Source organism: Gobius niger (assembly GCF_951799975.1).
Source record: "Gobius niger genome assembly, chromosome: 20".
NCBI classification, from domain to species: domain Eukaryota; kingdom Metazoa; phylum Chordata; class Actinopteri; order Gobiiformes; family Gobiidae; genus Gobius; species Gobius niger.
Window position 1 is genome coordinate 10,202,695 of NC_136871.1, and position 144,179 is coordinate 10,346,873.

Below are 144,179 nucleotides of genomic sequence, written 5' to 3' on the forward strand. Positions count from 1 at the left end.
TCTAGGTGCCCAACTCAATCTTAACTCACTTAAATTAAAGGTCCTATATCATGCAAAATCAACTTTTTGGAGCTTTTAACCGTGTTGTCATGGTATTTCCTTATCAAAAACACCCCCAGAGTGTTTTTTGGCTTCATTTATGCAGTTCTCAGCAATCCTCCTGATTCCTGCTCTCTGGGCAGCTGCTCCGCCCTCTCCTGGAAAAACACTGAGTTGCTCAGTTGTGTCGTCAGAGCGGAATGGAAGTGCTCGACGTCTGTAATGTAATGTCTTAATTCTATGCTTTCGGCCTGATTTTAATTTGTAAAACTTGTAAAAAGCTTTTTCATTATTTCTGTTGTAAGAATGAAATAAAGGAGAAATTAAAATTAAAAAGGAAGTGCCCCCTGCGGACAAATCAAACACACCCCCTGAGCGTCTGAACAGATGTTTGCACTGGAAGTTGTGAAGAAGGAGCTCTTTCTAACCTACTCTAGACACGCCTGTTCTTTTTTATTACCTATTGATAATGTGGCGAAAATGCGTGTTTGGCTACGAGAGGACAGACTTTACTTTACTCAACCTTCCCAAAGATGAGGACACTTACCAGAAGTTGGAATTTCTTCCTGGGATTCAGCGACTCTCAGCCAAAATGGTGTTTTTCTGTGATTGTCTCTTGATGGATGTTTGGTGAATCTTCGCCAGAATCAAAGTGGATTAACTTTTATAACCAACGCGTCCCATCACGTAAACAGCGTTGGACCAGAGCGCTGAGTCAATCCAAACGCGTGTTAGCTTGTGTGTGTGTTAGCCATTGATGAAGCTCACAGAGACACGTGATCTCTGCACTCTTTACCAAACAAAAATACATTGTCAATCCAAACAGAATTTGTAGTTCTGTTAGTTTGAACAACTACTAAAACTCAGAGGTGGGAAATATTCAATTACATTCACTCAAGTACATGTACTTAAGTAACTTCAAGTAGTTTTTTCATACAGTCCTTTGTACTTCTTCTTGAGCAATATTAAAATGAAGCATCTGTACTCTTACTTAAGCAAAAAAAAGTAATTCTTACGATATTTTATTTGAAAATATCACTTTCACATGATTTCATGTTTTGTTTCTCATTATTTCTGTCACAACTGAAACAAGAATATTTTTTTATGCTCAAACAGTTACTCACAGAACTCAAGTAGCATTTTTTGTAGTAAAAGTAGTTTTTTACTTTTACTAATAATTCCATTAATCTATTATACTCTACCCACCTCTGCTCAAACTCTACTCAGTTAAATTAGAGTAATTTTGCTTCATCTTTGATCATTTATCTTATAGCTTATTTATTTGTATCACACTTTTCACATGACTCAAGTCACACAAAGCGCTTCTCATAGTGGCGGAGATTTGTTCTTCATGCACATCATTCATCCTGGCTTATTGTACATGTTTTAGTGGTAGAGGTAATCAGAGCACCAAAGCATGGGGAGAACATGCAAACTCCACGCAGAGAGGATTCCCAGGTGGGAATCGAACCCGAGACTTTCTGGCTGTGAAGCACGAGCGCTAATGAGACATGTTGAATCACTGCATTTTCCACAAAGCTTATTGGAACAAATGCATGACTGAGTAATCTCCTCATAAATGTGCTTCTTGCTTCCTCGTCTCTCTGGAAGTAAAGTCAAACCTAATCTGTTCTGTTCTGGATCAAATTATAGAATTATAAAAGCTACATTTCTAATTGCAGACAGTGCAGACAGTGCTCCCTCTGGACACTTTCGTTTCCTGCCGCAGCCCAATGCAGAAGTCAGACTGTGTGGGAATACAAGCCTGTTTCTCATGGCTCACCCACCTTCCTATAGCCTACTTCTGTTTTAGTCATTTTGCATATTGTCATTCAGAAAGTGTGTCGAATTGCATTGTTCTCCTAAAACTTCCTCTTAAAGAGACAAACAGTCGGAGGCCGTGAGTGTGTGTAAAGTTGACGGTGCAATATCCAGGACCCTGCATTTCCAATGTCATTGTGGCCTTTGCGGAGTACAGCGCATTACTGCAGAAACACACAGTCCTAGGAGGAAAAGAAACAGGGGCTTTTCTTACTCCGCTTTTTTTCATCTTTGAGCCTGTTCCTGACTATGATTATGACATGAACAACACGGGGACTCCCGGGAGGACCCACAAAGGCTTAAAAGCGTGTACAGTTTAGGCTCTGACATGAAGTACAGCAAGATGTGCCCATTTAATGTTTTCAAATAATGTCTTTTCACCAAAGTTGTGAAGTTGTATACAATCTTCTTCATCTAAAATGTAATTCAGCATAAGAGTCAAATAATGTATCATTGACCATTTATACAGATTCATGAAAATGAAGTAACGTTATTTTTGACGTTTATGTAAAATAAAATTTCAATTATGACAGAAAGTGTTTCTTTTGCACATTTTTGCAGAAGTGGTGGAAACACTGAGGGGTCCGTGCACTTTTGCTTTCATTATATTGTCGATTTTAAAGTAATGCAAAATCAAAAGTTTTGTTTGTTTAATAATTAAGTTTTTATTAATTACGTTGAACCCTTTTCTGCGTCAGCTCAAATACCCGGAAGTGAAACTTGCTCGTTGAGGAAAACAGCACAAATAAAAGAGTATTAAATCTAAGTCTTTAAGTTGTGAGATAAATTCCTGACAGGCTAAGGCTCAGGGACCAAACAAACTGGCGACGTATCACACAAAGCCTAACGCACGCGTGGAAAAATAGGATTGGTTCTATTTTGAGGAATGCTCTTGTGCGTTGCCCCTGGCGCGCGTTACGCACAGCTCGGTGTGGCCGCTCCAATTCACCTTCAATGCAATATACAGTATGTCAAAATGCACCATGAACACCAATATGCCCTGGGTCATGAGGCGGATGTGGCATCAGCAGGCTGGACAGCGTAGGTAGGCTTAAATGAACAACAGGTAACGAACACTCCACCCCGCCCCTTCTGGCTTTGGATAGTATTAGATCTGCGCTGCACGTGTACCTTGGCCATCTTTACGCATGTGTTTATGCCAGTCTGGTATTGTCCTCGCACCGCGGACACTGAGTGCGCATGGACGGTAACAAGTGAGTTTCTCCATTGAGATCAATAAAGGATTATCTTATCTTATTTTACACGAGCCGCGCTATGTCCACAGAACCACGTGCACATTTGAGCCACACATACAGATGATCTAACTGCGTAAACGGCCTGAGCGCACAAAGTGTTTGTGAACGTGATTAGAGCGAAATCCAGATGCTGATCGCGGGTCAATAGCATTTGGAATTTATCTTTATCCAAGAGACTCAGATCTACTAAAGTTTTATAAGCGCTGTTCTCCTAAGCAAGACAGTTTCACTTTCGGGTATTCGAGCTGACGCAGAAGAGGATTTCCCGTAACCAATAAAGGTTAATTGTTGTAATTTCTGCGTTGGCAGTGTCTATTATGAAGTGAATGTCTTAGACAAATGAAAAAACAAAGTAGTCAGTATATTTTCTATTGCAACAGTACACAACATGTAAAAACTCAATTTTTGATTTTGCAGATTGCTTTTAAAATCGAAAATACAATGAAAACTTAGTTGTGAGTTTAAATCTCTGAGTCTCAAATAGAAATAGTCTCTTTCCCATCAACAAATCAGTCAATTATAACAATTCTCAAATAACATTTAATTTTCCCATATTCGATTTATGATCCAGACGGTGCATCCTTTTGTGTGAAGCACTTGGAATTGCCTTGTGTATGAATTGTGCTCTACAAATAAACTTGCCTTTTTGTCTGTGTCATCTGTGATAGTCGTGTCGTCTGTGATCAAAATACATTTCTTGTGAAGATATTCTTGTTCTAACGTACTCATGATCAATATGATTTTTAAATTAACAAGGTCTTTCAATGTCAACAATTTCAGCTTCACATAAAGATCATGAGTATGTTCTCAGGGGCCCTGACAACTTAATGATACAATATGTAAAATGAAGAATGTAAAAGGAAACATGAAGCCTCATTAAGAACATATTAGTCTTTGTCTTTTCAAGCCGAGCTCGTGTGGACCCTGCACTGGCTGATATGACTTCAACAAAATGTGTGTCAAGACATTTTGTGGGGCTTTTCCAAATGGCTGCAAAATGTCATGGATCAGCATATTGTCAGAAGAGCACATTGAACTAAGATAGAAATACTTGAGGACATTTTTGCTCCTGATCAGCAGCACAAAGTGCTGTGATGGGTTTTGGGAGGTGAGTCTCGAATAGAGGAGAGGGGACAGTTTAGAAAAGTGGTTTGAGACAACAAAGAATTTCCTTTGGAAAAGATTTTTAACACTTTTACAACATAATTAACATAACATTAAACAACATGAGCTTCCAAGAACAAGGCGATATGATGAGTACATAACACTGTGCGTTTAGAAACAGAAATGGTTTCATCGATGTGGTTTGTCTCGCTGATCATCCAGCGAACTGTACGTCAGTTCCAATCAGCATGTAATCCTACAGCAGAGCAGAGAAGGACATCAGACCTGATGTGCAATATTGGCATCTGTAATTTACTGGAACTACACTGACCTTCATAACCTGCAGCTGGGTGTTCACCAGCTTCATCTTTCCAATTGTAGGCAGAGGGTATCCCTTTGCAAGTTCAGCTGGAACGGTCAAAAGCGTGTTTTAGTTAAGACTTCACAAGGCCAAAAGCTTAATACAAACTTAATCTACATAAAACATAAACGCTGCAGCGAACAGGGGCATCACTGTCATATGGTTGGGCCATAAAATAAACCACTGCAGTGAATTAAGAATTATGGGGAAACCTTATTTCATTTACACACTTTTCATTGGCGTTTCAGACTTATACTTGTGACTACTAATAATTCAACACTTTCTTTTAAAGTTGCTTCGCTCATACAAACCATTTAACTTTGGGATGATCACAACTTTCAGCACCATTTGGAAGATCCGATCGATGGATGTCACCTTTTGGATGAGCAAAACAGAATAAATTAGCCCGTTTTCTTGTCAAGGATAAAAACAATTGCAAAAATGGGTAAAAGCACTATATTCAATATTATTCAACATTTAGTGAAGAAAATATTAAAAGCTTAATACCAAGGGGCATCAAATTGAATAGACACGAAAGACTTTCCTGTTGACTTTCCGGTCAATACTAATGCATGTTAAAATCATGATTAACAAGCCGTACCTGAAAATCACCAACGTAACTTGTCCCCAGGGTCAAATCCATTCTGTGCAAATGAAAGTGCATCAGAATCTCAGTTTCAATGACCAGAGACCCATTGGCCTCATTTCTGGTATTTGTTTCATTTATTTTATCTATTTTTTTTTAACTCACTTGTTGAGAGTGACGGAGCCGGCCACCCTGGTGCCGCTGACGAACACTTGTGCGCTAACACTGCCGTCCTGTGGTGAAGCAAAGACTGTACGATTAAAGATCAGGGCAACATTTACGCCACATTTGGTGCTTCTATCACAGATAACATTTTAGATTACGGTCCACGAGTTCCATGTGTAGGTCCAGGGAACAAGAAAGTAATTATTATGATCGTACAGGTGATTACACATTTAAGTGCAAGGTTTAATAAAGGTGCAGTGTAACAAAGTGTAACAAAGGTGTAGAAAGTGTAACAAAGGTGTAGAAAGTGTAACAAAGGTGTAGAAAGTGTAACAAAGGTGTAGAAAGTGTGACAAAGGTGTAGAAAGTTTAACAAAGGTGTAGAAAGTGTAACAAAGGTGTAGAAAGTGTAACACAAGTGTAGAAAGTGTGACAAAGGTGTAGAAAGTGTGACAAAGGTGTAGAAAGTTTAACAAAGGTGTAGAAAGTGTGACAAAGGTGTAGAAAGTTTAACAAAGGTGTAGAAAGTGTAACAAAGGTGTAGAAAGTGTAACAAAGGTGAAGAAAGTGTAACAACGGTGTAGAAAGTGTAACAAAGGTGTAGAAAGTGTAACAACGGTGTAGAAAGTGTAACAACGGTGTAGAAAATGTAACAAAGGTGTAGAAAGTGTAACAAAGGTGTAGAAAGTGTAACAAAGGTGTACAATGTGTAATAATGGTTAACAAAGGTGAAGAAAGTGTAACAACGGTGTAGAAAGTGTAACAAAGGTGTAGAAAGTGTAATAATGGTTAACAAAGGTGTAGAAAGTGTAACAAAGGTGTAGAAAGTGTAACAAAGGTGTAGAAAGTGTAACAAAGGTGTACAATGTGTAATAATGGTTAACAAAGGTGAAGAAAGTGTAACAACGGTGTAGAAAGTGTAACAAAGGTGTAGAAAGTGTAACAAAGGTGTAGAAAGTGTAACAACGGTGTAGAAAGTGTAACAAAGGTGTAGAAAGTGGAACAAAGGTGTGCAAAGTGTAACAAAGGTGTACAATGTGTAATAATGATGTCCAAAGTGAAACGAAGGTGTAGAAAGTGTGACAAAGGTGTGCAAAGTGTAACAAAGGTGTAGAAAGTGTAACACATTTGTACAAAGTGTCCAAAGTGAAACAAAGGTGTACAATGTGTAACAAAGGTGTGCAATGGGTAGTTGCAGGTGTTTTGTCCAGCTTTATAAAGTTCCATGAATTGGGGGCGTGGGCTGTAATCTAAAGTGAGAAGTTACGTACACCTTTGTTACACCTTGTACGCCTTTGTTACACGCACAGCTATATGTCGTACAGTACCCCTTTGTTACACTTTGTACACCTTTATAAAAAATCTGCACTTAAATGTGTAATTACCTGTACTCGCATGTGTAATTACTTCTTTGTTACCTGTACCTACTCATGGAACTTTGGTTGGCGTGAAGTCTGTGAACGATCGGCCGTACCATGTTCAGAACAAACAAGGGAGAAAGGGTGCCATTGGTTTGGATGGCGTAGGCTGTGATGGTGCCAGTCGCTTGGATCGTTGCATTGTCAGATTCGAACGTGATTACAGGGGTTTTTACTGCCTTCACCAGCAACTTCATCATCAGTCCAGGGAAACGTTGGGCAATCTGTAATTACAAAAAGCAGAGCGCGTCTGAGGAAATCCCTGAAACTGTATGGTGGACCCAGGAGAGTGGCAGGGTATTGCAGGTATAGGGTTGGCAAACGCTTAAGCAGAAGGATATTCAGGATCACTCCATAGCGCTGGTGATAGGCTGCATAATGTATTTTAGATGTTACCTGTGGGATGAAAGCTCCAAACGTTTGAGTGTTGAGTCTTATAGGAGAGCTCGCTGGGATCTGTGGAGTCACGGTTTAAAGATTACTTTGATCAATGGAAATCAATCCAACAGCAATGGGTCTGAACATAACTTCTCCTTCTTCTTCTTCTTATTTTGTTATCAAATCAAATAAAAGGCTTCATTGTTTAGAAAATGTTCTTATTCGCTTCAATGTGTCACTGCAAAAACCATGACAGACTGAACTGATAATTAGCAACAAAGAGAGATTCTATGCAGGCGACATGAAGCTCGAGAACTTGTGTCTGGTCGCCCAGAATTTGGACTTGGTCATTTGGATTCTCCTACTTCACACAGGAGCAGCTCACCATGTCGTCAGTAATGTAGAGGCTGAGGGCTCCAGCTGTGGTGTACACAAAGCCTGCAGAATTGGCCGTGTAAGATGACAGGCCGATGTTCAGCATGTTGTTGCTTTGGGATGGCACTGAGAAGACTGCAGGGGTGAACGGGGGTTCCTGGTGCTTCCCAATGTTGTAAAATTCACCCTAAGTGCAAACAATGTTTACAATTACAGGTAAAGAACACATGAGGATTTCACAGAGCAAGTAAGTAAAGTTACCTTTAAACTGAAGTCGACAGAAGATGCAGAGATAACAGGCGACGACACCATTGAATACTCAATCTCAGCATACTCGTCTACTTTGGCTAAAACTGAAGGATGTTTGTAAATGTTTTTTTAATGTCACACAAGAGGCAGATGTTAGACACATTGAAGGTGTTTTACCATTGAGAGTTTTTAAATACGGATTCACATCAGATATGGCATCAGCGACCAGAGGGCAGATCTGCAAATATGGCATGGTTGGAAGTTGATATAAAAGCTCATCTGATCATGGTTAGCTTGACAAAACGTAACATACAAGAGATGCCTTAAAGTTGCAGTAGCCAATATTTTTCATAATATCTCAATACAAAATAAATAAATCACTTTAATTTATTTTTAATATTCACTAAATTTATCCAGATACTTGCAGATTGTGTTCTTGTGTTCTGGACTAAATCAAAATGCAAATATATTGAAAATGCAGAAACCTTTAGGAGCTACTTGGAGAGGGCTGGTGAGCTGCAGGCACCTCCTAAGCCTAAGAGATCTCTATACAAGACAAATGCTTTCAGTGTTACTGAGGCAGAATGGAGAGCTTGTCCTACCTGTTGCTGCAAAGCGCTGCGTAAAGCTTTTTCAATGAAGTTTGTAAACAGGTTGTACAGCCAGCTGAACAAAAACAAAACTAGTTACAACAAGGGGAAATTATGTCAGACGTAAAATGTTTTTCTTTTTTTTGTACTACCTGGCTCCACCGTGAAACTTAATGCTCACACTGCCCACAGAGGCGGCACAGTTGGTGCCACTGACTGTAGGGCGGCCTGTTTCATCGCTGCTGATGGCAATAGTTGTCGTTATGCTCAGTCCACTCACATTCAAATCAAAGGTGCCACTGTCTTTGCTATAAGCAAAGAAAACAATTATGCAGAAACACTTTGAAAGAAGAGCTGATGTAAATACTGTATGTGTTTTTACATACATGAATCTCAAGTATTTGACCCTCCAATTTCCCTTCAGACTCATGTAGGCATTTCCAATGGACAGTTTGACACCTGCACCCGGCACGGGGCTCACTGCTGACTCTGGCAGTCCAACATTGATTAAGTGCATGCTGAGAAGAGATTTTTTTTTTTACTGATATGACTTTTCAAACTTGCCTCTAACGTGCTCGTACAGTACCAGTCTTACTCTGTGAAACTATATGAGACTTTTCCGATCGGATTCACTTTCTGTGAGCCTGAAATATCGGGCAGCTTGATAGTGTTGAGTTTGCGCTGGATTGCAGCGATGCCAATTTCTCTGCCTTTCATCGGACAAACAGAGCATTAGGACGTTTCAGTGAATGTGGTTTGAAATAAAGAGCTTTTTATTGTTTATTACCATATTCAAGGCCCTTCTGTGTCAGCGTAACCTTCACCCCTGGGTTGATGCCAAATGTGAAAGTGGTCAATGCCACAAGAAGAAGCCAAATCTGAAGAACCATTTTCACTGAAAACAGAAAAGCATCAGCGTCACATGAAGCGGTTTGCATTTGATCAAGAGCCGTTAAATCAAAACTACTGGTTCCTCATTTTACTGTCTAACCAAATAACTTCCTGTTGGACCAAGGAGTGATAACGTTGACCTATTTTCGATTTCAAAATCATATTCACAATCATATGCTGATTTGATTCCTGAACTACAGAAGTCTGTTCCTAAATTCTGCAATTCGGGACATTCCTGGTCTAGTTTAAACATGTGATAAGAGTGTTAGACGACACCACATGACTTGTGATAAGTTAGCAACAGGCAGCTAGATTTAATTTAATTAGGAACTTGAAGGTCTCTTTTGGCCTCTTCACTTGCATTAAAAATCCAGATACAAATTCTCATAGAATTATTCGGATCAGTACAGATAATTTAGCACTGCAGAAACATAACAATATTCCAGAAATAGTTTTACATGTACATCAATCTTTTGGTGATTTTCCATCAGGGATCAGTTCTACTAAACTCTTCACCAACAAAAGCCTGTGAACATTTAATTTTACACATGACACATGTAAATTCTTTAAATACAGTCCTGCAATGGACTCTTACCTGAAGCTGGCTGCTGAGGACAGACTTCATCTGCGTCTGACTGCTAAAAGGGCAGGCGACAACAGAAAGAGAAGCACGTGGGTTTTAATTCACTTAGGCAATCAGAAACTCAACTTCAACACGAGGAAGTTCCAGAATAATGCAACACTGTGCAAACACAAGGCTTTACCCTCCAGTGCACTTCATGCTGTTACAATGTCTTATTGTCAGAGTAGCAAAGTGTCCAACACGGCATCCGGTCACTTTAAAACTAGATAAACAGTAATTGTTTTCACACAAGTTTATTCATGGCTGGCTTACTTACTTATGTTACTTACTCACTGGTTCACAATCCTACACCAGTCACTGTACTTCCCACTCAGACACGCCTGAAAATATGTCTCAGTGTAAATGCAGCACATAACAAATCATTTCACTCACATTTTTAACTTTGGGTTTGTAGATTAATAATATAACTTATCAAATGCAGACCATATTTTAAGAAATATTTGCCACAGTTTGGGATCCACTGCCATAGACATACTTCTGGATGAGCTGAGACATTTGTAGCAGCACTGTTGTTGCTGAATGGTGGGCGTTCCTTCCTTTGCTGAGCTCCTCCTCCTGCCATTTATGACACAAAACATAAAACATTGGATTACTGATTTATGTGAGGCTAGAAGGCAGCAATAATGTGGCTACTCAAAATTGGCAACACATTTTCTCTTATTCTGTGCCTTGAAAAGGTTTTACTGACATGACTGACTCCAGGACCTGTTACAGTCAAGTTTCAGAGTGAATGTGAAGTTCAAACAAAACAATCTAGTATCTGTCAAATAGGCCTACCTGTTTGTATTGACACTTAATCAGGGAGTAGGAAATCCGTCTATCCATTTTCTACTGCCTATCTGAGGCTGGGTCACGCGATAATAATAATGTAGCCCACAGAAGCCTACAGCTACAGGCAAGGGTCAGGCCTACACGCACTTGTCCTTGTTTGAAAGATGTCGTCGCCCCCTGTTGGTGGATTGTGACAACTACAATTTGCAGTTTAAACAAAGCAGTAGCCTGATTTAAGCTTATCAGACTGGATGAAATATACAAATTTGTCAGCCTATATTATTAGATCAGATGTTGCACGTTTACCTTCTTTATTACACGTCAATCCTTCATTTTTTCTACTAGGCTAATTATTTGCAAAATAACGCAACTACAAAAAGCTAAAAATACTGGCGATCTCTACAGTAGACAAAAAGACCCAATGACAGAAGTGTTGCTCGTGTAATTTAATTCTACTGCAGTCATAGAAAACGAATGCGACGTTATATTATTATTATTTATCGGATTCTTGGGCTTTGTATAAGACTTCAGAAAGTGTCATTAATTTCATTCATGATTTATTTATTTGTTTAGAGAAGAGAAGAGAAGAGAAGAGAAGAGAAGAGAAGAGAAGAGAAGAGAAGAGAAGAGAAGAGAAGAGAAGAGAAGAGAAGAGAAGAGAAGAGAAGAGAAGAGAAGAGAAGAGAAGAGAAGAGAAGAGAAGAGAAGAGAAGAGAAGAGAAGAGAAGCCCCGATGTATCTGAACAAATATCCGGCCTTGAGAAGATGACCGTCGTGCTTTAAGCCCTTTAATAAGTCTTGATTTATTTGAGGACTTGGGACTCCGTGCATGGAGGTCGGTGTTTCCGGTAAGATGATTTGATTGGAATAAAATGTAAATATAGTAAATATATAGACCCTATAATTGTTTGTAAACATTCCGGGCTTAGCTGGAGGCAGGAAGTTGGATTCCTATCTATTTCCATTGGAGCTGTTGTCATGGTAACGATAAACAAACGTTCACCTGTTTTGGGAAATATCAAATAAACCGTATTTTATCGTCTCAAATGTCATTCCTCTTGGTCTGGCACCTTAAGCCACAACAGGACCACATTTTTGTTGTAGTTTTACACTTATAATCGCTAATAATAATAATAATCAGTTAAAGGTTCCATCGAAGGATCGCGATGTCATCATTCGCGCGCGTTGCCATGGTGTTACGTCAACGTTCCATGAGACTGGAACGCGTCCCTTTTGAACAGTCCAAGGCGTCCTGGGTGGAGGCGTTTCCCTGCAAGCAAGGGAAAAACTTCGACAAATAGTTAGTGTGGTACATTTAACAGACTTGTTTTGGGGCGCTGATTGTTGTAAGTATGAAACCTTGGGCCCTGGGCACACACCATGGTGGTGCTAGGGGCCTCGGGTAAACAGTATTCTTTACACCCCAGTTCAGCGTGAGGAGCAGATAGTTTGTGCTTGTGGGTTAAGTGCGTGTGTCTCAAATTTGCGCTTGCACTTTGCCCAAACATCCTGACAACATGGCAGAAGGATTTAGGTCGTTTGAGGCCTCCCTCCACCATCTCGATGAGAGCCAAAAGACGATCATCGCGCTCAAATCACAGCTACATGGTCTCACACAGGAGAACGAGCTTTTGAAAGCAGACAATTCGCTTCTTAAATTTGACAATGAGGCAAAAAGCTTAGAAATGGACACTTTGAAAGATCATTTCAATTGGAAAACTGTTGATATGAAAAAACAGTCAGAAATGATACAGAAAGGCTTTGTGAACACTGTCGCAGCTATTAAAGCGTGCTATGTGGATCAAATTACTGAGCTACAATCCAAAATTAAGACATTAGTTGGCGAAGTACTGGCTAATGTACCTGAACAAGACATTAATGAAATCGTTCGGGAAGAAGAGAGTGTCTTTGTAGAGATGGTTCAGAACACTCTCATTTTTGACCGCCAGCCGTCACATAACCCTCAAGAAATTCACTCTGAGGCTGAAAACAGGACTTTAAGAGAGGAAAACGCAAATCTGACTGCCTCACTGTCTAATTTGCAGTACGAATATTTACTATTAGAGCAAAAAGTCAAAACTGAGAGGAGTCATTGGACTCAGCAAGAGATTCGCAAAAACGCTTTGATCACAGAGCTTGAGGACCTAAACCAGAAAGTTACGTACTCTGATTTGACCATGAGAAGATGCCAGGCTGAGCTTAAACATTTTAAGGAAGAGGCAAATGACTTGAAGGCAAAGTTAGCTGCGAAAGATACTGCTTTTCAGGAGGTTAGTGCTCAGTTGTCTGCAGCAAAAAATGCTGCAGATTTGAGAACAGGGACTCAAGGAAACAATGAAGGTCTCGATGATACTATCAGTATCAATGAGCCTACTTGTAGCCAGACTGAAGACGCCAATGACTCACCGAAGGTTTCTCTATTGATGCAGACATTAAATGAGTGTGTAGATATTTATTCTAAGAAGAAAAAAGCAGAGGAACAACTGGAAACTTGCCTCAAGGAAGATGTGAGGCTTAAGTGTGAGAATCTCTCGCTTATGGCAAGTCTGAAAATGAAGACATCTGAGGTGGAGGCACTGTGCAAGGAACAACAGGCTGAAAATGCACAGTTGAAGAAGCAACTCTCCGATCAAGAGTCTACATCTGGACAAGCAGTGGACTTAGAAAATGAAAGGAAATCGAATGAAGCTGAGATGACAGAAAAAGCTTTTGAGTCTGTTGGTACCCAGACTGACGACACCAGCCACCAACAAGTCTCAGAGTTGACCACCCTTTTGTCTGAGAGTGAAAGGACCATTGCAAATCTGCAGGAACACCTTGAAACTCACAATAGGGAAATTGAGAGGCTTAAGAGTGAAAATTGCTCGCTTACAATGGATGTGTCTTATCTTCGTCGTAAACAGTCAAATCTTGAGATGGCTGTTGATACTATTGAAGCAGAAGTAAGGGAATCACGAAGCGATGTTGTGACACTTAGAGGTAAAATCTCATCTAAAGAAACGCAGCATCAAACTGATGTCAAGCAGCTTAGAGATTCTCTGACTGTTGGTGAGGAAACAATTGAGAGGCTGCAGAAAGAAATTGAGGACTTAAAACAAGCTGAACTGTGCCAAGCTAATGGACGTTCCGCCAAAGGAGATGAACTTCAAACTGTGAAGTCTGACCTTGAGGGCAAGGAAAAGTCTTTGAGAGAGCAGACATATAAGGACTTAAGCAAACTTAGATCAGAGGTGGTGAAGCTGGAACTTGAAAAAGAGGAGAAAGAACTTTTTATCTTGGAAAGAGACGAGACTATTGACAAACAAAATGCTGAAATAGTTAGTTTAAAGGAGCTAGCCGAGGAGTTGCATGGTCATCTAAATGAATACAAGCAAACCGCAAATAATCTCCAACAACAGCTGCAAGAACGTGAGGAGCAATACGTTCTATCCCTTGCAGAGGAGCTTTCATGTTCAGCTTCAGTGACAGAGGATCAGCGTGGTCAAGAACCTCAAAGCACATTCTGGGGCACAGTCAAGTCTATTGCAAAGCCAGTAGTGTACTTTGGGTGTGTAGCTCTGACTTCCTTTGTGAGTTACCAGGCAGGTATGAATTCGAGTGGTCCAACGTTTGAGTGTTCCACTCCTCCGGTTGGGGTCCCCAAACCCTGGGAACTCATGACTTTCTAAATCAGGGTCTGGACTGAAGCTTTCTGAATCTGAGCCTGGATCAGAAGCTGGATTAAATGCAACAGGCTCACCTCTACCTTCTGCAAGGGAAGGGGGACTGCTGAATCTGAGGTGATGGGTCATCTGTGCGGGGTTGTGTTGAACCTTGGAAAATCTAATACACATTTCTTTGCATTTTTCACTTCATTGGGAAAAACAATGTGGTGATTATTGTTTTGAATTGTGTATAGAAATACCAAGCACAAAACATGGCCTAGCACATGGCCTAGCGCAGAGCCTCTGTACTTCAGGGGGTCTTAGGACTCTCTTTCCGAAGTATATCCCTGTCTGGACTACACCTGGAGTAACAGTGGCCTACGCTAGAATTAACCAATATTTTAGCTAAGGCAACTCTATCCTGGGGTATATAATGGTCATGGCCCAGACCATTATAAACCCCTTCAGGTGACTGAGGGCACGCGTAAAGACCAGACAGCAAGAGATATGTTTAGCCTTTATTTGTTACAATTTTGATTATTATGGCTCACAGCTTGTTAAAACCCCAAATTAAAAATCTCATAAAATTTGAGTATTTTAAAGATGGACTATGCCATAATCAACAAAATTATAACAAACAACTTTGCATGTAATGAGTCTATATCATATATTAGTTTCACATTTTAAGTTGAATTACAGAAACAAATGCACTTTTTCATGCTATTCTAATTATATGATGAGCACTTGTATATCCCCAGTCTGGGCTACACTGAGGGTTAAAGGAGCCTCGGCTAGAATTAACCAATACTTTAGCTAAGGCCTCTCTATCCTGGGGTATAAAGGTGAAACTCGGAAAAAGTAGAATGTCATTAAAGGAATAGGCCACCGTTTTTACATACTGAGATATGTTCTTACCTAACCTTAGACGAGTTAATATATACCCGTCTGGTCTTTGTGCGTGTGCTCTGTCACGCAAACGGAGCACATACGCAGCCTCTCCCACATGTCATATAGCTCCAAAAAAGTGCATTCATTTCTGTTATTCAACTTAAACTGTGAAACTAATATATGAATATATGGATGGATGGATGGAATGGATGGAATGGATGGATGGAAGGATGGATGGATGATGGAAGGATGGATGGATGGATGGATGGATGGATGGATGGATGGATGGATGGATGGATGGATGGTTGGATGGATGGTGGATGGATGGAAGGATGGATGGATGGATGGATGGAAGGATGGTTGGATGGATGGATGGAAGGATGGATGGATGGATGGAAGGATGGATGGATGGATGGTTGGATGGATGGATGGATGGAATGGTTGGAAGGATGGATGGATGGATGGAAGGATGGTTGGATGGATGGATGGAAGGATGGATGGATGGATGGAAGGATGGATGGAAGGATGGTTGGATGGATGGATGGATGGAATGGTTGGAAGGATGATGGATGGATGGATGGATGGATGGATGGATGGAAGGATGATGGATGGATGGATGGATGGATGAATGGATGGAAGGATGGATGGAATGGATGGAAGGATGATGGATGGATGGATGGAAGGATGGATGGAATGGATGGAAGGATGATGGATGGATGGATGGATGGAAGGATGGATGAATGGATGGAAGGATGATGGATGGATGATGGATGGATGGAATTGGGCGGCACGGTGGTGCAGCGGTTAGCGCTCACGCCTCACAGCAAGAAGGTCCCGGGTTCAATTCCCACCTGGACTGGGCCTTTCTGTGTGGAGTTTGCATGTTCTCCCCGTGCCTGCGTAGGTTTCCTCCGGGTACTCCGGTTTCCCCTACCACTAAAAACATGTACAATAGATTCCCCTCTGGGGCCAGGACTCCCCTGAAAAAGAGATGGGACTATCCTGGTTAAATAAAGGTAAATAATTACAGAAATACATGCACGATATTCCAATTTTTTCCTGTACCGTATTATGGCCATGGCCCAGGCCATTGTAAACCCCATCAGGCCAGATTACAAAAGTAGTGTTGAGTGCGCTCTTAAAGCATGCTACTTTACTTTTTGGTGCAAAAATACCCACAAAAACATATGACATAGGAACCAATGGAAGTGGCTAAACTGGCAAATACATCGATATGTGATCGGTTTAGGTGCCAAATATTAGTCGCATTCCATACAAATTAAAATTTCACCCAATTTACTAAAATTATTATTAATGAGAAGAGTGAGATTGGCTACCTCGTAAATTAGGTACATATTCTGGCCGAGAGGGGTCTGGCCGATAGGATTTGGCCTCAGGACTCTTACACACAGGGCCGCTTCTTGCGTGTCTGCATACATTAGTGTATGAATGAAAGTGTGAATGGATGACTGGTTTCTTGCTGTAAAGCGCTTTGGGCTTAATGATCACCTGACTTGGACCAGCAGTATATCATTTTCAGTATTAAATGATCTTTTATCATGATCTTTTACTTATCCCTGATGATTGGCAATTCAGGTCCGGGATTTGACGTTTGGTCGTGGTACCCCCTCACACACACTAAGTACTTGATGCATGTGTATTGGTTGGATCCATAGAACTAAATCCAGTATTTGCCCAGGATTGGGTGATAAGTGAAGCTAATAAGGCACATTACCACATGCATGATGTACTTTTGGGTCACTGGTAGGCAGGTCATTTAAAACGAATATAGTGTGTGAATGACAGTGAGTCCGATAACCCCAGAACTCTACCTTTAATGCTATAGTGTGCATTCACATGTCACATTCGCTAATTTATTCTCCCTCTGTTCTGCCCTAGACAAACCACTGCTCTCCCTCATGGCCCACGATACCACCACCCCAAGCCCATAACCCCCACTTACTGCCTCAATAAAATCACCTTTTACACCTGAATCTGCTGGCTGTCTCATCCATTGCGTTGGCACCTTCACCAGGAATCAATTTATATCACAAGATTACAGTTATATTTTTCACTGTGTACATCGGTTCTGTCAATTATGTCGAATGTTTGTCTAGAATATTAATTGTGGCTTGAGTGTAAGTATTTAAAGGAATAGGCTGCCGTTTTTACATACTGAGATACGTTCTTTCCTGAGTTTAGATGAGTTGATGCGTAACTGTCTCGTTTTTGTGCGCGCTCAGTCACACAGATGAAAGACGTTGTTAGCATTTAGCCTCTCCCAGAATATTCCTATTATATGAACCCAAACTGGGGTGAATTAATTAAAGTTCTGCATAAGACATCCAGACTCCGGCCTATTTTTCATCTATTTTCTAGGACACCGTCATTTCTTAGTTTTCTTATTGTATACATTCTCTGTTGGATTTCATGTGCAAAAGCTGGAGACAAAATTTACATTGATGCTTGTTCCACTAACCTTTCTAGAACACACAAAACATTCACAGCTCTTTTCTGTCCTCTGGCCTCAAGAGGGCGATGACGAGCCGTGGCAGAAATAGTAGGCGAAAGGCTATAAGACAAAGACATAATCAGCTCTAATATTTAATTTCACTTTTTCACTTCAAGTCCAGTAGTTTTTATGTAAAGATTGTAAGAAGAGAAAGAAGGAAAGATGGGATAGGAAACAGAAAAAAAATAATGCAATTTTCATGTTATATATTTGAGGGAGTGGTCCCAGGGATGGTTTGGTTGCCTACAGTATTCCACGGCGAATGCAATGGACCTCTCTGAAGCTGGATCTATAAGGAATATCATGACACGTCTGTCTGCGCACGAAACATGTAATTCCAATATTTCCAGAGCAATTGTCCATAATAGATTACAGCGACAGCAACTAATTTACTAAACTAATTTGAATTGGAACATTTGCCCTATTTCACTTTCTTTCAAACTACAGCCATTAAGTGTGTATTGACTCATTCTTTGAGTTTTCATTTCCAGTGCCATGTTTTAATATAAGCTGCCGCTCTCAGTTTAACTTGTGGTTTATGGCAGCTGCAGCTCGGTGTTAAATTGACCACAAGGGTTAACCGAGAGAACGTGAAGGCGTCATGATGCTGCGCGCGTAATGGATTTCCCCATCAGCGCCGTTTCTCGGGGAGCAGGAGCTGCGGCCATCCAGCCCGAGCCCCTCTGAATTAGCCTCAATATATTTCAGCGCCAGAGTGACCTTGCCGCCCTTCCTCGCCGTGTGTTTGTCACACCGATGGCCTCCTCGGACGGACCGGAGGAGGACTGCGTGTTGCAGAGGGGGAGATCTCAGAGTGACCCGAGCAGCATCACCGAGGTCCGTTTGGCTGAGACGCACCGAGAAGGTAAAGGGGAAAACGCTCGGACGCAGAGGCTCTGACACCTGTCATGTGCGCACGCTTCTTCTGCTGGAGGCGCGTGCATAGAGGTGACACATGGGGTATGATGGTGATGTCAAGAACACAGCTGCTGCCTGTTAAACCGGGATCTTTTTTTTTTCTTGCTGCAGGTTCATTTATATGCGCAAAGCGTAGGCTCTGTTGTAAACGTGCGTCATTAAACCATCTTCCCCATACATGGACCTAGCTGTTAACGCAGTGTGCTGATAATCGAAAGAATGCCATACAGACGACACAAGAAGCGCATCCAAAGGCGTAATATCACTTGTTTAGATCAGAGTGAGGGGCATTGATGCATCGGTGCCATATCCCCCCTTTTTCATGCGTAATAACCTGTCAAAAAATGATCACCCTTCAATGTCAAGCCACCACGTTCTGCAGACCCACGAACCCAGGTGCGATTACAGCATTACAGGCCACATTTTTTTTGTCATAAATGAGCAGAGTAGGCCCTGTCCAGTTAGATGAGGAGAGGCTTATTGTGTGTTAGGTTGTTGCTATGGTGATCCCATGGGAGGAGGCAGTTTCCTTCCAGCTGTGTGAGGAGTGAGGGCTGCTATACCTCTGTCAGCACATACAGGCATATAATCCATAGAGAGAAATATGTGTGTGTAGGCCGTAGACCCTTTACAGTTATATTATGAAAAGGAAAACTGAGGAAAAACATGAATAAATCCAGCCAAAACTAAGGACTTTATCAGATGTAGGATGCAAAGTCACGCCAGTTTGAGATCACAGGCCTATATTAGTTGCTCGTAGTCTCGATTGTTTCACAGGTTTGCACTCTGCAGCAGGAATCTCTTGATCACTGCCAACTGGAGGCATTTTGCGTTCTTGTCACGTTGTTCGCGGTTGCCATGGTTACGTAACAGTGCCCAAAAAAGAAAAAAGAAAAAGAAAAACTCATGAGACATCACTTAAAGAAGGGTTGCCTCGTTTGCTCCGCGTTCATTAATGTAAATTTGTCACCATCGTGATCCGTGCAATTCTCTGCAACATCACCCGAGTTGAAGAAAAGTGTCTGCGTTCCCACTGTTTGGCACTCGCTCTTCGCTTTGCAAGAGACATGGCAGCCCCTTTTTACCCCCTTATTTACTACTGTACTTTTGTTTTGTCCTCAATAGTAATAATTCTGAGTGAATCACAAAAGTATAGTATATTCAGCCTACATTGCTCTTTCTTGGTATCTTGGTAACTAATCTTTAAGGGGAGACACTACAGTTTTCAGGTTTTGGGCCAAATTGGTCTCTGAACATACAAGCTTTCACCTGGAAACAAAAAATATACCTAATCTTCCCAACAACATGTTTAAATATTGCACTGATTTAATGTTTCCCCATAGATTTATATGGGAAAGCCTTTCTCTCAAAATGCATCTTCCTCTCATTGTGGCGACACTATCTCGACGTCAGTTGCTCCTAAAGACTTCAAATTTTCCTGCCTTGGACTGAACAATATTTTGAAGAGTTTTTCTGAGGGATTTTTTAATATCTAATTCTTATCCTGATTTATTGAGTTTTAAATGTCAAAAAATAAGGCGAAAATTGAATTTTTTACAGGTTTTCCACTAAAAAAAAGTCTGAAAAAGTCTTGGTAGCTCATTTATCAATAAAATAAAACCATAAATTTCAATGTAGCTCAATCCGTTATTTAGATTTCATCGCCGAAAAGATGATACATTTGGGGTATTTTTAGGCACCTTGTTTTTATATGAAAACATAAACTGACAGAAGACTTGCAATATTTTTTTTCTCACATTTATGCCAGTAATCTACAGCAAAAGTTTCAAACTGATATCTGTACATTTAAACATTTTCCCAATTCACCTGCAGTGTCTCAGTGGTTCTCGAGCTGTGGCGGCTTCTTCAGGTGGTCATTTGCAATTTGAGTTTGTTGTTTTCCTGGTTTAGATATGCTTTACACCAAAGGGATCATTTATCACGTACAAAACGAGCAGCACATGCAAAAGCGGATAAGAGCAGGTTCATTTGTTGCCTTTTTTTTACTCACGCCGCATTTACATATCAGGTTTGGAGCCTGAATACTGTAGCACGGGCAATATCAAATGGTATATTGTGGGTGAAAAATGCCAACAAAATAGCTTATTATATTAGTCCGTTTGCACCAGACTGTTGCATTTATCCTGGATGATTGACGATTGAACATTAGAGTTTGGTTTGTTTGCTATGGTGCAACTCTTTACACCTGTTGCACTGCAGTAATCTCCGCCCACTCTACTTTCTGATGGGACTTCACATCTTTGGCCCTGATGAAGAGAATTGGTGGAATTTGGCCGTCCAAGTAAACAAAAAAAAAAGCTCTACTATAGTTGCATTGATTTAGTGGACTTTTGTGTCTTTTTGAAGCCTACTTAAGTCCTGACTCCTGAGTTGATCTGGATCTAGGCCTGGCGTGACTTGGAAGGTCAAAATATTTGATGAGGTAGTAATGTGGACTATTTGAAAACCACTTATTGTTGAAATGGCCTGTTGAAATCTTTGAGGCTCACAAAAGGAAAAGGAAGAACTTGCTAAGCTAGTAGACTCGTAGTCAAAGATTTCAGCCACTAAGTAATAATTTGATCAACCACAAAACTTTTTTCATATCTCCTTAATGACAAATGTGCTAGTTCACTTTAAGTGGATTGCAGCATGAATCATTTGCACTTAGGTTTTATGGCTCTCGTACCTCAGCTGCCCCCAGGACACAGGTGCTCAATAAATACTAGTATTTTATTTATACATGCCTTTCAGTCATGTGATCTGTGTTGTTGTGGCAGCCATTTTGAATACCGAAGTAGCATTATGTTGTACTACCACATGTAACAATATTTCTACTCAGGATGAAAATGAACTGATTGATTGCTCAAGAAGGTAACAGTAAAAACACGACCCCAGAGACGCACCTTTATGTGACGAAACCAGTGAGTCCGTGTTTAAGATGTTAGCATGCTACCAGTTAGCATTTTGCTTCAACAACTCAGCTCTGACCTGTCCAAGAGAAAGTCCTGAACCACAAACATCTGGCCTTGGATACAACGTGCTGTTACTGTAGTAGTAGTTCCCCAGTGGTCATAGATGTGAGCCACACATGTGTTTATCGTGTTGAAGCCATTGACAGTTGCTAACCGGTAGCATGCTAACATCTTGAGCAGCTTAAACACTGACTCAGACTGAGACTCTGTCGACATGACAAACTGTAAAAATCACAGAGAAAGGTCTTCGGTTCTCTCTTTGATGTGTTCATTTAGTCTTCAGAGTTAAGCAGATCTTTTGTAAATCCCGCTGAAGCTCGACAGACAGCACTGCTACGTCTGTGCCACATTTGCTGTTTATATCACATAAACGTGCGTCTCTGGGGCCGTGTTTTTACTGTTCTGTACTGTTTCTTCTTGGGGAATGATTACGAGTACATAAAAATGCCACTGTCAATCAGTTGTCTTTCATTTTCATCCTGAGAAGAGATATTGTTACAGGTTGTAGTACTGCATAATTCTACTTCTGTATTCAAAATGGCCACCGGAACTATACGTGATGTCATTGGAAACGCATGTATAGGACGAAATGTTAAAAAGTATGGCTTTGAGAAAGTCTAACTGTGTGTTGCTTTGTGCCGTGCATTGGTCTCTTTTGGCCTCTGCTGAAGGTAGGTGCTAATGTGCTGCTAAATGGGGTCAAGTGCAGGGAACAGGTAAAACATTAGCACCATAGCAGCGTCCTATTGGAGAATACTTTTGCTGTATCCCTGTTTGATCAGAAATGTCACACTGGAACAACTTGACCTTTCCTCAGGTTGAAAGAATCCCCATTTCCATAAACTTGACTGTATCTGTCAAGTGAAAAACTGTGCCCCTGAAGGCAGTAGATAAAGGATTTAGCTTCGCTGGCTGCCGGGGTGATTAATGTAGACTCCTGCTGTAACCGTTTGACTCTAATGTGAGGCCATACATGGAAACGTGACTTTGCTGCGGCAGTAATACAGCAGTCTGCGCAGCGAGTTTCCCCTTGAGTGGTACATCGATTATGCCAACACACCTCGCTATGTGTCAAAGTCACTATTACAAATGCACCATTTCTATTTTATGCCAACTCATCTCCCAGGCCAGAGAGAGCGAGGCTAAGCGGCAGTGACATCTCTAGGTTGCACTGACTGCAGGGCTCTGTGGTGCATCTCTGAGCGTCACAACACGAGCCTCCACCATGTGCCAGGGAGGGCAACACAGTAGGTTGTTGTTGTCACTATTTACTGACTTAAGAATAGTTGCTGGGTCATATGGGAGAATGTGATCAGCCTTCACAATTTACATACAGTTTATGGAAGGCATTTTGTCATAGAGACCAAGCATGAAGTGGGTTTTCTTACTGTTATACCATCAAATTCAAGCAACAGTCAGCTTTGTCTCGACGTCTGCCCCCGTTTTTATTTTAAACGCATTTTAAAGGGACTATACGGTGTTTAAAAATGTTAAATAATGTATTTTCCTCCCCCTACATGTTCCAACAATGTCTTAATGTGTATAATGTGTTCACCACAACTGCCTCTAAAATCTTGCACTGTCACTCAAAAAGGTGTTACTTCGGGTCCGCATTGCCGTCATGCACGAGCTTAATATAGAAGGTGCAGTTACACGTATGACCTGAGGTGGCAGTAGTGAGCATAAAATGGCTAACTTGCATATAGTCTCTTTAAATAAATAAAAAATCTAATAGCCCTATATTTAACCTCTTACCTCCCGCCTTAACCGAGCGCATTTCCTCCAGTTCGGCTTTACCCAAATTATAGTGTAATGACTCATTTGAAGGCTAAGACTGTCAGAACTGATCGCAACTTTTTTGTCATGTTGTTTATGCGTTTTTGTCACGTTTCTTCTCTTTTTTGTTGTTGCTTTTTTGTCATGTTTTTGTTTCTTTTTCACTGCTTTCTTTGGTTCTTTTTTGTTGTGTTTTCACCACATTTTTGTCTCTTTTTTATTGATTTTATTGTGGCTTATTTATCAACATTTCTTTAATTTAAATAGACATTCTAATCATGTCCCTGGGTTTTGACCCAGTCCTGTTACCCTAGCACATTACCCCATCTAAAACAAATGTAACAGAAGTCACAGGGTCAACAAAAGGCTACATTAGTTGGATGTTCTCGAGGCAATGACCAAAAGTAAGTTCTCTCATTCACTTTTTAATATATTTGTCAATATGTCTACCGAAACTAGGTTTGTGATTTTTGATATTCTATCCTTTACTTTAATTATTTCTAACATGTTGATTCATTTTTTGACAAATCATTAAAATGTGCTCAATGTCCACATGTTATTAGCATCAATGCTAGATATATATATTTCATGTTTTGGCTAAATCTATGCTAAAATCTCAGTCCTGTTACTCATATCAACTGTAACATGGGTGAGAAAGTATAGTAAAAAAAAATATATGTACATTTCTGACATTGACAAAAATATATTTTGAATTGTATAATAGGTGTATTTATTACTAAATTGAATGTTGAAAAATGTAGAAATTTAAATTTTAAATTTGAGGAAGTACAACAAGTAAATGACACCCATTTGGTGGAATGACAAACATGTTTCAAATGGTGGGGAAAACCTGGAGGAGACCGGACCAGACATAGGAGAACATGCAAGCTCCACACTGAAAGGCCCCGATTGTGCTGCCAGCAGAAAGAAGAACTTCAGCGACATGCACTTATCATAAACATACTGTATACAACATAAAAATAGCTTCAATATCAATAAACGGGTATTTATTACAGTTAAAACATAAAAGTCAATAAAGGACTTAAAAAAATACTGACTTTATAAAGATACCATGCTGCTCGGCTGCACGGACGCTTGAGTGAACAGAAGAATTGGTGAAACTGTACATCCCCCTTCCCCCCATTAACCACTCAGGCTCCCCTCCCCCCAACAACCAAACAATCTGTCCTCTAAACAACATGTCACTACCCCACAGTTGCATCTACTGCACATACTTGATTTTGGCTCATAACCAGACGGGAGACACACATGCTCAAGCATTGTATGTATTCATACACCGTTTACGCCCCATTTCCTCTTCTTGGTGTCTGTCCCGCTGGCTTTGCTCTTCAGTTTACTATAGGGCTGCATTATATGGACAACTGCAGATAGCTTGAATATTGCATTGTAATATTACTGGAATATTTTACTTGACCATTTCAACACAGTACGTTGTATTGAATTAAAACTAATCAAATTGTGTCAAACCTGTGGACAAAATAATGTGTAAATCTTGATTGATGTGATATTGCATAACATGTTGAGATAGATAGATAGATAGATAGATAGATAGATAGATAATTTGGAGATATTCAATGTAGCTCCAGAAAAAACTGCCTGAGGGTGCATTAGAGTTTCAGAAGGTACAAATATATAAAGAGAATCTCGGCATTGAAATACCTTGTGATTCAACTAAACAGAGCAGTGCAAACATTTCAAAATGAGGTTTCAACGCTCCCCTTTGCACCCCTGGAATCCCAGGCCTGTGTAGCCCTTCTTCTTAGCATATTGTCACGCCTACTTTGGCTGTAGTATGCTTCATAGCACCTCATATGACTTGTAGACAAACTGAAGGCAAGGGTTAAAATTTGCTTAATGTTATTGGTTAAATTTACCCAGCACCACACACAGACACACACACGCACACACACACACACACACACACACACACACACACACACACACACACACACACACACACACACACACACACACACACACACACACACACACACACACACACACACACACACACACACACACACACACACAGGGTGAATCTCCTTGACTTAAGCCACGTAGCCATTTTCACATAATGTTTCTTTTATGAATGTTGCATGCGCTGACCTAATTCTTTTCTGCGCGCAGAATAAGCAGCACGTTGCACTTGTGAACAGCACAGCGCATCCCGCAGCTGATCCCTCTGACATCCTCATCCCACAACAAGGGAGTATTTGGAGCACATGGAAACGGAGCAGAGATATGATCACTTGGATGCCCTTGAGAGGCTCTAGACCTCCCCACTATACAGTTATTTTAGCTCGTTTGTTTTTGTAAAATCCACACCGCCTCCCACACAGCAGCAGCAGCGGAGCAGAATATGCAACTCTACCGCGAGATACTACACTGACAGATGTAATTAAAGTAAAGGATAGAAGTGAAAAGAAGCTCTGTTGTGTTTTCAGAACACAAATACGTGCTTTTCTGACTGTGTACTTGAAACAAAAAACATTTCAAAGGATGAAAAATCTTCCATATTCACTAACATACTCAATATAAGATCCTGCCTCAGATCAGGACAAGTGCTGTATTAGCTGTGGTGAAACTGTGGCACTTGCAGAGGAGAGTTTTCCCCTCATACAGGGACAATATTGTTTCAGTTCAGGGACAAGTTCAAGGGAGCAAAATGCTCTTCTCATTGTGGTGTATGAAGAAAAGGCTTGGTGAGTCAAAAAACTGTGTTGAACACAAAGTCAGAGGCCTACTCTACTGCAGGGGTTTCCTGGCCACTTGGCCAAGACACCGCTGCAAATTCCTGGTTAAATAAAGCTATAAACTAAATCTAAATAACTAAACTCTAGTCTAATGTGATCCATTACAAAGCATTTGTTCATGTGCTAAACTAGGGAGGCAAAACCTGACTCGCCTGGGGTCGGCCCTGCCTCACTTCCATAGAACTAACATGCTCAGGTTTATTAGTACAAAGTCATGGAGTAAGACAGGAAGTTTTAAAGTGGCTGCAAAGACACTGCTGGCACTGGTTTGCCTCAGTTTGACGAGTCTGCTGTCAGCATTTTATGACACACAGATTTTGTGCTGAACTTTTGGCTTGTGTGTTAAGTGAGTGATTAATATTGAATGGGGTTTGTCTCTGAGTGCCCTGAGCTGTGGTTATACAGAAGCCTGTCCCTGTGGACAGATTTAAACATTGACTTTTATCATCTCAGATGAAGTCAGGCCTTGTGCAGAGTATATGAGCTCTCTCCTGATCGATCTGAACTACAAAGGCTTTGTTTACACTCCAGCTCATGGTGTCTGAATTATTAATAATATGTGTATAGTGATGGATTGTATGGAGCAAAGTCAATCAAGGAGCAGTCCTCCAAGCACGTTTGTTTGTGTTGAAAAACACATTACAAGCCAGACTTGTGAATTATTAACAGAGGAGGAAATGGATTTGAGACTCATGTGTTGTTGCCTAAAGAGCATTTTCAGAGATGGCACACACTCTACATAATTATCTACTACAAGCCTTATAAAAGTAGTCCTACAATACAAACTTAATGGGTTAGTGGCGACTGGCCAGCTGACCCAAACACAAGGCAATTGGGACTGACTCCTAGTCACTGTCTCACGATTTCAGAGCATTTTGATAATGGTCATGGAAAGTCAGGTGCATTATGGAACTTTTTATACGGAACAAAAACATGATATTTGTGGGTAATTTACCTTTTTGTGAACCAATAGAGCTCAACCGTCCAACCCACTTCCAATCACATGCAGGGATCTGGAATTAAAAATCCCATTCATATTTTGCACTTTGACTTTTTTGAAAAAATCATATTTACGTTTCTAAACGCAGACTGTAGACTAGACTTTTGCAAAGATTGGGTGGCGCTATGTGAAATCTTCAGCTTCATGCCTGGCTGGCGCAGTAGGTGGCTGGACAGGGGCTGTTGACTCCCATGGCACAGCAGTGGCCCCTCTTCAAGTTTTACCTCCTACAGACCATCCCAGACCAGAATATTTTGGGGGCGCACATGCTGCTGTTTAGATCATGTTCATGTGGTGTGAAGTTTGCCCCGCGCTCTTTCATACAGATGCCAGAGCCAGACCGTCGACATATTCCGGAGAGGGAAAGTGTTTAACTCACACAGTGGAAGAAGCTGCGAGCACTTGATAAGACGTGCGATGCTGCACGCGATGTTAATGTAAAGAAGTGAAGAGGAAGCAGCGGCCAGTCGTTGTAGTCAGTGTTGTTTGTAGCACACCACGCCTACGCCAATCCCTTTTTTTTTCTGAGCGACGCCCTCAGCCTACTGGTGAAAGCAGCGTTGTTTGTACACGAGAATCCAGCTTCGCCTTGAGCAACGCTGTTTTTGTGCCAGGCGGAAGATTGAGCCCTCATATTTTGCGCTGACATTTCTACATTTGACATAATAAGAGTTAAAAAAGAGTTAGCACATACCTGATTGATTAGCCGGCGTCATACTTTTAAACTGTTAATATTTTGTATGTATTTCAAATATAGAAATGTCAATAGAGCTCCACAGTCCCACCCACTCCCGGTCACGTGTCGAGGTCCGACACAAAAAATCTGTGTATTTTTAGCGTTGACTTTTCAATTCTGCTTATCAGCTATGTGCAAACTACCACACTTGCGCGGGTAATTTACAAGAAAGAAACAAACAATACTTGAAAATACAAAGAAATTACTTTTAGAATTTTGCATTTTATAACGTTTTAGACAAATCTTCAATTTTACCTTGTGTTTCATGTCTGTGAGTTAGCACATAGCAGATTAGCTGGCGCTGTGATGTCAAACTCTTAATAGTGCTAATAATACATGTGATTTTTTATGTTGGACCCCGACACGTGACCGGGAGTGGGCAGGACTGTTGAGCTCTATTCACCTTATTCCGCCTTGCCCACCTCGCCGCTCAAATCTGATGTTTAGTAGATTGATTTGGGTAAAACATCCAATGTTCATTTGCACCAACAAGTCAACACTGCACCGTTTCTCTGCGCGGCCTAAAAACGGCTTTGTTTTCTTGTAGTGACTGATTTTATCTGGACTTCCCCAGTCCCATGTTAACTAATAGGAGAAAAGGGGGGGGCACAATTCATGGTGGCGCCCACGCGAACTTCCGGAATGAGGTTAATGCAGAATGTGAATGGGATTTTAACTTCCGGACCCTGGCACGTGACCGGATGTGGGCGGGACTGTTGAGCTTTATGGCTGTATCATCTAATTGGCTTGTTGCACAATGTGGCTACGCTAGTTCCTCCTGAGGTAGTCCTGAGCTAAAGTTCTGGGCGCTAGCACTTCCTGTTCATATTAATTTCCATTAAGATTAGCTTAGACTCGTCCGAATCATTGTATTTCCTAGAGATTCTGTGGTGTCAGTGAGTTCCTGGTAGATGCTCACTTACCGCAGGTGAACGAGTTGTTGTACGATATAAATATTTCCGTAGAGGAGACGTCTATGTTTATAAGGATCAGTGAGTTTGTCTTGAAGCTAAAGGCTAACGTTCATTTCATGCATTATACAATTTGAAATAGTGCCTCAAACATGAACTGATCTGCATATAAACCATCTTGTCCTACTTGATTTTTTTCATCGCTATTTATTTTTATTCCATTTTTTATAGCATGTTAGCCTTTAGCTTCAAGACAAACTATCAATCCTTTATGATCACAGGTGTCTCCTCTGAACTCGTTACATCCTCCATCAAGATTTGAACACACAGTAAATGATTATCTACCAGGAACTCACTGCCCACCACGTGATCTTTAGAAAATATGATTATTATTCCAGCAGGTCTGAGCTAAATCTCTAAAGGATATGAATACAGACAGGAAGTACTCGCGCTCACAACTTCAGGTCAGAGGAACTAGCATAGCCATACCGTGCAACAAGCCAATACATCTAGGTTAGTGCTAGATCGTATGCTCCGGAGGGACGGTCTGCTGTGAGTTTGTATTGATCTATGAGTTGGTTTGTCTAAAAATACAAATAATCCTAACCCTAATCCTTAAGGTTAACCCCTTAACTCCCACCTGAACCGAGCACATTTTCTTTAGTTTGGCTTTACCCCAGTCCAAAAGCTTCTGTAAAAAAGCTGTGAAAATAGCAATAAAACAATGATGGAAATGTGACAAAAAAGTGAGAAAACATTGACAAAAAAGGGACGAAAAATTTATGAAAAAGTGGCAAAAATGTCACAAGAAATTGACAAAGAAATTGACAAAAAAATTGACGAAAAAATGACAAAAATGTGACAAAAATTTTATTACAAAAATTACGAAAAAATGACAAAAATGTGACAAAAAAATGACAAAAAATTGATAAAAAAATGGACAAAAAATGACGAAAATTTGATAAAAAAATGGACGAAAAAATGACAAAAATGTGACAAAAAATTTATAATTTTTTAATAAAAAATGTCAAAAATGTGACAAAATGTGACAAACAATGACAAAAATGTGATAAATAAGTGACAAAAAAATGGATTAAAAATTGATGAAAAAATTGACGAAAATGTGATAAAAAATTACAAAAAAGTTACAAAGATGAGTTGAATTCCCAACAAAAAAATGTTGGGAAAAAAATCTGATGACGTGAGGAAAAAGATCCTCTCGGTTCAGGCGGGAGTTAAGAGGTTAACCATTTCCCTGGCCCTAACCTTAATTTGTGTCATCATACGTTTTCACAGCAGACTGTCCCTCCGGAGCAGACGATCTAGCACTAACCATACATCTATGGGCTGTATGTTAGCATGCATCTTTACTTTCCATCACGGTGGCCTTTACAACACTCCAGGGTGAGTTGCTTTGTAGGTTGAACACCTTCCAGAAACACGAGATACGAGATCCTGGAGCATCATAGAAGTCACAGTGATGTAAATAAGGCGCCATGCCAGCCACAGGTCAAATACACACTATTTTTCCCCCACATAAAAAGTTCCATAGTGCACCTTTAAAACAGATTTTCGACATAACTCTGTGATGTTAGCCTGGGGTTCAGCCAGGGATTGTTGTTATGCATTAATATCTGTGGTCGGTACAGTACTGTCCCGCGTTGCTCCTCCCGCACGGAGAGGCGGGGTCCACATGGCTCAGGGCGACGGGCTGCAGATGCGAACGCTCTGCTCTCACATCTGCTCAGTCCCGCTCTTCAATCTCCGCCGGAGCGCGAATAATCCGGAGAAAACAGCACCGACGCTAACGTCACTTTTACCCTCGGAGTTCCCAGTCTGTTTGCAGTCGGTGTTCGGGAACGGCGCGTCGCCTACACGCCGCGTGTGCCGGACTTGAATCTGCGCTTCGGTGAGTGTTACCGAACAGATGTTTTGGCTACGACTGTTCCCATCTTCCCATAGGCTCGATGTTTTCAGAGGGTGAGCGTTTATCTGTTGCATTTCCTGTTCTGCAGCGTCTGTGGATGCTTCACTTGGATGATATTTGTTGACTATTTGAAGTTGCAATGTCCGACTGCACAATGTGGGTGTTTTATATGAAGAAGAAGTTGAATTGTGAGAAAGTTTGTCGGGATGGCTTTGTGTTTTATCTTGAGTAGGCTATAGTTTCAACAGCTTTTCATGTATTCTCTTGCAGAGTTGTGTAGCGCAGTGTATCAGTCTTGGTCAGATTAATATTTCAGCAGAACTCGCCGCTGAAAGTACAGCCGCTGATAGACTTACATTATGCATCGTTACACGGGCGTTTGTAATTGGCTGCAGCTCCGCGTCTCCATGTGTGGCAACAAGCCTCCTCTTCCACCCAGCAACTCCCCATTCCTTCTGCTGTGGTGGTTTTTCTGCCTCCGAGGGCCCTTCTCTGCAGCATCCACCGCGGTAACCATGGCAACAGCAGCCTGACCCTGGGCGCGCGTGCTGCTACGCTCGCTGCACGCTTGACCTGAATTCATCGCCGCATCAAAGCCACGCAGCCACGGCTCTGGACGAATGACCTGCCCCTCATTGTGGGCAGATGCCACAGAGCCTCTGGGTGACGAATCCAAACAAAAGTCTTTCCTGTTTTTTTGGTTTGTTTTTCTTTTTCACTGTTGTGTGTTTCATGTGGAATTAAATGGAGTTGGTAATAGGGCTGGGTACCGTTACATTTTTTTTTGATACCGGTACTTTAACGATACTTAGTTTTCGGTACCGATACTTAATTATTTTTCATTTAGAACCATAAAACTGAATAATGTTAATTTATTAATTTCCTTCTATTTAATTTATTTTACATTTGTATTAGTTGTTTAAGATGAAACTTCCTTTAACAACTGTACACTGTATATATTTCTTCAAATTTTTCCCCATTTTTTTTTTTTTCTAATTTTCCCCAAAATTACCCCCCAATTTTTTTTCTTTCTGTTTTTTTTTCCACGTGATTTCCCTTTTTGATATTTTTGATTCCCCAGATTTTTCCCAAATTTAACCCAATTTATCCCACCTTTTTTCATTTTTGTTTTTTTACTTGTCTTTCACTTTTTTTTTCTTTTTAAATTTGTACAACCAACAGCGTAAAAACGAATACAAAGATTTTATATTTCTTTTCGGTACCTGCTTTCGATACTTTTATTTTTCCGATACCGGTAGTACCTACACCTTCATTTTCGATACCGTACTGGTATCGTTTAACGGTACCCAGCCCTAGTTGGTAATGTATGGTGGCATAGTAGAAACTTATGGCTAGGGCTGGGCGATATGGACTAAAACTCATCATAAACACAATTTATCACTCTTTTTAGCCATTTTCTGGCCAAATATGAACGTATCTATCACATACAAATAAAGTCAAGTCTAAGTCGGGTCCACGTGGATGTTTATTGACAGCAGATTGTTCAGTCGAAGTGAAAAAACGGCAGTCGTGGCTAGCGTTAGCATTAGCATGATGCTAACATGAGGCACCATGTTAGCATTCTCCGTTATTTATGTATTGATGGGCTGTTGAACCACTTCGCTTCTCTGCATGTCTTTGTATCTTTATTTTGTAGAAAACTATATTCATAATTCACATTTGTTGAAGTAGTTTTTGAATAATTAGAGAACGTTTAGATTGTTCTCCAAATTGTTTCCCCCCTTAACTGTTTTAAAGGGGGGGTATTAAGCAAAATCGACTTTTTCAAGCTTTACATCATGTCATTAAGTCATTCCCTCATTAAAAACATGCCTGAAGTGTTGCCTTGGCACATTCACGTATTTTTGAGTACTCTGTAAAAACTCTGATGGCGGCCATTTTAGGGATAGCTTTGCCTGAGTCCTCCTAGGAACGCCCCCACCTCCTGGAGACGCCTCCGAGCTTTCGTCACCAGCCGAGTAACCAACCACTGCTCCTCAGCAGAACCCCCTCCCCACTGATGCCACAGACAGCGCGTGGAGGGGGCGTGTCGGAAAGGGTCAGAGGTTCTTAAAGACAGAGGCCTAGTTCAAGACATTCGCTACAGCCATTTTGAGAGAGCAATTTTATACAGGGCAGTTATTCTAATTTACTGCATTTACAGACCAACAGAAGCATAATACCCCCTCTTTAAAAAATGACCATATATTCATACATACCGATTCCAGAGATGCCGTCTGTATATATACATCCTGATATTTTTCCCCCAAAGTGAGAGCTGTGAAAGGAAATGTTAAGTCAAAGTCAAAGCCAGTGAGTAGTTTTATTGAAGAGTCACTATAAAATGTAAACATAAACACTGTACAACAAAGCTCCGTAATGTGCACATTTAAATAAAATAATATCTTAAATAAAAATGGCCTAGAAAATAAAATAGGTCAATCTTTTTATGAGGGCAGCGTTTATTAATAAAAAGATAACAAAATAAAGTGCTCAGTTTAAAATAAACCTTTTAAAAATCAGCTTAACTTAATAGCTTACATGAATTTGAAATATTCTGATATACGCGATATGGTCTAATTCCATATCTCATTTAAATCGATATATCTTAAATATCGATATATCGCCCCGCCCTACTTATGGCCTACAGTTCATTTGTGACTGCTGTGCAGACTCTGGGCTGCTGGGAAAGCCCTGTCATCTTTGTCAGGATGTGAAGTCTATGAGTGGAGGAGCAGCTGACGTTGTGAGCTCAGTCATGTGTGGAGCGACAGGATACAAGAGAACTACCATCAGATAAAATGTCAGTGACATTAAAAATAAGCCTTGGCTGAAGTGTAGCTGATGTTCTTGGACTCATCTTTATGAGCGGCTTGTGAAATGCTGTCAGTTGAGGAGTTATTGGAACATTAGGAAAAGCAGCTGCTGTGTCTCTGGCTGATAGTGAGGCCTCTCACGGCGCTGCATCGCTGTAGCTCCCTGCGGGCTCAGCTTGTTGTTGGGTTGGAGTCAGACCATGTAGGAGGGCCTATTTCTGTCCCTTCTCCAAGGAGCCTCTCGCTCTGCCTGTGCTGCTCGCCCATCTCTGTGGTGCCTCTGCACTGCTAAGCTGTACACACATTAGTGCTTTAAGTCAGGAACATGCTAAAGCCAGTGGCCATTGATTATCAGTCTATTCTGGGAGGACACTCTTGACTGGCTGCCCCGCTGTACGCTCCTCTTGAAGAGTACTTTTATATCACTTTAATATCCCCACAATATTTTACAGAAATCTATCTATTAAAACAGGACTGTATTTGTGCAAAACTACAGTAGATTTTTGCTGCTGTGAAATTAGAGTTACACAATTCTGGGAATTTTTAACCTTGGAAATTTTCCAAGGGAATTAATGAGTATTTATGGGAATCATTTTTTCTTTTTCTATTTATTGGTTTATGTGGTTGGGACAGTGCATGTTAAGGAGGAACACACCACACTGGATTGTAGCCATGGGCTAATTTGCATCCGTTGTCCCACACTCGCACTCTCAAGGACTCTCTCATTCATCGTTGCCTATTGTACATGTTTTTGTGGTAGGGGAAACCGGAGTACCTGGAGGAAACCAACGCAGACACGGGAAGAACATGCAAACTCCACATAGAACGGCTCAAACTTGGGAACTTTTTGCTGTGAAGCACGAGCGCTAAGTGCTGCACCACTGTGTATAAGTTAACAAACAAGCTAACAGGAACATATGGAAATTAACACAACTGAAGGTTGCTTCTACACAGATATAAACTGAAGCATAAACATTTGATTTCATCGTTATTTACTGAAATATCTATCACAGTGAAAAAGATGAAAAGAAATCATCCTCGCCGAATCTGACACCAGGGTTTGAAGAGGGCAGTGTGTTAGGGTGTGGCCGATACAAAGAAGCGGTTTTGGAAAAGGAATAGACTCATTCCATGTTTGTATTCATCTTGCATTTATTCATCAAGTGTGTGCTGTATTGCAATATTATACTGATTTAGGAGTCTATGATTTAGGTCTGTTTAATGCAGCTCTGTGTCAGACACAGGCTCCGTCCACTCCCCGTGCAGTAAAGGTCAGCGTCTGTCATGATCTGTCTTAGTGACAGGTGAATTTAACCAACCTCAGTGTGATAAAACAAAGTCACTTCATAAAACTTTGACATTTGTCCCACCACTCATTAGAAAGAGTATTCAGCAGAATGTAGGTTCAGGAAAGTTGTGTTTTGTTTTGACGATATGATCCTCCTCATGGGGTACGGGTTGTATCCATTAGCTTATGCAAAAATATCAGATTTTAGCATTTTGACAGTTTTTAATTTTGGAACATTCCTTAAATTTCAGTGCCAAAGTTCCCATTTCCTGCCCCTTTGCAATATGCAATTAGGTGTGGCGTGGTGCTTTATCCGAATCAAATGGAAATACTGTTGCAACTTGAAATAATCACAGTGACAATGAGATACAGTGTGAGGCATTATTTCCCACCCGTCAGCCCAGTGTGCAGTCGTTTCTGTCGGAACAGCTTTGACAATCATTTGCTTGATCCGCAGACACTTGCTCTGACAGACGGCCTGAGCAGTGGGGGGTTGACCCTGGTCGGCTCAACTGCTCAGAACAGCGGGTTTCACCCCATCTGTAATGGCTATTGTTGTACATTCCAATGGATCACATTGTTTACTTTCAGTACAGAGCGACAAATGCTGTGTTCAAGTCAAAACATTAGCAGCAGCATCAATACGTCTCTGCACAGGTAGTTTACATGTTGTACCTTTTTATCCACAACAGCGTAAACTAAGGATGATATGGAGGAAATTGTGTTGAAAATTGCGATATTTATGCTATTTATTAAACCAGCCATTCCCAAAGTCCGGGACATCGCGGCCCCTTTATAGATCTGAAAATCTCCCAGGGCCCCCAATAATAATTGTTTACTCTATTCATAGGATTGATAAACTATTTTACGGCTAAGGTTGCATGGAAAAACAACCCAAATACTGATTAAAAGTGGTGCATCTTAGCAAATAAATGTACATTTCCTTCCAAATTTCATGTTTTTTCAGTGAACTTGTTTTGCAGTCGCGCTTTGAAGGCCCCCCTGTAGTGCGGACCCCACTTTGAGAACCACTGTATTAAACCATTTCGACAGTACTTTCCGGTAACCTTCAATTAAAAAGGTAAATGTGACAAATCAAGACAAGAAAACACAACAATCAGCTAAAATGTAACTATATTTGGAAAATCCTCACTAAAAATGAACTTCTGCACATTGACCTTAGAAATGGCATTTGCTGTGGGGCTGATTTCGTTTGTTTCAATAGCTTTCAAGTCGACTTTTTAACAGCGTCTCATTGTCTGCGCCTTTGGAGCCGGAACGATCTGGCTACCCTCGAAACCATGTGAGTCCCACACAAACAATGTCATTCTCTGTCTATACCCCGACGCTCGCTCCTCTCCTGGATTGGGCTTCGGTCAATAAGGCATTAGCCGAGCAGCGTTGTCTCAGCCACATGGATCGTCAGTGGCTCTACAGAGACTCCCTTTCCCACCATCAGCGTGTTTAATACCTGCTGTGTCATTGAGGATGCACTGCACACCATGTTCATCTTCTGTGGATGCTGCAGCTGTCAGAATACGCATCAAATACAAAAGTTCCTATAAGGCAATTCTACCGGCTGTGACTGAAGTGCTCTTTCTCTCTGTAAAAGACTGCTATTCATTCATTCACATATCACATATTTTTTAAAGCAATCAAATCGACATGTCTCACATTATGTCACTGTGTTTTTGTTGTAGATGTGATGGACCAGCAGAGGGCGCTGCACTCAGGTTGCCTTGTCTCAGGGGTCCGTACGCCTCCCGTCCGCCGCAATAGTAAACTGGCCAACCTCGGGCGCATCTTCAAACCCTGGAAGTGGCGGAAAAAGAAGAACGAGAAGCTGAAGCCGGCAGCAGGTGAGTGTAGTAGTAGTAGTAGTAGTAGTAGTTTATTCGGTCAGTTCATTCCTTTATACGTAAATACATTTCCAATTCTTTGTGTACAACACGACCGAAAGGGTTTAGGCTGAAGTGAAAACTTATAACGCCTAACCCAGTTTACAGACCTCCACCAGAGAAAAACAAAAACAAAACACAAACATTAATAATAATGAACAATATCAAGTGTTAAACAGTAAAGAAATAAGCATGTATCTGAAGTTAGTAACATAAATTTCAATATTCCAACAAATATGTATACATACTTTTGTTTTAAGTTAATTTAGTTGAAACTAAATCATGTCATCATTATTATTTTTTATTTATTTTTCTTACTGAAAAACACTCTAGGTGGCGCTGTACTATTTCTGACCCGCTTCAGGGTGTCCCCGAAAGAACTTAACCAGATGTCGTTGTTGAAGCTTTATTTGCAGACGGTAGTGCACGGTTCTACAACAGGGAAAGGAAAAACATAAACATAAGTTACCGATATTAATAATAATAAACACTCTGCATAAAACTGAATATAAATGTAAATAATAAACAGTAAGATATAACATTGAAAGTACTAAAGATTAAACATAATAACAGGATCAATAACATAAGTAAGAACACTGGCCCATGTGTTGCCATGGTAACCCCAATGACGGTGCAACACCGTGCGCTGGCCCTTTAAGAGGACGTACAGAGCCATGCGGTCCTCCGCAACGCGCCGCCATTAAGGCCAAGCGCAGACCCGCACTTTCTCCACAGTTGCCTATAACTGGTTGAACTACGCTAATCTCGCACAGAACGATTACACACCAACCATGAAAAGCAGCAATAAGCTACACATTAAACTGGGCCATCTATCGGTGTGCCCGCGCTGCTAAGGCCTGTCACGGACCGCGGCCTACATGCAATAACATTAACTGTGGGAAAACACGATAAACTGCAACACATAGAAAACTTGGAAACTCCTAAATGGTACTTACGTTCTTCATATACACGCGCACCACAACCGCGGCAATAGTACCCCTGAACAGGTCTATGACTACGACACTACAACACACGTACAACACACTCGTGACTTAGGAGTCTCTCCGCTCAGTCCGTCTCGCACACTGAAAACAAGTAGCGCTGCGCTGAGCTCTGGGGAGGCCGAGGGTGGAGCTAAGCCCCTGGTTGGCTGTTACTTAAATTGTCACCTGTATCTAGGCAGCATTCGCAAAAGTGTTAGGCCTTTTTAACAGCCGCCCCCAGATTTCCTGTGGAAATCTGTAAAACAGCAAAGAGAAAAGGCCTTTATAGCCATAGTCAAGCCCCCGCTGTCATGATACCGCACTCCGGGGAACATCCTGCGGCCTTGTCTTCTCCGTGGATGAAGGCGTCTGCTATGGCGCCGCTGTCTCTCAACTCGGTGCAGCCGGTAGTGGCAGCCCAGGTCCGGCACCAGATCATCGCTGGATAGGTGCAAAGCAGCTATCTGGAGTGTTGGCTCAGGGAGGGTATACTCCGCTAGAGCCCGCTGTAGTGGCTTCTCTGCCTCTCTGTTGTTGCATTCAGCCGCCCCGTGGAAAGGAATGGCAGACTTGCTGAGGTCCATCCAAGATGCGCTGGTACTCACGTTGAGTTCAGGCGGTCCTGGACTGGTGGTGACGTGGCCGATTGGCGCTGGCATGATGTCCGGATTGTCCAAGTGGGCAGTGTATGCGTTGATAGAGCCCGCTCCTGGAATAACATGAAGAAGGGACAGCACATGAGCCGTGATGTTTGTATGTGGTGAGTTCGGCGCTCTCATGGTTGGAAGCTGGTCAGATGGGGGAGCGTGGTCTTTGGTCACAAGCTGGGATACCACAGGAAGTGGTAGGCAGCAACTGATGGCTGTACAAGCTGGCCGCTCAACAATTGGTGTAGCTTCAGCCTCAGCTACATCCTCAGTCTTTTGCTCCCCGTACTCGGCTTGTATCTCCTTTGTGATGCTGAGCTGTAAAAGCACCTGTTCTTTCGACGCGCAGAGCACAGGCGTGGGTGGAGAACACAGCAAATGGGTAGCACCGATATCGTCAGGAAGGACATCCTGGTCCTGCTGGGGCATGGAGGTAGGTTTGGGAGGGTGCCACAGGAAAGCCTCCCTGTTCAGATGCTCCTCTTGGTTGTTGTGGGGAGCGGCTGACGTCATAGTGAGTAAACACTGGGGAGCTGTGTTCCAGCGCTTTACCTTTTGGGCTGGGCCCTGCAGTGTCCAACCTAGACGGGTCCTAACGGCTGCTGGTCCACCTGGAGGACCAAGCCGCACAGGTTCAATGGGCGTGATGAGTTGGGGGTAGTCAGATCCAATGAGCAGTACAGGGTGCGCACGCTCAATTCTCTGCAGCGGCACGCCCCGGAGGTGCCCATATTTGGCCACGAGACTGTCTACTGGATGAGTGTGTTCCGCAAGTCCCAGCTCTTTAGCAGTGAAGGCCCCTTTGATGTGGTAGACCTTGTGTGGTTGAGCAGCGGGAGACAGCATAAATGACACTGCCGCCCCGTGCAGCAGCTGAAAGTCCTGCCTCACAGTCCTTAAGGGTAACTCCTCTGCCGCCCCGTGAAGGCCAAGCTCCTGAGCCGCTGAGTGCAGAAGGATCGTCCTCTCGGAGCCATCATCCAGGACAGCGAACGTTTCCAGGAACTTGTCCTCATTGCGCAGAATGACTTTGCTCACCTTCAGGAGAACGTTCCTGCTCTCTGGGGGTCGGTCGACATACAGAATCTCCTCCGCGGTGTTAAGGAGGCAGGAGTCCGACTGTCGCAGCTTGGGATCGGATATCCCCACGTTGTCTTGACTTTGGGTGTTGACATTGTGGAGAACAAGTAGATGTCGCTTGTCGCAGGTCTTGCATGTCAACTTGAGGTCGCACTCTGCAGCTCTGTGCCCTCGCCCACAGCGCCAGCACTTGTTATTGTCCTTGATCCAACTGTGCTGCTGGACTGTGGTTAGCTGGCCGAAGTTGGCACAGTTGTTGAGAGAGTGCTTCTCATTATCACAATAGGGGCAGTACTTATTCCCTTTGACCTGATTGGTAGGTGATTCGGGAGAGCCCTCTGACCCTAGTAGAATGGTGGTTGGCTTGTATGTGGGCTTAGCAGACTTCATCGGCTCCCATCGGGAGACTGTGCGAGTGCTGTACCGTGATGTGTCCACCTGCACCTGCAGCTCAAACTCCAACCAGTCCGATAGATCGTGCAGAGTGGGGATGGGCACGTCGTGGGGGTGTACGTAGCGGCGGAAACTAGCTCGTAGGTCGTGAGGCAGCTTCCCCAAGAGCCTAGAGACGTGGGAGCCGCACTCCAACTCCATTCTGCCTTTTATGCCCAGCTGCTTCAACATGCTGACCAGGGAGCGCACTTTGAGGGCAAATGTCCGGAAGGCTTTAATGTCCCCAGACATGATGCTTGGTGCCTCCATCAACTCTGCGATGCGTTGAAGTGCTAGCTGGTGGGGCTGTCCATATTGCTCATTCAGGGCATCCATGGTGTCAGAGTATGGATATGGCGAGTTGACATAGGAGTCCGCCACCAACAGCGCCTCCTCTAATTTGAGGTGGTCACAGAGGATTTGGAACTTAAACCTCTCTGTAGCGTCTCTGGGGAGGAGGTTCTCCAGTGCAATCCTCAGCCTGGCAAACTCTCTCGGATTGGGTTGAGTGAAGTCTGGGATGCTCGGTTTAGGTCCCCTGTACGACCGCTCCCGATCATCGGATGGACTGGCAGTCCGGTGTCTGGAGTGACGGCGTCGTGGGGTCTCACGGTCACGGTCACGGTGATGCTCGTGAGAGGTGGCACGATAACTTTCATGGCGGTGCCGACGTGAGTGGGAGGATGGTCTATCAGGTGAGTAGTGGCTGGCTGAATGGCGACTGTGCCGTCTATCGGAAGTACGGCTGTACTCAGGGGAGCGTGCTGGACGTCTCTCTGTCGAGTAGCGGCGTGCAGGTGATTGACAGTAGCGTCTGTTTGGCCAGCTGTTTTGCTTGTGCCGTTGTGAGGGCAGTTTGTACCTGGGTGGCTCTGGTGATGACTTTCGCCGTACCCGAGACTTCTCTGATGAGCGCTCTGGAGAGGGGTCGCTAGAGGCACTGGAAGGCGGACTGGGTGACGAGCTGTGCCTCGCTGACCTACGGGGGCTCGGAGTACTGTGCCGTCTTCTTCTGCTGACCTTGCCAGAGGAGTGTGGTCGTAACTGCTTCATGAGACTGCTTAGGTGCTTAATCTCAGACCTTAGCTCCTCATTACGGTCGTTCTGTTGTCCCCTGAGCTCAAGGGTCTGCAGCCTCAGATCTTCCAGAGCTGTGACGAGAGAGGCATTATCCTGAGTCTGCTCCTGGTCTGGCCAGGGCCGGCCCTCAGACTGAGTGTGCTGCAGCTCTGCAGTGGACGGAGCAACGATCCTGTCTGGTCCATCGTCCTGTGTTGTAGCATTGGTGACAGAAGCGCGGCGGCTGGCACCGGTCATGTCGTAGTCCTGCAGGTACCGGGGCAGGGAGATGTGGCGTTTGGTGCCTCCTCGTCCTGTCGACATCGTACTGGAGTAGGTCAGAATCCGGCTCGAAGGACCATGAAAAACACTCTAGGTGGCGCTGTACTATTTCTGACCCGCTTCAGGGTGTCCCCGAAAGAACTTAACCAGATGTCGTTGTTGAAGCTTTATTTGCAGACGGTAGTGCACGGTTCTACAACAGGGAAAGGAAAAACATAAACATAAGTTACCGATATTAATAATAATAAACACTCTGCATAAAACTGAATATAAATGTAAATAATAAACAGTAAGATATAACATTGAAAGTACTAAAGATTAAACATAATAACAGGATCAATAACATAAGTAAGAACACTGGCCCATGTGTTGCCATGGTAACCCCAATGACGGTGCAACACCGTGCGCTGGCCCTTTAAGAGGACGTACAGAGCCATGCGGTCCTCCGCAACGCGCCGCCATTAAGGCCAAGCGCAGACCCGCACTTTCTCCACAGTTGCCTATAACTGGTTGAACTACGCTAATCTCGCACAGAACGATTACACACCAACCATGAAAAGCAGCAATAAGCTACACATTAAACTGGGCCATCTATCGGTGTGCCCGCGCTGCTAAGGCCTGTCACGGACCGCGGCCTACATGCAATAACATTAACTGTGGGAAAACACGATAAACTGCAACACATAGAAAACTTGGAAACTCCTAAATGGTACTTACGTTCTTCATATACACGCGCACCACAACCGCGGCAATAGTACCCCTGAACAGGTCTATGACTACGACACTACAACACACGTACAACACACTCGTGACTTAGGAGTCTCTCCGCTCAGTCCGTCTCGCACACTGAAAACAAGTAGCGCTGCGCTGAGCTCTGGGGAGGCCGAGGGTGGAGCTAAGCCCCTGGTTGGCTGTTACTTAAATTGTCACCTGTATCTAGGCAGCATTCGCAAAAGTGTTAGGCCTTTTTAACACTTACTTTATTCATCCTAAGCTTATATATTCTTGAATTTTAGTAGCTTTAAACAACTTTTTGAAAGTTTTGACTGTTTGGGACAGTTTTAACTGATCTTCCAGGTCGTTCCACAGATTAACACCTCTTACAGAAATACATCGACTCATACATCGACGTGTGACGTGGGATCATTGCTGGTCTTATGTGGTGGCTTGGGTCAATCTCTCAAGAGTTCAAATTAATAAGCACAAGCTACAGTATCGCACATGTACGGATAGGGCTGGGTTACCGTTACATTTTTTTGATACCAGTACTTTAACAATACATGGTTTTCGATACAGATGCCTGAACAATATTTTTTTTCAATACCCATGTTATATTATTTGTCATATCGAACCATAAAACAGATTAATAATGTTAATTTCTTTTGCATTTGTATCATTTGTTTGCGGTGAAGCAACCAAGAAACTTCTTTTCAAATTCAAAGATTTTTATCCGTCAATTAATTTCACAATGAATCAAAATAGTTCATTCTCTTGTCCTTGTTGTGGAGTGAGGAGTGGGGAGTAAGGGGCGGAAGCACAGGGATGGCAGGGAAGGGAGGGAGTTCAGCTTCCTGGTGTATGAAACTGTTCTTCAGTCGACTGGAACTGGCCTGTAGATTCCGCAGTCTCCCCCAAGAAGGCAACTACAGACTTTAACTACAAAAGCGCATAAAAACTTTTTTTTTTTTTTTTTTTTCCCAGATTATTTTCCATACTTTTTCAAACTGTTTCCCTGAATTTTCCCCAGTTTTTGCACTTTTTTCCCCAATTTTTCTACACAGCTTTTTATTTTTTATTTTTTTATTTTTCCCCCCACAAATTTTACATTTTATCCCCCAATTTTTTCCCAAATTTGAAAGTGACGAAAACATGACAAAAAAGCAAGGACACAAGACAATGAAAAAGCAACAAAAACACAACAACAAAACCTACGAAAACACAGCCAAAAAGCGACAAAAAGAATTGACGAAAACACGATGCAGCGACAACAAACAACAAAAAAGTTACGATCAATTTTGTGCAGTAGGTCTTAGCTTTCAAATGAGGCATTACACTGTTGCCAAGAAACTTGTTAGACTTGGGTAAAACTGAACTGGAGAAAATGTACTTGGTCAAGGCGGGGTTAAAGGGGCTAGATGCAAGTTAGTCATTTTATGCTCACTACTGCCACCTCAGGTCTTATTTGTAACTGCAGCTTCTATATAAAGCTTGTGCATGACGGCACTTCGGACCAATTAACAACATTTTTGAGTGACAGAGCAGGATTTTTATTTATTTATTCTATAGGCAGTTGTGGTGAACAGGTCTGAGCTCATTCTACACTTTAGGCCATGGCTGGAACATGTAGGAGGATGAAAATACTTAGTTTTAACATTTTTCAACTCTTTATTGTCACTTTAAGTAATCTGGTAAGACTCCGCATCAACCTGATTTCTACAGCTTAACATACGCAAGCAAACAGGAAGTGGAGTAAACCAATCAGAGAAGGGCAGTCAGTGGCGTTATAAGCGGTTTTGCGTAAATAACAGAATTATGAATCACAAAAGTTACCTTTTGCCGATGTGTTTTTGGTCATCTACCACTTATTATGACCAAAAAGGGCAGACTGATATCCCCTGTGTATAAAATATACAGAGGGGCATCATTCTGGATGCCAGGCTAGGGGGTAAAAGGTCCAGACAGTTATAGAATATCTTTTCTTGTGTGTGTTTGTGTGTGTAGCTGTGGAAAAGAGGACCGCCGAGCGACAGAAGAGAGACGAGTTAATGAAGCAATGTCCTGGGGAGGCAGACGCAGGTGCAGAAACTTAAATGAACGAAATAACCAAACGTATTTCTCTCATGACGGCCTAACCCCCCGCGTCTCTGTCTGTGTGGTGCCTGCAGAGTCCGATCTTCACTGCGGGGCGAATGGCGAGGATGCAGACACGCCCACACATTCGGATGGAGAGGAGCGGGACGAGGAGCCTGTGGCCCCTCTGGCCTGCACCAACGATGAGCTGAGCAGCGACCTGGAGAACTCCACAGGTACAGGCTGAATCTTACTGGGCTCACGCTGCTTTGAGAGACATTTACCTGCTGAACTCACTGTGAGAAAAACACTCTTTTGGTCCTTGGGTTCGTAAATGTGAATAATAGAAAAACCCAAGTACATTTTTCTATTTATTTACTTCACTACACAACAGCTATGTTTTGTTAAATGAATTGAAAGAAAAACTACATTTCAAAGTGGATATCTGTATAAAAATGAGTAATTTTACTCTTTGGTGGATGAAAAGGAGTCACATACATTATTTGAGATCCATCACTATTTTCTTTCAGTAGCAAATGCTTTCACTGTATACCAGGGTACGTATCTAGAAATGTATAAAATTGTGTGGAAAAAACCCTTAAATTAATGCATATTCACATAAAATACAACACTTATTTGATTATGATTAATTGTGCAGACTCATGGTTGTCCACTAGATGGAGACAGAGACTCTTTAAGTAACTCCTGCTCTCTTGTCTCTGTTCTCAGTGCAAGATGTGACAGAGGCAGACGCGAGGACCATGGCAGACCCCTGTCCCGCTGAAGACGGGGGAGACGACTGCACCAGCATGAGCGACCCCTGTGAGGAGCAGCCCACGGGCAAAGTAGAGCCCACTGAAGCCAAACAGGAAGCAACAGGGACAAAACCGCAAAGACGAGCCAGCACCCCGCCTCCTCCAACCCTCCCGGTCAAACTGCTCCCCAGACTGGGCAGCCTGGATGGTCAGTCTTTACAAAAACTAACTGCAGAGGTGTAGTTGTTAAAATGTCTAATTTACGTCTTTCTATCAGCCGGTCCACCAGTGCCAATGAAGAAATCTCCCGCCACGTTACCCAGAAACTTCACTCTGCCCAAAGACCCTCACGGTTCACTGTTGAGAGGCCGGATCTCCACACCGACCGGTTCTCCCCACCTGGGGGCGCTGAACTCTCAGCTTCCCCCCAGCTGCATCATCGAGGAACTGCACCGAGCACTGGCCACCAAACACAGACAGGACAGGTACTGGTTTCACACACTAGGGCTGCACAATATAAAAAATACATTACAGAAACTTAGACTTTGATCATTTTTATGAGAATTAATTAAACTCAAGCGTTTATAAGGTTAGGTTTATTCTGGTGTATTTTAGACTCTTTCAAGGCTCAGTTTAGTCCTGATTTAAACTTGACGTAGTGTGAAATAGAATATTATGAGAGGAGGATGTTGTTGGAGTTTGATTTAGGATTTTACACATAACTAAGTACCAATATCTGTTTGTTCGGGATGTTATTGTGCCTAAATAAGTGCAACCATTTTGATTATATTACATTAATTCTTGCAGTTTTAAACAGCCAAAGCATTAGGGCTGAAACAACTTATCAATGAATCGATAACTAATCGAATATTGTAATAGTTGACAACTATATTAGTAATCGATTAATGGTTTTCTGGTAAACACAGACTTAAAAAGAGCAAAAATTACATGACGAGTTTGTATTTTTGCTGAAAAAGCTTTTTTTTTTTTTTAAAGTTAGGGTCTGTAGTGTTTTGTACATTGTAAATTTCATAAATATCTGTCTGTGTCTCGTCCAATCAGAATCAGAACTAGCACCTAGAGTTTCTCACAAACAATCACTTTAAGTTTACTCCATCACAAAAAGCTCAAGTGATGTCACTTTAGCTTTATGTGGTAAAAAGTTTCCATAGTCAAGTGATTAGTTGATTAATCGTAAAAGTAATTGGTTGATTAATCGATTACCAAAATAATCGTAATTTGCACAAGCCATTCAACAAATAGTATTTTAAATATCATGTTTTTTTTTTGTTTTTTTTATATATATACATATTCTGTTAAAGTTTTGTTTAGTGACATATCCACTATCGTTGTTCAAGACAGTCTGAATATTGCATTTGTTTTTCTCATATTGTGCTGCAGCCCTATAGAAATGTATGATGCTTTATTGCTTTTTGTTGTTGTGTTCATGTCAGAATTTCCACCTTTACACATTAACCAAAGGATCTACAGGTGTGCCGTGCCCTGAAAAGACTTTTCCCTCTGTCCTATTGGAAACGTAATCCGCAATAATCACAATGGTCCTTATGTAATAGCCGTCAGAAGTCAAGCTCTAGTGTTAATAGCTGTGACTATTCGCTGAAGATGAGCCGGCGTATTTGGAATATTCATCTGCTATTTGTGGAATCGAGGAATTTCACAACAGTAATGTTACGACATCACTAACATCACTAATTTATAGTTATTGTAATATTAGGGGATGCAATATCCATCTCAGAGGGGAAGCCACTCTGAAAATAATAAATAATAAAAGTCTTGTATTTTTTTTGTCTTCTTTTTGACACAATTTGATGACAAAACAAACCATGCATCAACTGAATGTAATGTGATGTGTTGAAAAGGTTTAGTAAAATAATAAGAGCCATCAAAACGTTCAACTTATTCAAAATCTTAATCTTCTCTCATATCAAAGAAGATATCAAAAAGGTAAATAATTAATTTTTGAAAACATTTTGGGCAATTTGATTTTACACTTATTACATTTATTACCAAGCTTATAGAAACGTTTTGTGTGAAGAATGTCTTAACGCTGCGATAGTTTCTCACAGGTTTTTTGTGCTATTGCCTCAGTTTCCAGGCGAAAGATTTCCGCTCTTCACCCAAACGGCGCTTCGAGGGCCGCCTGTCCCGTACCTCCAGCACTGAGAAGGAGACCAACAGCGAGCAGAAGACGGACAACAAGAAAGAATGTGATGAGAACAAGGAGAACTGGCGTCTGGACGAGTACTTGAATGACCCGGACAGCTGGAACGACTCTGTGATCTCCGGTAGGTCCCTGTGCATCTGCTGGGTCTCTTAATGTTTACTTTACAGTACAGTAATAACATGACAATAGTTTGGAAATAGCACGGCAACTATGGATACCAAGGAATAAGGCCTTTTGCAGCCGTGTTTCCTTATCGTTACCAAGAACATATTAACAACTAGTGATGGCTGAGTGAAACCTTTGGACACTTCAAGGCTTCCCTGCTGAAAAGTGTTGTGAAGATTCGGAGCTTCAGTGCTGCTTCATGCTGTTTGAACACTGACATCTTGTTGAATTAGTTGAGTTAGTTTATTTGAGCAACAGATGCCTACAGGTATAGCATACATATTACATACAGAAATTATTAACAACATAAGAAGTATTAGTGCTGCTCAAAGGGAGTAGGAAGAAGTTAGTTATATCTTATAAGGCCCTACCCCTCCTTTCAGACTTACACAACTTAAACTACTGCTCACGGCAAAATCATTATCGAATGTATATTTAGGCTTTAACCATGATATCTATGCTGCAATCCCAGTCTGTGGCCTTAGTAGCAAATTAAATCAACAAACGGCTCCTCTTAGCAATCCCAAAACAGTCAAGTAATCAGTTCATAACATTCTCGTGCGTGCACTTGCATAAGGTTAGAGGTGCTCATGCTGTACATCACATAATAAATCCAGATTCATTACGTACTTCTCATAATCAGTTCAAAATAACAAAGATAATTCATAGTTCAGGAACAGATAAGCAGATTGCTTCGAAGCAACATGATCAGAACAATCATAGGCCAATTAAGTGCATTTTACCTTGTGTTTCCCACAGCCAGGCGCAGAAAAGTTGCACCATGTGGTTAAATGGGGGAAATGCAGCACATTGACTTATGGTTTACATTACCAAAGTATGGACCAGAAAACATCCGTGGTGTAGCTTCTCGCCACTCAAAGCTCTCTGAGGCAACACTCTGAAACGCTCTGAGCCAATGAGCCGCTTGGACACACTGATGCTGATGAGTGAAGCACTTTTTGAGACTTTTGACATTTTAGTCACGTGACCAGCTGTTACTGAAACAGAATGACTAATACAAGCCCCAGGTTTTTTGGTCATCCCTCTTAACGATGCTTTTAATACTGGTGAGCATTAGTGATTTTACAATGACATATAAATGAGTTATGTGTCCTGTCCTGTTGTCGTGTGCAATGAAGTGCACCTTAACCTGAACCTGAACCTTTTCCATGTAATTACCATAATTACCAGGCTATTTCCGTCCTATAGATTGCACTCACGTGATATCACGACCTTCTAAAGAGCCCAGAGTTTAAAACTGAGGCGGAGGGCAACAGATTGTAACTATGTTAACTGTGGTAATTGGCGAAGTAGGGTTGTCTGAGTTTTTGGTTAACATCTCAATCATTACTGGAAGAATCCACATGAAGCACAAACTGTTTCTAAAGTTCGTTGTCTCCTCTGTCCGAACATATGAACCAATGTCCAATTATTTTCTCTGAAAGGCGTCCAAAAGTGGCGACAGTATTCGAAAACATGAGCGTGATGTTGCCCAATAGGAAGGACTTTCAGACATAAAGACAATATGTCAGGTTTTTTAATCCAATCACCGTCAAATACTGATGAGGAAAATCATTTGTTAATTTTTGTTTTAGAGAGTTCTTACAAAAACTGTATTTCTCCCATAGTTGTATTGGCCCTGCCCTCCATCTGACATTATGACATCATTACTTTCTAAATCGTGAACGTCACCTAATACCGTGCTATTATTGTGCTTAAACCTCTTAACCCCCACCCATTCCTAACACATTTTCTCCAGTTTGGCTTTTCCTAAATCTAAAAGCTTCTTGAAAAAAGTGTCAAAATAGCAACAAATATTAGATGAAAGCTAGGATGAAAATGCAACAAAGAGCGACGAAACCATGGAGGAAAAAGTGACACAATGTGTGATGAAAACGCCACAAAAGGGTAATAGAAAAGTGACAAAAAGCGATGAAAAACAACACAAGGAAAAAGATCCGTTTAGACGAGTTTTGTCGGTCTTAGCTTTCAACTGAGGCGCTACACTGGCCTATTGGCTGTAAACTTGTAGATTTGGGTTACGCTGAACTGGAGAAAAGGTGGGGGTTAAGAGCTTAAAGTTAAGTGCTACCCCCTCCTGTTGTGTGTTACAGGTTCCAGATCCCAATATATTGTCTGAAAATGCTTCGTGACCTAGATTCATCCTCAACCTCATTTTGACCTGGTTTAGAACTGGCAAGGTCTTGTTGAGTCTATAGTCTGACTCTTGCACTCAAAAAGAAAGCAGAGGTGGTGGACTCATCAGGCGAGGTTTTGTCCTGGTTTAGTCTTGATAAGGTGTTGTTGTTAGACCTACATTATTTATAGTTTAGAAACGTTATTCAGTACTGTTTTACTTCAGGTTTGGCTTTTGTGTCCTGGTATAGATCTGTTAAAGTCCTGTTTGAACATTTTTCCACTTTTGTGTTGTTTGTCTTTTCTATTTTCCATTTGATTATTGTTACGTGGCTGCACCTGCTGCCCAAAACATATTTCCCTCAGTGGGACAATACAGTTCATCTTATCTTGATGAAGACCAGGATCAGGTCTTTTGAAGTCCCACTTTAGTCTTGTATTAGTCCTGCTTGAGTCCTATTCAGTTCCTGATATGTTTCCAGCTGCCTGTGTTCGTTATGCAGCCCGTCTGCGCTGCATAATCTCTGTTGACAGCGGGAGCGTGGCGGGAGATTTGCCGCGTGTCTCAGCGGCGCTCAGTCTCAGTGGGCCACATCTGTGTCCTAATTCTGCTTGGCCCTTCATGTAGGTCAGCGGCGGTCAGTGCATGTCTGCCAACTCAGGGGAATACCAACCAAGAGTTAGCCTCAGATGTTTACATGGCATAGATGGAAGAAGTGGATCTCATGGACATAGTAGGGATGCACAATGCGAGAATACTCAAACATAAGCAATTTGTTTTTCCATCAAATTGCATCAAAGCAACACTTAAAGGGACTTTATGGAGTTGAAAAATGTTAAAATTAAGTATCTTCCTCCCCCTACATGTTCCAGCCATGTCCTAATGTGTAGAATGAGCTCAGACCTGTTCACCACAACTGCCTCTAAAATCCTGCACTGTCACTCAAATGTTGTTAATTCGGGTCCGAAGTGCCACCATGCACGAGCTTAAAGGGGGGGTATTATGCAAAATCAACTTTTTCAAGCTTTACATCATGTTATTATGTCATTCCCTCATTAAAAACATGGCTGAAGTGTTGCCTTGGCACATTCACGTATTTTTGAGTAATCTGTAAAAACTCTGATGGCGGCCATTTTAGGGATAGGTTTGCCTGAGTCCTCCTAGGAACGCCCCCACCTCCTGGAGACGCCTCCGAGCTTTCGTCACCAGCCGAGCTTTCGTCACCAGCCGAGTAACCAACCACTGCTCCTCAGCAGAACCCCCTCCCCACTGATGCCACAGACAGCGTGTGGAGGGGGCGTGTCGGAAAAGGTCAGAGGTTCTTAAAGAGACAGAGGCCTATTTGAAGACATTCACTACAGCCATTTTGAGAGAGCAATTTTATACAAGGCAGTTATTCTAATTTACTGCATTTACAGACCAACAGAAGGTTTGGTCATCAATTGTAGTGTGCTATAGACTGGTGCTATGTGACTAAAAAAAACATAATACCCCCTCTTTAATATAGAACCTGCAGCTACAGGTAAGACCTGAGGTGGCAGTAGTGAGCATAAAAATGACCAACTTGCATCTAGTCTCTTTAAATAACATAAAATCTGGACCAAAACAAGGACATAGCTGAACACAGTCTGGAGTAAAACTGAGCATTTGCACATTTCTAATTCACCTCAGTTTTCTTTGTATTGATTTGTTGGATTTGAAGATGAAAAACTATGCAGCTATGGTAGAATAAAAAGTGAGAGAGTATGACCGAGGACAGTGGTTCCCAAACGTTTTTCCTTGAAGCCCCCCACAAATATATCAAAACTAATTGCTAATAAGTATTTCTTTCAAACAATTAATTGGAGTGTTGGATGCACCTGTAGTCCTTGCTCAGTCATATTTGAGGATTTTAGACCATTTATTTTGCTCAAATAATATTATTTATGACCTGACCCTCTGACCAGGCGAAGCTCTGGGCCCCCCTTGCAATCCCAGGTGCCCCCCTTGGGAACCACTGACTTAGGAGTTACCGTTTTCCCGAATAAAATGCAAAATCCCCGCTGGAATGGCTTGACAATCGGATTTAATAACTACCGTGTGCTAACACAAACTGATGCTGCAAATCCACCTCACAAATGAGTGGTATTTTAAGTGTATTGCAAACTGAGAATCACGTTTTTGACAAACAAAATTTGCACAGGAACTTATTAATAATGCGCAAAAGTTCTGTTTCAGTCATGACATTCCAAACGCAACTTCATTTTAGCCTGGTTTTGTATTTTTGCAATATCATTCGTGCGATGTTAAAGAATGCTCTCAAATATTGCAATTTTATCTCACATTATGCAGCCCTAAACTAATGTAACGATTACTGAATGAGGACAAATATCGACAAAACCAACCCACACCAAGTATCAAGTGTTAGGAGAAGAAACCAGTGTGTCACCACTAGCACCCACTCCACAGTTTGAAAATATAAGTGGATTTGTTAAATAGTTTTCCGTAATTGAGGTCATAGGCACAGGAGTTTCTGAGCTGGGAAGTTACAGAACAAAAGTTCAGCGTGTGGTGACTAAACATCAGTTCAACATGTCCACGCCAAAAAACAAAAACGAGATAATTACTGCCACTTCTGAAGCTGTATTTTGTTATTCCACCTCGACCACAGGAACGCTCCCACGCAGAATGAGGAAAGAGCTGCTGGCCGTGAAGCTGCGAAACCGTCCCAGCAAGCAGGAGCTGGAGGACCGCAACATCTTCCCCATGCGCAGCGACCAGGAGCGGCAGGAGATCCGGCAGCAGATCGAGATGAAGCTGGCCAAGTGAGTGGGTTTGGTGTGTGGAAAACATCGGCCTTCCCCCAACCACTACCACCACTACTACCACCTCTGTCATCCCATGTATGTGTGCTCCATCATCACTCCGCAACACCGAAGCCAAAGTACGTGTGTGTGTGTGTGTACGGCCCGATTTTGATCAGTATTTGATAGCCATCTTGTTGACTAGTGTGATTGTGTATATTTGTGATCCACATCTTAACATCAAGATTGATATTGAACATTGGACTGAAATATTGACTGCTAAACTAATACAAGAACCATTGCAGTTTTGCTCATTTTGTGGGTGAAAAAAAATTCATCCCACAATTGTGCCTCAAGGGTCAGTTCTTGGTCCCATACGTTTCTCTTTGTACTTTTTGCATCATGGGTCTATTTTACACAAATTTTGCCCTTGAAGCAGTGTGTCTTAAAGGAATAGGCCACCGTTTTTACATACCAAGATATTTTCTTACCTAACCTTAGTCGAGTTAATATATCCCCGTGTGGTCTTTGTCCGTGTGCTCTGTCATGCAAACGGAGCACATACGCAGCCTCTCCCACATGTCATATAGCTCCAAAAAAGCTCACGATAGAAGCTACCAAGCTCTTCCACGTGTTCCCTATTTAAATAAAGTTACGTGAAGTGTTTTCATGCGAAGTATATTTACACAGAAATGTAACATGTCGATTTTATAAGCAAATAAAAGGGGGTACTATATTGTGAGGCGTAATGATACAGGAGCAAAACGTCCGCGCAGTAACTAAAGACTTCCCCCGCTCACTTCCGTCAATAGAAGCTGCGTGACTTGTAGAGAGCCTTTTGCAACAAGCAGAAAATATATTTTCGGAAAGTGCTTGCGCATTCCTACCTCATGGTAGAGGTCCTGAGTCCTGTGTCGTCGTCCGGGGTGAGTTGGAAATCTGTGAAACATTACTACACTATATACTTTCTGCTTGTTATCACAGCCCGGCACGATGCACGTAAAAGGCATTGTTCACAAGTTATCGACGCTTCTTCAACTGTTCTCTGCTAGCTCTCTACAAGTCACGCAGCTTCTATTGACGGAAGTGAGCGGGGGAAGTCTTTAGGAGTTACTGCGCGGACGTTTTACTCCTCGTATCATTACGCCTCACAATATAGTGCCCCTTTTTATCTGCTTATAAAATCGACATGTTACATTTGTGTGTAAATATACTTCGCATGAAAACACTTCACGTAACTTTATTTAAATAGGGAAACGTGGAAGAGCTTGGTAGCTTCTATCGTGAGCTTTTTTGGAGCTATATGACATGTGGGAGAGGCTGCGTATGTGCTCCGTTTGCGTGACAGAGCGCACGGACAAAGATGTTGCCCTTGAAGCAGTGTAAGTCTTTTTTTGAGTTCCTTGAGGATGTAAAAGTGCAGATGACTTACAGTTTTTTGCATTTCAATGAACTAAGGTAGTGCCGTTTGCTCCTAATGACGCAGTTTGTGGGTTACAGTTGAGCTGGGCTCCTTACCCCAAGTTGTCAGCTCTGTTGTGACAAATCTGGGGGGGGGGGGGGATGGACTGAACTGAGCTTTTTTTTGTCCTGTCACTTTTAATTTTAATCCGTGCCTTTATCACCTCCTATTTAGACTAATGCAATGCGCTCTACTCAGAACTCAGCAAAGCCTCACTGGCCAGACTGCAGCTAGTACAGAATGCCTGTACTTTAAGATTATTTTATGTGTGTGTTTTAATTGAGATTCCTGGTTTTAAAAAGTTTTTTACTCAGCTTGAGGGTTGACCTTTACTGTATCCAGTCTTATTTTTGTGATCATCTTATTTGTATTTTGCAGCACTTTGGTAACTCTGCTGTTTTTGGAGTTGATTTTGAAGTTGAATTGGTTTGGAAATATCACTGATTTGCTATAGTTGTCAATATAAAGATACTAACTGCACATGAAAGTCAATTTGCTGCGTCTCAAAGTTCACCATTCACTCGGATCAGTAAACTTGTGTCTCACTCGATCAGAGAATGACAAGACTGACCAATAGGAGGAGTGGGTGAGGATTTTACAATATGTCCAAAATTGGGACATTGGGACCCCATGGAGACAGAAGATTTTGTTGTTTGAGGTCATCGCCTATATGAATGGAGACTTTCTAATTTACTGATTGCTAACATTTAAACTGCTGATTCAGCTCATTTGTAATTACTCTGGCAGCCCGACAGTTAGTCAGAATCACAAATCGTTAGCCACATAGCATAATTGCCTAGTCATTTTGTATTGTTAAAATGGCAATAAGAGAAAAGCAATGTGTTTCCTATAAAGTGTATATATACATGTTTTCCAAAAACAAAACAAAAATGAGTTAGGCAATTATGCTATGTGGCTAACGAAATGAAGAAAGGAGCTTATAGCGAAGGTTTTCCACACTACTCTTTATTGTAGTACCTTCTCTGCGAATATCCAAGTAACGCTGTCAACACACACTTGACACAACATGTCAAGTCAGAGCATTACTACGGGGGATAAAGCAGGGATTAAAATGGGCGTAAAAGTATGGACTCAAAGGCAGGTCTGAACAAGGACTAATCTACAACCAAGGCCAAAGCTCGCCTACACTGGACTGAACATTTGCCTGTACATCACATTTAATACACAGCAGTGTAAAAACTACCACAACAAGAAAACCATGTACTACAGTTTGAAAACCACTGCATTACAATATTAATAGTGAATTTGTAGTACAGTTTATTTGCAAAAATCCTTTTAAGGTTTCTAGTTCATAGTTTGTGAGCATAACATATAATTGTAGGGTCAAAGTACTCGATTTTGTTACTTAAGTTTAAGTTAATGTAAGTTAGTTTATTAGTTTATTTGACAGGGACCACCAGGTACAAAATACATTCATCTTAACAAAAAGATGCTTTGTACCAGATTTAGCTAATGCTTACTTCCATCTGCAGTCCCCAGTATTTGCTGTAGAAAATATTATATATATATAATATAATAATAATAATATATATTTATTTAAAATGGTAGTACAAATCTTTTTAAAACGTGTTATGAAAAATAACTGCGGCTGCAAAAACATGAAAATTGCGTCCGGATCCCCCTCTGTACGGCAACACGACGGGGACAAACCTTCTTCCTTGTTTTGAGTAAGTGGCATTGACAGTGCATCTGCATAGCGCCACCTACTGTTCTAGAGTCTGCTTTATTAGACTTTTCAAATGAACAATACACATGGGCAAATTCACCTTTTACTTTGGAGCCTTTTTAGAAATGTTGTAGAGTAAATGTTCTCAAGAAAAATACTACTCAAGTTACTCCTCATGTTCCTCACAAACTCTAAGAAAGTACTTGAGTAAATTTACTTTGATACTGACCATCTCTGCCACATATATTCAAATTGCTTTGTGCCAGCATTACAACAGTATAACAACAGGAAATGAGAAAACCAAACTGTTGCTCAGCGATTTTGACATAGATTTCTGGGTCAGGCAATGTACTTAGTTTTTTTTGGGCGTGGGATTTTGTAAAAGCCGCTGGAGGAATGCAAAGTGAGGCATAATCGTATTTGTCATGTTATGTAAAAAGGCAATGGGTGGTCGTTATGGCGTCTTTAATAGGATTAACATTGTAATAAGGTTGGTTGTTTATTGAATAACACAGTGGTAGATTTGGCAGCTTATGCAATGTTCACACAGCACAACATGTCGTCGGTTGTTTGGACAAAAAGTCACTGCATATTAAACTTTTCCAAAGAGCCGGTGATTATTACCTGTTGTACTCAGAACACTGTGCTCTGCCGCATGTGAGCATTTCTAATTGATCTAATCGGGAGTGCGAAGTCACAGAGTCTCCTGTCATTAATGATGAGAACAACACAACGGGTTCAAAACCTTATTTTGTACCTCTTGGGTCTTTCATTTTTTACTACACCACCCCCAATCTTGCTGTCCCAGTCGGTCTAACTCTACAATAGTTCCTTACTACCACCCGGTGTGGAGGGAGAGAATGGTGACTGCAGTGTTGCGCCTTGAGGAACTTGGAAACGCAAACTTGTAAAGCACAATTGGTTACGTTCACGTGACATTGGGCTAATACAGGTGCTCGTCAAATAATTATAATATCATAAAAAAGTGCATTTACTTCTGTTGCTCAACTTAAACTGTGAAACTAATATATGATAGACTAGGGTGACTAGACTATAAATCGAATTAATTCATGCTTTAAAAGACAGATGATTTGGAAAATGGCTAAATCGTAACATTGAGTCCCCCGCTCCATGTCCCCCCAACGTGCGGCCATTTTAGCAGCGCTTTAGACGCTCCGTAGTGAAATGACACCAGCGGGGAAGCAGCGACTTTCTGACGATTTCTGCTGCTTCACCACGTGTTGTGTTTTAAGAGGACGCGGTGGAGTTTTCTTTCTGCTCCTGTGCCTTTCTCACACTCTGCTCTGAGCCGACCATTTAACTCCGCCCCTTTCCCTTGAGTCACCATGGAGACGGTTGTCAATCACAGCAGAGGCATGAAGACGATAAAACTAAAACACTTTTGAAAACTCCAGGTTTTATATTAAGAGGTTTTACTTTTGAGAGCAGACGAGGAATACACTGCAAAAAGTAATTAACTAGATCAGTACAAACATCTCAATTTGAGCATAATAATCCAAATTGTAGTTGTTTTGACTAGTTAAGAAGTTGTTGGGCATTTGTCCTAGATTATTTCACTTGTTCTGAGATGTTTCTGACTCGTTTTGATGCATTTCGTCCTTATTTCAGGTCATTTTCTTTGCCAGTGGGGTAAGAAAATTGGTCTTATCTCATTGACAATTTTACTTTCTTATTTCAAGCGAGATTTACATTAGAACTGGTCTGAAATGTCCTCAAACAAGCAAAGTAAACTTGGTCCAATCAGGAAAAGTGTCTAAATGAGTGAAAACCGCTCAAAACAAGATACATTTCCTCAATTCAAGTCATTTAAGCCAATGCTTGATATTGACTTTTTGTAGTGTATCTAAAACAGAAATAACATTTTTTTTAAATAAAGGCCTATGTTGTCTTAATGGGCCTAATTGTAGCTACATTATGAAATATTAGTGAGCAGTTTTCTTCATAAGAAAGATCAGGAGACTGTTTAAAGTTTAAAATCGTAATTGTCCAAACTGAGTAAAAAAATCGAGAATTTATTTTTTGGCCATAATCATCAAAAATATAACAAACAAAGGCTTGACATATGTCATTAATTATATGACGAGCACCTGTATCTCATGTGGACAATCCACATGAAACAACGACAGTCTCAAAGTTCAATGTCTCTCTGTCAACACATAAGGGCCAATTACTTTCTCTAAAAGGTCTCTGAAAATGGTGACAATATTCAAAATGAATAATGAGTGATGTTGGCCAGTGGAAAGTGAAATGTCAGGTTTGTGAGTCCAGTCACTACTAAATAATAATTTCTCTCCCATTGAGTTGTATTTGGTGCCTGCCCTCCATCTGATATAATGACATCATCAAATTGTAGAAGCCATCATTCTGTCACACAAAATTTAAACTTTTAATAGTTCAACTACAATTAATCTACTACAACCATATCCACCACTTTTAGATGTTTGTGAATAGTCTCAGTTGTCCAGGAGCTTCCATTACAGTAGCAAGCGAATTTATTTATAAAGTCCACTGTTACCATGGAAGCATACATTTTCCAGAGACTAGCATTAGCTAAAAAACGGTGAAAAACCCGTGGAACAACTTCGTTAGCTGCTGAGTCACAGTACATACATCTTATACACTGTAGTGTCTGCATACTCTTGCATAATCTTGCTGCTAATCCCAGGATGCTTAGCGATATGACATCACAATCCTGAACTCTATAAGGAACCTTTTGCGGAAAAAGCAATACAAAGCACATAGAGAACAATGAAAACAATTAATTAATTTGGTTGGAAGCAATATTAATGCTCGTAGGCGGTATAGGTTTGCAAAGTCATCAAATGGAGAAGTTTGAGTTGAGGACGTGCAAGCGAAGTTTAATTTATGCCGGATGTTTTCTGTGATTTCCTTGTTAAATAGCAACATCCTCAACCTCATATTTTCTTTAAACACTGCAGTGAAGTCTCATTAAAGTAAAGCCATGTAGCGATTTTGTGGATAAAGTTAAACGGGCTCAAATAATGTGTCCTGGATGTGACATAACACCACAGATGCTTCACTTCTGTTTCTGTGACTCTGTTTTGCTCAACGAAGCATTAATAATTCGCTGTTATCCAACAAGCAAAAGTTACACGAGTAGATTTTGTTTTGTTGACCTTCGTGTCTGTCTTTCTGTTGAGTAACACACTCAGAGGAGCCAGTTCTTAGAAGATGACAGCAGGTAAACAGGACTTATGTGTGAGATTCCTCGGTGCGATAGCTATTGCATAATCGTCCCAACATAAAGGTCACCATTAGAGTCGACGCCTGGGTGCCGGCTGGGTGCAGTTTCATTACATAGTCCGTGCCATAACAGGTCGCCCTCGGCTTATTAAACAGGCGCTATCATCTCTGCCACGGGTCTTTGATGAAGCAGGACCTCGCGCCTCTCATCTTGTCTGTTATCATAATATTACACTGTGACATTCAGGAGGGAGGGATAAGGCCGTCTATGAACGCTCTGTGGACTGGCACCATACCTTTATGTGCCCTGGCATTTCACAGCTGTGTGTTCATATGGACACAGTGTATCCGTTTGTCTTGGAGCATGCTGCCTCCGGATGAGCTGCATCTGTGTGGAAAAGCTTGATCTTAACTCACTCATGTCTTTACAAGTAGGGAATGGAAGTTCTTTTGGTAACACTTTAGTTCAGCACTCACTTATTAACAGCTAACTAAGTGCTAATTAGTGCACTACGCGCTACTAACTAACACTTTCCCATTTATTAATTCCTCATTACTATTTTTCAGCCATTAATTATACTGTTAATACACTGCTGGTTATACGGGCCTTATTAGGTATTAACCTGTTAACTGACAGCTTAAGTTTAGAGTTGGGGCTATTATGCATATCCAAATCTCAAAGCGTATTGATAGGAGAGTGTACAGCCTATATGCCAGAGTTATACCTAATTTGAAAGCCAAGACCTTCTAGTTTCTAAAACTATGTGTAAGTGAAACACAACTTACATCACATTTGCTGTTCCTAACCCGAATCATAGCCCTATCCGCTGGCCCTAAAGCCAGAAAAAAAACGTTACATAATTGATAATTGAATAAATAAATGAATAACGTATTTTCCGGACTATTAAGTCTGTCCGTACTAGCCAAAACTGTCTAATGAATAAAAAAAAAACAGGCTGAAGGGGTGTACAGTATGCTAACGTAAAACATTGCTGGTTAGCTACACAAAGCGTATACAACAAACTAAATACTCTGGTATGTTCAGATAACTATAGCATAAAGAACAAACCAAACTCTCCATCTCACTCCAAATCACTAAATCCACTGAAATCTTCATCCTCTGTGTCACTTTTGAACAATGGCAACAACCTGGGCACGGAGGCGTATCTGCACCGCTGACAAGCCTCTCCCGGCAGCACGTTTTTTCAAGCTCTCATTTGTGATCTCGTTCCTCTCGCTGTGGCCATCAAGCTTTTAGCCCGTGATTAGCTTTCTTTTGTTTTCTTCTCTAGCCTCTTCTTGCTCACTCCAAACTTTCTTTCTGCTGCTCAGTTAGCCTGCAGGGCCCTCTAGTGGCATGTGAAATTATATATTTGAGTTTAAAAAAAAGGGGAAATAATCACATGTTAGTCGCTCCGGAGCATAAGACGCACCCCCTGCCCAAAAGTGCGACTTATAATCCGGAAAATACGGTAAATAAAAACAGTAATGTCACGTTAGCCTTTAGTCAGTTACATGCCTCTATGCCTATTAGGGTTGCACCATATCCAAGCCATATCCAAGGATGTAGCTTGTATGGCTCCATTTTTTTCTTTCTTTTTTTTCTACAGCCTCCTACCCTCTTCCCTTTAAGCCTTATTTTGGACCTGATTTAAGGGGAGACACTACAGGCAAAACTCAATTTTTTCAGTTTTCAGGTTTTGGGCCAAATTGGTCTCTGAACATATACAGTGGGGAAAAAAAGCATTTGGTCAGTTTCACATAGACATTCTATTGGATTTTGGCCAAATACTTTTTTTCCCCACTGTAAGCTTTCACCCGGAAACAGAAAATATACCTAATCTTCACAATAACATGTTTTAATATTGCGCTGATTCAATGTTCCCCCTTAGACTTATATGGGACAATGCAATTTCAAGGGCCTTTTTCTCAAAGCACATTTTTCTGTCATTGTGGCGACACTATGTCCACGTCAGTTTGACCTAAAGACTTCAAATTTTCCATCCTTGGACTGAACAATATTTGGAAGATTTTTTCAGAGGGATTTTTTATTATTTAATCCCTAAGCCCCATTTATTGAGTTTTGAATGTCAAAAAATAAGGCAAAAATTAAATTTTTACACATTTTTCCACTAAAAAACAGCTTATTTTAAAACTAAACAAGAAATCCAAAATCCCCTCTGAGAAAGTCTTGGTAACTCATTCATCAATAAAATTAAACCATAAATTTGAATGTAGCTCTATCCATTATTCAGATCTCGTCGCCGAAAAGATGTGAAATTTGGCGCATTTTTAGGCATAAAACACCTTGTTCTTATATGAAAAGATAAAATGACAGAAAACTTGCAATGTATTTTTTCTCACATTTATGCCAGTGATCGACAGCATAAGTTTGAAATTGATAAATATACATTTTTTCCCTATTCACCTGCAGTGTCTCGCCTTAATAGAGTGTACCATCTCAAAATGTTTTAGTAATATATATTTTACTAATACCTAAGTTCAGACTTCCACTGCTTATGTAAATCTGAACTTGCGAGTCACTTGCATAATGACAACAGGAAGTGATCGATGCAGCGGCCCAGAGAGGCTGTGGGACAGTGCGACGGGTCACGAACTGGGGCCACGGTAAAAGCTGCTTCTGCCGCCTCCGATCTCTGTGAGAGTGTTACATGCGAACAACAATTGATTTTCAATGTACGCAAAACATACAAAGGACTGAGGCCATGGAAAGAGTCGGAACGAACATTTGGCCACGTAAGGACACAATTTAGTGATTTTTGAGATGAATGGAACTATAGCCGGGCAATGGCATAACATTTTACCCCTTTTTATTATTATTTATATTATTATTATTTCGATTTTTTTCTTTTTTTTTTCAGATTATAAGCAGATAAATGTAGCTTGTCTTATTATAGTGTTTGAACGTGGACAAGTTAGAGCAGTACTTGAGGAGATCAGCCACTTCCTCTTGCTTCCATCAAGACAAAATAATGAACTCTTCACGACAACAGCATCTTCGAAAGGGCTGTTATGATGCTGTGTTTATGTCCCTTTCAGCAGCCTGACATTTAGCTTCCAGGGCAGAAGAGCATGTGCAGTAACTTTGAACCAAGTCGCCTTTGATTTGCTGCTCTTGTCCGACTACAATCGGCCCAGGCAGGTTACAGCTCGGCTCAGGGGGAAAGTTGAAGCGGAAAATGAATTAAACCTGACGATAACTGAGAGGGGCCAGTGTTGAGATTGCGATTTCATATATATTTTTATAATAATAATTTGAACCATTTTGCATTTAAAATAACCCATATTTGAGCCGCATCTACTTCATAGTCGTAAGCTACGCAGCGGTGGAGTGATCTGCTGGAAAATAGTCCCTCAAAATGCGATAATTCATGTGATGCAAGGTCAGTTATATTCAAAAATTATTCCATCGACAGACATTTATATCTATATCTATTTATGTTAGTCTGGTGTTATAAGTGATTTGCCTCAGGTGCACTGTGAAGCGGGTCAGACTGTTTTTAATGCAGGCTAGCTGATACCATAGAAATGCGCTAGCCTTGCACTAGCCTAGCGCCACGTAACTCTTCAAATATAAGAACTGCATGAATTACAAAAAACAATATCTCCAGAAATCAGCAACACTCTGGATAACTAGGAAATGAGGCCCTATGTCAAAAATCCTGAAATATCCTTGTAAAGGGGCTAGGAGCAAGTTAGCCATTTTATACTCACTACTGCCACCTCAGGTCATGCGTGTAACTGCAGCTTCTATATTAAGCGCGTGCATGACGGCGTTTCGGACCTTTTTGAGTGACAGTGCAGGATTTTTGAAGCAGTTGTGAATATGTCTGCGCTCATTCTACACATTAGGACATTGTTGGAACATGTAGGGGGAGGAAAATACTTAATTTTAACATTTTTAAACTCCGTATAGTCCCTTTAAGGATGTGAGAAATCAAGTTCCTGCGTAAAGAGAAGCCCTCCACATAGGCTTCGACTTGGGCTAAATGTGCAGAAGTGTCGTGGTAAATGGTCTCAGCTTACATAGCGCTTTTCCACCTACATTAGGCACTCAAAGCGCTTTACAGCAAGGATCCACTCACCCATTCATACTCTCATTCATACACTGGGGTGAAGTGTCTTGCCCAAGGACACAACAACAGTGTGCACTTCCAGGAGGTGGGATTCGAACCACCGACCTTCCGATCACAAGACGACCCGCTCTACCATCTGCGCCACCATCGCCCCATGTGACTACCAGACTTTTCATCGGTCTGTCATGGGTCATGTTCTGGCATTATTCTCCCATGATGCATTAGCAGTGTCACACAAAGAAATGAATAGAAAAAAGCTGCATGAAGCAACCATTTAATGAAATCATGCTGCCAGCGTACAAACTGCACTGTACGTTTGAGTACGACCGACGTGAATGGAATTAGACGCTGTGGCCCGTGTCGGATAATTGCCTACTCCCACTCGTATTGACTTCCCCACACTCACCAGATTGGAACATGATGCTTCGGTTTTATTTAATGCATAAAAAGGACACAATTGTGGGCAGAGCTGATGCATTGATTATCATGAAAGGTATTAGAATCGAGTGCACTGCCTAATGTACTGTCAGCTCACGCGTCTGGTTTCATTATTTTCGATCAGAGCCCTTCCCTTTTCAAACTGCTTTCCCTTCAGCGCACAAAGCCAGAACGAGACATTTATATAATACATGTCAAATACATCGCCACATTAGTTGACTTTCCTGGTTTTATGATGAACTTGTCACTTTCTTAAAACACATTGAAACACGTACTATTCAAGCTTTTTTACGTTTCTCTGCATTTGACCTTTCATTACCCCGAAACAATGTGTCTTTGTGGAGCACAAGTAAAGCAATTGAGATCTAATGTCTTGACCAGCACAGGCTCCAGAACAAACTGACTTGATGCCTCACAGTTTCAGACGGTGCAAATAGAGATTCCCGCCATTAAAATACATTGTGATGCCACTGTAATCGAGGGTGCAAACATTTTTAAATGAAGTTGCAATGCACCCTGTTGCACCCCTGTAGAGCCTGCACCTGAACACTCAGCTGGGGAGAGGGGAGGTGAGACACTGCAGGTAAAATAAATAAATAAATTACAATTTATAGCAGTGGTTCTTGACTGATGTGGTGTCATGATGAGCCACAATCACCATATAGTGACAAGCCGTGACCCAAAACGGAATTTTATTCCATCCATCCATCCATTTTCTTCTGCTTTATCCGGGGCCGGGTCGCGGGGGCAGCAGTCTCAGCAGAGATGCCCAAACTTCCCGATCCACACACACCTCCTCCAGCTGTTCTGGGGGGACCCCGAGGCGACACCAGGCCAGCTCGGAGACATAGTCCCACCACCGTGTCCTGGGCCTTCCACGAGGCCTTGGAATTTTATTTTTATACATAATAATAACAACAGATTATTGTGAGATTAGCATTTAATGAGCTGAAATCAAGATACAAAACAAACATTTAACAGTTGTTTAAACAGACTTATTCAATAGACAAATAAGTACATAGAAATAAATGTTTTCTGGGACAGGCTCACGACCCACCGTTTGTTTGACCCTGATGTAGATAAATGAAATTGTGGAGTGTTGACAGGCATACAAATGCTTGAAATTATAGGATATTATTATTTTGAGGGATCAAATAAAATATGGAATAGAATTTAGATTAGAATTAAAATTCCAAGAAATGATTCTGAGGTGATTTGGGATATTTTTTAGTCCTTGGATAAATTAGGTTTAACTGGAAAAATCTATAAAGAATCTAAACATATAGTTTTTTTAGATTCAAAGCTATATTAGAGGTCGACCGATGTGGGTTTTTCTAAGGCCGATGCCGATTTGCACAGCCGATGTTTTTCGCAAATTTTTTCAAATGTCTGGTCTACAATCCTGTAAAAACATAAATACTTGCCCACTCAAGCAGAGGTCATTTTTAATGGTATAACTTTAGGTGATTCAATCATAGTTTCTGCACCAGCTTTCATTACCTGCCGTTAGCATTAGCATGCTGTTTCTTGCCGCGCCATTTTGCGCAGCGATCAAAATTACATTTGGGGAGGTTAAAACTAACTAACTGGAATATGTATGTTAATATGTATGTCCATATTAACTGTGTTTAACCAGCCAATTTTCATTGCGATGTTTCCCTGTTTCCCTGAGGCCTATGAAGTTGTGCGAGGACTCATTTTAAAGCCTTCTTCGCTTCGCTCTTTCGAATGTAAAAAAGTCTCCATCACTTTCAGTCAGCGTGGCATGTTTACATGCACGAGTCCCATGTGTGTTCATTAAGATGCATTGTCCCGATAAAAAACTCTGCTACTCATTAGCAATACCAGAAGGAAACAGAATTGTAATGTGATTAAAAGCTCAAAGAAAGTCTGGGTTGTTGGAACAATCCAGTGTTAATATTTAGTCTTAAGTTTAGTCAAAGTGATTTTTGACGACTAAAATTGGACTAAAACTAAGTTAAAAGTTTTTCATGAGACTAAAACTATGACTAAAATGTCCAGATATTTTAGTCGACTAAAATAAGACTAAATCAAAATGAAAAGGAGAGGCTAAAATCATCCTAACTTGTATTGACCGTCTGAAAGAGCCTCAGATCATTTAGACTCACTACCAAAGGAACAGCTCTGAGCTTTGTTCATGTGGAGCAGCTCCATGAAGCAGAGGAAGATTAAATTATAATAGATTTTATAAATGCAAAGTTGACCAAATGTGTCTTAGATTTAGTCGACTGAATTGACTTGCAATTTTACTAAAACTCGACTAAAATTGAAACGATTTTTTTGACTAAATCTCGACTCAAATTAAATTACATTTCAGTGAAAAGACTAACACTAAAACTAAATTAAAACATGTTGTCAAAATGAACACTGGAACAATCTGGGATCTGTAGCACTCTGACTAAGCTGTGTGTCCTACATCGTGGTTGTTTTTGAGACGTTGTTGTTGGCCCGGGGGCTCCACAGGTGCTGGTGTCTGTGCTCAGGACTTTGGCAGCTGAGAGGCCGCTGCTCGTAGTGGTGGCTCCGCGCGTCGTCTGCCAGCCGACCGCTACAATCGGCTCCAACAACACCGCTCCCCCCACCCTCAGCTTTCGGTAAAAATGCAAATCAAGTGAATCATACTCAATCTGTCCCGTTTGTATAATGCGAGGGTGGTGTGCGGAGGAGGTAACCGTGCTGTGTCCCACTTAAGGCACTTGGAGTGGAGCTGAGTGTTCGACGCCGCAGGGACAGAACAGACTTTATGTGGCCGGTGGAACAATAAGTGTGCCATGACCTTAAGAAGCCAAGAAGTGCAGCCTGTTATCTGTGGTCATCTCCGGGTTGACAGGAAGATTGCTTTTCTGATTCTTGTGTGGCATCGAGTCATTGTGAGGATGTGAGGAAGTAGTGGGTGAGAATACAATAATATCGGTCAAATATTTCAAACGATGTCCAGAATAAGAGACCGCATTGCCACTTTGATATGAGACGTTTCTTCATACACGTCGTGCATTTACTCTGCTGTTACAAAAACTATGATGTGGTTCTGCTACAGGATTATACATTATTTTGTTTTTCTGTTGCTATGCTGTTGCCGGGCTGCGACGTCATCCCCTTGTTGTCTATTATGTTTTGTTTAGGCTTATAAAAACTTATTTTGCACACCTTGGTAAATGCTAGAAATACTGTACGTGTAATGAAAACAAGTAAACAGTCTTTTTTTTTTTACCTTTATCAGGAATGTCCCACTGAGATTTTAGAATCTCTCTTTCAGGGGAGTCCTGGGCTGTGTCCGAATGTCCACCCTAGTCCCTAACCCCTCATTCACTACATAGGCCTGCACTATATAGACTATATAGTCCACTGATTCTGTTGGCGATTCGGACAGAAGCCACTACTTTCTCCGAGCTTTTTTTAAAATCAGAATTTATTTATTGTTACAACAGTTTTGGCACTTTTAAGATAAGATAAGATAAACCTTTATTGATCTCACAAAGGAGAAATTCACTTGTTACAGTCGGCGTTACTTCACAGTCTTATTGTACAGTCTGACAGCAGTGGGGATGAAGGCTTTGCGGTAGCGCTCCGTCCTGCACTGAGGGTGTCTCAGTCTGCCACTGAGAGAGCTGCTCAGCTCCTCTACAGTCCCGTGCAGTGGGTGGGAGGTGTTGTCCATGATGGAGGTGAGCTTGGCTAACACCCTCCTGTCACTCACCTCCTCCACAGAGTCCAGGGGGCAGCCCCGACCAGCTTGTTCAGTCTGTTCTTGTCCCGCTCTGTGCTGCCCGGGGCCCAGCACACGGCAGCGTAGTGGAGAGCAGAGGCGACCACAGAGTCATAAAAAGTCCTGAGCAGAGGCCTGCTCACTCCGAACGACCTCAGTCTCTTACAAGTTTTATTTGACATTTAAATTAGAATTAAAACTATCATTAAAAAAAAAAAAAAACACTCAGCCCGGTGTCCGACACACCAGCAGAATGAGTGACAACATCTGCTAAAAGTTCACTAAACTCCGGGAATAATGTATTTCTGCGATAAAGACCAAACTCATGAGACAGTGGAATATTTTTGGATAAATATGAGTCAGTATGTTATATTTAACATGGCTTGGATTATTCGAGAGGAAGCTATCGGTCATTTAACAGCTCAAGCTAAAGGTTAGCAGCTAACGTTAGCATTTTTTCACTGTAACCGTTTATATTCAAGTCGTTTATTCGTGAGAAATACAAACACACGACTGAAACAGCTGATTTACTTCAGTCGTGTTATGTTTAGTTCAAAGACCTGTCACTGTCAGGCTCTTCTCCCACTCACACAATGCATTGTGGTCTATATTGACCCGTTTAGTGACCATCGCTGCTCACTACTTTTCAGAGAGCATTGTGGGAAATTTTGAGTGTACTACTTTTTTCTCTCTGGACATTCAGACACCCCTACAAAAAGGCATGACCACTATGTAGTGCACTATATGGGGAATAGTCCTGGCCTCCGAGGGGAACCTATTCTACATGTTTTAGTGGCAGGGGAAACCATAGCCCCCAGAGGAAGTGTGGCACAGACAGACAGAGGATTCTTTGAAATGAATCCTCAAGTTTGATGAATATGTCTGGAGTTTAATCTGTTACTTGCTGTCCCCCCTAGGTTTAGGGTCAGAGGTTAGGGTTATGATTAGGGTTAGAAACAGCAAATGTGATGTAAGTTGTGTTTCACTCACACAGATCTTACACATAGTTTCAAATGAGGCATCACACTGGCATACGGCTGTAAGCTTTTCTGTCAATGCGCTTTGAGGTTTGGATTTGCGCGATTGACGAAAATAACTCTGACCCTAAGAAGGCAGATAACAGGAAAGCCTGTCTGTACAAGAAGATGGTGCAAACTTATTGAGAGGTGTCTGCAGTGATGCCTCATGTACTTTCTCCATACACAAAGAAGGCACTGCTGCAGTGAGTAGGCCCGGGACGCTGAAGGGAACCCTCGCCTTCTATATTTAGCTCTCACTGACCAAACACTGCAGCAGCATCAGGCATAATCGATGCGCCTGTACGTCACGGAGCGGGCCTGCCTTCCCAACCGATGGAGAGGCTGCGCATCGTTCTCCTCTGTGTGAACTGTGCCCCGTCCCCATCGCCTACAGGGGATTCACCTCGTGCTTCCTTTACATGTACACAGCATTATATAAAGCACAGCCTGTCAGATCCCTGAACGACTCAAATGTTGTACGTTTTTTAGATAAAGCCTGGTTTTATTGAGACCCAACTATGCATTTAAAGGTTGATTTTTATGAAGTTCAACAAAGCAATGCAATAGATAATTCTTCTATCAACATTTTCAATAATAATCCATAAAGGTTTCCAAAGTGCAATGCATGATTATACAATGGTTCATATGAAACAAAGAAAATGTGTCCATTTAACTCCATTAAGTTTAGCAAAATAATAGAACCCAATTTAAAGAATGATAGTTAAGGCAACATATAGAAATAAAAAGGCCTTTATATAAAACAATTAGGAAATTTAAAAAGATTATTTACATCTTGAGTTCTTAAAGCAGTACTAAGTATCTTGTTTACCTTTAATAAATCCTTTTCGTAGTCTCTCTTGGGTAATACAAGTGTTAATGGGATGATTGGAGGGTCTTTCATCACCCCTGGTGCCTCTGGCCAGAAAACCACAATTGCAACTTGACTGCCACCGGACCGGAGCAACCAATACACGCTAATAGAATCATGAAGAAGAAGCTAAGAGGCTAACGGGCAAAGCTAACTGTGGGCTAGCGCCACTTTAAACAGTATTTACAGCCAGGTCTGAGTAAAAAAAAAAAAATCCATTGTGTAATTGGATGGATGCACAATATCCCTCTCTCCCTTTGTCTTTTCTGTCAGTGTAGTATTTACTCTCACGGACAATTAATAAGTTAAAAAATTGCAACATGCTACGACACCTGCAGTTGCGCTTATGGCCTCTAGGGGCGAGAGTTGCTCAGTACTGCTTTAAAATGTGACCATATTAAGCCTTGCTAAAGTTATTGAACCGTGAAAGACCCTCCCACACATCACGATTGTTTATTTGAGTTAATTCGAAACAGATCTCAGCCAGAGTTGAGACAGAATTGAAACGTGAACGCTGTGCTAATTTAGCCACTTTGCGCTGGAGGATAATGTGCGATATTTATGATATATGAGCAGCAGCACATCATATGTTTTTCTGTCACAAATGCTGTGTTTACAATGGAGATCTACGGTGCCAAAAGACGTTTATTCCAGTTCATTTGATCTTGTGACATACAGTAGAAACGTAAGGGCTGGTATGTTCTGGCCTGTTCTGGCCTGTAGTTTTAGGTTTTCAACACGTGTTCCAATTTTAGCGTTATCTGCGCGCGTTGGGAAAGGGCGAGCGCCGGAACACGGCCCTGTCATGCGCGTCGAAGGAATAGGAAATTCTAAGAAACGGCAAATGAGGAAAGAATGTGGTCTGCTGATAAGCTTTAGGCAACTTATCCATAGATTAGGATGTCCAAGTTACAGACGCAGACATGTTAATTACATAAAACGACTGGACTGGAGTGAAATCAGCAGACAGAGAAAGTTTTTGTTTGCATAAGTATTTTCCGTGTTATACAAACTCGCTGCATTCATTATTGAGAGGTTGTTGTTTTTTTCCTGCCAACTGCCTTCTGTGGTAAAAATGGAGCTCCTGCCCAGGCAAACACGTGCCACACACTCCCACGTATGAACCGTGCAGCTTTTATTGGCTCGTGTTACATGTTATTGTGTCAGTTCAGTGTTGGACGGGGCTGTATGTGCTCAGTGTGACATTTTGGCGATCCTTTCTGATGCTGCGCTGAAAATGTTAATGCTGAGAAGAAAGCGCTTCTGGGCTTTTCTTCATTTTTTTATTTACATTGTGGGATTGTCATTGAAGGCATTAAACTATGAATGAACACATGGGATTATGTAGGAAACAAAAAGGGTGAAATAACTTTTGATATGTTTATTTTAACCTCATAACTCCCGCCTGAACCGAGTATATTTTCTCCAGTTTGGCTTCTTCTAAAGGTTTCTTGAAAATAAGCGCCAAAATCAGCGATGAAAACGAGACGTAAAACGAAGAGGAAAACGCAACAAAAATGCGACAAAAAACATGACAAAAAAGGGGCAAAAATGCAACAAAAACATGAGAAAAAAGGGGCAAAAATGCAACAAAAACATGACAAAAAAGGGGCAAAAATGCAACAAAAACATGACAAAAAATAGTCAAAAATGCAACAAAAACATGACAAAAAAGGGGCAAAAATGCAACAAAAACATGAGAAAAAAGGGGCAAAAATGCAACAAAAACATGAGAAAAAAGGGGCAAAAATGCAACAAAAACATGACAAAAAAGGGTCAAAAATGCAACAAAAACATGACAAAAAAATAGTCAAAAATGCAACAAAAACATGACAAAAATAGTCAAAAATGCAACAAAAACATGACAAAAATGGGGCAAAATTGCAACAAAAACATGACAAAAAGGGGCAAAAACGTAAATTTGGCATCCGCACAGTAAAGTGAAGATTACTGCGCGGATTTCGAACTACTCCTGGTATTATTACGCCTTACAATATAGTTCCCCTTTTATCCGCTTAGAAAATCCACATTGTTTAATTTTGTGTAATTATACTTTGTAGTGGAACACTTCACGTAACCATATTTAAATAGGGAAAACGTGGAAGAGCTTGGTGGCTTCTATCTTGACCTGTTTTGGAGCTATAGAGGAGAGGGGGAGAGGCTGAATGCTAACGCCGTCTGCGCTGTGTTTACGTGATTGAAGGCACGGGGGAAGACCAGACAGGTCCTAAAGAACTCGTCAAAGCTAAGGTAAGAACATATCTCAGTATGTAAAAACGGTGGCCTATCCCTTTAATTGGAAAAACATCAGACTATCCTGCGCTGCTTGTATTACTTTAGCAGTTCATATTACAAGAATCGAACTGAATCTTGGTTCTAAAACATGAATTGTGATTAAAACGCACGTCAGAAAAGGGACAATTAGATATTCATCCCAAATGATGCAACCCTAACTGACCAGATCAAACTCTCTGGACCTAGATGTTCACACACTTGCATTTGTTCTCGATCATTTCCGGCCTAAAATGGCACTAAATCAGGAGGATCATGACAAAATCTAAGTGCAGCAGCTCGTGACTCCTTGCGGCTAAAGCGCTATAGCGAGTCCTGCAGTGAATGGGGGAAACCGGGAACCAATAATTGGATATTTGTGACACATGGAGCGTTTTGTGCTGACACTACGACTCGAGGAGAGGAGAGACACCGCTGCTGTCCAGGATTGCTATATATAACGCTGTATTCGATTGGCCACACAGCTGCTGACTGCAAGGGGACTGGGGGACTCAAACAGAAATCCCAGTGGGCTCATTTTAATGCAGCTCATCTCATGCTCCGGGGCACGTTTGTTTTTGTGCTGAGAACATTTTGAATAGGTGTGCATTTTCCCCGAGTAACCAGCTTCATTTGGGGATAACGAGAGAACTTGGGGGAGAGCTGAACGTCTGTCTTCGGTTTTATCACGGTCGATTCAGTGGTAATGCTGGTCATTCGTAACTAAGTGGGGACACAACTGAGAGTCTCAACTAAAGCAGAAATGATTGAAGGGAAACTAGGGTAGATTTTGGATTAAACTGAAGTCTAAACTACAAGTGAACCAAGACTTTTCTCTGCACAAACCTGAAGCAGAGAAACTGGAAGGCTCTTAATTAAAGGTTGGAGATACAATAAACTGTCTCCCACATGATGGGCGCCAGTTGGTAAAGCGTAAGCCGCCTTGGCTTGAGTGCCAGTAAAACGGTTTTAGTTCCCAATAGAGGTAGAAATATGCCGGGGCTGAGCGATTATAGCGAACACAACGGCCACAAAATGTTTCCTCTTATTGATCCGTCTCAGCTTTTGATTACATTTTTTTCATATTAACCCTTTAATATTAACAACCATTAAAAAAAATAAGTATCGGGTCCAAACCTGATCTAAATCAATCTAAAACTGGTCTAAACCAGTCTATACCTGGTCTAAGCCAGTCTAAAATTTGTCAAAAGAAGCATAAACCAGTCCAAACTTGATCTAAACCAGTCTTAACCAGTCCAAACCAGGTCTATACCAGTCCAAACCAGCATAAACCAGTCCAAACTAGTCCAACCCTTATATTATACACTTGGTAGAAAATGGTAGGGATCGGCAGAATTAGAAACAACACATGATTCAATAAAGTTTGCTCTACCAAACGGTTGAGCAAACTATTGAAGGGGTCAAATGAATATAGCTCTTATTAGGATTCATGGACATAGATGAGAAAGCCTTTTTTTTATAAATAAACCTCAGCTCAAGGCAATAAGGAATGCTTTCACTTTTAATGATTGAAGTTGATATTTCGATTTCGATTAGATTAGTCTATTTTGAGAGGTAAAATATCTTCAATTCAAAAAGAATTATATGGTTAGTCCGGTGTTATAAGTGATTTGCCTCAGGTGCACTGTGGGGTCAGACTGTTTTTAATGCAGGCTCGCTGATACCGTAGAAATGCTCTAGCCTTGCACTAGCCTAGCACCACGTAACTCTTCAAATATAAGAACTGTATGAATTACAAAAGAAATCAGCAACATTCTGGATAACTAGGAAATGAGGCCCTATGTCAAAAATCCTGAAATATCCCTTTAATGGAATATTCCAAAAGGATCTGTTTATTTATTTTTTGTTTTTGTCGTTATTATCAATCCAAATAAGCCCTAGTCTCAATGAAAATAAATGTACCTGCCTCACAGTTTGAGAACGCACTGCTCTACTGGATGAAAACCGTGACACCTCGGCCTCATCATCAAACACTCACGCTTCCTGCAAAAAACCCTGGTGGTCTTTTGCCTCACACGGACACGTTTCGCTAAGTACGGCTTTATTTGTTCCTTTTTATAGACACCAGCAGCATCACAACCGGGCCGCGGTCCAATTACACGGCTAGAGCTGGCAATCATCGTGGCCCATTTGGACGTACGTAAGCACCAGATGACACGGGCTGTGCATGAAAGGCCAAAAAAAGACAAATCCTCAAATTACATGTTGTCACCGCGCAGACCCTCCCTGTCCCACATACAGTAATTAACGCCACACAAAGAGCCGCTTCTGACGGGAGCTCGCTGTAAGCACCTTCTAATTGAAATGTCAGAAGTCTCCAGGCTTCTCTGCCCCCACTCGGCTGCTGTTCCCGCCTCCCCAGCCCACAGTCTATACAGGCGGTCTCGCAACAGCGTTAGAGCATTTATTTCAAAACTACTGCACTGGCTCCGCCCCCAAACCTCCACTCAGTCAGTTATGATGTTTCTCTGTTCAGTCGCGGAGGATTTAGCACCAAAGATGACGACATGGCTCTGCCTGTAGTTTTAGATCGAACTAGTTTTCAATGTTTGGGTCAAAGTGGTTTGTGTGATCGGCATAACTCAAATCTAAAAGCCTCTTGAAAAAAAGCATTAAAATAGTGACAAATCAAGAAGAAAATGAGGATGAAAACAACTCAACAAAAATAGACAAAAAAGACAAAAGTATGATGAAAAAGAGACAAAAAAAGAGACAAAAATATGATGAAAAAGAGACAAAAAAAGAGACAAAAATGTTTTGAAAAAGAGACAAAAATATGATGAAAAAGAGACAAAAAAGAGACAATAATGTGTTGAAAAAGAGACAAAAATATGATGATAATGAGATAAAAATGTGTTGAAAAAGAGACAAAAATATGATGAAAAACAAAAATGTGTTGAAAAAGAGACAAAAATATGATGAAAAAACAAAAATGTGTTGAAAAAGAGACAAAAATATGATGAAAAAACAAAAATGTGTTGAAAAAGAGACAAAAATATGATGAAAAAACAAAAATGTGTTGAAAAAGAGACAAAAATATGATGAAGTGATAAATGTTTTGAAAAAGAGTCAAAAATATGATGAAAAAGAGACAAAAAATGTGTTGAAAAGAGACAAAAATTTGACAAAAATGCAACAGATGAGCCACATAAGAGCAAAAAAAGCAATGAAAAAGTGGCAAAAATCTGCTGAAAAAGAACGTAAAAAAAGTGATGACAACAAAGCAACAACGCAAGGAAAAAGATCAATTTTCATCAGTTTTGAAGCTTTCAAATGAGGCGTTGCACTGGCCATAGGCTCTCCGGTCGAGAGGTTTTTAGATTTGGGTAATGTCGAACTGGAGAAAATGCACTTGGTTAAGGTGGGGGTTTAGAGGTTAAACACAGAACCCTGTTAGAAATGTGGTTTTCTATTTCTTTCCGACATCCACATAGGCAACAATGTGAAAGATCAACATCAATTTAATGTAATAAAAGTGGTTGTGTTGCAGTTCTAGTGACACCGAGAAATCAAGCAACTTGTTTACCTTAATAAATCATTTCCATAGTCCCTCTGGGGGTAATACAAGTGTTAATGGGATGATTGGGGGGTCTCTCATCTCCCCCTGGTGTCTCTGGCCAGAAAACCACAATTGCAACTTTCCTATACACGCTAATGGAATCACGAAGAAGAAGCTAACGGGCCAACGGGCAAAGCTAACTGCGAGCTAGCGCAACTTAAACATAATTTAAAGCCAAGTGTGAGTGAAAAAGAATATCTCCATTGTGTAATTGGATGAACAATATCCCTCTCTCCCTTTGTGTTTTCTGTCAACGTAGTATTTACTCTCACAGACAATTATTGAGTAAAAAACTGCAACATGCTACGACACCTGCAGTTACTTAGTTCTGCTTTAATGAGGAGAATTGAACACGGACGTTACATTACTCAGCTTGTTGAACTTGTAGGTATACTGTATGTATGGGCAATGGACAATAAGCTGGTGTATATATTGTACTTTTACCCAATGTTGCTACTACCTTGTCTGTTGTATGTGTTCTTGAATTGTTATCTTACGTGCATTCAATAGGCCAAGACAGATTTTCCAGCACTGGGACAATAACGTTTATCTTGATAAAAGCCCATTTAATACAGAGACTTAAAAGAAAAACGACATAATAAGAGTTCATGATCACAACATGGCCGCCAGAGCAGGATGTCTGTTCCATTGGATTTCCATGGCACAATCATCTGATGTTTAATAATAGATTTGTCTTTATGTCTCCTCTCCACCAACGCCGCTTTGACCGGGTACAACAGAAAGGACATCTGGTATTTAAAAAAACAAAATAGAAAGAAAACATGCAAAATCATATTGTGACAATTGCTTGTGAAAACGGGGGCAGCTGGACTGTGATTGTGCAACTACATTGACCCCACTGGTCAAAACGGTGACAAACAAGTCAATAAATACAATATAGGTCGCCATTGTAAGGTAAACACAGTTGACCTTTTGGTTTGGACTTAACAAAAGATAAAGAAATCTGAGCCACAGCCTGACCAATATATCTTTATATAGAGTAGGAATATAGGCCAAAGGTTTGCGAATTTGTTGAAGCATAAATTTAGTGTTGGACGTTATTGCTTTTATCAGGGATCTGTGATATTTCAGTAAAATCATAAGAAAACGTAAAAAGACATTATCATACAACCATCTGAATTAATCTGCATTTCCAATCCCCCCTCCAATATCAGCATTGGCTCTCAGAATTTCATATCTGTTGGACCTTTTTCTGAACATGTTATAATAACATCACACAATGTATTTACCTGCCATTATAAATCAGTGTTTTTATGTTGGGTTTTTGGGTCTGACACTCTGCCTGGCCCAATAAAAGTCGGCGTTTGGATCTGGGGTGGCTGCCATTCAGTTATCCTGTTGCCCCGCATTGACCGTGCTTTCCAGTTGGCTCCGTGCTCATTATGCAAAGAGACCAGATATTGATTTGCTAAATAGATTACGTCCACTGTGTTAGCTAATGGCTGTCCATTGTCTCTGCTAATCAATGCACTGTTATGTCAGTCAGGGCAGCACAGGCGCTCTGACAGAACAAGTGAAATGAGATTGTAATAAGAGAGCTAAGTGGCTAAGATCACAGTGTCAGCTCGTTTGCTTTAGCCCATATTAATCCAGGCCATTGTGGCGACGCGCTGACTCTTGGCTTCCTGCAGAGCGGAGCGTTTTATGCTTAGCCTTTGACCCGTGCACAGTTATGACCCACTTTCTTTGCTTCATGTTTATGTTTTTTGTAGATCCACTCATGTAAGAAAGTGGCCTCTTCTCCTCTGGGATAATACTTGTGTGTGTGTGTGTGTATCTTTTAACAAAACTGGAACATTAGACCATTTCGGCAAAGATTAAAGAGTTCATTTACAAAGAACTGTCTCAAATCAGATGAGGTATTATAATACTACAAGAAATATCCAAAACTACAGGAGAGTGGATATGATAAACAAGCAGAACGACAAGGAAGGACTTATTTCTATTGGTTATAAAGTGCTGATGTTTTACTATGTATTACTATAATGATATTGAACAAGTATTTCAGTTTAAACACAGTATTAGATTGAATTGATACGAAATCAGGACCAAAACAAGGCAAAAACTTAAATTAGATTGGGATAATTATGACTTATGACCTGTTTTAATGATTATGACTAAAACTGAGCTCCCCTAGGTTCAGGGTTAGGGGTTAGGGTTTTGATTAGGATTAGGAACGGCAAATGTGATGTAAATTGTGTTTCACTCTTACAGATCTTACACATAGTTTCAAATTAGGCATCACACTGGCTCGGCTGTTATAGCAGTACTAAGTAACTTGTTTACTTTAATACATCCTTTTTGTAGCCCCTCTGGGGGTAATTCAAGTGTTAATGGGATGATTGGGGGGGTCTTTCATCTCCCCCTGGTGTCTCTAGCCAGAAAATCACCCTTGCAACTTTGGTGCCTCTGGGTCGGAGCCACCAATACACACTAATGGAATCACAAAGAAGAAGCTAACAGGCTAACGGGTAAAGCTAACTGCGGGCGAGCGCCACTTTAGCAGTATTTACAGCCAAGTTTGAGTGAAAAAAAATATCTGTATTGTGTAATTGAGTTGTGGCATCCCTCTCTCCATTTGTCTTTTATGTTGGCGTAGTATTTACTCTCATGGACATCTGTAGTCGTTTTTGCTTAAGGCTGCGTTTACAAAGAACATCAAATGGAGGAGGATCTTGTTACATCTTGGCGTCTTGCGAAATCGCCTAAACCTTGTGATGGCGATACGTTGTGCAGCCCTTTTTGTTTCTCCAAGTGAATCCTTTTTGTTTTTTGCCTTTAACATGTCAGACTGGAAATTACGCAATGTTGTTTCCTTCTGTCTGAAGACATAATTAGATCATCATATTTCTGGCCTTAAAATGCAGTGATATTATGCTATTCACAAAGTGCAGAAACAAACATGACCCGTGTCTGAGGCGCACATTCAGGTCAACACCACTGCGTTACATAAACACAGCTCCTCACTATAGGCTTCCTGTAATCAGGCCTTGCATCGCTCCTCCTGCCGCTCCTCCTCCCATTGGTCCCAGTTGAAGCGTGGCACGGCTGTCCCGGGGCCATGCCACGGAAGGAGCCTGGCATTAGGACACACCTCGGTGGGCCCGGGCCGCCTGACTCATCCCGCTCTCCTCCCCTCCCTGTACAGGCTGACATTCCCATCAGGCCTTGCTCCTACTGTCGACTCATTGCTTTGACATGCTGGTGAACTCTCTATCCAGCAAATGAGGGATTCTTGACTCCTACCAAACCGTGGGTGAGCACTGTTGAAGCTACTCCGCACAGGAGGAGCTTGTGACTGAAGTCCCGCGCTGTGTGTAAGGATGTAGAAAAAACACACAAACTACTCTTATCTGAATTTGAGATTCAGTTTACAATGTTGTGTCTTTCGGGTTGCATTTTTCACATGTTAAACTTCGGCTGTTCATGCTTTATCTGCTCCGTTTAGCAAATTTAAGCAGCGTCTTTACACAGTGCAGTGTTTCTCAACTTGTGGTGTGGAGTCTGGACCGAGCTTCTTTTGGTGGTACTCAAGCGTTTTATATGGGTGTTCACTATCTGGTGGTTTTTAGGCCACGACCCCCAAAACTAACACGCAAGCAATTCGGGCATCAAGCAGCAAAACTATACAAGTCTGACTTAACAAAATGTATTCCTTTCGTTTATTTTGCAGTTTGACTTTTATTCACACATATATTCTGCTTTTAGTTAAGAATGCTATGAAATGTGGTGTCTGGGAGGACCCCGAGGCGACACGAGGCCAGCTCAGAGACATAGTCCCTGCAGCGTGTCCTAGGTCTTCTGCGAGGCCTTCTCTCAACAGGACATGACTGGAACACCTCTCGAGGGAGGCGACCAGGAGGCATCCGAAACAGATGCCCGAGCCACCTCAACTGGCTCCTCTTGACGGGAAGAAGCAGCGACTCTACTCCGAGCTACTCCCGGGTAACTGAGCTCCTCACCCGATCTCGAAGGGTGCACCCAGCCACCCTGTGAAGGAAACTCATTTTGACTGTTTGTCTCTGTCATCTTGTCCTTTCGGTCATTACCCAGATCTCATGACCATATGTGAGGGTGGGAACGTAGATCCGTCCCTCACTCATGAACACGGCCCGAGGTACTTGAACTCCTCCACTTGAGGCAAGGATCTGGAGAGGGGAAGCCATCTTTTTTCCTGTGGAGAACCATGGCCTCGGATTTGGAGGTGCCGATTTTCATCACAGTCGCTTGACACGAGCTGCAAACCGCCCCAGTGCAGCTGGAGGTCCAGATTTGATGAAGACCAACAGAACAGCATCATCGGCAAACAGCAGAGATGAGGTCCCTCCAGAACAGCTGGAGGACGTGGGGATGGATAGGGAAGTCTGGCATCTCTGCTCAGACTGCTGACCCCAGATAAAGCGGGAGCAAATGGATGGATGGATAAAATATGGTATCAGTGAATTAAAATCGTCCCGGGACCCCGCACTTTTGGAACCACTGATCTCGGGTTGTTTTGTCCTCATTAAGCCCTGGCCCTGTGTCTCTGAGTCACAGTCATATCCTTACATAGACATTATTTGAAATGACTAATAAATGCAGAGCTGGCTGCAAAGCGTGTTAAGAAAACAGCAGGCACGTATTCAGCAACAGCCATTTAGCATGCAAGATAATATGTGAAGGTTTTGATGATGACATTGCCTCGTTTCACTTTTTGTAGTTTTCTTTCTATTGGCTCACATGTCAAGACTTGTTGAAGCGAAGCCGAAGAACAGTCACTCAAGTAACTATGGAAGTTTAAAGATAGTGTCAGCTTGCCCTAATGGTACTATCCACTGCTGTAAAAAGCGTCTGTCCCTCTGGGTAATTCTGGTGAATGAGACGGAGGGGCTCGTCCTGTTCAGGAGGAGACTCGGCGTTCCCAGTCAAAGCGGCGCGTGCCTCCCGCGGGGTCAGGACACGGCGCCCTGGGCTGGTGAGCAGCACGGAGATCTCCTTTGATTCGTCTGCTGCGTCTGAATCACGGCCATCAATCTGTTCGGTTTGGCTCCAGTGGCTTTGCGCTTTTGTCCAGATGATTACTGGAGTGCGAGCGTCTCCGCCTACGCCACGACCCGGTGTTTGTTTAGCGTCCGTGCGTTCAGCGGGCACGTGTTCTGAGCTGCCTGAATCTGCAGGAAGCACAGGCCTGCGATCAGAACGAGTGTCACTAACACTAGCTTTTTGTTGAAAAGAGCAGGAATCATATCAGCACTTTTTATCCTTTATTAATACAGGTTTGTCCCTTGACTCAATATATCATTTGCCAAACTGTTTCAAACACATCAATTACAAACAGTACAAATGCAAAGGTTTAACAAAATACTACATGCCATGGCTTCAAGTTTCAACAATTTATAAGTACCGGTAATTGTATTTTTTTAAACCTTAATAAATCCTTCCCATAGTCCCTCTGGGGGTAATACAAGTGTGTATGGGATGATTGGGGGGGTCTTTCATCTCCCCCTGGTGTCTCTGGCCAGAAAACCACAATTGCAACTTAGCTGCATGCGACCCAGAGGCCCCAATACACACTAATGGAGTCACGAAGAAGAAGCTAACAGGCTAACGGGTAAAGCTAACTGCGGGCTAGCACCACATTAGCAGTATTTACAGCCAAGTTTGAGTGAAAAAAAGTATCTCCATTGTGTAATTGGATGTACAATATCCCTCTCTCCCTTTGTCTTTTCTCTCAGCGTAGTATTTACTCTCACGGACAATTAATGAGTAAAAAACGTAACATGCTATGACACCTGCAGTGGGGCTTCTGGCCTCTAGGGGCATGAGTTACTTTTGAGTTACTACTGCTTTAAAAATTGCAACATTTGCCTTACATTTACTTGGCTTTTCAATGTTTCTAAGAGCCCAACAGTGCAACAGGTGAAGTCTGTCTAATGCAAAGTTCTTGTTTTGAGGTGATCAGCCTCATTGGACGCTCAGATAGAGAAAGGTTGCGTTTCTTGAACTCTGAAACAATGTCTGATAACGGGTTGTGATAGCAGTTGCGTTGACACTGCAGTGATTACTTTAGCTTTTTATCATTGTGGGGAAAAAGGTGAAGAGAAACCCTTTGCTCCGGTTAAAAAATAAAAGGGACACGTGTTTGATCAACCAGCATCACCTCATTAAGAGATTATCCTATGTTAACTTATCAGCTGTGGTCCGGGCACATGAGGATAAAACCATGCAGTTTATTTGTCCTAATAACTACAAATTGTTAAGATAGTTGCATGCACTGCAGCCTTGTGAATGTGGACAACTGTGCCGCAGCAGTTGGGTTTCTGCTGGGGGTGGGGTTCGGGTGCATCTTGGAAATGTGGCATCCCAACAATGTCACTGCTCAAAAAGCTGACACGTGAAAACAATAAGGGCACTTTTTGGACAAGTAGACCACAGAAATCAATAGATGGGTAGCGTATACAGTGGTTTAGAGAGTTTTATGAGCTGGTGCTTTGGTGCTTGATTTCTCCTGAACAGATTGAGTTGATTGATTCTTTACCATCTGAAAGGGCAAGCACCATTTGTTGCTGGGATGTGCGGTAACCTTAGCCCTTTCCCCGCATTTGGTTCAGCCTCATATCTCTCTGGAAGATTTCCTAATCCAGAGCAGAGAGGTGGGTAGAGCAGCTAGAATATTTACTCAAGTGAGACTGACTTTACTTTGAAATGATTTTACTCTAGAAGAAGTAGAAGGTGCCATATTGCTCTAATCCAATCCAACTGTATTTACTGTATATTGCAACTAACACTGTTGAACAAAGTGGTGCAGGACAAAGCAGGACAAAGGAAAAGACAAAATCATTACAAAGTCACATATCAATTAGACTCAAACAAGCTCAAATGTAAGGGTATAGATTCAAAATGCTGCTTTACTCCTGATTGAAGTTAAAAACCACATGACACACACATAACAAACACAAAATCAATAAACTTAAGTAACATCTATGAAGAATTGAAGATTTTTTTTTATTATTTGTTACTGAAAATGCAAATTGCCTCACGTGTTATGGAAGGAAAGAAAAAATGATCATGAAAGTGTGAGAATGTGTACATATGCACTTATAACTTGTAGCTAAGGCCTACAAAAGTGAGCATAACATTTTTGTTGTGTTGTCGCCATGTTTTTATCACATTGTTGTTGTGTTTTCGTCTCTTTTTTTTATTTTTTTGTTGCCGTTTTGTCGTGTTTTTGCCACATTTCTGTCACATACTTGCCATGTTTCTGTCATGTTTTATGTTTGCGTTTTCATCCCCGTTTTTGTTGCATTATTGTTGCTTTTCCGGCATGTTTTTGTCGCTCTTTTGCCCTGTTTCAGTCGCGTTTTTGTTTGTGTTTTCATTCTCGTTTTCGTCGCTATTTTAAAGAGTTTTTTTTATGATTTGGGTAAAGCCAAACGGGAGAAAATGTGCTTGGTTCAGGTGGGGGTTAAGAGGTTAAGAGCCGACTTAAAAACAGGCAATGAATCAACCTTTCTAAGAAGAATTACTATTGCACTACCTGAAAAAGTGTGATTACCTCAAAACTTTAACACTATGATAATGTTTTGGCCATGTGTATTAACCTCCTTCTCCAAGCCTGAGGGTTGATCTGATATCACCAAGTAATTAAGAGCCCAGGACCAATGTTACAGCCAGCCAATCAGCCTAACCCAAACCATAACATTTGTCCCGGGCCAACAGCTTTACACTGGCCCTGGACTCTTCATTACTCGGTGATATCAGATCCGCCCCTGTGCGCATTTTCCCCAGTTTGGCTTTATCCAAATCGAAAAGCTTAAAGGAATTGGCCACCGTTTTTCCATACTGAGATATGTCCTTACCTGAGCTTAGACGAGTTGATACGTACCTGTCTGGTCTTTATGCCCGTGGAAGAGCGTGGTCGCTTCTATCTTCACCCCCATTTGGAGCTATAAGAATACACTGGGAGAGGCCGAATGCTAACAACATCTTTGGTCTTTGTGTGTGACTGAGGGCATGCACAAAAAACAGACAGGTACGCATCAACTAATCATCTAAGCTCAGGTAAGGACATATCTCAGTATGGAAAAACAGTGGCCAGTTCCTTTAAGAAAAGCATCAAAATAGCGACAAAAACACGACAAATAAGTGACAAGAAAGGGACGAAAACGTTTAAGAAAAAGTTACATAAACGCGGTGACAAAAAAGTTATGATCACTTTTGTAAGTCTTTGCTTTCAAATTAGGCATTACACTATTGCTCTCCAGTCAAGAAGTTTTTAGATTTGGGTAAAGCCGAACTGAAGAAAATGCGCTCGGTTAAGACAGGGGTACGAGGTTAAAGAAACCGTTTTTACATACTGAGATATGTTCTTACCTTAGCTTTGACGAGTTCTTTAGGACCTGTCTGATCTTCACCTGTGCCTTCAGTCACGTAAACACAGCGCAGACGGCGTTAGCATTTAGCCTCTCCTCCTCTCCTCTATAGCTCCAAAACAGGTCAAGATAGAAGCTACCAAGCTCTTCCACGTTTTCCCTATTTAAATATGGTTACGTGAAGTGTTACACTACAAAGTATAATTACACAAAATTAAACAATGTGGATTTTCTAAGTAAGTAAGTAAGTTTTTGTAAGGCGTAATAATACCAGGAGTAGTTTGGCATCCGCGCAGTAAAGTGAAGATATTACTGCGCAAATTTTGAACTACTCCTGGTATTATTACGTCTTACAATATAGTTCCCCCCCACATTGTTTAATTTTAATGTGTGAAGACCAGACAGATACTAAAGAACTAATCTAGGCTAAGGTAACAATATGTCTCAGTATGTAAAAACGGTGGCCTATTCCTTTAACCCCATTGAGAATCTATGGTATATTCTGGAGAAGAACACTCTCCCATCATCAATACAAGATCTCTGTGGAAAAACTGAATGCAGCACTGGATCCTTTGACATTGTTGAAGTTTACTCAAACAATTTCACAGCTGTAATCAAAGCTAAAAAAAAAGTGTGTGGCCTTTTTTGAGAAACTATTTATTTTTGGTCAGGCAGTGTAGCTTAAAAGGGAAATAAATACAATCCTCCAACATGGCAATGCTGACCAAGAGGTTGCCCCAATATATACAGACGGTATCTCGTCATAAATATGGTTACGTGAAGTGTTACACTACAAAGTATAATTACACAAAATTAAACAATGTGGATTTTCTAAGCGGATAAAAGGGGGGACTATATTGTAAGGCGTAATAATACCAGGAGTAGTTTGGCATCCGCGCAGTAAAGTGAAGATATTACTGCGCAGTAATGTGAAGATTACTGTGCGGACGCCGAACTACTCCTAAAGAACTCGTCAAAGCTAAGGTAAGAACATATCTCAGTATGTAAAAACGGTGGCCTATTCCTTTAAGGCTGCATAATGTCAAAATCGGGGCTTCTCATGGTAAACGACGGGATCTTTTTCATTGTTTGTGCTCATTGTTGTTTCCATTATTCTCTCACACTTTGATCAAACCATTTTGTCTATTCCCTCTCACGTTTCATCCTCTGTATTCACTGACTGCAGCCTAATAATAAGCCTTAATGAACCTGGCCCTCTGTAAAAACAGTAGTGGACAAATCAGAGTGTGGGAGCGCCCATAGCGCCCCCTCCAGTCCCTACAGCAGCAGAGAGTGAGAGCAGGGAATCTCCTCCAGACCCCGCCCCCGGTGCCGGTGCTAAAAGCGGGCAGCGCCACAGAGCGCACTCACTTCTCATCAGAGGCGGCGAAAACAATACTTTCCTTCATCTTTGGACTCTTTAGCGGACGTAGCACACTTTTACCCGGAAAACCCTATTCCTGCTTTACTGGAAATACGCGTTTACAAAGTACTTTTTTTCCCCGATGTGGAGCGTCGGGTGTCGCTGCTGCGGGAAGGCACGGGGGGGGGACGCGCTGCGGATGTGCGGCTCTGTGCGCGGCGCTCACCGGCTCATGTGGCGCGTGTAGCCGCTGAACTTGCGCTAAAGACACTTGACTGCGACGAGGTCCAGTTTCGAGAAAGGGGAGCCATGGTGCAAAACGTGATTCTGGTGTTCTTCCGCAGGAGACTGAGCCAGCGACCGGGCGTGGAGGAGCTGGAGAGCAGAAACATCCTCAAACGTGAGTTCAGACGCGAGTTCAGACGCAGCGACTGGAGTGATCTGTGCACGGTTATCTGCTCAGTGTGTCAGATGTGTTAGTGAGTTACAACAAACAAATGAAAGGGTTGTTGTTTTGTTTTTTGAATGAAACCTTGGCTGTATAATTCAATTTGCCACATTCAATCACAATCAGTCAAAATGTAATGTTTGAAATAAAGATATACACTGCAAAAAGTAATTAACTAGATCAGTATAAACATTTGAGCATAATAATCCAAATTTTAGTTGTTTTGACTATAGGTAAGTTGTTCTTGGGCATTTTTCCTAGATTATTTCACTTGTTCTGAGATGTTTCTGACTCGTTTCGATACATTTCGTCCTTATTTCAGGTCATTTTCTTTGCCAATGGGGTAAGAAAATTGGCCTCATCTCATTGGCAATTTTACTTTCTTATTTCAAGCGAGATTTACCTTTAGAACTGGTCTGAAATGTCCTCAAACAAGCAAAGCAAACTTGGTCCGATCAGGAAAAATGTCTAAATCAGCAAAAAAAACGCTCAATACATTTCCTCAATTCAAGTCATTTAAGACAATGCTTGATATTTACTGTTTGCAGTGTAGGTCAATGTTTTCCCCAGTCTTGACAATAGATGTAGCCTATAATTACAAGTGGGAAGCAGAAAATAGATGGCGCATGTGTGACTGAAGCGGAGCATGTGGCGTGTGAGAGGCAGCCTGCTGTTGTGTCAAAGCAAAGGCGTCCTGAGTGGGCAGCCTGATCTTTAGAGCTGCACAGGAGGCACACACACACCTGTGGGCTCCCAACAGCTGCCAGTCCCAATACTGACTGGGGACGCTGACCCCAAACAACAACTGCACCCAGGCCAGCCCCACACTGGTCACTGTCAGATCAGTGCTTATGTTTAAGGGGAGACACTGCAGGGGAATAGGGAAAAAAATGTATATTCACAGATATCAATTTGAAACTTTTGCTGTAGATCACTGGCATAAATGTGAGGAAAAAATACATTGCAAGTTTTCTGTCATTTCATCTTTTCATATAAGAACAAGTGTGGCGACGAAATCTGAATAATGGAGCTGCATTCAAATTTATGGTTTCATTTTATTGATGAATGAGTTACCAAGACTTTCTCAGAGGGGATTTTGGATTTCTTGTTTAGTTTTAAAATAAGCTGTTTTTTAGTGGAAAAATGTGTTAAATTGTAATTTTCGCCTTATTTTTTTGACATTCAAACCTCAATAAATGGGGCTAAGGGATTAAATAATAAAAAAAATCCCTCTGAAAAAATCTTCCAAATATTGTTCAGTCCGAGGCTGGAAAATTTGAAGTCTGTAGGTCCGACTGACGTGGACATAGCGTCGCCACAATGACAGAAAAATGTGTTTTGAGAAAAAGGCCCTTGAAATTGCATTCTCCCATATAAGTCTATGGGGGAACATTGAATCAGTGCAATATTTAAACATGTTATTGTGAAGATTAGGCATATTTTCTGTTTCCGGGTGAAAGCTTATATGTTCAGAGACCAATTTGGCCTGAAAACTGAAAAAATTGAGTTTTGCCTGCAGTGTCTCCCCTTAAAAGATGGATTGATCAAACGAAGTGGATGTGTAGTGGAGAGCTCTTTGTGTTTTAGCATAATCGGACACCAACTTTACACACTAGAAGCACAAAATAGTAGAGCTCTGGGCACTGTATTTGTCATTTAAAGCCACACGCACAAGCCTTTTTATTTTGAACTTGAGCCGAGAACAAAAGTCCAAACAGCCCGTGAACTCAGCATCTTCACAGCATTGACACCAGGCTGTACTTTTGGGGATTTGGGTCGCCCCTTTTTTAACACCTCCCTGTCTTTGTTTTAACAGAGAGAAATGACCAGATTGAGCAGGAGGAGCGGCGAGAAATCAAGCAGCGGCTCAACAGAAAGGTAGGTCACGGCGGCCATAAACGTTTGCAATTTAATCTATCATTTTGGGTCGGCGCCCTCCACGAGCCAGACTCAACACAGCCTTAATGCCTGCTTTTACCACTTTGTCCAAACCGACTGACGCGTTGTTGTTGTTGTTGTTTCTGCAGTTGAATCAGAGGCCGACGGTGGACGAGCTGCGAGACAGAAAGATCCTCATTCGATTCAGTGATTACGTGGAAGTGGCCAAAGCTCAGGACTACGACAGAAGAGCAGATAAACCCTGGACCAGACTGTCGGCTGCTGACAAGGTGCTTACTCCACAGATATTATGCACAGGGAGTAGTTTGCGGCGACAAGAGGTCAGCTCCACTGGCTGAAGATTAAATCACATAGAGCAAATTGTGGGACCTTGGACAAAGAGTCACCCACTACTAAAGTTATTTGGGAATGCTATTTTAGACTTCATTCATTTTAAAGGGGACATATCATGCATCTTAATCATGTTATAATGCTGTTCCCCCGTCAGAACTGGAGTAGTATTTCACTACTACTACTATTTCTTCTTCTACGGTGTCATCTCTTCGTTCTGTGCTTCCTGGATACTATTCGTGTCATCGTTAAAACCCCAAACCTTCATTTGAAGCCCAAAATCCAACATTATACCAGCTAAAAATCTGTTTATCACGCTGTGTGGAAGCTGCAAACCACGCCGTAAATTGAAACTGGAAATCATTTCAAATTGTATATCGTAAAAGATCAATGTTGAGGCACCAACAGTCAAATTAAGTGTATTTTAAGCCCCATTAGGATGATATGTCCACTTAAATAAGAGACAAGTTTCTGCTTTAGTATTACACTTGGCTTGTCAGATGTGTTTTATTGGTAAGACATAGTTAATACCCGGTTTAGATCAAATGTAGACCCAATTTGTCCTGATTCAATCTTGATCTTGACGTTGAGTAACCCCTGACATGTAGCACAATTGTGAGCTCTGTGAACAGTGTGATCAGAAAGAGTCGACACTGGAAAATAAGGCTTGTTGTGTTTTTCCTGTATGCCAGTGTTGTGCATTGGAAAAGGGAAGAGTGGAGGTAATTTTCCACTCCTCCAAAGCACAAACGTTACATAAGCAGCAGCCCCTAAACAGATGCGTCCTGTGTCGTAAGAGCCGCCACCTGAGTGACTTGGTCCTGGCCTAAATGGACTCACCTGTGCTTACACGTCATGTCGCTTTGTTTCTGCAGGCTGCCATTCGGAAGGAGCTGAATGAGTTCAAGAGTAATGAGATGGAAGTCCATTCTTCGAGCAAGCACCTAACAAGGTCAGTCTGAGCTCCATCTCTGTCTGGTCAGTGATCAGCCGGGGCGCGGTGGGCGGGCGGGCGGACATTGTGACCCAGTCTCATAAGTATAAGTGCAGTATATTATCCACTGAACTGTGATGTTATGTTTAGCTACACACTGTTCCCTTGAGAGGCACTACGTTGTACCACAGTTATATAGTTCCACTTATTTTTAGCTTCTGTTTACGTTTTATTTGTACTGCATATTGAGACATTGCTTTCTCTGCAGCTTCAACATGCTTGCGTTTGGGCTGTTTTGCCTTCTGCAGACTGGATTATTTAACAATGGCCATAGCTTTGCCTTAGAATGGAGTGCAGTAGTTAATCAATGAGCGGCTTGTGTGGATGTTTGCTCACAGAGGTCTGTTTTGTTGCAGGTTCCACCGGCCATAGCAAGGTTTCTTCTGTGAAGAGTTGCTGAATGGTGTTATTGAAGACCGTGCGCGGAGTCTTCCAGTGCCCACATGAGTGGGCTCCTGATATTTGGGTCCAGACACTTGGAGGCTATGTCTCTAGATTCACAGTGAGCCGCATGGACGCCGCAGAGAGCCCCCTCACGTCACCCTGTCCAAGGAGCCGAAGAATCCAGGTCTATCGATTGCCATAGAGACTTCTTTTGTAAACTCTTTTAAAAGACATTCTTTTTGATGCCATAATGGGGAAACATGCATGTGACCAACACTCCCGCTTCAGTATCAGTCACATCCCCCCAATGAGGACTCCAGTTGTGTTTCATATCGACAGTGTTCATGTTCTCCAACAGAAACCGTTGTGTAACAGACAGACTCCCTTTGTAAGCACTATTTATTGTCTGCACAATACAGGTTTTCAATTTGTAACTCTCCGTGTCTGTCATGCTTACAATCAAGTACCAGTGGTAACATTTTCACACTGAAGGAAGATCACAGAGGATGCAGTCAGAACTCACAATCGGTCATTTTGCTCCACTTTGTTTTTCTCTCTCAGATCAAATGTTCTCACTTGGTGCACTTTCAACAGGTCAGTTAGATTTATTTACTTAACTGAATTAACTAAATTCAGGTCAAATACTTTGTGCTGGTTCTTAGCAAGGTTGAGACGATCTATTCATTGTGTGGCGCCGCACTAAATGTGTTAAGCTCTTGCACTTTCACCTCAAATTTAAACTATAACTCGCTGTCTGGGACCGTAAGAACGGCTTAGAAAGTACAAGCCGTTCAGCTGCTCTAAATGGCACAATCAATTGTTCTCTGTCACCGGCAGAGGTCTGGGTCGTGAGGTAAGTCATGCTTCAGCCCTGGCAGCATCGAACAAACAGACGGGCGAAACGACAGGACCACTGCTGTCTGCACGAGTGACGAAAGCGCCGCCTGTGGAGCTGCGTGGGACAAGGGGGACGCTCTCCTCAGGGCGATCCCCACTTCCGGCATCCCTCACCCGATGACCATATGTTTCGGATGGAGTGAAAAAAATGGAGAGTCGAAAAACTGCAGCGTATTTTGTTTGCATTGTAACTAACGCCTAATCATATTGGAATTTCGATCAGGAAGTGGTGCGTAATGTGGCGCTTGTGTATAAGTAAAAGGTTATTGTGAATGTCCTTTTTTTTTAAATCAATGTGAGTGGTTGTCAATAATGCTTTAATGCGCCAGCCCTGATATGGAAAAAGCATACAGCCAACCAGTCACTACATGGATAAAAGCATGGATTACACTAATAACATTGCCCCAGACCTTGGCAGTGTCTTTCTGTTGGGAATATGACAGGAGAACAGCTCAATAAACTGACTCACAGTGTGGCTCTTCTCCAGGAGTTTCCAAAAGGTTTCAGGCCACAAAACCTCAAAATGACCATGTGAACATCCCCCCAAACAATTTATGCTCGTCATACTTTTAAAATCTGGTTGAATAAAGTTTCTCACCTCAGGACTGCGATAGTGGAGTCCTGAGGTGACAGTGGAGTCCTGCTGCTCAGCTCTGACGTTTATAGATTGTGGATGATGCAGATGTAGTTGTTCTGCCCTAAAATGAGGCCCAAGGATGATTAAGGTTGAACACAGTATCACTATATGGCTGAGAAGCTGACCAACGATGCCAAATGATACAAAGATGAAAGGTTGATTGTTTGCACACAAAAATTGACAGTAATTTAAACTACACCTTCACTTGATCAATTTTATCATCTCGAACTGGGAAAAAGTAGCTGAAACTGAGAAGAACATAATGTGGTATATAGTGTTGGAGGCCCAGCAGTTGTAGTAGTAAAAAGATAAAGATAAAACTTATCAAATAAAACCCAGTACAAACAGGTTGACAGCTTCAAAAAGAGGCGGCGCAACACTGTTACTGTCACACTACAGTTCCTTACATCAAAGACCCACCTGAGCATCAGCCTTTTGCTGAGAGGAAAAAGGTGCTCGTGAATGCCAACGTTGACAGTAAAACTGTATCAAGGGCGCCCTCTAGTGTCCACGGCTGTATTTGCACAATAAACAACATTTCATAGCACAAATTGTGAAAGAAAGGAAAATACCTTCAATACTCATGGCTATATCCAAATAGAGGCATGAAACAAATGGAAGTAATACTACAGCGAACAACAATTCAAATAAAGTATATTTCAGATTTATGAACAGGAACAGCTGGATTCGTCAAACTGAAAATGTAAACACACTTTAGCTCCAAATGGCATTTAAAAAGATGTCAACTTTTACATCTTTTAAAGATCCAGAAGTGCAGCGGGAACCAGATGTTTACACACACTTTATTAAAAGACACATTCGCATTTTTTTCTCACCGACAGGAAAACAGAATCAACTTTTACTTTCTGAGGTCAATTCGAATTTTACAAATTATTTGTATTTGCTGAATGCCAGAACAACGAGAGATAGAATTTTCTACACTCGTAGCATTTTCTTTAAACTGTATAACTTGGGTCAAACGTTTTGGATTTCCTTCCACAAGCTCCTCACAATAGTTGGCAGGAACAGACCGGGTGTAACTGAGCCACATTTGTAGCCACCTTTTGTGCACATGCCTTTCCAGCGCTGCTCATACATTTTCAACTGGACTGAGATCAGGACTTTGTGATGACCACTTCAAAACATTGACTGTGTTTTCCTTAAGCCATGTTGTAACCAGTATTGGCCATATGCTTTGGGTCATCGTCCATTTGGAAGATCCATCTGTGCCCAAGCTTTGACTTCCTGGCTGATTGTCTTGAGATGTTGCTCCAATATTTCCACATAGTGTTTTTTCTTCATGATGCCGTCTCTTTTGTGAAGTGGTGGTGGTGTTCTCAGGCTTGCAAGCTCCAAACATGACGACGGTCCGTCAGAACACAGGATATGTCTCCAAAAATTAAAGTCTTCATCCTTTTTTTATTTGCAAACTCCAAACTGGCTTTTTTATGTTTCTTTTGGAGTAAGAGCTTCTTCCTGGCAGAGTTCCCTCTCAGCCCACAGGACTTGTTTCACTGTGGATGATGAGAAACTCTTACCAGTTTCAGCATCTTCACCAGGTCTTTTGCATTTGTTCTTGGGTTGATATTCACATTTCAGACACAGCACGTTCATCTCTGAGACACAGAACCCGTCTTCTTTCTGATCTGTGTGATGACTGGACATTCCCATCATTGTTTTAACCAATGAACGTGGCATCTTCAAGTGCCTTGAAATTGCACCCAAGGATGAACCAGACTTGTGCTTCAAAGGACATGACATCATCATTTGGGCTAAAATTTTAATTGACCTAAAAAAGAAAAAGTTATTTCTGATTTCATGTCAGACAGTGAGGAAAAAATACAAACGTGTCTCCTTATAAAGTGCATGTAAACGTCTGGTTCCAACTGTAGTACTAGGTGAAAGAGCAGCCACAGTCAGCGCTGGCCTTTGTCCAAAGTTCAGCGGAGCGTAGTGTCACCTGAGTGGCTTCACCTCCCATGACCCGATCAAAACGGGCAACGGAGAACATGCCATAAGCGTGCAAGCTTTGTGTTAGGGCCCATTCAACAAAAATATGATTTAATGCCCAGAGGCTCATCTAGGTCTAGGATTTTTCTTTTTATCTTGAGTAAAAGTCCATTTGTCGTCCTCACTTAGAGCAGGTCACTAGGTAAAATGCAGCATACTGTCCTCACACTCCTTTGGCACAGTCACTTTATAACTATGGCATGACAGTTTGTAGTTCTGTCCTTCGTTGTTATCCCAGTAATCGGTGCCTTTCACAGTGAAGCAAATGGCAAACTCCAAAATGGCACCTGGTTCCAGAATAAACGGTGGTACAGGCAAGCGAAATCGAAAAATGTCAGTTCCCGGAGTGTCGGGGTCTCCACTCGACGCCCAGGATGCGATAGTATCTGTGTGGGTCCTCCAGTTTGTAAAAGAGTAGAGCACAGAGACTTGTTTCTCATAGGCTAAGTTAAGCACACAAATTGTCCCAGTAATTCCTTCTGAGCAGTGAACGCGCTCGAGACAAACACTCTGACTGTGCAAACGTCCCATGAAGTTGGGCTGGGACCTCAGATCCTCTGGAAAGCAGGGTTTAAAATAAGGCAAGGACAGCTCTGGTGATTTCCTAAAAGCCATTTCTGAACTCATCAATAATCTGAACATGACATGCTGTGGGATAAGAGGGTGCTCCTGCACTTTGAACACTTTGACCTCCTCTAACTCCAGACCAAGGGCGTCCACAAAGCGCACCTGTGGACTCCTGCGCAGCGCCATCGTGTCTGCAGGTGAAAATGACAGTGACTTGGCCCGTCTTCTCATGATGGGTTTGGCTGGAGGTTCAATGGTCGGCTCAGGTTTTGGTGCTTGGGGTTTGGTTATGGGGGGTTTGGGGGCAGGAGGTCGTATCCGGACTGGAGCTTTGGCCACAGGCTTTGGGTCGTAAATGTTTCTGAGATTTATGGTTGTGACAACTCTCTTCTGCACCGCCCCCCCACGACCCCACTTCTGGCAAGTGTCAGCCATGATGACGGCGTCTTTGTTCTGATGAATGTAACAAAGCAAGGATTATATTTCTGTCAGTTTGTACATGGACGATAAAGTGAGCTCAGCCAATTGGAACTTGACAAAGAAAGTGTGTCAATCACGTCTGACAAAGCTTATTTTATACAAAGCTTTCACACAATATACAAACACTATCAAAGACATACATTTACTGTGAGAATTACTTATAAACAAGTTTTACACATTGGCTAAACTAAAAGCGTCCGTTCAGTGGCACATTTCCCTACAACAACAGGACTGACCTTGTTTCTGTCGGCTGTGTCGCAGCAAAGCGCTCCTGCACAAGTGGAAAACCAAGTGTCATCTCCGCGGCACTCAACCTCTGACATATAACATGACACACTGACTGTGCAAGGCGGCGTCAAGTGAATATTTATAGTGAGTAGATGATCCCACTGTTCAGAGCGATCCCTGCGGTCCAAGCAGGTGCATCATTGCTGGCTTTGAAAATGCAACGTCAGAATTTAATAGCCACATATGCAGTACAATAAATCTATCTTTTTCAAATGTATCATAGTTTATAAAGGATGTTTACGTTTTCAGGGAGGAATTTCCAGTAATTCTTTATAATTGGAAAATGACTGTTCAGTAAATAATTGTGTTGATTTCTCAGCAGTAAAGTGTTGGAATTCAAAAGAGGGAAAGGACTTTTACAGGTACCACCTTGTAATAGAGAAAGCTGCTGCTGTTGTGTTGCAGTGTTGGTTGCATAATGTGTCAGAAGGGGGGGCTGCGGAGAGTAGTGCCTGGTCCAAAACATGTCTCAAGGACACATTTCAGCTGAGTCACTGTCCGTGCACCCCTCTGAAAAGGACTGAGGCAGTGAGCTGACTTTGTACCTGACAAAGGAGGTGTTTGCTTCTGTAAATGGTTTCAGACTTTCCTCGATGCTTTTACAATATTACAGCAGCACAAACACTCAGAGAGATGTGCAAACAGCATCAGGTGCATCACCTGCTACTCTCAGTGCGCCACAGTGAGGGAGTGCGTAGTAGTGTGTGGAGACAGGGACAGCAGAGGGGCGGAGCTACACAGAACAGGGGGACACTGGTCTGCAGTGTCCTCCTCATTCCCACGTCACCTGTTTGTATCAGGCATTGCTGCATCGTCACCGACTGTTGTCTACACTCGCCTCAAAGGAAAGTCACAATGTCACCCTGGAGCTGACCTGCTTTAGACTCTCCTTCCTTTGTTCCTTTGTCCCGGACATGAAGAAGCGGATCCACAGCGTTTCCATCCACAGCATGCATCAGAGCAGTGAAGACAGGGACCGGCAGCTTTGGACAGACGAAGAAAACAGCGGTCAGCACCGGAGAGCAGAGAAACTGCTGGCCTTTTGGACATCACTGTCCCACTGGACCTGGGACTGGTTCAAGCCCCGAGACAGACCAAGCTTCCAGCGCTCAGCATCAGCTCTGAGGCTGCTCAAGAGCGAGGCATGATGTGAGGGACAAAACGTGTGTGTGTGTGTGTGTGTGTGTGTGTGTGTGTGTGCGGTCAGAGCTACTGTCCAGGACCTGTTTGTTTGTGCTCCTCATGAAGTCCAGTGCAGCTCGTTCAAGTGTTTCGTCAGCTACTGCCATATTGACTGATAACAGCCTTCGTCAGTGGAGTAAAGAAGAGGAAAAAAAGAAAATAAATATTCACTTAGAAGAAGACCCATATTCAACCATTCCCGCTCATTTTATTGGAGCTTTTGAATTATTTTTATAACAATTCTTGTTGGAGCTGCGTTTTCAAGTCAAAAACATGGAGCATCAGAGCACAAATCCCAAAGCCCCTGGAGTCTGGAGAGGGCAAGATGGCAGCTGGCATCATCATCAAGTATGGACAAATGATGAAGTAGAGCGGGTGAAGTATATAACCACAGTAGTTCACTTTCCAAAATCTGATTAGAGTTTAAATAGGCCAATAATATAAAGTGGATATTGTTGCCTGTTTGTTTGTGATTTTATGTATTTGACATGGACATAACAACAGCATTGGACAAACCAGACACATTGTGAAGTCCAAACAACTATTCATTTGTTCTCCAATTGCTTAACTTATCGATGGCAAAAGCCTAAAAAGTATGTGTAAATATTTGGTTATGCAATGTGTTGCTGTAAAAATGTAATTTTATTTAGAATAGGCCTCAAGAACGTGTGTGTGCGTATCACCAATGCGCCACAAGAGGGCAGCGGAGAACCACACAAGGGCATATTCTCTATATCTGACGCTGGGATGTGTTGTTTACACGTCATAGAAAACACAAGTTACTTAGGCCTACGTAGTTCAGTAATTAAATGTGAAATCAAAGGATGATGATGAAACACTTTTTATCTGGTCAGCTTTGTTTGTTCCACCTGCTCCTCTTGTGTCCAGATCCGTGGTTCCAAAGCCCTGTGATGTGCTCCTGCGCGCGCGTGTCCCGCCAAACGTCCAGCCGCAGGTGAGCGTCATCTCCTGCTCATCTCATGACGCTCATGTGTGTTTCCAACTTTCCTTCAACATCAGGAAGCACAATAACAGTTAAATGGCCGCTCGCTCTGTGTCTAAACACGGATTACTGCACAGGCTATTACAGGACAACACAAGGCCGTGGTAACCCAGGGTGCTGAGGGCGCTGCAGCACTCCCTGGTGGATAGTTTGTGAACAGCAGGCAATATCAACCCCTTAACTCCCACCTGAACCGAGCACATTTTCTGCAGCTTTACCCCAATCCAAAAGCTTCTGGAAAAAAGGTGGGAAAATAGCAACAAAACTGAGACGAAAACATTGACGAAAAAGTGACAAAAAATGGACAAAAAATGGACAAAAAAATGACAAAAATGGACAAAAAATGGACAAAAAAGTGAGAAAACATTGACGAAAAAGTGACAAAAAATGGACAAAAAATGGATTAAAAAATGACAAAAATGGACAAAAAATGGACGAAAAAGTGATAAGAATTTGACAAAAAAATGCGAATAATTTGACAAAAAAGTGACAAAAAAGTGACAAAAAATGACAAAAATGGCCAAAAATTTGACAAAAAAATGGCAATAATTAGACGGAAAAGCGACACAAAAGTCACGAAAATTTGACAAAAATGAGCCCAACAAAAAAGTGATGAAAAAAAATCTGATGTGAGGAAAAAGATCAATTTAGTTTTGTAGGTCTTTCAAATGAGGCGTTACACTGGCCTACAGGATTTGGGTAAAGCTGAACTGGAGAAAATGCTCTGGGTTCAGGCGGGAGTTAAGAGGTTAATAAATAGGATTTATGCACAGAAAAAGTATTTTGGGGGTATATTTTGTCCCTCAGCACCTCCTAACTAAAATATCTTCCCACGGCTCTGGGACAACACACACGAATAAAAGAAAAATAGTTTAAAAAGCGACACAAACTCAATTTCATCATGAGGTGAGTGTTTTTGGGTTGTTGTTTTTAACCACACTCAAATACATTTTATTTATTTCAGCATTTTTATCCTAAAATGTTTCTATTTCTTCACATTTCTTCATATTCATCATTATCTTTGGCTGCAGGGCTTTTACACCGCACATTTACATTACTGTGCGCGGTGACAGCTCCACCATTAACTCCATTATTTGAATGAAACGCCTGCTGTAAATCTGTATAGACTGTGTTGGCAGGAGCATCGCCAGCGGCTGGAGCAATTATTTTTCAATTCTGCTTCACAACAGAGACTTCAAGCAGAGCGCAAAGCAGCTGGCTCTCAACACAGAGCTATTATTATGAACTGCCTAGTTATTCTTCATTGGCCTAATTGTCATTGAGTGATGGACGTCTGTGTCCTGGCACCGTCGGGCTCCAGCGGCAGTGTTTAAGTGAAGCACAAGCCTGATCTGAATGTCAACTCTCTTCAGCTCCTCCAGCATCCGCACCTCCACACGGCGTGTACCGGAAGTGCATTTGCATTTCCATTCACTGCCCTCTGTGTGTTCAAATGATGCATGCGCAGCTTTGTTCTGCTCCTAATGCGATCTGCCAACAGAGACAGCCAGCAACACAAATAAAGGCTGTGAAATTGTGAGGAGGGGCCTTTTTTTATTCGCTTCTCATTCATCCCTTTTAAAGAATTGTCCAACACCACGTTTGTGTGTGTCTGTGCTGATGCAGGGGCAGGGGCGGACTGGCCATGTGTCCATTCTGGAAGAGCACAGAAGGGCCACTGGCTCTAGGGCCACCAGTCCCGCCTCAACCGAGCTTTACCCAAATCTAAAAGCTAAAAAGAAAAGCAACAAAATAACCGGAAAAAAAAGAGGATGAAAACAAAGCAAAAATGTGCTGGAAAAGCAACAAAAAAGTGACAAAAAATGTGATGAAAAGGCAACAAAAACATGAGAAAAACACAGACAAAAAAAATATACAAAAACTAGAGAGAAACACAACAAAAAAAGATAGAAAAATAATGAAAAAAAACAACAAAAATATGACAAAAATGACGTGACAAAAAGTTTCCATCACTTTTGTAGGTCTTAGCTTTCAAATGAGGCGTTACATTGTTGCTCTCCAGTCGAGAAGCTTTTAGATTTGGGTAAAGCCCAGTATAAAAAAACATGAATCTAAAAGGAATTCCGAGGAGTATGGTGTGCCACAAGGTTCAATTTTGGGACCATTATTATTTATTATTTATATTAATGATTTTGCTTCTGTTTTTACGACCACCTTTCCCGTTCTTTTTGCTGATGATACCAATAAAAAAATAAAGTAAATAAAAAGTCAACCTGGGGAAAATGCACTCGATTAAGGCGGGTGGTTAGAGGTTAAAATATGTATTTGTGGAAGTGCACAATTACGCTAATTTGGGCCAGGCTGGTCAGAGTCCAGGGCTGTTTTTCAGTCCCAGTCCGCCCCTGTGCAAGAGAGAGAAATCACTCACTATCCAGACCAGCAGGATGTCCACATGCCTGCACCACTGGAGCACTGGAACAATGCCCCCAAAATAACATGGCTCATGGTTCAGACAGTTCAAAGTGTGTGTTGTTTTATACCGTTTTGTTAAACTAAGGATGAGCCGTTCCCAGAGCAATCTCTGCATCTGGTGTGAAAAAACATGTTACTTTAACTACTGTAACGAGATGGAAACTGCACATCAGCCAGACTCTGCTTTGGGCTTGTCTCATGCTCTTCCTGTTTCGTCTACAACCTCCAGGACACACCCATCACCTGCTCTTTGTCTGCACGAGTCAGCCTCAAGCAAAGTAAAAGCATTTGCACTTATGAAAAACCAAGTCTCTTTCCATTTTGATTTTATTGATGTTTAGAATGAAAGCCTTGCACCATTATAAGCAGATCATGTCCACATCATGTGCCGTATAGAGTGTTACGGACACTATACGTCTTCAACACACAAGAAATGTGTTCATGGTTCGAATGTGCCACGAATCACCTATATTTTCCAGTAATTGTAACCATTGCGAAATAATTGAAAAAACAAAATATGCAGTATGTGTCTTATGCCAGTGGTACAGCCCATAAACATTCCCATTACGGGCACTACATTTAATCCTCGACAATTATATTTATTTTCAATTAAAGGAACAGGCCACGTTTTTTCCATACAGAGCTTAGACGAGTTGATGTGTACCTGTCTGGTCTTTGTGCCCGTGGAAGAGCGTGGTCGCCTCCAACTTCACCCACGTTTGGAGCCATAGGAATACATTGGGAGAGGCAAAATGCTAGCAACATCTTTGGTCGTTTTGCCTGACTGAGCGCACGCACAAAGACCAGACATATACACATCAACTTGTCTAAGCTCAGGTAAGAACTTATCTCAGTCTGGAAAAACGGTGGCCTGTTCCTTTAAGCCTCATTGCAAAAAATAGTATCACTTGTAATATTTTTACCACGTGGCTTATTTTGGTTTCCCCACTGCTCATATATTACACTGAACTACTGAGGTTTGACCCCTTTAAACAACATTGAAATAATTTTATAATTATTAATTAATTCATAATTTTAAATTGGCATCACTCCTGTAAATATCATCAGATCTGTTTCACTCGACTGGCAGCTAAAAGCAGAGAAGCATGTTAACTTACAACAACTCGTATATGAAAAGGAAGTGGTTCATTTCATATTCATTCTTAATAGAAGGGTTCCTGTGAAATGCAAATTTGTTACATCAAAAATTAGCCTCATTTGACAAAACTTCGACAGGTTAAAAAAAAATTGGCTCAAGTGGCACCAATAAAGTTACATACAAATGTTAACATAAGTGTCTGTCACTTATTAATCATGTATTTGGATATACAGTCGTGACACTTTGATTGTGGCTGACCCGAGCAGCACTGCCTTCACCAGTTCTTAACTTCTTAACACAGATGCTAAAGCCGATGTTCTCCACATTGCAGGTCCACGTCCTGTTTGTACCTCCGGTGATGGTGCACTGGCTTTGGAGAAGACGCCTTGTCCCGGATAACGTTTGAGAACTGTATCTGGACATTTGCTGGACACAGAATCCCTGCTCCTGCTTTTAGGTTCATAGTCATTCACTGTTGGTCCTTCCTTTCTCTCTTAAAATCAGTGTCACACACCTTATTCAACCGTTGATTTCTGAAAGAGAGGGAAATACAATTTAAGGGGCTTGGATCAATATAAAATTGCCCATGCCTGGACAGCCAGAAAAGGTTTCTGTGTGTCCGTTTGTGGTCCTAAAATATGGAATAAACTACATGTAGACCTCAAACGATGTCCAAATATCCGACAGTTTAAGCATCGATACAAAGAATGGATATTCTCTAAGTATGTATCTGAAGAAAATATATGACTTTTCATGTTCAGTGTTGTAAACCAGATGTTGATTGGTAGGTAATATTCACACTGTATCCCCGACCACTTGGATTTAGATGACAGTGCTTAAATTATTGTTTAAAGGAAGCCTAATAAGTAAATAGAACAAGATACTGACAGTACTTAAAAGTTGTGGGACGAAATAAGTGTTCACTTCCCCCCCACTCCTTTTCAGACAGCCTAATCTAAAATGTGCAAAAGGTAAGATGTAAATGTATTGAGCTGCACATTTAAAATGGAGCTCACAACTGGCACAATCATGGCAGGCTGTATTTTGAGTTCATATGAGTTTGTGTTTTTATGTTTTGTTTATGGAATAAATATTTAGTCATTCATAGAAATGGCAGCGGCTCGTGCTGTGAATATAGTTCTATGGAATAATTCTAATGCATTATGCAGGTGTGTGACACTGATTATGAGAGCGAAAGGAAGGACAGAGTTAATGACAATATACTCTAATAGAAGGTCTTTCAGAGAAATGTGTTATTTGTCAGTTTTGCATCAGCAGAAGAAAAATGTGCAAATTAGGGCTACTTTACATCACGATGTCTGGGGAAAAACTCCCACTAGAGATAAGATTTGTGGCTCACTGGATACTGGACGCTTATGAACAATTTCAGAATCATTAACATTTGAGAGGAGACTGAAATATGAGCGAACACCGTCAGCAGGTTTTATGCTTATACCCTTTTTTCTGAGGACATTATCTGGCCTAAATCATAGCAGTCAGCGATTTTCTATTTCAACTTTTGCCCTATGATATCTCTTCAAACATTATGGTACAGTAATACGTTGAAGAAACAGCATCATCTTAACTCAGCCACTGAGTCAGTGTTCTCCCCAGACTAGAGCAATTTACGCGCTTCCTCTTTCCTCCACAAGCACCACTCAGTTTATGTGGGAACATCTGTGTTGAAGATGAGTCACCTAATGCAAGCTCTTCCATGTTGAACAGCAGTGATTGTGTCTTAGCAATAAAAGAAAACTATATGTGTAACGCTGCCGTGACGAAGCTTCAGCTCGTTTTCCTTTAGACGTGTGCCTTCAAAATGACCCTTTTATGTTGGCTGTTATTTATCTGTACAGCACAGTGTTAGTCTATTCAGGTTCAGCGCTCGACTCACTGCGTGGTAAGCATTTCTCTGAGGCCTTTTCAGTTGTTGAGTATGCAGTATGCACTTTCCGAAACGTTGAATGTTAATAGATCAAACATGGCGTACAAAGCTTCCAGTCTTAATGAGCTTGTGTGTATGTAAATGAGTTGTTAATTCAAATTGTCTTTTGTGTCTATGATATACCCGAATAAACCTTGGCAAATGGTTAAATGCTTTTTCATTTTCATTTATGCTCATACAAAGATTTCTGTTGTGGGTTATGGGCTTTAAGGGGAGTCACTACAGGCAAAACTCAATTTTTTCACATTTCAGGTTTTGGGCCAAATTGGTCTCTGAACATATGAGCTTTCACGCGGAAATCAAAAATATACCGAATCTTCACAAGAACATGTTTAAATATTGCACTGATTCAATGTTTGCCCATAGACTTATATGGGACAATGCAATTTCAAGGGCCTTTTTCTCAAAACACATTTTTCTGTCATTGTGGCGACACTATGTTCACGTCAGTCGGACCTAAAGACTTCACATTTTCCAGCCTTGGACTGAACAATACTTGAAAGATTTTTTCAGAGGGATTTTTTATTATCTAATCCCTAAGCCCCATTTATTGAGTTTTGAATGTCAAAAAATAAGGCGAAAATTAAATTTTTACACATTTTTCCACTAAAAAACAGCTTATTTTAAAACCAAAATCCCCTCTGAAAAAGTCTTGGCAACTCATTTATCAATAAAATGCAACAATAAATTTGAATGTAGCTCTATCCATTATTCAGATTTCGTTGCCGAAAAGATGGGAAATTTGGGGCATTTTTAGGCATAAAACAACTTGTTCTTATATGAAAAGATAAAATAACAGAAAACTTGCAATGTATTTTTTTCTCACATTTATGCCAGTGATCGACAGCATAAGTTTGAAATTGATGTCTGTAAATATACATTTTTTCCCTATTCACCTGCAGTGTCTCGCCTTAAAGGAACAGGCCATCGTTTTTCCATACTGAGATATGTTCTTACCTGAGCTGAGACGAGTTGATGCGTAACTGTCTGGTCTTTGTGCCCGTGGAGCAGCTTCCAACTTCACCCCCATTTAGAGCTATAGGAATACACTGGGAGAGGCCAAATGCTAACAACATCTTTGGTCTTGTTGCATGACTGAGGGCACACATAAAGACCAGACAGGTACGCATCAACTCATCTAAGCTCAGGTAAGAACATATGTCAGTATGTAAAAACGGTGGCCTGTTCTTTTAAGAGGGGACAATGGCCACAGTTGGGGTGTATGCAATGCCTTAGGGCTGGGTACTGTTTACATTTTCCCCCTTTCCAATACCTATAGGTATGCGTAATATAAAACCATAAAAAAGACTATTTCTTTTTAATTTGTATCATTTATTTGAGCTGAAACAACCATGTTAACCCCTTAATGTTACCCACACAACCATTTAAAAAAAACTAAGTATTTTCTAACCATTTGGGAGACAAACAACGTTTTTTAACCGGTCCAAACCTGATCTAAATCAGCCTAAAACCAGTCGAAACTGGTCTAAGCCAGTCTAAAAGTTTTCAAAAGAAGCCTAAATCGGTCCAAACTTGATCTAAACCAGTCCAAACCCAGTCTTTACCAGTCAAAACCAGCATAAACCAGTCCTAACTAGTCCAACCCTTATCTAAACTGGTTATTTTGAGTACTACACACAGGGTTAACGCTGTCCCAGGCATCAAAACTATTTTTTTCTGTACCTGCTTTTCAATACTCTTATTATTTGATACCAGTAATACCTACATTTTTTTTCCGATACCGATTTAATTTAACGGCACCCAGTCCTAAGCCAATATGGCAAGATAGTACACGGCCTGACCAAAAAACAAGTCGCCGCCTGGATCTAACTAACTGTTCTGATCTGGTGTTGCTTCTGTTGGCCGGGTCTAGGTTCAGAAAGACATTGTGCCCAAAGGATGAGGTTATCTGAACCCCGAACATCCTGAATGACCCGGTTATTCCATGGACGACTCGGGTATATTCCAACGTGACAATGCCAGGATTCAACAGGCATCATTTTCACACATGGACTGGCCGCCACAGAGCAAAAATCTTAAAGGAATAGGCCACCATTTTTACATACTGAGATATGTTCTTACCTTAGCTTAGACGAGTTGATGTGTAGCTGTCTAGTCTTTATGCGTATCCTCAGTCACGTAAACAGAGCACAGACGGCGTTAGCATTTAGCCTCTCCTCTTCTTATAGATCCAAACGGAGGTGAAGTTAGAAGCGACTAAGATAAAAAGGTATCCGCTTAGAAAATCGACATCTGATTTTGTGTGACTATATTTGGACTGTGCACAGGCTCATGTATCCATATTTAAATAGGGGAAACGTGGAAGAGCTTGGTCGCTTCTAACTTCATTTGGATCCATAGATGAGAAGAGGAGAGGCTAAATGCTAACGCCGTCTGTGCTCTGTTTACGTGACTGAGGACACGCTTAAAGACCAGACAGCTACACATCAACTCATCTAAGCTTCCTTTAAAGGATGAGGCCACCATTTTTACATACCTAGATATGTTCTTACCTTAGCTTAGACGAGTTCTTTGGTACCTGTCTGGTCTGAGTCTTCTATCACGTAAACACAGCACAGACAGCGTTAGCATTTAGCCTCTCCCCCTCTCCACTATAGCTCCAAACGAGGTCAAGATAGAAGCTACCAAGCTCTTCCACGTTTTCCCTATTTAAATATGGTTACGTGAAGTGTTCCACTACAAAAGAATAATTACACAAAATTAAACAATGGGGATTTTCTAAGCGGATTAAAGGGGAAACTATATTGTAAGGCGTAATAATACCAGGAGTAGTTCGGCGTCCGCACAGTAAAGTGAAGATTACTGCGCAAATTTTGAACTACTCCTGGTATTATTACGCCTTACAATATAGTTCCCCCCCACATTGTTTAATTTTAACGTGTGAAGACCAGACAGGTACTAAAGAACTAATCCAAGCTAAGGTAACAATATGTCTCAGTATGTAAAAACGGTGGCCTATTCCTTTAACCCCATTGAGAATCTATGGTATATTCTGGAGAAGAATACTCTCCCATCATCAATACAAGATCTCTGTGGAAAAACTGAATGCAGCACTGGATCCTTTGACATTGTTGAAGCTTACTCAAACAATTTCACAGCTGTAATCAAAGCTAAAAAAAAGTGTGTGGCCTTTTTTGAGAAACTATTTCTTTTTGGTCAGGCAGTGTAGCTTAAAAGGGCAATAAATACAATCCTCCAACATGGCACTCCTGACCAAGAGGTTGTTTATAATAGATCCATGGGTTGCCCCAATAGATACAGACGGCATCTCGTCATAGAAGGGGGCGTGGCTTCGCTGGGGGGAAAATAGAATCTTTAGAGAAACACGATTTTTCACGATTTTTTGCCATTTTCTGGTGGAATATGAACTTATTTATCACATACAAATAAAGTCAAGTGTAAATCGGGCCCATATGGATATTTTCTCACAGCAGATTGTGCAGTAGAAGTGAAAAAACGGCAGTTGTAGCAAGCGCTAGCTAACCGTTAGCATTAGCCCGATGCTAACATGTAGCATCAAGTTAGCATTCTCTGTTATTCATGTATTTATGGGCTGTTGAACCACTTTGCTCCTCCCCACGTCTTTGTATCATTATTTAGTAGAAACTGTATTCATAATTCAGCATTTGTTACAGTAGTTTTTGAATAATTAGAGAACATTTTCATTTTTTCAAAATTGTTTTCAAAAATGACCATATATGGGCGATTCCAGAGATGCCGTCTGTATCTATGCAGTAGTTGAAGGACAGGGCGTAAGAAGAGGACCAATATCCCAAGAAAATAAATAAAATAAAATGACACAACACCTGTTAAAGGCCTTTAAGGGGTTGCATTTATTTCAATACTGAAATTTTGACAATGGTATTTATCCACTTTGGTTGGTCATTCACAGAGTACTCCCTTCGTCCCAACGCATAATAAATGGCTCTGTTGGTTACGCACGCTCAGCAAAAACACCACCTTAACCACTCAGATTTCTATAAAGTACTTGCATAAAACAATGTTAGCTCAAGTCACATCCATCTCTGCTCCCAGCCACAGACCTCCCTGATAAATATGGGCTGCTCTCCGAACCACGTAGGCGCTAGTAGTTTGTTACAGACTCGACACTGCCGCTTTTTTGAGGAACGCGTCACAACACTCGACTTCAAAATACCCAAGAAATAACAATAAATTAAACAATATCATAGTTACGCGAACACTACAGTACAAAACAGAGGGTCACAGTTACAAAAGTTATTCATAAGGCCCGTAATCAAAAGGCACGTACATTTAGCGACATTCACTGTCCACTATGCTACTGCGCCGACGACTTCTGTCACACCAATTCAACAGCAGACAACAGAAAAGTAATAGATTATTGGTAGTTCACACTTTCCCAGGAAATGAATGACATCCACTAATTAGATTACTACAGGAGAAGAGTCTTTTTTTGCTTTTTTAAGGCAGTATTTGCACATTTCCATAGATAACATCTGCATTAAGTTCGTCGCGTTGTGCCCTTATCTGAACTTTAGATACTCTGGAATGGAGTAGTTAAAAAGCAGGAAGTCCATGCGATAGAGGTTGTAGAGTTTCTTCTGGTAAAAGGGGCTAATGTTTTGGAAGAACTGAGCTGCCATGTCCCCTGTAGTCCTGGTGCTCTTTGACGAGGAGGGGAAGCTGACCTGGTCCTCCGCCCCGGCCAGCTGCAGCACGTAGCGGGAGTCCTGCTCCAGCGTCTCGTACTTGCCCACCACGTCGTAGTGGATGAGGCAGGGGTGGCACAGCGAATGCACCCGCTCCCAGTGTTCGTTAAAGGGCTCCTCCCGCTGCGTGGCCGGGTCCACCAGGTAGTACACGAACTCCTCGAAGGACACGTCGTTGCCCCGCTCCAGGGCCTCGGGCTGCGGGTTGGGCCGGTGCCGCCGGACAATCTTCGTGCCGTAGCGCTTGTGGAAAGCCGTGTTGTAGCTGCGCGTGAACTTATTGCGGTACGCGGACACGAGGCGTTCGAAGGGCTCCCGGACGAAGAGGAACTTCAGGTAGGAGCGCAGCCGCTGGTTTATCTGGGACGTGGTGTACTCGGACAGGGTGCGGAGGTTTCCCGACACGTGGGCTTCGTTGGCGGGGATGGCCAGGGGGTCTCGCTGGGACCCGGCCGCGCCCGTCAGGACCATGAGCACGCGCTTCCAGTTGGTGCAGGCCACTTTGGGGACGTAGCAGTAGAGCAGGCCGTGCTGGTCGTCCACGATCACATGTTTGAGGTCTTCAGGGATGAGCACTCGGCGTTTGCGCGTGTAGGAGCGGCAGCCCTCCTCCAGCAGCTCCCTCCGGCTCTGATGGAGCGCCTGCACCGCAGACTCCACCTGGAACACAAGCACAGCAGACATTTCCATCAGACGACCTGGGTCTTTGATGATATTCAATCAGTTTTTACTTTAGAGAGTTCGGGAATGTGACGTCATATCGCTAAGCAACAATTGCAAACTAATGGAGATTTTAAAAGTTGAAATACTGGAGTTATTGTTCACATTAAAACACTTGGACACCACAGTGAGTTAGATGTATTTACCAGCAGTAACTCAGCAGCTAATGGAGTTGTTCCACGGCTTTTTTCTCCACTTTTTATAATGTTTTTAGCTAATGTTAGTCAATGGAAATGTATGCTGCAAAGATGGCGGATCTCCATAGTAACTGTTGAATTTCCCAAACTCTAGGGCTGGGAAAAAAATCTATATAATTTAAAAATGGCAGAAGGTCCTGCTGTATAAATGTGCCAAGAAGAACAGAGCCCACTTCAGGATTTAATGTTGCTTATTGCTCAATCCAAACACAGTATAAATAATTTGGATTGACAAAGGCTTGTTTGGAGCCGATAAGCGTGGAAGACACCAGCATTATGTTTTAAAGATTTTAACACTCATCAGCTCAGCAAAATAAAGGCTTTTGAAATGTAAATAGAGAATTATAATGTGGAGGAGTGCCTTGGTTTTTTGTTTTTGTTTTTCTTTTGAGTCTTAGTTCCCCAGACTCAAAAGAGCACCTTCCCCCCAATTACTAATTCTATCATTCACTTCCTGAGCACTTTGTCTACCTTTTTTTTTTTCCAAAATAATGTGGATGTTCAAGCACACTGCACAGTGACTTTTCAGTTATGGAAAGAGTTTGGCTTTGTAATTTAGTTTATGTTGATGCACCTTAATTAAATACAATAAATATATAGTTTTAAAATATATTTACATGTCACAGTATTTTGTTTTAAAAGGGGTTTAAAAAATTGCAGATTTTTGGGGGGAGTTTAGGGAACTACTGGCATCGAAAAAATAGAAGAATCGAAAGCAGGTACCAAAAACAATATTATATCTTTGAGACAAAACTTGGTCTCAAAGATGGCTGTTGGTCCAGGGACAGCATTAAGGGAACTTACGGTAGCTACAGTAGTTACACCAATAAATGATGCACATTTTTGGAATAAATCAACATTATTGTTCTGTTTTCTGGTTCTGGATAATATTTTAGTATAGGTATAAAAAAAAATTCAGGTATTGGCGTTGTAAACCAAGTATCGTTAAAATATCGAAAATGTGACAGCACCCTGCCCTATTCATCAACAACAAATAAAGCCCTGATTTCTAAGCAAACAAAAAAAGGACTCTTCCTCTGTTGGCCAAAGGCATTTTGATCTCCTGATGCGATACAGGATTAGCCACACAAAACAAAACTCCAGGCTTGTTTTTGTGTCCAAATCTGACAATACAGTCTTTTCTGTGGGATAAAATTCCAAACCCTGTGACATAACGTGATAATAAGCAGATACAGTAACAAATGGGGTTATGACAGTGAGCTGTACAGTAAAAGCCAGAGGTCAGTCAGTTCAGTTTGGCCTGGTCGTCGCACAAACACCTTATTTACTCCATTCATTGGTCGCTCCTGGCTCACGCCGCAGTGGGCAGGTCTGAGGCTCACACTTCACTCACACTGTGGCCCTCTGTTGCCCTGGATCCAAAATACAGCTGACTGCGCACAGACCGAGCCTTCTCTCTCTCTCTCTCAAAATCCACCCTTTCCACTTGTGACGTTGACCAATGCTTTCAGTCATGTGCTGCATTTACAACTATTTTTAAAGCGATTAAAATAGCCAGCAGGATGTCGGAAGAATCTGTAGCAGTTAGTTCTACAAATTCAGAAGATTATTCACGGTGTTTGACATACTACGAGCCGAGTTATTTAATAAACAGGGCAACGAGAAAGGACAACATGAAGACCTACTCTTGGCATTTGAAGGGATTATTACCAGCAGACATTGTCCATACACTAACACTAGAAATAAACTCTTTAAAACAATATGCCCTATATAGCTCTTTGAAAGCCCAATTGAAAAAATGGCAAAGGCAAACCATAAAGGCAAAAATAAAGCTTAGTTTATTGATTGATCTGTGACAGTGTATCTTATTGTAGTTTTTGTAAAGAGTGTAAATTTGTGATATACAGTACATTTTGTAAGGTGTGCCATAAGCAGACATGCAAACATATATATATATAGTGAAAAAGGTGACAGTTCTCAGGCCGTGGTGGAACGCGCGGTTTGCGGCCATTTTTTAACAGAACGCGTAGATTCTATGATTAATGAACTAAAACAATCCACTTTTGTTATAGTGCATATGATGGACAACTATATTAATTCAACACTAAACTTTCATTTTGTTTTAGAACTGTAGTTCCACTAATGGCTTCAGTGGACATCGATTGCAGCGGGGCGACCGTGGCTCCGATGGTCGAGCGGGTCGTCCAATAACTGAGATGTCGCCGGTTCAAATCCCGGCTCCCGCAGGTGGAGACTTGCCTGGCCTGCCAGACACACCTTTCTGTTCAAAAGAAGAACCGTCTGGACAGCTCCTCGCAGCCGATCATTTCACGATTTTACCCACATCGGTCCAATCACGCACCGAGAGGCGGGACTTCATTCCCCCAAGAGGAGGAAGCCGTCACCATACTCTACCAAAACAATAGAGATGGCGTGGGCGGCGAGTGATACAATGTTTTCTTCTGCTCTTTTGGCTGTTTTAAATCATAAAAAAAATGTAATCCCTAAAACCGGAGCAAGAAACAGCGTTCGACGCGTTCCTCGTAAATAAGGACGTTTTTGGAAAGGCTTCCTGCCGCTTGTTGCTGCGACGTATCTAGCGTTGCTCTGATTGGTTGATGTCGTCTGTCAATCACGCCCACCGCAATCGATTTTTACATTTGTACACATGGGTAGTACAGCGGCTAGGAGATCCCGGGTTCGATTCCCATCTGGACGGTATCTTTCTGTGTGGAGTTTGCATGTTCTCCCCGTGTCTGTGCAGGATTCCTCTAGGTACTCGGGTTTCCCCTACCACTAAAAACATGTACAATAGGCCAGGATGCTTATTATAACATGCACGGTCTATACCAAAATAAAGCAATACATTTGTTATTATTATGGAAATCGAAGCTGCTTTGATGACAAACCTGATCTCCACTGATGTTTTTTTTTCAGTTTTTTCAGCATAAAAAGGTGGCTGTGACCAATGAATTATAAACATATCAAGCATAACTGCGGCTCAAAAATATTCCTTTGAGTACCTCATATTGAAACTTTAAAGCAGAACTAAACTCATGCCACTGGAGGCCATAAGCTCCACTGCAGGTGTCGTAGCATGTTAATGAATTGTCTGTGAGAGTAAATACTACACTGACAGAAAAGACAAAGATATTGCACATCCAATTACACAATGAAGATCTTTTTTTTTTCACTCAAACTTGGCTGTAAATACTGTTTAAGTGGCGCTAGCTTACAGTTCTTCTTCATTAGTGTGTATTGGTGCGGTCGGTGCAGGGAAAGTTGCAAGGGTGGTTTTCTGGCCAGAGACACCAGGGGGAGATGAAAGACCCCCCAATCATCCCAGTAACACTTGCATTACCCCCAAAGGGACTACGAAAAGGATGTATTAAGGTAAACAAGTTACTTAGTTCTGAAGTATTTGGTGATTATTTCAAACACTTGCTGACCACTCTCTGTCCCAGCACTGTCCCTATGCCCCTCTCCTTCACAACAAACCTTTGGCTCATGTGAGTGCATTGTGCTTCAGACAGAGCAGTGCCTCTACTGAGTTGCCTTCCATGACATCATATAAGAGCTATCTGCTATCTTGTTGTGATTAAGATATTTAGTTTCAAGGTTTTAATGTGAGTATTTATGCTCAATGTTATCAACAAAGTACAGTAGTTCTTAGGACAGTATTGATTAATTTAGCGTTAATCAGATAAAGGCCGGGTTATGGCTGAAGAAACCGCTAAAAGAGAGCAGAGAATACGGCACAATTAAAGTAAGTAGAGTCTGCTGGAGGGACTGTGTTTCCTGGCATGTCCAGCTCGGTCTGTAACTGGAAACATGTGTTCACACTCTCTCAGCTGGGGCGCTTATCATTCTGTGGGTCCAGATTCGCACCCCCCTGGTCCTTTGGGGGACATGCTTTTAGAATTAATCACTTGAAACTTGTTCAGATTTTGAGAACTTACCCTCCACCATAACCAAGTGCATTTTCTCACCTTTAGCTTTACCCAAATTTAAAAGTTTACAGCCTATAGGCCAGTGTAACACCTCATTTGAAAGCTTTGAAAGACCTACAAAACTTATCCTTTTCCTCGCTCTTTTGTTGCGTGTTCGTGAAACATTTTTGTCACTTTTTCATTGTTGTGTTCATCTCTTTTGTTGCCATTTTGACACTTTTTTGAAGTAGCTTTTTTTTTGGTAAAGAGGTTAAAGAGACTAGATGCAAGTTGGCCATTTTATACTCACTACTGCCATCGCAGGTCATACGTGTAACTGCACCTTCTATATTACCCCGAAGTAACAACTTTTTGAGTGACAGAGCAGGATTTTAGAGGCAGTTGTGGTGAACAGGTTTGGGCTCATTCTACACCAGGACATTGCGGGAACATGTAAGGGGATGAAAAGATTTGGTTTTAACATTTTTAAACTCTGTATAGTCCCTTTAAATTACCTTTACAGCTCTATAGTTTTCCTATATAAAAAAAAAAATCTAGATTCTAGGTTTTTTATCTATTTATCAGCCTACAAGTACGTGAAGAACATTCGAGCAACATTCGAGATTCACCAAACATCCAAAAAGAGGAAGGGAAACCTCTTTTTAACCATTTAAGAAATCCCGTTCTTTCTTAAGATATTTCTGTCTTGTGTGACTAATGTAATGTGTGTAGTGTTTCTAACATCCTTAAAACATTGGTGTAGAAAGATTAAACCGCATCACAATGTGTCAGGGTTAGGCCACAGATTACAACACGGTTCAAAGAGTACATTAATGAACTTGCCCTCCTCTTCACCGTCTGTTACTGCTTCATGTCAGTGTCATTACTGGTTTCCAAACGCCTTTCCTTTGTAAATCAGTAATATTAGTACAGCCTGGTGAGGCGGCTTCTACTTTGATATTGAGTTAAACAAAAAACACAAAAATAGATTTGATAAGCACAGAAAAAACACATCAGTGTCACTAATAAATGCCTGTGGTCAGTGTAAAGAAATATGTCTGGTCTTTGCTGGAGACGGCGACAGAAACCTCAGGAGGATCAAAGCTACTTTAACAGCAAAAGGCAAGTCAAGAGCAGCAGCACGACAAAGCAGCAAGAAGACTTAATAGATTTATGTTACATTGAGCCTGCAGGCTCCTTGTCACTGACGTCACCGCCATAAAAATGGGAGGGCAGAATCCTGGCAGAAAAACAGGAAAGCTGGAATATTTGTGCAATTATACAATCTATTAGCCGTGTGCGTTGTCTTGCATAAGTGCTGCAGCTCAAACCACTGAGCAACTTCTAGTCTGAAGTCCATGTACTGTATGTATGACAGAGGTTTGACTGGAACAACACGGCATAAAAGCTATGTATGAAGTACAGCTGAGAATGAGCTAAAAGACACACCTGTAGATACAAGTGTAAAGCTGACGAACTAAAGAACACAAAGAAAACAGCTATGAGCTTAGAGAGTCTTTGTTTCTATAGAATAAAAAACTATCATCACAAAGTAACCTGTGTATAGAGTTCAGGACTGTGATGTCATATCGCTAAGCGTCATGGGATTAGCAGCAATAATAAACTTATGGACATTTTATAAGGGAACATACTGGAGTTATTGTTCACATTAAAACACAGTAGTGACTCAACAGCGGAGTTGTTCCATGTTTTTTTTTTCTCTCCACTTTTTTTACGAAAATGTATGCTAATATCCATCTCCATGGTAACTGAATTTTCCCAAACTCTGATACACTATGTCCCTGTTCAAGTACTGCAAAAGTTCAAAAAGTGTAAAGGCATTTAGAGCCGAAAGCGTAGACACAGCTCAAAGCGCCGCCTTCCTGCACATATAGAACATGTGCTATACTTGGCTGTATACTGTCCTGTTTCTATAATGCTTTTCATCTGCCTCTCAGTGTCCGGGCTGCATTGCAGTAATGGCCAGCTGTTTCACAGCTGTTGGCTTTGACGACAGAGCTCTGAGTCTCCCTCTGCAGCCCACCGTGACGCCATCACAGTCATGTGATAGATTAAGTGAGCAGCAGGAGACAAAGTGCACTCTGACTGAAAACACTGATCACGTAAACCCTCCAGAAAACTAATGAGTGGTTCACAGCCAGGGCGCACTATCTGCTCTGGAATCACTAAAACATCAGTCCTACATCCCACACTGATGAGCACACAAAGGCACCTAATCTTCTGAAATTTATCATGCAGCTGTTTTCATAAAGTTACTCAGCTGTGGAGTCTGGGGTTAAAAGTTTAAATGCAAAGGCAAAGAGACCTTCAAAAATCTTTAAAAGCATTTGTAGTTTCTCTTTAAAGTATGTGACGTGACAAGTGCTTCGCTGTATTCACTGGATTTACAGTGGTGACCTCAAGTGTACACAGAGCGTTTACTGCTGTCACTTCTGCACAACGTTCACAGGACAGAGAGTTCAGCGCTGGGAGATGGTACTGACCTGGTCACCTTCATAAAGAGCCTGCAGAGGACTCCTCCTGGACTTGTGGCCGCTCCGCTCCCCAACTGGCTCTGATCCTGTGGAAACAACACAAATCATTTCAAACCATCATCCAAACCTGGAGCCATTCATTCAAAACAAAAGCCACTGCATCGAGTTGTAAGACAGAAGAAACATTGAATAATGTATGTACAGAACCCGTCTAAACCAGGGACTGATGAAGAGATAACAAAGATGGATAAACACTGGATTAAAATCATTCTAAGTCCTGCCTCATCTGTGATCTGTAGCGTTTGGTCACAGACATTCTGGTTCTTCCTAAAAAGGACTTTGTTTGCACATTTCAAAACAAAAGCCTATGTATGTAACCACATGTATGGGGCGGACAGAGACCAGCGCTTCTTCTGACATTGGCTCTGATCACGAAGGCAGCAGCTCTGCGCTTGCTCTACATTTACAAGGATGAGCTTTCACCTTGGCGTCGGGTTGCAAGGTCTGGGAGAAAAAAACACTGAACGAGTGAAAAAAAACAAACACATGCCACCGCTCAGCAAATGCCGCTTCTGGCTTCGAAATGCACAGTCACATAAAATCAATAACGATGAAGCTTGTGTGTTTGAGGGCAGGGATACCAAAGTCGCTACACGTTTGACTGAACAAATGAATGAAAAGGCAAACTTGGAAGCACCGTTTCTATCAGAACAACTTCAGCCAGGATCAGCTTACAGCGGGATTTCCGACATGAATGAACTAAACTGTACTCTCACAGTCTCTGCTCAGGCACGGATTAACCACATAAACTCCGATCGTGATTTTCCGAACAATCCCGGGAAGTATTTGCTTTCAGGGCGAGAGTGGAATGGTTCTTATGTCTTTGTTAATTGCTTTTTTTGACCGAGAGAGACGACGCGTGCTAATGAACACATGTCCGCCATGCCACGTTAGCTAATTTTGTAATCCCACATTCGCACTCACCGACTCACTCCCATTCACACATTAGCGCACTCAGGCAATGGAGTAGCGATCAAACCATATGCTCAATCATGATGTCGTATTATAAGGTTTTGAAAAATTGGGAAAACAAACCCAAAAGTAGGGCGGTGCAATTAATCGAAATTCGATTACGATTTCGATTACAACAGTAAACGATTACAAAATTAGCATAATCGAAAAAATCAATTATATATATATTTTTTTTTCTATTTTTTTTTTTTTTTTATAATTTTTTTCTTTTTTTTTCTTTTTTTTAATTTTTAATTTTTGGATTTTTGTCACTTTTTTGCTGGATTTTTGTCTTTTTTTGCTGGATTTTTGTCTTTTTTTGCTGGATTTTTGTCACTTTTTAGCTGGATTTTTGTCTTTTTTTGCGGATTTTTGTCTTTTTTTGCTGGATTTTTGTCATTTTTTTTGATGGATTTTTGTCAATTTTTTTTGATGGATTTTGGTCATTTTTTTGATGGATTTTTGTCATTTTTTTTGATGGATTTTTGTCAATTTTTTTTGCTGGATTTTTGTCATTTTTTTGATGGATTTTTGACATTTTTTGCTGGATTTTTGTCTTTTTTTTGCTGGATTTTTGTCTTTTTTCTGCTGGATTTTTGTCTTTTTTTGATGGATTTTTTTCATTTTTTTTAATGGATTTTTGTCACTTTTTTGCTGGATTTTTGTCATTTTTTTGCTGGATTTTTGTCATTTTTTTGCTGGATTTTTGTCATTTTTTTTGCTGGATTTTGTCTTTTTTTTGATGGATTTTTGTCATTTTTTTGCTGGATTTTTGTCTTTTTTTGATGGATTTTTGTCATTTTTTTGATGGATTTTTGTCTTTTTTTGATGGATTTTTGTCACTTTTTAATCGTGATTATTATTTTTTCAATAATCGAGCAGCCCTAACCAAAAGCCTCATAAAAGATGATTCAGACGGAAGGTGTTTATTTTGTCATAACAAGTCGACTAAGTGGATGAGAAGAAGAGAGCCAATGATAACAAACAATGCAGTGTTTAGAGAGGTGAATGATGATGCCTTTTGTAACAGTATGTCGTCATGGCGATCCCAAATTTACACCAGACCACAGCCTTCTTTACAGTCAACGTTACGGTTACTGGCAGAGGCAGAGGAAAGGTCCACATGTGTAGTCTGTGAATCACATCAGCTTCTCCTGCAGTGAGACGGAAATATGTGCTCATGTACATGTTTTAAAGATATACCACCATGGCCTCCCCTCTGGAACACATCCGTCACATCAGACTCAAAAGCCGGTTCTTCTCGCTGTGAAAACATAACCTGAGCTTGGGTGAAGTTTCATTAGTTCGCCACAAGCTGATACTAGACGGAGAGAGGCCATTTGTGTCACCGGTGAACGCAGAAGATGAATGAATCCAGCTGCTAGCTTACGTTTCAGCCTTGATGAATGAGTTATTATTGTAAAGATTCACCAATCACGCCCCGCCAGCTTTTAAAAAGAGGGATCAGTGCTGTGCTATAATCCTGTCTAGACCCAAAGCTTCTCCTCCGCATTCCTCTGGACTCCTATAATTCAGAGAGTAGGAAATGCGCGGCGGAGAAAGGCTGATGTGTACTCCTCCTGTCCAGTCATAAAACGCAGCTCTGTGCCTGGGTCCCGCACTGGGAAAAGTGGGCCCCCCTTGTGCCCCTCCCATCGGGACATCCCATGCCAGAGAGCTGCTTTACTGAGGAACTCTGTATGATCCTTTAGGCCACAAATGTGCGGTGAAAGGGTGTTAGAGCAAATGCATGGGCGGCATGTGGGTGGTGCAGCGTATGTTTACAGAGTCAGGAGGACTATATGGAAGATATGGTTGTCCACTTCTGAAATACTACTCGGTTAAGGAGCAAAGAGGACTTCTTGAAAGCACGGTGGCTGAGTGGTTTGAGTCCCAGAATCTTTAGTTTGCATGTTCACCATAGATGGGTTTCCTTCATGATGCGCATCCCGATACACACGTCCATAATACGATACATATTCCGATTAATCTTAAGAAATAATATCTAATACGTCACCAAATGAAGGTTTTATTACGCTGAATATGCAGATTTAGTTAAACCTTATATTACAGAAGTTAGTGTGATCCGTTTGGAATAAATAATCTGGGGTCAAACACGTAATTTAAATAGATCTAATTCACGATACAGGTGCCTCGATGCTATATGCGTTTTGTCAAGTACTCCGTAACAGTATATTGCTAATAGGATTCAACCCCAGTTTCAATCAGGCTTTCCAGTTTCCAATCAAAACATGCACCATAGGCAAAGTCCAATCACTAGGTAGCCTTAATCACACCAAGTTCTACTGGTCACATCAGTCCAGCCCGGTGTCTCATCACATGCAACTACAGTATAAGCTCCACCTCAACAGAAATACTGTAGCAAAAACTCTTTCGTAATTCACATACTTCATATGCAAGAGTCTGTCGGATGCCAAAAAACAAAGTAAGTACGAGGGAAGGGCTGGTGCTGAAAGGAAAGTCTATTGTGGACGATAAATAAATCTCACACACAAGGGCTGTACTGCATTTCACAAATTAAAGATGCCACATGGGAAGCATACTTTAACTAACTCAGTTTGCCTAAGTGATTTTGATTCATTTTCATATAAAACCTTCCTGTAACAATAGTCTGTGCATTTTGTTTAAAGCGTTTAATGAGCCATGGGTGCTGTGATTTCATTATCCTCCCTGCTATGCATCTCACAGGACTAAATCAGATCACAATATTAGAGCCATTTGCAGCCAAGCCATTAGGTAAATTAAATAAATGTCTATTTCTGCTCTGTTTAACAGTATTAAAACACAGGACGCACTTGACTGGACGTATCGAATAATCATGTCCTGCAGTGCAGGCGGTGCAGCTGCCTCCACAGCAGGACCACGTCCCGCTGACAGCACCGATCATCGTCATCATCATCATCAGCAGCAACTGCATTTCTCTGGCACAACTGAATTATCAAAGTCGTGAGGCGATTCACACATTGTCTTAATTAGATTTTCAGCTCCCCACCCCTCACCGAGGTAAATATTTCTTTGCACAAATGATGTCCCGGGGCACTGCTACAAACCGGCTCAGTGCACTGCAGGTGTTACAATGGATTTGACATCCTCAGCAGTAATTCCTCATGACTTTCACAGCCTTTAGTCAAGCCTGGACAGGAAAGGTATGAGACAGGGGCACCTCTTCAGAGGAAATTAGATCAAATCTGCCAATGCCTCATGTGACCATCCGGGACAAGGAAGAAACACGGATTGTACACGATAACATCTGGGAACATCTGTATTGCTTTTTCTGGACACATTCTTTGCCTTGACGTCAGCAGACTCACATGAAGACAGATAAATTACAGTTACAGTGCATGCCTCAGAGCGTATAGCTCCAGACATGTAGCCGAGTCTGAAATTTTCAAGTTCAAGTCACGCTCATAACTCAATGTGCACGTTTGAGTTGTTGAAATAAAGCCTGAGTTTGAGTCGAGTCACGAACACCTAAAACTGAGTCGAGGTCACAAATCCTGTCCATTTAGGAAAAGCTGGAGTGACCTGAACACTACAGCTGCCTCTCAGTTCAGATCACTCCAAAGGCTAGAGCCAAAATTAATAATTAATGATTGATCAACTAATCTGTGAAGTCTATCCTTCAAACAGTTCAGACACTCTTCTCTGGTCCCGAATCACAGACACACGTAGCATTATTTCAATTGACTTAAGAGCCTTTCAACAAGCCTTTACTGAAATTATTCATTACAAAACCTCATTCCATTGCACTCCCAACAGGCAAAAGCATTTCGGAGGAGCCGTCTTTTTATGTTCTATACGATTAAGATAATAACAACACTACATTTTGGGGGAAGAAAGTAAAAGTGTCTCTCTGCTCAGATTGAAACCAACGATGAGACCTTTAGCACAGATGGCACTGGACCAAAAAGAGGGAAGTCGTAAAGCGGATGCGTATAGGAAACCATGACTTTGAAGTCTCCCAACATCATGAATCAGGGAGTCCTCCTACACTAAGTCCATATAGCCATTTTGGTTTCTGCCCGGGTCAAATGTAACTTCAAGACGGCGCAAAACAGGCACAAAGAAAACCAACCAGAGAGAACATGACACAATAAAAATACAGAAATAAAGATAGAGATACGACTTTTTGACCTTTTCTGTTAAGAATGCAACGAGAAAGTTGTTGGCCAAATGTTTCTCATCGCAATATAAGGTGACGCAATATTCACATTGCAAGAAGCCATGGGAATATTATAGAGATCTTCCATCTGACTGTAATTACACTTGTTTTGCAAACACATCCACAAAATCAAAAACTCATGGTAATTTATAAGTGTCAAAGTGTTAAGCCCTGTTTGCACTTTATTTTACCTCAGGTAAAGGGTACGAAGTAAAACTGAGGTCCCTTGGTAACTCTAATCCCTTGTGAATATCCTGATTTAAATGTTTCAGTTTTGTATTGGCAACATTTGCAAGTAGCTCACAGTTTGTGCTAAGCGAAGGTAATGGAAAGTACTACTACTACTGTGTTTACATTTTTTTTTTGCCTCTGATTTTGAGCCATTTTAGCCAAAGAGAAGACTGAATCTGTACAGTCCCAGCTATGGTAATGGAGAGAGTAAACTGATATGCAAAACATGTCTTTAGGAGGAAAGAGGCTGACTCATGGCAACCTCTGCACAGAAAGATGTCTCACTCTGCAACAGACTGGGAGTTACTGGAAACAGTTAACCGTCCTGATTGCTAAATGACAAGTTTCCATTTTAGTCAGACAACTTAATGTTTAGCCTCTTGGCTCAGACACGTCAAGTCTGATACTAGTCTGCTGCTGGTGGCAAGTCACTTTGTGGAACATATGAGGTAAATAACAATGCACTCGATCTTTCGCTAAGTCAAAGGAGAGAAAAGACGTGGGACAAGATGACACTAAAGATAATAGTGTTGTTGAGGTAGGTTCTCTACTCTGGTACTAGTTGGACCAATGCTTGTCCCTCTGACAGTCGAGATGGAAATACAAGGAGCAATACAGTGGATCTATTACACAATACAAGCAGAGGCCAGTGTTGCTTTTAACAAGGCGCTGACCCAGGAGAGATAATCTAGAACAATATTCCTTACAGTTGCCATCATTTAATATACAGTGGGGAAAAAAAGTATTTGGCCGAAATCCAATAGAAAGGCTATGGGGAACTGACGAAATACTTTTTCTCCCACTGCAGTATTAGCCTCCTTTAGTTTGTCTTCCAAGCTTAAAATGCCTTTGATTCGTGACTTTACTCCACTGTTATTCATATCATTGATTAAATTGTAGTGAACCTGAATGGAAAACACTGGTTCTCCACTGGTTTGGCTTCAGGGCCCACCATCACTTTTAGGATCACAGGCCGCGACCCAAATGAGCAAATACATTTGTAATACATTGTTAGGATCTGGTTCTTTTGTATCACGTGAGAACAGTTTTTGGATATAGCCAAAGCATACACTGGAGATAGAAGTTGTCTCAAAGATAAGGCTTTTATTGCCATTGTTCCTAGTTACAAAGTTGTATAACCAGCTGGTGACTTCAGAGAAAGAGAAGAAGTGAAGTCCAGATCTCCGTTGACAGTCTCCTTTTATCCTAGTCTTGCACTCCTCTACGCAGAGAGGATGACTGCCTATCAGTGAGTCAGTTGTTTGTGTCTATGTGTTTGTATATTATCTGTTACTTTGCGTTATGTTCAGAATGATTATGGTGCGGACCATTGTCTATCAGCTCATCTCAGTGACATGGTCTTCTTGTTGTGTAGCGTGTGAGCAAAGCATGAGTCAGAGGCTTGTTCAGATTTTGTTAGAATCCTTACAACATATAACACAAAATATTGTCAGAATATTTTCTCAGAAGTTAGAAGAAGCATTAGATGCCCTTTAATCAGTGCACATGCGATCAAAACAACTCGATGACAGTCATTCAAACAGGCTTGGGAAGAAAATGTTGAAAGGGAAAGGCTTGAGACCCAATGAAAATGGTTCCACGACCAACGTTTTGGGTCTGATTTATTGGATACAGTGAGATTCACAACTGTTCTGTGAGTCACTGTCAATATCATAAAATATGTAAAGTGGACCTATTTCTGTCATGTTGCATAAGACAAGCACGGTGACGGTTTGAAGGGAGTCGGCGCTGGGCGGACAGTGCACAGGTGTGCCCTATAACTTTTAATGGTGGCCCATCAAAGAGCACTTTTGTTCCCTGAGGAATGTTGTATACTGTCATTAATTACACTCGCGGTCTTCCTGCTGTGCTCCAGTAAAACGTCTGAAAAGGCACATAAAAAGAGGCAGAGATCAGTGAAAATCGGAGACATTATAGTCCCTTTGGTGTGCGTAAGACAGTGTGCACTTTAAGGATCAAGGCGTGCGCTTATTACAGCGTTGCCAGCATCAAGGCTCTCGCACCGCGGAGAAAATCTGCCTCCACGGCCCGCAGAGGATACTATTTAAGATTCCTCTGCTCCATCATATGGCAGTAAATGAAGCTGAAAGAGACCATTGTACGTTATGTGGCAGAGGTGGAAACAGATCTTTTTCGGAGCCAGCCCGAGCCCGAGCCAGCTGCAGCTTCTCCACGTAGCACAGGCAGGAAACATGGCACTAAATGGGCTCAGTAATGAAATAGTTCCTGATCTGATATCTGTGAGAAAGATTGTCAAGGGCAAGGAGTGAAGGATGAAAAAGCCACATTCCAATGAAACACATCTACTGTACTGTACATCAAATGAAGTGTGCAGCTGAAAACAATACAATTTAGGCAGATTTGGGCCTGTATAGTTAGTTTAGGCAAAAATAAATCAAACCACATCATTGACAGTTTGTGTCATAAGTGTGTAAAGTAAGAACCCTGGCCCCATGCATGTCTCAAACTGAAGTGATAGGTTATAATCCATATTTTACATAAAGGTCAGTGTCTTATATAGAATATATTAGTGCACAGATTAAGAAGCACCATGCATTACCTTGTAGCTACTGTACGGTTTCAGCTTTGTCCAGCAGCAGAAGCCACAAGCATGTAGGAGACCAGCAGGAGGACAAAGGTTTTTGAGGTAACAGCAACAGCACACAATTGTGACTACGATTTTTTAGGCCCGTATTTTTTTTTTTTTTTAATTCCTCGTGGTTTGTTGATAATGTCACTGGCAGTTACTCACCTGGCTTGAGATTGCTGTTGAAATAGACGATAACCATGACAAAACAGCCCAGGCTCAAAGCGAAAATCACCCTGATCACTTTGGGCTTCCTCATGGTGAGTCTTTGGGAACCACCGCCGGAGGAAGCAGCCGGATCCTGGCGTGGTTCATGCGAAAAGACGGGGTTTGGGGGTGATTTGTCCAGTTTACTTTATCACCGAGAGCCGCCTGGATCCCGCTCGCGGATGATGATCGCCTCCTCCGCTGCTTCTCCTCATCGACCGGTACATCCTGGCATGTCCAGCCTGGAGGACACTCTCACCGCTGGCGAGGGAGGGATGGACCGAGCTCCGTGTGCGCCGCCGCCGCCGCTGCCGCTGCCGCCGCCGCCGCCGCTGCTGCTGGTGGTGGTGGTGGTGGTCGCTTCGTCGGGGGCTCCGCGTTACCCAAAAAAAAACCCGAACTACGATCGCCTGGGCAGAGGAAGTGGCAGAGAGGCGGAGGGGAGCAGAGAGCGCCGTGTTTGTGCAAAGGGGTGGGGGGGTGGGGGGGTAAAGAAGACCAGGGAAAGGGCAGCAGCGGCTTTTATTAACCCTTTCCCCGGCACTTTAGCAGCTCCTCTCTTGTTGTCCACTGCCTTCGGAAAGAGTCGAGCTGAAGAAAAGCGCGACGACACCAACATCCGCTTTTCAAAGTAAAAAAGAGACGTTACCATAGCAACCGGCCTTGCTACTTCCTTTCTACAGGTTAAAATGTTGTACGTTATTTATTTTTATTAATTAAAAAAACAAAAAACATTTACTTAAAGGTGCATTATGTAACTGTTTATGCAAACAAAAAGAAAAAGGAAAGAAAAAAAAAGAAAAAAGAAATCAGTGCGTATATGACCTTTCAGTGACCCTGTATGTGAGTGTGTATCTATTTTATTTATCTATTTATTATCTATTATTATTATTATTATTATTATTATTATTATTATTATTATTATTATTATCGTTGTTATTATTAATAATAATAATAATAATAAAATAATAATAAAAATAATAATAATAATAATAATAGAATAAAAATAATAATAAAATAAAATAAAATAAAATAAAATAAAATAATAATAATAATAATAATAATAATAATAATAATAATAATAATAATAATAATAATGGCTTGCACTTGTATTGCGCTTTACCAGCCTGTATGTTTCTCAAAGCGTTACATTGTCATTATTCATTCACGCCATACTATTATATTGTAGCCCCCAGCCACCCATTGGGGTACAACTGACGGAAGAGAGGCTACCAGTCTACGCCAGGAGACCCTCCGATCACAACCACTCATTCATACTGCTTATTGTACATGTTTTTAACGGAGTAAATCTACGGAGACACAGAATGTGCAAACCCCACACAATGAAGGCCCCCTCGAACCCAGGACCTTGTCGCTGTGAAGCACAAGCGCTTGCTGTCGTAGCTCTGTGCTGTGAGATAGTTTCATCAGCAGTGAAAACCTACCAGAAACCTAACAAACTATTGATCCTGCAGCACATACGAGCCACCCATGAAGCCGCTGGGTCAGTAAAAGGTCAAATATGCGCTAATATCAACTTTCTTTTCCGCATTAAAAAAATTACTGTTAAAGCCGCACCATCTGACAAGTCACCCAATAATAACATTTCACATATTTTTATAGCTGAAAAGAACAAAAGACCAAACAAATGTAACTCTAGCTTTACCGGGAGCGGGACGTCTCCATAGTGACAAAAGGCAGCCAAAGGACCTCATCCAAATCCATTCTTTGATTACCGACTGCAAAAATATCATTTTCTGTCAAGCTGGTCATTATAGGAGCACGTTTTATATTGGAAAACAGTAGAATTCAAAATGTTACGCAGTGTACCTTTAAGACCACTGTGAACTGGAATCTTGAATTGCCTGTTTATAAATGACTATGTTTGACTTGGCACTACAAGCAGTATGAAGCGAGTGTGATCGTATGTTTAGACTGTGTGCCAAGCGTAATCCATTGTTGAGATGGGGCCAGGGGGGTAAAATAGTTGCAGAAACTGTGAAATATTATTGAATATTGTAAAAAAATAATAATAATAATAATCTGAACAATGGGTCACAGCCACGTCACTGGTCCGTTTTATAAATTAAGTTTGTAAAAGTGTCTGACAGAGTGTATCACTGACAACTATGTGCTTGTTTCCTTGTAAAATTTTTTAAAAAATAATGAAAATAATGATATCTGATATTTACCTACATTTTTGAAGCGTGATAGTCTGGTCATGTCTCTCTGTAAGCTGCTGCTGAGAGGAGCTAAGCCTGAACATTCAAACATTTTACCTGAGACTCTCTTCATGTGAGCAGCAGCTTTAGTTTTCGGCCAAAGTGTCCCGTTACAGCATGCCAATGAGGGCACATGACTGCCTCTAAGCTGACATGTGAAATGCCTGCCCCAACCTGAACTGTCAGAACCAGAGGAGGTCCACAGTCAGGGGGCCTGTGGAGCCTCCACTTTGGCGCTCACATCCAGGGTCAGCTAATTAGAGCAATAAGGAGGATTTCCTACTGAGATGCTTTTGACCTTTGGCCTGCCCGCATTCCTGCGCGGATGAGAGGCCGGGAGAAGTCAGGGCGGGTTAGGCGGCACGAGGCTGATCAAACTCCACGTCTCATGGCAACACGGTGCGAAGCCTGTCACTGTTTACTGTCTGACAGAGGCATGATGGGTAACTGTCAACCGTCGCACCAGTCCAGGGGTCAGAGCACATTCCCACACTGGTCACTGGCCAATCACAGTGAGCAGTACCTGGACAAAGATCACTGTGTGCTGCAAACAGAACAGGCCAAAATAACTCAGGCAAAACCATTCACATTTCAGTACAGGGCCTTTAACAGCAAACACAGAACTGAGATAAAAACTGAAGACAACAGTACAGCAGGTGATTTATGTGTTCTCTGATTCACTGGAGCCAAAAGGATTAATGGAGAGGAGGCTCACTCAGTCTCTTAAATATAAGAAAGACGTCAGCACAGACAAATAACATTCCAGAGGGATTCTCTTTCTGGAAGGAAAACACAGCATTAAATTATTAAAGATAGAGAAAAGAAAATCCAACAAAAAGAGAATGACATATATTAGTTTAGTTTATACTGAAATAACAAAAATATCCCCTTTGACTGATAGACATTTGAAAAGACTTAAGCAAATAAGAGAGCAGCTATACGGATATAATTTAACTATAAGAATTGATGGATCAGGTGAAGTGAGAGATACCGCGGAATAAAAATTATATGGTTAAAGGCCCTATACCTAATTTATGTTTTTTTACAAACAATGAAAGAGGAAACCACTTAGTTAAACTGTTGTGGTCCGAGCTCATTCCTAACTTTCCTAACATAATATGTCTAGCATCCCAGTTCTTCACACGGACGAGTTTACAGGCACATTACACAAATTACAGGGTCACTTTTCAAAGACATTTCACACAGAAATGTTAAACTAACTAAAACTAAAAAAGTTTTTTCCACAAAAATGTCTAAGTTTACAATGTGCTAAAGGAGGATACAATGGAATGTGTCTTTAAAGGTACATTATGCAACTTGTTATGAGAAAAAGGCCGTATGAGTGGTCAGGATGGCGCCTTTACTTTCGATCATAGTCTCTACAACTCTCTAGGATAAATTGTTTTGTAGGTTTGTAGAGGGTCCGTCAGCGGTGGAAACTTTCCAAACAATTGATCCTGGAATTTCCAAGAGACCACAGTGATGGACAGTAAAGTTTTTTTCCACACAAAAGTTGCGTAACACACCTTTAAGTCGGCCTACTCGAATTGAAAAGTTACGTGCTTTCTTTTCTGAACTAGATTTAAAGCATGTTCCTCGCATAGGAGCAGGTCATTCAACTGGCAGATGCTAAACTTTGACAAGGCTGCCCCCTTAAGGCCACAAGGTGTCAATGCTGCAAAACCAAGGCAGGTTTAATGTGTTTTCTTTACTTGTATTCCCCAGAAATACTTCACACCCTCAGTTTACACTGTTCAAACACATTTATGAAATTTCATCCACAAAATGTAATTGTCATGTAAGATTTTATGTTTATTTTCTTTAATGGAATTAGAATTTGAAGCTGCGTCGCCCTTTCTCAGTCCTCTCTTACAACAGAAAACATGATGGTCATAAAACAGATGAAGTCACCACCAGAGGGCAGCAGAGAACAACTTTTTTTATGCTTTGATCAAAAAGTAAAAGTAATGGCCTGAGGTTGGGCTCTTAGTGGTTTAGAACAGCTAGACTTGGGTTGCCTTAAGCTGCAGAAAGGCACACAATATGAACATGTTATTCCTTATTTGAAAAGGAACCTCCTTAGTAACTGCAGGCAACATTGGAATTAAATAATTAGGATTTGACTGAGTACGGGTGCTGCAAAAAAAAAGTCTAATGTCTCACATAGCTACTTTAAGCATTTTCAGCCAGTAGCCTACTGTAAATTAGAATTTGATCACAATGTTTTACCAGTAAAATAAAATAAAGGAAATGGAGAAATAAAACAAGCAAATCCTTTACTTCTGTTCATTTGAAGCTGATATTAGAAATACATGAGAGCTGATATAAGCTGATTATAACAACAGGACTTGGCATCCCTAATTCTGCATGGGCCCATTCAACTTTCTGATTGGATATTTTTGAAAGAAAAAACAAAACAAAAAACACAAACAAATGTGACATTATGTAAAATGCTTTTGTAATTGTGAATAAATCAACAGTACAGGTGAAACTCGGAAAATTAGAATATCGTTAAAAAGTGCATTCATTTCTGTTATTTGACCAAAACTGTGAAACAATTGACTCATTACATGCGCAGTGAGATATGTAAAGCCTCTATGTATTATATTTTTTATTATTATGGCTCAGATTAAAACCCCAAATAAAAAAATATTATAAAATTAGAAGATTTTGAAAATGGACTGTAAGCCATAATCATCAAAATTATAACAAATAAAGGCTTGACATGTGTCACTTTGCATGTTGTGAGTCTATAAAGTGGGAAGAAAAAGAAAGAAAGAAAGAAAGAAAGAAAGAAAGAAAGAAAGAAAGAAAGAAAGAAAGAAAGAAAGAAAGAAAGAAAGAAAGAAAGAAAGAAAGAAAGAAAGAAAGAAAAAGTCAGTAAAAACTAATTTTCAATTGATGATGTCACGTTGTCCAGGCCCTGAGGCAACAAAACAGCCCCACACCATGATTCTCCTGCACCAGACTTCACAGTGAGGATAGGGTTTTGATGTTGATGCTGTTCCATTTTTCCTCCTCACATGACGTTGTGTGTTCCTCCCAAACTTTTCAACTTTGGTTTGTGAAAGAGCTCTTGGATTCTCCACAGCACTACTGGCAAAATATACAGTGGACTCAGGGACTCAAAGTTGATTTTTTTTTAGCAGAACATCTAATGTCATGTGTGGAGGAAAAATGGATCAGCACATCAACATCGAAACCCTATGCTCACTGTGAAGTCTGGTGCAGGAGCATCATGATGTGGGGCTGTTTTGTTGCCTCAGGGCCTGGACAATGTGCTATTATCAATAGAAAAAAATAATTCACAAGTTCATCAATATATTTTGCAGAAAGACTTGAGACATTCACAACAGCGTGGAATAATAATAATAATGCATCGTTTTTTTATAGCGCTTTCCTGGACACTCAAAGACGCTTTACATTGCACTATTCATTCAGTCCATACTTGGTGGTAGCAAGCTACTATTGTAGCCACAGCTGCCCTGGGGTAGACTGACGGAAGCGAGGCAACTAGTCTACGCCATCAGCCCCTCTGACCACCACCAACCACTCACTCACTCACTATTCGCTAGGCTTTCTGCTGTTACCAAACGGTCTCCCATCCAAGTCCTGCCAGGCCCTTCCCTGCTTAGCTTCCAAGGTCTGACGGGATTGGGCAGAGCAAGGCGATGTGGCCACATAGTAATAAGTAAGTGAACCCTTGTATTAAATATAAGGCTGATCCTTCTTTTGCAGCAGTAACTGCTTTCCTGCAGTTGCAGATTAGACGCTCACATCAGGATCAGGATGAATCTTGGACCTTTCCTCTTTACAAAACTGCTGCAGTTCAGTGAGATCCAGGGGGTGTACTCACTTATTCCTCCCTCTCTTGTGAACGTTTACATGTTATGGCCAATAAAAGTATGATAAAGTGTAAATGTTTGGGTGGTATTAGTTTAAGCAGACACTGTATAATCATTCCTGTGATTTTGATAAAGATCAGACCACATTTTATGACAAATTTAGGCAGAAATGTGAGAAATTCCAAACAGCGTACTTATTTCATCTTCCCACTGTATCATATATTAGTTTCACATTGTGAGTTGAATTTACAAAAATAAATGAACTTTTGAACGATATATTAATTTTCCGAGTTTCACCTGTATAATTGTTGTCAGTAAAATGATCCATAACTGATTTGTTGAGTTTCCTTATTGACTAAGCCAGATATTATACGGCTTTCTGAAATGAACATGCCTTCCAAGAAAGCATATATAATCAATCAGTAACTACACGATCATATTGTCTCATTCACTGTGGACATATTTGACCAGGAAGAGTTAATAATTTGTAGAGTGCACAAGGCAACAGATTTCCAGGTCATTATAACTAAGCAACGGCTGTGATACTGACTGGTTGCATAAGAGTGAATATTACCCTGCAGGGCTTGTTGACCAGGGGTGATAGTGTGCACAAACTAGCAAGTCATTGTGAGACAGGGCGGGCTTGTGACTTTCCTCTCAGAGCGCCATGACAGTGTAACCAAGCACCTTCAAAGAGGAGCCTTCACAGTAGCTTTTATTGTGTTTGTACAATTCCTTGTGTAGTTTTGTTCTTGGAAGACAAAACAGCCACATGTAGCCTCTGGAATAACAATACTGTCAATAAAATGTCCATAGATTACAACAAAAACGTGACAGTAACTTTAAAATGTGCAGTAGGTTTAGTTCATTGTTAGCCTCGGTTGAGTATTTTTGAATGAATGAATAAAATGTTTCTTCGGACCATAAACAAAACATAAAAACACAAACTTATATGAACTCAAAATACAACCTGCCATGATGGAGGCAGTTGTGAGCTCAATATCAAATGTGCAGCTCAATACATTTACATCTTGGGACAAACTATTTTGTTTTTGTTACCTTTTTGCACATTTTAGATGTGTCTGTCCGAAAAGGGGTGGGGGAGGAAGTAAACACTTATTTAGTCCCACCCCTTTTAAGTACTGTCAGTATCTTGTTCTATTTACTTTTTAGGCTTCCTTAAAGGGACTATACAGAGTTTAAAAATGTTAAAATTAAGTATTTTCCTCCCCCTACATGTTCCAGCCATGTCCTAATGTGTAGAATGAGCCCAGACCACGTCTAAAATTCTGCACTGTCACTCAAAAAGGTGTTCATTTGGGTTTGAACTGCGTCATGCACGAGCTCAATATAGAAGCTGCAGTTACACATATGACCTGAGGTGGCAGTAGTGAGTATAAAATGGCGAACTTGCAGCTAGCCCCTTTTTAAACAATAATTTAAAACAATGATTTAAATGCAAGTTGTCAGGGATACAGTGTGAATACTACCTTCCAACCAACATCTGGTTTACAACACAACAGAACAGCTGACCACGAAAAGTCATATATTTGCATTTGTCTCCAGCAGGTTAGACGACTGTAACGGCGGCTCACTGGCCTCTCTAAACGAGCTATCAGACAGCTGCAGTACATCCAGAACGCTGCTGCTCGAGTCCTGACAAGAACCAGGAAATACGACCATATTAGTCCAGTGCTCCGGTCTCTGCACTGGCTTCCTGTCGCTCAGAGAATAGAACTTAAAACAGCTCTAATTGTTACAAGTCTTTTCATGGTTTAGCTCCGAAGTCCATCTCTGACATGTTACAGCCGTATGAACCATCTCGGGCCCTGAGAACTTCAGGGAGGGGTCTCCTGGTGGTTCCCAGAGTCAGGACTAAACACGGTGAGGCTGCGTTTCAGTTTCATGCAGCTAAAATCTGGAACAGTCTTCGTGAGGATGTGAGACAGGCCTCAACTCTGACAATGTTCAAATCCAGGCTGAAAACAGTTCTTTTTACCCGTGCATATAACTGAAAGTATTTTATTCTGCACTCTTGGCTTTTACTGTAATTGATTAATTTTATGTTGATGTTTTTATTGATTCTTTTTGCTTTCTTGTATTTATGCAACTGTGAAGCACTTTGAATTGCCTTGTGTGAATTGTGCTCTACAAATAAACTTGCCTTGCCTTGCCTATTTACTTCAGATACATCAATTCTTTGTATTGATACTTATACTGTCTGATAATTGGCCATCGTTTGAGGTCTACATTTTTAAGCCCTATTTTGACACAATGTGAATTAAAAACAAATTGTTTGCTCTGGCTCCAAAACTAAAAAAAAAAACAGGTGTAATCTGGAGTCAGACCTGAACTTAAACAGCCACATCAGCAAGTGTCAAAACCAGACTTAGAGAGACCTATCCATGGGTTTGTCTCCAGCTCACTGTGAGACAGCTGCAGTACATCCAAAACACTGCTGCTCAAGTCAAGAACCAGGAAATACGACCATATTAGTCCAGTGCTCTGGTCTCTGTACTGGCTTCCTGTCGCTCAGAGAGTAGAACTTAAAACAGCTCTAATTGTTACAAGTCTTGTTATGGTTTAGCACCAAAGTCCATCTCTGACATGTTACAGCCGTATGAACCATCTCCAGGGGCGGACTGGGACTGAAAAACAGCCCTGGACTCTGGCCAGCCTGCTCCAAATTAGTGTAAATGCGACACTTCCACAAAGACATATGTTGACCTTACCCCCCGCCATCACCGAGAGCATTTTCTCCAGTTCGGCTTTACCCAAATCTAAAGGCTTTTTGACTGGAGAGCAACACCTTATTTGAAAGCTAGAATCTAGAAAAGTGACGGTAACTTTTTGTCACGTTGTCGCTGCATTTTTGTCATGTTTTAGTTGCTTTTTGCTGCTTTTTCATTACTTTTTTGTCACTTTTTCGTTGTGTTTTCGACTCTTGTTTTTCGTTGGTTTTTTGTCATGTTTTTGTTGTTTTTTCATTGCTTTGTCGTCATTTTTTCGTCACATTTTTGTTGAATTTTTGTTGAATTTTTGTCACATTTTTGTTGAGTTTTTGTTACATTTTTGTTGAGTTTTTGCTACATTTTTGTTGAATTTTTGTTGAATTTTTGTCACATTTTTGTCACATTTTTGTTGAATTTTTGTTGAGTTTTTGTCATTTTTTGTTGAATTTTTAATTATTTTTTCTATCATTTTTTGTTGTGTATTTTTTGTCCGTGTTTTTCTCATGTTTTCATCCTCTTTTTCTTGCTATTTTGATGCTTTTCTTTTTAGCTTTTAGATTTGGGTAAAGCTCGGTTGAGGCGGGACCGGTGGCCCTAGAGCCAGTGGCCCTTCTGTGCTCTTCCAGAATGGACGTATGGCCAGTCCGCCCCTGACCATCTCGAGCCCTGAGAACTTCAGGGAGGGGTCTCCTGGTGGTTCCCAGAGTCAGGACTAAACACGGTGAGAGTGCGTTTTTGCAGCTAAAATCTGGAACAGTCTTCATGAGGTGTAAGACAGGCCTCAACTCTGACAATGTTCAAATCCAGGCAGAAAACTGTTCTTTTTACCCGTGTATATGACAACTCAAAGTATTTTATCTGCACTCTTTCCTTTTACTGTAATTAATCCATTAGTTTATGTTTTATGGATTTATTTTTTTCTGCTTTCTTGTAATTTCATGCAACTGTGAAGCACTTTGAATTGCCTTGTGTATGAATTGTGCTCTACAAATAAACTTGCCTTAATTTGTCCTCATATTGTGCATCCCTAGCTCACTTGTATTTGGGCATAATACTTTGAAACACTAAAATTCCTTTGACTTGAGAGTGGGTAAGCAGGTAAGCACACAGCTGTCCGTGCACGGGCATCAGAGATTACAAATAGCAACAAAACAGCTGCTGCTCAGAGGCGCTAAATAAAACTCAAAGGCAGGTTTGCTTCAGCCGCCGGCGCAGGTGCCAGTCCTTCTCATGCAGATGGACGGCTGTCACAAAGACTTCACACCAGCTCCATTGATCACAGCGGCTGAATATCCCATAATGCAGCTCTCTAATGTTATAAATAAGCTGTGTATTTGAATAGGTGGGCTGTATAAACTGTAATTAGACTGCAACACGGATCCAGACACTCAGCGTTTATGAAGAGGGCACGAGGGGTCCCGGGTCTAAAGTGGTTAATTGGCACAAGCTCCAAAAGGGCCACTATTTGTGTTTGGAAACATTTACAGGTATAGTGGTTCTCAACTTTAATGGCATTGGGACCCACCATCACCCTAAAAAAGAATTGTATTTGTTATATAAAATGTAAAATACTGGTATTTCCTGCTACATGTTATTGAATAAACTTTAATATATTAGACTGTATAGCTGAAATCATGATCAAAACAACTCAACAGTCATTTTATTTCTAAGACTCTGGTAGTGGATAGGTCTTTATTGTCATTGCAAAACTAATCAACAAAATTCATTTTGAGAGCACCCCCTTGTATAACAGCTACTTTTTCAGTAGATACATTTTGAATGAGTTGAGAACCACTGATTTATACAGGTGCGGACTGGCCTCATGTCCATTCTGGAAGAGCACAGAAGGGCCACCGATCTATTTCATTCTTAGTTCAGACTAAATGTACATAGTGCTTGATATATTAATTCATTCCCGCACGGGCAATTTAAACGAATAACAAAAATTCTTGATAACATCCATCCATTTTCTTCCGCTATATACATACACCTCCTCCAGCTGTTCTGGGGGGACCCCGAGGAGACACCAGGCCAGCTCGGAGACATAGTCCCACCAGCGTGTCCTGAGCCTTCCACAACCTCAGCTGCTCCTTTCAATGAAGGAGCATTGTGATAATATATGAGGAATATTTGTTGCAGCCCAAGTTCAGACTGAAGGTACACGAGAGGTTTTAGGCTGAGATCGAGTACGACGTTATACCTCCAGTATATTTGTACGATGTGTGAAAAACTACCACTTTTGATATAATACTTGCACATCTGTCAAAAAAAGAATCAGGATGGAACTATGAAACACATGAAGACAAACTTAATAGGTAATGGCAAACTTTTATTACCCCTTTAGGAAGAATCTACAGTGGTTTGACATGAAGCGGACTCGTCTGACAGCGTTCAAAACTACTGTTCTCTACAAGCATGTAGCTTAAATATTGCAGAGGCATGAGACACAAAGAGTTAAATTATTTGAGTAAAAACTTTAACAACATTCAAGAACAGATGCGTCACCTTTACATACAGAATGAGAGAAAGTCTGAAATATTATGCAGCTCTTGTAACGAGTTTGACTAAAGACTTTGGTCAAATCTGAAGCTTCATCCTTAAGGCGGCGGACCTCCACACATAAATATTTACTACAGACAACATGGTATGAAGAATAATTAGCGAGACATTTCTGTACATAGCTGATTAAACCCATCTCTCGTTCTTACTGTGTACACATGGCTATAAGGCTTAAGGCTGTTTATATCTATTGACAAGTTTAATGGGGAGAAAGTGATATTTTGGGGATTGGACGAAGGGTTTAGGCCACAGTCGTGCTCCTTCAGTGGTACATCAGTCCTAGCTCACCGCAGCGTTTTGGGTTACGAGCTAGAACGTCAAACAGCTCTCACACACATGTGGAGGAGCTCCCCTGAGAAGAACACTCTTGTGAAGCCTGAGGGCGTGAGCGAAGTAACCCCGCTGTTCAGCTGCTGCTCTTATTCCTACCTCTGAGTCAACGCATGATGATGTGCCTGGCCGGCCGTGATGCTCCGTTTGTCCTGAGAAAAGCTGCATTGTAAACTGAGCAACCTGAGGCACGGCACTGAGCTCTCGTGGTGATTTGGATGAGGTAGCACAATGGTCTAACATAAGAGCAGCGAGCTAAACGAGCAGGGTTTAACCTCAGCAGCCCGCAGCGGCGATGTCTCCACCTGAGCGCTTCGTCACTTCCATGGTGGTGAAGATCTGAGGGGAGCAGAACATACGATTAACACCGGGATTTTGCTGAGACATGTTCAATAATAATCAGATTCTGTAGTGATCAGCGAGTTCCTAGTAGATGATCACCTACTGCATGTGAACGTAATGTTTATTCCGAGTTCAATGTAAATTATACACATTTGCAACTTTAAACATATATTCATAAACACACGTGCTTCTAATAATACTGTACATCAGGGGGAGGAAAGTTTGCGTCGTGGAGGGCCGATGTTCATCACACCCAAGGGCCGAACTTCAATATTGTAGCCTAAAGTAAAGAACTATTTTCTGCAAATGCCAAAGTTTTATATCAATGCTCCCAAGTGGGCTTTGGGACCCACCATTACTCTCGGATGACAAGCCGAGGACACAAATAAAACTGTATTTTGTCATATATCGTATAAAACATTGTATTCTGTTCAAGTTTTTGTTGAACAAGTAGTAGATTTCCCTTTAAGACTGAAATTATGATCAAAACAACCCAATAACATTCATTTTAATAGACACAGTTAGTGTTTCCATGTAGTTTGATGGAAAACATTGAATAAAAGCTCCCTATACACTCGCGACCCACTGAAAATGGTTCCCACCAGTAGGGAATCACTGTTTATCATTATATATGACCAAGCGGTAAGTTCTGAGAGGACATTTTTAAAATACTGACTATTTCTCGCATTTTAAGAGTACTTTAACAGGTATTTGACCTCTTATTTGCATATTAATATTTCTCAAAATCATCTTGGGGGCCAGAGGTTCTGAGCTGGAGGGCCGGATTTGGCCCCCGAGCCTGACGTTGCCTACCCCTGCTGTACATAATTCAACTTGAAAAGGAGTTGAAACTTCTCTTTGATAAATGACAGGTCACATTCAGTCAGTTGGATGTAAATACTTTCTATACACAACCAGTCAAACGTTTGGGGTCACTTAAAATGTGTGCACTGCTGTTTTCAATGAGGATAACATGAAATGAATCAGAAATTCAGTCTAGACATTGTGAATGTTGTGAATGCCTATTCTAGCTGGAAACGGGTGATTAATGAAATATCTACAGGTGAGCAGAGGCGTTTTTTGTAGCAACCATCGCTCCAGTGTTCTAATGGTACATTGTGCTAGCTCATCGTGTTCAAGGGTAATTGATGATTAGAAAACCTTCGGGCAATACGTTTGTTAAGTGGTGACGTCACAGCTCTACTTTCGGGTTCGCACAGACCGGCAGATGTGCGAGAAACTACAAAAAACTCTTCAATACCATAATCAATATTTCTGAAACTCAACAGAGAGTTACTGAACATACTTATTTATCAGGCCCATTAGCCAAAAATGCTGAACCTACTGCTATAAAAGTAATATCTATCAAAATCCCTACATCCGTATTTAGCGGAGAAAAATGCTAAGCAGTGGCTACGCTAAACCCAGAAGTAGCGACTTTAGTAAATATTACTTTTTTAGCAGCAGGTGGAGCATTTTTGGCTAATGAGTCTGAGAAATAAGTAGGTTCAGTAACTCTCTGTTGAGTGTCAGAAATATTGATTACGGTTTTTAAGAGTTTTTTCTCCCGTATTGCCGTTCTGCAGGACCCGGAAGCGGAAGTCATGACGTCACACTAAACAAACGTATTATGCTAGAACTGCTGAAAACTGTGCTGATTAGAGAAGCTATAGATCTGGCCTGGGTTACCCCAAACTTTTGACCGGGAGTGTAATTCGGGAAGTTTGTCTTGAAGCTAAAGCTGGAGCGTGTATTAAAAATCATATCAAAATAACAAAATAATAAACTGTAGAAAAGACGATTATTTTTTTCATGCAGATTGCTTCAAATGTGTGGGTACTGTTTTAAATTTATTGTTTTTGCTTTTTTCGAAATTGTTATAAACCAGGACTAGAAACAGGTAATCTCAAGCTGATGTTTAATTTCTATTTTGTTATCTCTTTATATATAAATGCTGCCCTCAACCTATAAAATAAAATAGGTCAATCTGGTTCTATGTAAGATATTTTTTTTTATCTAAATGTGCACCTTTCATTCCACATCAGACAGTTTTACAAAGAATCTAATTTGTAACACTGTAGGTTTTGGGGGTAATTTCACTGAAGGAGCTCCACAACTGCCCTAAGATTGTAGTTAAGTGATACAACAATCGAAACAAAGATGTGTCACTCCCACTCATCCATAAAATTATGCAACGAGACAAACGTGTGTCACTCAAAGAGCCGAATGTGCAGCAATTATCAGCAATGAATGAAGAGAACGCCGAGCTCTTTCAGCAAAATAATCAATCCAGAGCACTTTAGATAAATGAACTAAATATTCAGACACTGTCCCTGAACCTTTTAGGCCGGAGTACATTATGTGTGAAGTTTATCTTGAGGGAACTTCTATCTGTTATTAGACTACTTTTCTAAAACACGAGATAAGGCTAAACAATGCACTATCATTTATAAAACAAGGCGGTCCTATGTTGCAATACCAATAAAATAATACTAAGTAGGCCTTCATGGTAACCTTTGAACGCTTTAATGTGATGTAGACTAATCTGGGCCATCACAAAGGTTTGAACGGGGCGAGGTGTTTTATAGCAGGGATCAAAAAACGCCCATATATGAATAGAAGTAAAAATAACACAATCACACGAGACTGAGAACAAATTCACCTCAGCGCAGGTTGGGTGGATGCCGATGGTGACGTCCAGCTGCTCTTTTTTGAGTCCACATTTTATAGCTGCGCCAAAGCCCTGTGTCACCTCTCCCGCGTTGGGACCCAGGTAGTGGAAGCCGATCACTCGCTCCTTTGGAAGAGGAAAAACGAGTATGAGCAAACATAAAAGGTTTCCACAGGTCGCAGCAAGTCACATTTTAATGGAGAGGCTCACATTGTCGAGTTTATTGCAAATGATCTTGGCGTAGGATTTGTTGTTGTCCCTTCCCGGCACGGTGAACTCCAGAGGCCAAAACATACTGTGGTAGATCTGCACAAACAAATGAGGAAGTTTGTCACGGAAAACATAGCAACCTCTGTCAGTATTTACATTCACAACAACAACAATCCGACCACAGACCGCCATGTCCTGTGAATAATGTGGCTGTCATGAATGATCTATACATCATTTTATTACCATGTCACCTTTGTGTAACTACAGACTCTTCTTTACAGATAGTCAAATGGCCCTATTGTTCAAGTCTTGTGTGGTGAACTTGTACAAACTCTACTTAGACCAGAGAGCCTGCCATGTTACCTCAAGATTGTCCTGACCGTAGAGCTCAAGGGCCCTCTCCTCAGACAGACCGCAGCTGCCGTACTCCAGCGGGGTGAACACCGTAGTGGGGACATTCACATAATCGCACTGGATACAGGAAAACAGACACAAAACACAAAAGATGCAATACGTTAACAGTCTTTTTAAAATGTAAAAAACACCAAGGGTCGTACAGAGATGGGTAGAATAACCAAAACATTGATGAAGACAATGAAGCAGTTGATCTATAACAGTGGTTCTCTGCTGGTCTGGTGTTGGGACACACAATCACCTTGGGATGACAAGTAGGGTTGTGCCGATGGACGATGTCATCATCCATCGGCGATGGATGAGCAACATCACGATGGAGAGCCACCATCGTGATGCCACGCCCCCTCCCGTCAAAAACACGCACTGGTCTTCTGTAGGCCTTGCAAACCTACAAACTTTGCAGGGATTGCACTGTAAATTAAATCACTGATGTAACTAATATGCGCGCTAGCGTCAGTAGCCTGCCAGAAGCCACGATGTGTTGGCCGTAATTATTAACGTAAAGACGCAGCTGCTCTGTTTATGACGCGCGGGGCTCTCTCTCTCTCTCTCTCTGCAGCTCAGAGTTTAACAGCGCGTGGTTTTGCTTTGCTTTGCTGCGTATTGAAACTTAAACCGTTTTAAAATGAGATGGCTCTCACATCGGAGCTAGCTGAGCGCGTGGACTATTCTCACGAAGGACCGAGAGAGGAAAGAGCGAGGAGAGAGAAAGGCGCGGTGCAGGAGTTACCAGGTTACGCGCACACGGACCGGGCGGCGCGTGGAGCGGCTTCAAAAATGTAGCTACGACGCAAACTTCAAAATATTGTCCCGTTCACCCACTGTTTCTTAAACATTACGTTAAAATTGAGCAAATGCAAATAATAAGCTCCGATTTACATTTGTATTAGTGTGATAAGAGCCTTGGAGTTCACGCTCTGAATAAGTCGTTCTCCTCTCAGACTTTGCGCACAAGTTTTAACACATTTCTTTTGCAAAAGTCGTGTCCGTGACTCTGTTCAAATCATGTTTAGTTTAGATCCATTTATCTGCAATCTCACATTTTCCTAGCATACATAGTAATATGCAGCATATAGGCCTATAGGCTATGCAAATGTCTTTAAAAAAAAATGCTTATAATGAGAAATGGACGATATCATCGTCCATCACGATGGTTCACTGTAAACATCGTCAACGGCCAATTAAGGGGACATTGCCCAACCCTAATGACAAGCCGCAACACAAATACGACCTTGTGAAATATGATGTAAAATATTGTCTTTTCCACAAAAAATGTTGGAGAATAATCTCTTAACACCCGCCTGAACTGAGAGCATTTTATCCAGCTTTACCCAAATCCTGTAGGCCAGTGTAACACCTCATTTGAACGCTAAGACTTACAAAACTCATCTCATTTGTCATATTTTTATCACTTTTTTGTTAGATTTTTCTGTCACTTTTTTGTCACGTTATTCTAAACTTTTCGTATTTTTTTCGGTACATTTGTCATTTTTTTAGGCAATTTTTTGTCATATTTTGGCACTATTTGTAACATTTTTTTTTCCACTTTGTCACATTTTCATCCTTGTTTTCGTCTCAGTTTTGTTGATATTTTCACTCCAGTTTTCCAGAAGCTTTTGGATTGGGGTAAAGCCAAACCAAAGCCAAACCAAAGAAAATGTGCTCTGTTCAGGTGGGAGTTAAGAGATTAAATAAGCCCCAAGAAGCTGAAATTAGGATTCAAACAACCCGATAAGTCATGTTAACAGACTCAAGTAGTGATTTTCCTTCCTTTCTTTCTCCATGCCTTTGTTGAGCCAGTGTATAACTTTAAAATATAATTACCTTTGAGCAGATGGGGAAAAAAGTACTTGGTGAAAACACTATTTAAGCACAGGAACGCAAGGTCTTTTTTAATCTTTAAAAGGAGGACTGAATAACTGAGCTTAAAAGTGTTATTCATGACTTGGCATCGATTTCCAAGAAATAAGTATTTCTTAAAAGGGACTATACAGAGTTTAAAAATGCTAAAATTATGTATTTTCCTCCCCCTACATGTTCCAGCCCTATGTAATGTGTAGAATGAGCTCAGACCTGTTCACCACAACTGCCTCTAAAATCCTGCACTGTCACTCAGAAAGTTGTTACGTCGGGTTTGAATTGCCGTCATGCACGAGCTTAATATAGAGATTGCAATTACGCGACCTGAGGTGGCAGTAGTGAGTATAAAATGACCAACTTGCATCCAGTCCCTTTAAGATAAGAGAAGGCTGATAGAAATTGGAATTAAACTTCAACACAAAGCATACAGATTTACTTACAGAGGAAAGATTAACCAAATGTTTTACTGAAATGAGAGACACTGTCACTCCAGTCACTTATGGATAATATCACACTTCCTTGGATTTTCAGTTTGTTTTAATGTCAACACGAAGCTTACAGATTTACTCTCGGCGGAAACAGTAACCAAATGTTTTACTCATGTGAGAGGCAGTGTCACTTCAAGATACCTTCACATCTGAATAAGATTAATTGTTATATGAATCTCTTGAACCAGTACCTTCAGCTTTGATCCCGCGTACAAGCGTCGTGCCAGCAGTTTCCCAGCCTGAATGGCCACAGGGGTCAGCTCCCATTTACCCTCCAAGATGTCTCCAATGGCATAAATGTGTGGGACGTTGGTCTGCTCCTCATCGTTTACTGGGATTTTTCCATTTCTGAGGGGAACAAACATCTTATAACTGCTTCACATACTTGTGGTTTTTGATTACATGGAGCAGCAGAATTGTATTTCCAAGACAAACCTGTTGAACAGCCTCTCACTGTGGTACCCTGTGATTGATGGTCGAGTTGACTCTAACTCAACACTACTACGATCATGGGACTGTAGCATATGACTCAGAGGGCTTTTAATCTGGCCTCACGCCGTCTTAATCCCTCTGGCCTCCTCGGCTAAACTACAAACGCTCAGACACGCACACAAAAAAGGCTATTCAAACGACAGGCTATAAACATCTGCATTGTTCTCCACTGCTCTCTGTTCACAGTGAAAGCACCTTCTTATCTCGCTCACAAGACCCCTCCCCAATGTCCAAATCCAAACGCTGAGTCACGGTGACAGCAACGTTGAGTTTGTATCTCGTGCTGCAATAAAGATGCACTCACTTGGCGTTGACTTTGACCCCGGCCTTGTCCAGGCCAATCTTGTCCGTGCAGGCGTCCCGGCCCACAGCGACCAACACCTGCAGGCGGAGGAAGTTTGGGTTCATTTCATCAGAATGTGTCACTGACTTTAGTGGATGAGTGAATATTTATTATGTTTCAATACAGGCATGAGCTACTTTGTCTAAAATAAATGTAAGAAATACCAAATCAGGACCAAACAAAATGGAGGCAAATAAACTCTTTTGATTTCCAAGTTACCGTATGTTTTTGATTCAAACTGTGTGTGTGTAAATAAAAGCCGAAGGATGACCAGTCAGTGAGCGATGTTGTGGTTTATAGTGGCTTCTTGCAATAAGGATTATTAATGCGCTAACTATATTTTGGTGATATTGTGCATCCCTATTGGGTCTGGTCATTACATACGGTGTTGTATTCTCCCTCGATGATCTCATCCGTCTCTGTGGACTTGGCTGTCACCTTCAGCCTGCCAGGAGTGCCCGCCTCCAGCTCCTCGATCTGACACACACAGGTGGAGACATGTCGGTGAGGTGCATTATAATATCATTTCAATTTATACACACAAAATAAACCTCAACCAATCCTGCAATGAAAGATAGATAGAAGATATAAAGCAAAAACCCTTTTGTTTCACAATCAAAACACAGTGTCAACAAACACAATTAAAATATGTGTCACACCCAGTGAGACGTGAGAAACGCCTCTGGCCTGGGTCACAGCCTCTTCGGTCTGATTGTAATAATAAGGGCTGGGCAATGATAAATGATAAAAAAAATCACATCAAGATTAGAGCCATGTGTGTGACGATCTGCTATTTTGGAGACATTGCCATATCCTGCTTGATACAGCTCTACTCAAACACTGTGAATCCCCTTGGATTACTGGTTTGGCAGGAAGGGTATGGCCACATGTGCAGGCTGCCGGGTAAAATAAAGTGTTTTTAGCAAATGTTTGTATTTGCAACAATTATTGTTTGAATTTCTATATGACACATAATTAATTCAATTTAAGTAACTGTAAAGCATTATGATGATGTAGGAAACAATGCTATGTGTTAGAATGTTTGAGAATGAAGGCAAATGTATTATTAATAGATTGATGTGGGCTATCGTTATTTAATTTTCCTCATATGTTTTTAATATTTCTCAGGGAGTTCCACAGTTTTTGATCTAATAGGACCCATGTAACAGGTCTGTGACAAACCAAAAATGCTAACAGCTTGGCCTAAACTTAACTGTTACACGTAGCTTGTGTTGGATTTCGTTATTTACAAAGTGCCAATAAGATATAAAGTTAATTTTATTGTAATCTAATCGCTCTAGTTAGACTTACTCGCTCTCCATTTGCAGATCTTATTTGGTGCTGCCCCAAATAAACACAGCACATGGCCTAGGTCTGCCGCAAAAGGTGGACTGGATCCATTAAAAAAAAAAAAAACACAGACTCGGACTGGATTGAGTAGGCATAATATCTCGTACAACAAAACCCGGTATGGATTCGTGGAACAGCTTTGGTAAAGGCGCTCATTTTATTGATCGGTGATTACCGCTGCATAATTAAAGGCTATTGTCCTGACAGGGCAGGGGGTGCTGAAACACTGCTCCTTCCCTCTCACTCCTCTTGGCGGGTCAGCCTCATGTCCTGAGAGAGTGAAATAGCTGCAGTCACCTCTAAAGGTCATTTTAAAGATGCAAGTGTGCATGAATTGTGATCAAATCCAAATTGTGGTTCTCAACTGTTGGGTCACAAACCTTTTCCCAAGAACATTTCTTTCAATAAATCGGATAGAAACATCTGAATCTGTAAAATGACTTTTATAGCCCTCCTCCAAATCGGCTGCTTTGAAAATCACCATAGTTATAATAAGAGTTTGTTTATTGTCTCTTTACATGGTTTAAGATGTCAAACTGTCAATATCTGGGAGTAAACCAGAGGCGTGGAGATTAACTTTGCAGATAATTCCATGAACAGATGAGTCACATTTCATGAATAAATGATTAGGCATGACTAAGCATATATCCAAGAGAAACACTATCAAATTCCTAATGCAAATAAATGTCCAAGCAATCGTGAGTGTGTGTACCTTTGTCGGGACATATTTGCGGAGGAACTTCACCCCGTGTCCCTCCATGAATTCTCCGGCGCGGTTGGCCATGTCTTGGTCAAATCCTCTGAGCAGTATGGACCTCACCATGACCGTGACATCGAGGCCCAGTCCGGCCAGAAAACCGCCACACTCCAGCGCCACATAGGACGCCCCAATCACCAGGGTCTTCCCGGGACAGTGCGGAAGGTAGAAGAGGTCGTCACTGTAGGAGAGATCGGCATCATGACAGACTCATAGGATTGAAATAGCAGGAGAATGGGGATAATGCAACACTGTTTTCTTATTATAAACACATACTAATCACGATAAGAGGTCAATTAAAGTCTTCATAATGTGTAAGGGATTAATCATTACCACGATTTAACTCAGAATGACCGGTAGATAAAGTAGTAAAAATCTTCTATAGACAACAGCGGCAAACAACGGTAACTCAAGCTGCTGTATTTCACACGGCACTCACCTGGTTATGCAGTACTCCTTGTCTCCAGGGATACCAAGATAGCGGGGCCTCTCTCCAGTCGCCAACACAAACCTTTCAGATGTGTAAAATGTCTCCTTCCCTCGTTTGTTTGTTGCCTATTGCACAAATAGAAATTAATTCATGATGAACATTATAAAGATATGATTTGAAGCACTTCAGTAATTCAGATTGACTGCAATACAACAATATTCAAGTAGAGAAGCTTTTAGCAAACTGGTGACATATCCTCATAAGAAAAGAACGTACCTTGAGTTTGTGTGGCTCAACAAACTCTGCATATGCATTGACATAATTGACACTCTTGTCCCTCAGAGCCACCCTGTAGCCCCAGTTTAATGAGCCAATGTAGTCGTTTACTGCAGTCTTCATCGTGTCCCAGTTGTGCTTCACTATAAACACAGACTCACATAAGCAAACAGACGGCATCAGAGTCCAACTTCACTTAATCCCGTTGAGCCCTCACCTTTCTCATCAAACTCCCAGCCAAACTTGCGTGCATCTTGCAAAGCCGTGGACAGCAGCGCTGTTTGGTGCATCAGCTTCTTAGGAATACAACCAACATTAACACAGGTGCCGCCGAGGCCTGTGAACAGAAGAGTGTGTTACAATCCAAACCACTCAACAAGCCTTTGCAAAGTGCTGCACATAAGATCGGCAGCTTGTAGGAAATAAAAAGGTAAATATAATAACATCAAGTGAAACTAAACTAGTCATTCATCATAAAGATAAAATAATTAAGAACAATACATAAATAAAAAACATATATAAGATACAATTAAAAAAAACTTTGAAGACATTAAAAAGTCAATCAAAATGTAAAAACAATAAAATTAAATTAAAAACTGTGAAACAAAATAAAAGACACAGAGAACCACACAACTCACGCGGTGTTAAAAATGATAGATAGAACCTAAAAAACCCCCACAAGTGTGTAAAAAGAATCTTACCCCATGTCGTTCCTTTTGGCGTGGGGACAACATAGTCCAGCACCATCACTTTCTTCCCAAGCCCAGCAGCTTCCTAATTTTCACAAATCAACATCACTACGTTGTACATTTGCATACATAAAGAACATGTAAAGGACCATGTCCTTATGATGTATCATAACTTCTCTTACCTTTGAACACGCCAGTCCACCTGACCCTCCTCCGATGACGATCAAGTCGTACTCATAGTTCTCCTTTTGTCCACTGAGCAGCTGCTGTAAGCTGCCATCCTTGTGGGCCTAAACATTTTACAAAATGCTTAAGTAACGCGACAAGAGGAACCCATAGGTTACAACACACTGTGGTCTACTGTAGGCCTACTGGTGGCATAGCAATAAGCAGCATCTTGTGAAACTAAAACAAGACATACATTGTGTTGAAAGATGTCAAAGTTTATTTATATATTATGAAAAGGTCAGTTGTCTTGTTTGGATGAGTGAGAATTAACAACGTTTTCTTAATAACTAGCATGCCCCCTCCCCCCTCCATTAGTCTTTTGATTATGAAGTATTTTAAGGTGCAATAACACAGTTTGCAAAAAGGAAAAACCCTGTTGAAAAAGCAGATAAGGTAATGAATTTAATTTCCTGCCTGCATAGTTTTATCACAGCCGCCAAGGTGGGTTTTGTTGATGAAGACATTAGGAACGGTTTTCTGTCCGGTCATTTCCAGCAGCATCTCCTGATAGTTGGTCCCATCCTCTGAAAAGAAAAATCATTACAAAACCAGTATAGCATGTTATGACACCTTTCAAGAAAAGACAAACTGAAGCAAGTGGTTGATATTAGGAACCGGTTTGGACAATGTGATGAAGTCTAGCCATTACAAAACCCACCTGACTGCATTTCAACCTCCAAAAAAAGAGGAAACCATTTCAGCTAAATAATACAAAGATATTCCGTCTGAAAATAACTCAAAGTACGAAAACAAACATTTACAAAGGAATGCAGCCACAGCCAAAACTGCAGACAGGTTCGGGGTTTGGCAGAGTTGGCGGGAGGCCAATATCAGTCATCAGGGAGTGACTCAGCGCTTTTCATCCGCTCAGTGCATACAGTCAAATATAAGACACATGTGTACAGGACAGCTAACGAAACAAGGGTTTACATCTCTCTGTGTGGGACTAGATGTGCACAAATGATGCCAAATGTTAC

The 144,179-nt window shown here is 41.4% G+C and overlaps 5 protein-coding genes across 5 annotated transcripts in view; 1 reads left to right on the forward strand and 4 right to left on the reverse strand.

The window, feature by feature from the left end:
* Positions 1 to 4,323: 4,323 nt before the first annotated feature.
* LOC306979773 (bactericidal permeability-increasing protein-like) lies at positions 4,324 to 9,973 on the reverse strand. The gene is made up of 16 exons (XM_079578890.1): positions 9,829 to 9,973; positions 9,130 to 9,237; positions 8,938 to 9,052; positions 8,729 to 8,860; positions 8,495 to 8,650; positions 8,355 to 8,418; positions 7,930 to 7,990; positions 7,765 to 7,856; positions 7,514 to 7,690; positions 7,147 to 7,206; positions 6,807 to 6,974; positions 5,333 to 5,400; positions 5,183 to 5,225; positions 4,893 to 4,956; positions 4,552 to 4,628; positions 4,324 to 4,476 (listed from the first exon to the last, which is right to left on the reverse strand). The coding sequence occupies exons 2-16, from the start codon at positions 9,230 to 9,232 to the stop codon at positions 4,435 to 4,437; spliced, it is 1,422 nt and encodes a 473-aa protein (XP_079435016.1). The 5' UTR covers positions 9,233 to 9,237; positions 9,829 to 9,973; the 3' UTR covers positions 4,324 to 4,434.
* Positions 9,974 to 18,298: 8,325 nt separating this feature from the next.
* On the forward strand, positions 18,299 to 88,610 carry phactr3b (phosphatase and actin regulator 3b). The gene is made up of 13 exons (XM_079579288.1): positions 18,299 to 18,556; positions 36,513 to 36,671; positions 43,915 to 43,989; positions 44,079 to 44,219; positions 44,713 to 44,946; positions 45,016 to 45,223; positions 46,848 to 47,044; positions 51,876 to 52,029; positions 84,462 to 84,517; positions 86,382 to 86,443; positions 86,593 to 86,733; positions 87,670 to 87,746; positions 88,145 to 88,610. The coding sequence occupies exons 1-13, from the start codon at positions 18,448 to 18,450 to the stop codon at positions 88,158 to 88,160; spliced, it is 1,629 nt and encodes a 542-aa protein (XP_079435414.1). The 5' UTR covers positions 18,299 to 18,447; the 3' UTR covers positions 88,161 to 88,610.
* A 2,891-nt stretch (positions 88,611 to 91,501) lies between these two features.
* On the reverse strand, positions 91,502 to 94,615 carry ppp1r3db (protein phosphatase 1, regulatory subunit 3Db). Its single transcript, XM_079579192.1, has 2 exons — positions 93,597 to 94,615; positions 91,502 to 92,736 (listed from the first exon to the last, which is right to left on the reverse strand). The coding sequence occupies exon 2, from the start codon at positions 92,716 to 92,718 to the stop codon at positions 91,855 to 91,857; it is 864 nt and encodes a 287-aa protein (XP_079435318.1). The 5' UTR covers positions 92,719 to 92,736; positions 93,597 to 94,615; the 3' UTR covers positions 91,502 to 91,854.
* A 9,939-nt stretch (positions 94,616 to 104,554) lies between these two features.
* Positions 104,555 to 121,496, reverse strand: LOC306979297 (carbohydrate sulfotransferase 11-like). Its single transcript, XM_079578176.1, has 3 exons — positions 120,923 to 121,496; positions 112,734 to 112,810; positions 104,555 to 106,082 (listed from the first exon to the last, which is right to left on the reverse strand). Exons 1-3 carry the CDS (start codon positions 121,014 to 121,016, stop codon positions 105,237 to 105,239), a joined length of 1,017 nt encoding a protein of 338 aa, XP_079434302.1. The 5' UTR covers positions 121,017 to 121,496; the 3' UTR covers positions 104,555 to 105,236.
* Positions 121,497 to 132,089: 10,593 nt separating this feature from the next.
* The window catches only part of txnrd3 (thioredoxin reductase 3), a 12,979-nt gene continuing 889 nt past the window's right edge, over positions 132,090 to 144,179 (reverse strand). Inside the window, exons 3-16 of the mRNA XM_079579378.1 lie at positions 143,617 to 143,726; positions 143,157 to 143,264; positions 142,987 to 143,059; positions 142,503 to 142,622; positions 142,286 to 142,428; positions 142,019 to 142,134; positions 141,535 to 141,760; positions 139,857 to 139,949; positions 139,434 to 139,510; positions 138,829 to 138,985; positions 136,239 to 136,346; positions 135,876 to 135,971; positions 135,657 to 135,791; positions 132,090 to 132,991 (exon numbers count right to left, since the gene is read on the reverse strand). Of these exons, the coding sequence (XP_079435504.1) occupies positions 132,929 to 132,991; positions 135,657 to 135,791; positions 135,876 to 135,971; positions 136,239 to 136,346; positions 138,829 to 138,985; positions 139,434 to 139,510; positions 139,857 to 139,949; positions 141,535 to 141,760; positions 142,019 to 142,134; positions 142,286 to 142,428; positions 142,503 to 142,622; positions 142,987 to 143,059; positions 143,157 to 143,264; positions 143,617 to 143,726 (1,625 nt within the window). The 3' untranslated portion in view covers positions 132,090 to 132,928. The remainder of the gene's footprint in view (positions 132,992 to 135,656; positions 135,792 to 135,875; positions 135,972 to 136,238; positions 136,347 to 138,828; positions 138,986 to 139,433; positions 139,511 to 139,856; positions 139,950 to 141,534; positions 141,761 to 142,018; positions 142,135 to 142,285; positions 142,429 to 142,502; positions 142,623 to 142,986; positions 143,060 to 143,156; positions 143,265 to 143,616; positions 143,727 to 144,179) is intronic.

Bases quoted from the DNA above. Each gene is read 5' to 3' on its own strand.
- LOC306979773 (XM_079578890.1), bottom strand. From the start codon at position 9,232: ATGGTTCTTCAGATTTGGCTTCTTCTTGTGGCATTGACCACTTTCACA. The intron at 4,957-5,182 runs GTACGGCTTGTT...CTCATCCAAAAG, and splicing joins GTTACGTTGGTGATTTTCAG to GTGACATCCATCGATCGGAT. The intron at 4,477-4,551 runs GTCAGTGTAGTT...GCTCTGCTGTAG, and splicing joins CCCAGCTGCAGGTTATGAAG to GATTACATGCTGATTGGAAC.
- phactr3b (XM_079579288.1), top strand. From the start codon at position 18,448: ATGGCCTCCTCGGACGGACCGGAGGAGGACTGCGTGTTGCAGAGGGGG. The intron at 52,030-84,461 runs GTGAGTGGGTTT...GTTCTTCCGCAG, and splicing joins ATCGAGATGAAGCTGGCCAA to GAGACTGAGCCAGCGACCGG. The intron at 86,444-86,592 runs GTAGGTCACGGC...TTGTTTCTGCAG, and splicing joins AGCAGCGGCTCAACAGAAAG to TTGAATCAGAGGCCGACGGT.
- ppp1r3db (XM_079579192.1), bottom strand. From the start codon at position 92,718: ATGGCTGACACTTGCCAGAAGTGGGGTCGTGGGGGGGCGGTGCAGAAG.
- LOC306979297 (XM_079578176.1), bottom strand. From the start codon at position 121,016: ATGAGGAAGCCCAAAGTGATCAGGGTGATTTTCGCTTTGAGCCTGGGC. The intron at 112,811-120,922 runs GTGAGTAACTGC...TTGTTTCCACAG, and splicing joins CAACAGCAATCTCAAGCCAG to GATCAGAGCCAGTTGGGGAG. The intron at 106,083-112,733 runs GTCAGTACCATC...CTTGTGTTCCAG, and splicing joins CTCTTTATGAAGGTGACCAG to GTGGAGTCTGCGGTGCAGGC.